Source organism: Sinohyriopsis cumingii, chromosome 10 (genome assembly GCF_028554795.1).
Source record: "Sinohyriopsis cumingii isolate HCF-2022 chromosome 10, ASM2855479v2, whole genome shotgun sequence".
Taxonomy (NCBI): domain Eukaryota; kingdom Metazoa; phylum Mollusca; class Bivalvia; order Unionida; family Unionidae; genus Sinohyriopsis; species Sinohyriopsis cumingii.
In genome coordinates this window covers 100,365,389-100,509,567 of record NC_142970.1, presented here as the reverse complement: position 1 = coordinate 100,509,567, position 144,179 = coordinate 100,365,389, and the positions used below count along the sequence as shown (strand labels likewise).

The 144,179-nt window shown below is 37.0% G+C and overlaps 1 protein-coding gene across 2 annotated transcripts; it reads left to right on the top strand.

Annotated features, from left to right (window-relative positions):
- Positions 1-39,447: 39,447 nt before the first annotated feature.
- On the top strand, positions 39,448-119,459 carry LOC149790725 (uncharacterized). 2 transcript variants are annotated; one of them, XM_089972774.1, is made up of 19 exons: positions 39,448-39,523; positions 42,400-42,821; positions 48,542-48,667; positions 57,478-57,627; positions 61,875-61,961; positions 66,009-66,029; positions 66,989-67,101; positions 70,327-70,357; positions 71,826-72,011; positions 73,689-73,955; positions 79,139-79,732; positions 84,644-84,750; positions 89,588-89,839; positions 96,811-96,932; positions 100,035-100,195; positions 103,906-104,033; positions 106,606-107,169; positions 109,648-109,669; positions 111,439-119,459. In XM_089972774.1, the coding sequence occupies exons 2-19, from the start codon at positions 42,449-42,451 to the stop codon at positions 111,732-111,734; spliced, it is 3,600 nt and encodes a 1,199-aa protein (XP_089828900.1). In that variant the 5' UTR covers positions 39,448-39,523; positions 42,400-42,448; the 3' UTR covers positions 111,735-119,459. The 2 variants fall into 2 exon arrangements, with proteins under 2 accessions (XP_089828900.1, XP_089828899.1); XM_089972773.1 differs by having other exon boundaries at positions 39,454-39,621.
- The last annotated feature ends 24,720 nt before the right edge of the window (positions 119,460-144,179 follow it).

Sequence of the window (144,179 nt, the reverse complement as noted above, 5' to 3'; positions counted from 1 at the left end):
TCTCACTGTTGGCCCGTAAATTAGCACTCTTTTCAGGCATCCTTGTCTTTCGACGTAGATCCTACGTATCCACAGGCTGGTGTTTGTCCTGTGGACAATGGTCCACTTGGATCGGACATACATGAGCATGTCTGTCCTAAACATCATGGAAGACACAAGGGTGGATGACTCAACTGTGGTCCACATCTTGAAGCGACGAGAACAGGTGAATCAATGCACTGAACTGCGCTTATTTATAGGCGGAGGTAGGATTGAAACGGATTGAGTTCATTCACCAATCCGAACACGCATTACAGAATTCAGTCAGCCCGCATCCAATCCGAAGAGAGCAGTCTGTGACGTCACGTAGTCTATATAGATTCGCTAGCGCTTGTGTGCAGTCAATCTATGCGACAGTGATTCAACATGACGGAAACTCAGAAAACGATCCAATGGGGTACACCAGCAGGGGAGACCGCCCAAGGGAACCCGGACTTACTTTCAGAAGAGGTGAATTGGGATTTTGTGGATTTTCTCTCCTCGCAAGAATTTGTTCCGGAACCTTCGTTACCTTCTTCATTACCGCAAGTGGAGAATTTTAGACAGAGACAGAAAGAAGAATTGGAGAAATTTATACAACGACAAAAGGAAGCGGAACAGGCTTTTCTCCTACAGCAACAGCAACAAGAAGAAGAGGTAAGAAAAAAACAACAGCAACAACAGCAAGAAGAAGTAGCAGCAAAGAAACAAGAGGGTGAAAATCAAACGGTCACGGTACTGTTGGACATTTTAGCGGAGTTAAGAAGTCTGAAACAAATGTATCAGACTTCTTTATCACGACCGAAGAGAATACGACCTTCCCGAGCTAAACACGTCAACCCTGTGACTAAGCCTACCATACCACCCTTAGTGATTTCAACCCAATCATTATCATCATCATCATCAACATTACGCAGTCCAGAAGTAGGCCTTGGCCGTGGCAAAGGCATAAGGCAGTTAAAGTTGGTTGCTTAAACTCACCCCTTCACCATGGAGAAAAAGGCCCTTTTCAGGGCCACCCACATTTCTCGAAAAGAAATACAATTTCAATTTGCCAATAACTCAAAAATAAACCCCACCCATTTTACCCTTATAGTACGTGTCTGTGTATGAGTGCGTGAGTGTACGTTCTTATTTTAAAATCAAAACTCAAAGACACTTACCTTATATCATTAATTTATTCTTTTATCCATTTTTTACAATCCAATTCACAATTCACAACACAACACTTTAATAAAAAGTTCATTGACTTCTTCTTTCTCCTTGTTTAGTCTCTCTGTTTTTTAAATTTCTTCACCGTCTTTTCCTCATTTTCTTCCCTTCTTCTTTTCTTCTCCTGTTTCTTTGCCTCTTGTAAATAGAATTGTCTTCTTTCTTCCTCTTCTTCCTCTGAAGAATCCCTCTCTTCTTCCGAAGAATCCCTCTCTTCTTCTGAAGAATCCTTCTTTTCTTCTGACTCCTCTTGTTTCTTTTTTGGGCAATCTGGAGACCAATGTCCTTTTTCTTTACAATAATAACAGGTATCTTGACTTTTGTCTTTTTTAGTCCCTGTTTTTGTTCTTTTTTGACGGTCTGGACACTCTGAAGACCAATGCCCTTTCTTCTGACAGATATAGCAAGTATCTTGACTTTTATCTCTAAAGGAAGGAGAGTAGTCCGTAGGCTGGTCTGAAGAGAATTTTCTAATGACCCTCGCAAAGCTCTGACGAAACGTTCCATCTGGTTAGTCTCTTCCATCGTTGTGCTCGGCTTGAGAGTGAAATGAATAGTGAAAGGATAAGACACACGCCCTTTTATATACGCTGGTCTGCTATGACTATAAAGTAGCTCATGGTGTTTGAACTTGAGTCATTTGACTTTTTGCTTTCAAGATGAAACGATCTAATTCATTCGAGAAGAAAGAAGAAGAAGAAGAAAGTAAGAGGCAGAAACGTGATCTATCGCCTCGTACCAGGGCTGAAATCTTGGCACAAATTCATGCCAGTGATTTTGAAGAGGACATGAGTGAACCAGAATCAGAAACCTCTAAACCAAGTTCACCACCCTTAGTCAACCCTGAAAAATACTATTCCATTCGAGAGACGGAAAAGCGCTCCTCTAGAAAATTTAGAACCACGGCTTACAAATACACGGTGAAGTTTAAAGATTTCAAGTCCGAAGTACCGTTAGAGAAAGCAGAAGGGTTCATCACCGGAGTGTGGGATTCTCTGCTCACTGCACTCAAGCAACAATGTCAACCCAAAGAAGACCATCGCTTGAGACTTTCCATACAACACGACGGTTTGAAATCCCCTGTTTGGATCGAGTTTAGCACCCCTGCAGAATTGACCGCTTCCAAAGTCATGGACAAGATTCAACACGTGCAACAATCTAATGACCAGTTTGACATCACCGATGGAAAAGCCACATTGGACATGACCCACGTCTCTCCTCCTCAAGGGACCGGACGCAAAAAGATGTTATTGGTGAACGACCTTCGCAGCATTAAGCGTAGCCTTGTCCAAATTCACAATCCTCATGACCAGATGTGTTTAGCCCGTGCCATCGTGGTGGGACGAACCTATGCCAACAAGAACGACACGGCAGAATGGAAAAGAGACTGGGAGAACATTCGACAATCGGACCGAGCCAAACAACGAAGTGAAGCAGAACTCCTGTTACGACAAGCTGGCATGTCCAAAGACACACCCTGTGGCATTCCTGAGATGCAAAAATTGCAAGATGCCCTAGCTCCACGATACACTTTGAAAGTGCACCCTCAAGAAGTGCGCGGGTCTCTGTTGTTTCGAGGGCAAGATTTTAAGGACGGAAAATACATTCATGTTTATCATCACGATGACCATTTCGATACCATTACCAGTATCACCGGATTCCTGGGATACGGTTATTACTGTGAGAAATGTGACCATGGTTATAATAATCGAGAGCAACACAAGCATTGTGGATCGAAATGCTCAGGATGTTTGGCCTCTTCACCCTGTCTGAGCGAAGAACCAGTGCCTTGTTCAACTTGTCTGCGCACGTTTGTCAGCCCTACCTGTTACCAACAACATCTGAAAACGCAAGGTTCACAGAAGAAATGTGCTTGTCAACTCCTGAGATTGTGCCCTACGTGTGAACAAGTCATACGTACCAATAGTACCAAGGCACACGTATGTCGAGGAAAGAAAAAATGTCACATTTGTCACCACATCGTGGACTTGGAACACCAATGTTACGTGCAAAAATACCAACCCCCACCAGAGAAAGAGGATGGTCACAAGAAGAAAGGCAATTTCATCTTTTTCGATTTCGAATGCATGCAAGAGACCGGCATTCACATTCCTAATTTCTGCGTGGCTCATCGAGCGTGCGAGAAGTGCATTCAAGAACCTATCTTCAGTCATTGCCCTCACTGTAGCAAGATTCCTGGAGGGCGTGAAAAAATCTTTCGGGGACCGAACACGTTAGCCGATTTTGCCCAATGGGTCTTAGACCCCATCGACAAGACGTGGAGCCAAGAGGACATCGAACGTTACGGAGATTGTCATCGTCATGCCACGGTGATGGCTCACAATTTCTCCGGATACGATGGACAGTTTCTTTTGAGGTACTATACGGAACAAGGCACCGAACGTCCTAAAGTGACTTTGAACGGAGCCAAAATCATTTTCATGCAAGTGGGACAAGTACAGTTTAAAGATTCGATGAGCTATTTGGCCATGCCTTTGAGTCGAATGCCTAAAACGTTTGGAATGACAGAAATGGCTAAAGGGTACTTTCCACACTTTTTCAATACGGAAGCCAATCAACACGCCGTTCTACCCCATTTGGCCGAGGCTCACTATTACGACCCCGACAACATGCGTACCGAACAACGAGAAGCTTTCTACGCTTGGTACCAGGCTCACGCCTCGGACCCTTTCGACTTTCAGGAAGAAATGTTAAAGTATTGTCGTTCCGACGTGGACATTTTACGACGTTGCTGTGGAAAATTTCGAGAACTGTTCATGGAACACGGAGGGGTCGATCCTTTGAAAGAAGCTTGCACCATTGCCAAAGCGTGTTCCTTAGTGTATCGACAACGATTCATGCCTGAAAACACCGTGGCTGTCATCAGTCCTCAAACGACCCACTTTGTCAAACGTCAATACTCGGTCAAAGCCCTACGTTGGTTACATTACTTGTGCGACAAGGAAGACAAGTGGATTCAGCATGCCCGCAACGGAGGGGGCGAAAAGACCATCGGAACGTATTCGGTCGATGGCTGGGACTTAGAAAACCCCAAGATCGTGTACGAGTTTAATGGTTGCTTATTTCACGGATGTCCCGTCTGTTACCCTGACCGTGGCACTAAAAATCAGTTTTTGCAACGAACCATGGAAGACTTGTACCAGGACACTTGTCAGCGGCGCCTAAAGTTAGAACAGCAAGGATACCAAGTGGTGGAAATGTGGGAACACGATTACGATCACCGTATGAAAACTGATCCCGAGTTTAAACGCCTCGTGGAAAGTTACCAGTTCATGGACCCGCTGAACCCGAGGGATAGTTTGTACGGAGGAAGGACCAATGCCACCTGTTTGCTGTACCAAGCCGACGAAGAGAAAGGAGAAGAAATCAAATACTTGGACGTGTGTTCGCTGTATCCCTACGTGTGCAAATACTGTCGCTTTCCTGTAGGGCACCCGCAATTGCTGACGGAACACATCGACCTGAAAAACATTCGACAATACGAAGGCTTGATCAAGTGTAAAGTTTTGCATCCCACGAACCTATACCATCCCGTCTTACCTCACCATTGTCAAGGCAAACTGATGTTTCCCTTGTGCCTTACTTGTGCCGAAACGTGCAACCAAGACCAACCTTGCCATCACAGCCAGGAAGAACGGGCCTTGACGGGAACCTGGGTCAGCGTAGAATTGTTCAAAGCTCTGGACATGGGATACCAACTGTTAGAAGTGTACGAAATTTGCCACTTTCCCAAGACACAACAATACCACAAGGGTGACCCCACGCAGAAAGGCATTTTCGCAGACTACGTGGATGCCTTTTTGAAACTGAAGCAAGAAGCCAGCGGCTATCCTTCCTGGTGTCACACTCCCGAAGACCAAATAAAATTCAAAGAGAAATGCTACGAACAAGAAGGCATCACTTTAGACCACATCGAGAAAAACGAAGGCAGGCGATCGTTTGCCAAAGTGATGTTAAATTGCTTGTGGGGTAAAATGGCACAACGACCGTGTTTACCCAAGACGGAATATTTGACAGAACCTTCCCGCTACTTCCAGATGATTCACGACAAAACCAAATACATGAAACACGTGGACGTCGTTCGAGAGAATTTGATCTTGGTCAATTACGAAGAAGATCTGGACTTTGTACAAGACGACCCTTTCGGAAATGTCATCATTGCGGCTCACGTGACAGCCCATGCTCGCTTAAAATTGTACGAAGCTTTAGAACTGTTAGAAGAACGCGTCCTGTACTTTGACACGGACAGTTGCATTTACATCCATCACCCGATTCAACATCACCCTAACATCGAAGGAGACCGTTTAGGAGCCTGGACAGACGAGCATCCCGACGACAAGATTCTAAGTTTCGTCAGTGGCGGTCCCAAAAATTACGGCTACGAATACCGGGACAAACAAGGAGAAGTGCACACGACGTGCAAAGTGAAAGGACTGACTCTGAATTATCGTGCCAGTCGAGTGGTCAACTTTGGGGTATTGAAAGAAGCCTTGCAATCGGGAGAGGATGGAAACTTTAAAGTGACCACTTACCAACCGAACAAGATTGTACGTTTACCCACTCACCACATCGTCAGTCGACCTTTGGAAAAAGTTTATCAAATCGTGTACCAGAAGCGAGTTCGACTTCCCAATCATTTCACCTTACCGTATGGACACGTTGGTATAAAACATTGGTTGTAAGAGGATAGCCACCCACCAGAAAGATGACTTCGCCACAGCAAGAATCGAGTGAGAAACCCGATGAGAACTCCAAGTTCAAACCCTACCATTTTCCAGTCTTCTTACCTGACTATTGTGATTGTGCCCGTCGATTGGACACGTTTCAGAAATGGCCTACGGATAGGGAAGGATTACCTTCTTCGCATGTTTTAGCTAGAACAGGATTTGTCTACTTGGGACCTGAGTCAGGATTGGGATACGAGGTACAGTGTTTCGCTTGCGGACTGAAGTTACGAATGGATCTATGTATCTATAAAGATTCAGCTATTCTGGAACATACTCGATGGTCTCCGCACTGCCCTTACCTTTCTATGGCCTTTCCACCCATCACACTACGGTACAATGTTGACGGTACCTTAGAGACGGTACCTTCCGAAACAAGACATAAAAAACGTAAAGAAGGAAAGATGTACAAGCTGGAGACTGCATTGCGACTAGTATAAAAAGGGGGCTATGGTCAAGATCGATAGTTCATTGTGACTACCAAGACCGAGCGAACAAGATGAATACTTTGAAAGAGACATCGTTCCAGTTTGGGGATTGTAAAAAAGTTGTATCTTCCTCTAGTGTGACTAATATTGGATGGATAAGACCCATGCATTGCGACGGAAAATGTCTGGAAGGAAACTGCGATTGTCCATGTGGTTACCATTGTAATTGCGTAACGGAGTTTGCAGACGAGTGCGATTGTGAGCCTTGCGATGGGTACGATGCTGTACGTTGTGACCTGACCGATGCCGTAAAGCATCATGGGAACTTTGTTCTCACTGCCCCTGTCATGGAAAGTGATGCTGTGCGTGTCAAACCTGTGGGATGCGAAAGTGATGCCGCTCGTCCTCTTGGACATTTTACTGGGTTTCGTTTTAAAGGGGAATGTTCACCTTCACGTCTACCCCCCAACAGATGTCATCCAGCCCTGAGCAAACTCCTGCCCATGTCACTCAACCCTCATCGAAATGAACCTGTGAAAGACGAATATTCGTTTCCTGTGCGTTTGTCGGAATACTGCGACTTTGAAAATCGTCTTCAATCGTTCAAAGGAAAATGGCCTAAGTATCTGGGAGGACCGACCCCCGAAGAATTAGCCAGAGCCGGATTTTTCTACTTGGGCGAAGGAGATAAAGTCAAGTGTTTCAGTTGCGGTGTGTCACTTCACCACTGGGAACCGCAAGATTCGGCTTACGTTGAACATGCTCGATGGTCACCGAATTGTCATTACTTACCCTTAGTGGGACCGAGACATTGAAGTAACTTACCATGTCGTTGAAGAAGAAGAAACCAGATTGGTTAGGAGTCAAATGTTGGACATCACCGAAACCAGTATTTAAACTTCATTTCAAAAACGATATTGAATCATTACCTAAAGAACTACAAGAGAAGATTTACAAGGAAGTTTGGCAGGGGTTTGCCAGAGTGAAATCTCAATGGGTCACTGTAGAACTTTTGTGTCGAGAAATTCATAAGAGGAAAGTGAAAAAAGTCAACCAGTGTGTTAGATTTCTTTGGGTCAAGGGTGCATTCCTCCTATTGTATCGCTTTAGACCGTTTACATCAAAAGAATTCAGTGACATTCTTGGACGTTACCCTGAATGGCAGTGGTCAGAAATTACTCACTATGTGGATTACTTTTGTGAATTGTACGGACTGACCTATTCATGAATACTTTACAAGAGAACATTCGTGCTTTGCCTGTGGAGTTGAGAGAAAGGATTTACCGAGAGCTGGTCAAAATACAAGTGAAACGTAAAGAACAATTGCATCCGTTACGTCACCGGTGTTTGAACCACTGGTACCTGAATGCTATACAAGGACTGATTGAGTTGAAACTGTTCCATTGGACAGACATTGATCAACGACCTCCTGGTTATAAAAAGGAATGGTTTGGTATTGACGATTCTATCTACTACATTGTAAACGTACTGCATCGAATTCCAGAGGAAGAGTTAACGAATTACCAACATCTTTCACGCAATGTCAACTTGGTGAAAGAGGAAACTTCTGAACGAATTGTAATGTGTAGATTAGTGGTGAAACGATTTAGATTCGACAATGAATTAAAACCATGTTTGTGCAAACAGTACATTTCTTGTGTCAGACCAAAGAGGATTTAGTATGACCTATTCATGGATACTTTGCTAGAGAACATTCGTGCCTTGCCTGTGGAATTGAGAGAATGCATTTACCGAGAGCTGGTCAAAATACAAGTCAAACGTAAAGAACAATTGCATCCGATACGTCACCAGATCTTTAACCACTGGTACCTGAATGGTATAAGAGAACTGATTCGTCAGAAATTCTTTCAATGGTCAGACATTGTTCAAAACTTTGAGGTCGCTAATGATCGACATGTTCATAATTATGGTTACTTCGAGATTCACCTAGTGCAATGCATTGAGGAAGACAAGTTAAAGGATTACCAACATTTGTTACGTGGAATCTACTTAGCGGAAGAGGAAACTTCTAAACGAACTCTGACGTTTCGGTTACAGTATGCAAGATTTAGATTCCCTACTGGAGAACGAAGATCTCTGGCTAGAAAGTACGTCTATTGCATCCGAAAAAAAGAGAATATAAAAACAGGCTGCCATGCCACGGTTTATGTCACATGTCATCCAACAGATTCCGTGGAAGGAACTCAATGACCATATTCAAACCGTGGATCATTACCATCAATTATTACAAGAACTGTATCCATTCAATTTGGGACGACAAGTGGTGTGTGTCTTAGTGACTTGTTTTCTGGGATTTCGTTTACCAGCCGATTCTTTGTGGACTCTTTACGATCAGTACTTACCACCTCCATGGCCTTAAATGGTCACGAAAAACTCCTTTTGCTCAAAGCCTTGCGATTTCATCTGGATACTTCTCGACCTCAACAGGAAAAAAAGATTCGTCAACTTTTAGCTACCCAAGACGTGTATGACGATGTGTGTTTAGCTTGTGACTTACATCCCCATTGGACAGATGTCCGTGCCTGGAAAGAATGGGGTTTTGAGGCTTGGACCCAAGAAGTGGCCCAGTATGCACGAGAGTTGTTCAAGGAAAAAAGTTACTTTTCAACCCGTGTTAGTGACGGTGCCAGAAGAACCCGTCACCCAGGACAGGACTGTCGTGGACAGACCTGAAAGACCCTTTCGGGAGGACACTTGTGTGACCTTACCCCCTACTATAGAACTGGTTAGAACATTACCCAAAACATGTTGTACAGACACTTGTGTTTATTCCACGTTCATCGTTATCATGTGCCTTTTATCCTTGTACTTAAGCCTTTGGCTTTTATGTATTTTTGTCTTTCGTATTCATGTTTGAAAAAAACATTCAATAAACGTGTTCTGAAAAAGTATATAAACTCTTGTCTTGTTTGTTTTCGTGTCACAAGTGACATTTCTCACACCATGGCGACTTCTACTGTCTCTGCTCCCTCTTCCTCTACTGTCAAAGTCATCGACGAACACTTAGATCGTGCCAGTTGGGAGGCTTTGTATCTTCGCCATCCCTTTAACATGCTCATTGCTGGACCTAGCGGTTCTGGCAAAACCGAATTCGTCAAACGTTTGATCGAACATAAACATCATTTGATAGATCGGCCCCCTCAAAGGATCGTGTGGTGTTACAAAGAGTGGCAATCGGCGTACAGCCTCTTGCGAGAAAGTCAAGGCGATTCCATCGTGTTTGTGGAAGGCATTCCTAAAGAAGATGACGGCATCGTCTCTGACTCCCGTCAAACCCATTTGGTCATTTTCGACGACATGTTAGGAGAAGACGAAGAAGAAATTAAATTGTGGTTTACGCGCAAAGGGCATCACCGTAATGCCAGTGTCGTTTACATCACCCAAAATTTGTTTGAACAAAGTAAAGCCCATCGCACCATCAGTCTTAATGCGCATTACGTGGTCTTGTTTAAAAGCCCTCGAGATAAATCGCAAGTGCAAGTCTTAGCCAAACAGTTAGGAACGCGTTGGCTGACTCAGGCGTACGATGATGCCACTCAAACGCCACACGCCTATTTACTCGTCGATTTGAAACCTACGAATCCCGAGGATTTGCGATTTCGTACCCATTTGTTTCACCACTGGTGCCAAGACGGAGGGCCTGTCCTGTACACGTCTCCGTCCTCGACTTCATTTCACTCCCCATAAAAAAAATCTATAAAAACCTCAGACCCTTTCTCGTCTGCCTCACACAGTGTGAACATGACGTCCCTTCAGTCGCATCTTCCCGTCAAATTGATTCGTGCCTTGTATGGCATCAGTCGAGAAAAAGATCCACAAACACGAGCTCGTGTCTTAGAAGCTAGTCTCAAAGAAGTCTTTCGATGGTTCACGGTGACGGCACGTCAATTACTCCAAGGAATCATTCAGATTCCTCATCAAACCAAACGCTTTTTCGATCGAAACAAAGTCGCTTTGGTCCAACTGGCCGATCCCCGCATCGACACTCAAACCAAAAAACAAATCATTTTGAAACCTGGAGGGAGCGGTACTCTAGGAGGGGTCATCATTCGCTCACTCTTAAGATGGGATCCTAATGCCCCCAAAGTTATCCCCAAGACAAAAGTCCAACGAAGCCCCAAGAAGAAAAAGAAAAAGACCAAGTCCCCAAGAAGAATAACTTCTCCAGTGGCAGGACCCTCCTCTTACCAGACACCACCCCGGAAAAAGAAAAGAAGCCCCCAGAAAAAGAAACAGAAAAAAGTCCCCAGAAAAAGAAAAGTCCACAGAAGAAAACTAGTCGCAAGAGAGGCACCTCGGCCAGGACGCAACCTTACACTCGCAAACCACGACCTGCCACGGCAGTGACTGCGTCTCCGGCAGCCTCACGTTTGTCCACTTCTCCGTTGATGTCACCAGGAACTTAAGAGTACTTGGAGACGATGATCACACCAAGAACTTCTCCGTTGATGACCCCCAAAAGAACTTCCCCAGTGGCAGGACCTTCCCATTTAGCGGCAGTGGCTGCTGCTCACAAAGTACCTTCTCCCAAAATCAAAGTCCATGAAAGATCGGGCATGTTACAAAGTTTACTGGATTTGTCCAAGCAAGAACCGGCTCGATTTAGTCCGTTGCGTACCCCTGCACGACGTGTCATGCCTGTCCTCAAACTGATAAAACGTAAAGACAATCAGTGGCGACGCGTTCCAGTATAAAAAAGGCCTGTGACCGAGTAGGATATCAGTGTTTTTTTTGGTGCTCCTGAAGACTCAAAGATGTCACCCTCCAGAAAACCCCAAGGAAAGAAAAGGAAAGGACTGCCACCACGTTTAGCCAAACATGGGGACATGTTATCTGTCCTGTCCAAAGCTTCTCCACCCCTACGAAAAAAACTCATTCAAACGGCTTCCAAAGAGGTCATCAATACCGTGTGCGAATGTTGTTTGAACGTTTTGAAAGGCACAATTCCTTTGTCCAAACACCAGAAACAATGCTTAAGCAAACATCGTCACATTCTTCGCCAAATGGTTCGAAAGAAAATTCCCATTCGTCAAAAAAAGAAGATGCTGGTCCAACGTCGAGGCATTTTACCTCTCTTGATAGGTCCCATACTGAAAGGAGTTTTGGGAACCATGTTGGGAGGACTGGTGGGAGCAAGATAAAAAGACCCTCGGAAGTCCCAAGATCTCAGAATTGACCCCTGACAACCCCATGGAAGGACGAAAACTAGCTTTAGTGCCTTACAAACGATGGATGGAATACCATCGGTGGCAAGAACAACGCACCCCGCATTTACCTCCCAATCCCAATTTGAGCGAGATGTCCCAGTTACAACACGAATTGCAGTCCTTGATGGATCGCCAAGATTTGTCCGAAACAGAAAAATCGCAAAAGTACGGTCAACTCTTGCAACGACTGCAACTCTTTCACCAGAAAGCTTTAGACGAAACAGCTCTACCCACTCTGAAAGATTTTAAGACCTTGATGAAAAGTCCAGCACCATCACCAGTACCAGTACCAGTACCAGTACCACCAGTACCCGTGACCAAGACAGAAAAAGGAGAAGAAGAGGAAGGGTTTCAAACTCCACCAGAAAAAGTACGCAAGTTAACAACACCACCTACCTCCAGAATTGGATGGATTAAAAAGATGATGGCCACCCCTTCTTCATCACAAGAGAAAAAGAAAGTGAAGACAGAAGTGAAGACAGAAGTGAAACAAGAACCGATATCCCCCGCTCAGACATCCTTCTCCTCTTCGACACCTATTGCTGGCCGCACACGCAAAGCATTGCAATCCAAGAAAGTACCCCAAGAGAAAAAGAGTAGCATCCTTTAAGAGTGGGTGTCTTATTAACACACCAACCAACACAAAAAAAATGGAAAAAGTCTTAGCCAGCATTTACTACGATCCCTCCCATCCTGCAGGTTACGCAGGAGTTCAAAAATTGTATCGTGCTGCCAAAACGCGACTGAAAAGTCTCCGTTTACCTCAAGTGCAACGATGGTTACAAGAACAAGCTACCTACACTTTACACAAACCCATTCGACGCAAGTTTTCCAGAAGTCGCACCCGAGTGGAAGACATCGATCATCAATGGCAAGCCGATTTAGCCGATGTCTCTCATTTGGCCAGCTACAATCGTGGTTACAAATATTTGTTTTGTGTCATCGACGTCTTTTCCAAATTTGCCTGGGTCGTGCCCTTGACTTCCAAATCGAGCAGCGAGTTAGTGCGAGCCCTGCAACGGGTGTTGAAACAAAGCGGTCGTCACCCTCTTTGATGGCAAACGGACAAAGGCACCGAATTTCTGAACCAAGCTTTCCAAAAAGAATTAAAGAAACGTGACATTCATTTTTTAACCACCGAGAATCCCGAAACCAAAGCCAGCATCGTGGAACGTTTTCAACGCACTTTGAAAGAACGCATGTGGAAATATTTTACGCATCACCACACTCTGAAGTACATCGACATCTTACCGCACCTGGTGCAAGCGTACAACCAATCTTACCATCGAAGCATCGGACGTGCCCCGCAAGACGTGACTCCCGACAACGAAGTGTTGGTGTTTGAGCGCCTGTTCGGTACGTCCCCGACGAGGGCTGTCCCCAAGAAAAGTGGAGAGTTGACCGTAGGAGATTGGGTGCGCATTGGCAAAACCAAACGCACTTTCGACAAAGGTTACTTACCTAACTGGACGACCGAATTGTTTCGCGTCACTGGACGAGTGCATGGTCGTCATCCTACCGTCTATAAATTGGAAGACATGAACGGAGAAGTGCTCAAAGGAACGCTTTATTTGCCCGAGTTACAACGTGTCACCAAAAAAGAAGACGACGTGTACGACATCGAAAGCATTCTCGAACGCAGAACCCGTAAAGTGGGCAAACGACGTGTCAAAGAAGTCAAAGTACGTTGGAAAGGATATCCACCCAGTTTCGATTCTTGGATCGACGCTTCGCAAGTCATCGACTATAAAAAGAAGAAGTGACCATCATGCCCTTTCACACAGCAGACGTAGCTACGTCGACCACTCCTTCTTCACCTAGTTCTTCTGTGCAAGATTTACAAAAACAACCCTTGTGGGTGTGATGTGGAGAACGTGTGCCTAAAACGCAAATCGTCTTTTTCTGCCAAATCTTCGTGGTGTATTGTGTCATCGGGGCAGCCATCGCCAATTTGAGTTTGCAACAAGGAGACAAACAATTGTGGACCATTTTATTGAGCAGTTGCATCGGTTACCTGCTTCCCAATCCCTCCCTGAAATTCTCCTCGAACGGGAACGTTGTGTCCAGTGCCAGTGCCAGTCACCACTCCAACAACCACAACCAGAACCCCATTTTGGGCGGAGACACGCCTCTGACGTCCACTAACCCCTCGGACAGCCACAGAACTCTGGAATTATGAGTCACCAAAACCAATTTTACTTAACCTTACCCAGTGACAGTTCCATGGAGGTGTTTCCCCACAACACGTTGTGCTGTTACACGGCCAAATTACCTCAAGCCATCCCCTTAGATCACGAAGCCCATTGGGAAGTGGCTTTAGTAGAAATGATTCACCCGACCCAAGTCCTCAATGTCCTTCCCAATCAAAATAAATTTGATGTGGAAGTTCATGACGAGCAATTGCAACTGTGGATGGATACCCATAGCAAATATGAAAAGAAAACCCTTCCCACAAAAACTCAAAAGTACACCACCTATCACTTGTTCATTCCCCCAGGCTATTATTTTAGTGGTCAACATTTGGTCAGCACCATAGCCACCAGGTTTAATGGCGTGTTTCTGAGAGCTTTGGAGGAAGTCAAAAAAGGTGTCGTCACCCTGGAGTACCACAAAACAGCTCGTCGCTTCCTAATGAAATTTCCTGAGGGGCGTAAAATCATGACTTTCTTATTTTGTCCTGAATTGTTTGACATGTTGGGCGGAGACATGGAGCTGAGGAAGAAAGTAGAACAAAAAGGACAACCCGAATTACCAGTCATTTACGACAACGATTCTTTTGCCAAGTATTTTCGTACCCCTGTAGAACTGAACCAAGGACTGAATTTGATGTTTGTGTACTCCGATGTGGTGGAGTACAACGTGGTGGGACACACCTCCGTGCCGTTACTGCGTGTCATTCCTTTCAAAGTGGATTCTGCCGCAAACGCTGACGAGGAAGGTGGAAACACTTACCACGTCCACCGCGAATTTGTCCATCCTCACTATTTGCCTGTCAGCAAGTCGTATTTGGACACTGTCAACATTACTATAAATGGAGATTTGGGGCAAAATATTCCATTCACCAAAGGAAAAGTCACGGTGAAACTCCATTTTCGAAAACGGTTCTCTCACGACTCGTAAGTAAGTCATGTATCCAGTGTACCGAGGGGTTGCACGACAGCGAGGACACGGTTTAGGAGACATGTTAAAATCGGCCTTTCGTTCGGTGGCCCCGGTGTTGAAACCGATGGTGACACGCGGATTGCACGCCTTGAAAGATGCGGCACTGACGCAAGGCAAAGAATTTCTCCAAAATGTCATCATCGACAAACAAAACCCTAAAGAAGCCTTCATGAGGGCAGGCAAAAATGTCTTGTTACAAACGGGCAAAGACATTTTAGGCCGACGAGACACACCTATAAATGCCCTGCACGCTACCGAGTCAGGCATTCAGCAAGGACAAGGCAGAAAGAGACGACGAAGAAAACACCCTTTCACTAGACTTCAAGCTAGAAAGGCCAAGAAAAGAAGAACCGTTCGAGACTTAGACGTTTTCGATTATTGAGACACAGAAAAAAAAATGATGCACCGAGAATCTTGCGCTTGTTCCAAGACGGAACTGGATCTGTTTACCATGCCCCCCACCATGATGACGATGCAAGAATCTCAGTGGGTGGAATTTCATCCCGTCTCCTCTTTGACGGAATCAGCTCCCATCGAGTTTGAAATCAAAGGACAACCCGAAGATTACATCGATCTGAATAGCAGTTACCTGTATTTGAAAGTGCAAGTGAGCAAAACGGACAACACTAATCCTGCAGACGTTGCTAGAGTAGCTCCTGTCAACAATTTCATGCATTCCTTGTTCAGCGAAGTGGACTTGTACTTGAATAACAAACTGGTCAGCAGCAGCATGGATACTTACCCTTATCGCGCCTACCTGGAAAATCTCTTGACGTACGGAAAAGAAGCCAAGAACACTCATCTGGATGCTTGCGTGGTATGGAAACCTGACACAGCGGGTACAACCACGTTTACCGACCTAGCTATTGCACCAGAAGATGACAATCCTCACAATGCGGGATATATGGCTCGACGACAGAAAATTCTGCAAGGGCGAAGTTTAGAACTGATGGATCGTTTGCATTTGGACATGTGGTTACAAGAAAAGTATTTGCTGAACGGGGTGGATATCCGTCTGAGACTGAATCGTAGCAGTGCCGCTTTCCATTTGATAGCCCATGCCAATGAATACAAAACTATCATTCAAGAAGCCCGACTTTACGTGCGTCGTGTGGAAGTGTTACCTAAAGTGGGAAACGACATCAGTCAGACGTTGAGCAGAACGACCGCCAAGTATCCGATACGACGTGTAGAAGTGAAAACGTTCACCATTCCCACTGGACAGCGATCTATGATCGAAGATCATCTGTTCCAAGGACAGTTACCCAAACGTTTGATTGTTGGTATCGTCAGGAATTCAGCCTTCAATAGAGTCCACGATCAAAATCCTTTTGAGTTTCAACATTACAATGTGTCCAAGATCGAAGTCAGTCGCGACGGCAAGACCTTGTGTACCCGACCTTTCGAGCCTAACTTTGGTGCCGCAAAGAATTATTTGAGATCGTACTTGTCCCTGTACGAAGCCACCGGACAGTTAGGAACCAACACCAGTCACGGTATTACGTACGAGGATTATGTAGGAGGCTATGCTTTGTGGGCTTTCGATTTCACTCCTGACCAAGGCAGCGATGAGGGACATTTCCACCCTATAAAATCTGGCCAGATTCGTGTGGAACTTCAGTTTTCGAGTGCTCTACCAGAGACGGTGAACGTCCTCCTGTATGCAGAATTCGATAATACGATAAAAATCAACAGTTTGAGAGAAGTCATTCTAGATTACTAGAAGCCATGGAAGACTGTTATCCCTCTTTACCTAGTGGAGAAACTTTGGACATGAAATGTGAGGAGACTGTGGAAGAAGAAGTGATCATGATGAAGTCGAGATGGCCAGAACAAGAAGCCCATTTAGTCTCCTGTTTTGCCAAACACTTGGTTGACAAAATAACAGAATTGATCAAGAAAAATTGCTATGGATGTCAAAACGATCATCCCAGTCAAATTCAACACGATAAATGCCTGATGTTGAGTCAAGAAGAAAAATTGGACGAGTATCTGGACGAAGCTTGGAGTCTCATCTCAAACAAAGACGTGTTGCACCAGTGGTATAAAGACTTGCGTGAACATTCTTGTCCACCATTAACCACTCAAGAGATCCATCGTATCGAAGCTCTCCTGAATCAGAGTGAGGAAACAGAATGAATAACCGTTTATTCGTCAGACATTTTCAAGCAAAAAGTCAGAATCGAATTGACGACTTATTATTACCTGTGAAGAAGAAAAAAACAACACAAATGGATACCTGGGAACTTTATTACCTTCTGAACCACAGTTCGTATACGGCTTCTTGGAATCCTGTCGTCTGTGCTAAAGATGAACTCCCTCATCGCAAACCTAAAGACCATCAAGATTACGTGATCAACACGGATGACAGTCATCTCCCAGGAACCCACTGGGTAGCCGTCTACTTTCCTCAAGAAGGATGTGTGGAATATTTCGATTCGTACGGATTGCCCCCTTTGGAAGACGATATCATCGACTTTATGAGAAGAAATGCTCAAACCACCCGATTCAATAATGTGAAATTACAAGGCACAGATTCCTTGGTGTGTGGACAGTACTGTGTGTATTTTCTGCATCATCGCAGCCTGGGCTATTCCTTAGAACATTTAGTGACTCATTTTGATCCTCGTTCTTCTGCTAGAAACGATGTGAAAGTAGATCGATGGTTTTGTGACCATTATGCTTATCTTTTGTCTCAAGCTAGGAAACGTAGTGTCCATCAATGGCCTAATGATTTCCAACAGTGGAAATCACAATTTCATTCACAACGTTGTCAGCCCTGTTTAAAGTAGTTTGTATTTGAAGAAAAAATGTTTGATGTTTTGAAGAAAATTGTTTGATGTTATAGTGTTGGATTATTGTTAAAAATGTTAGAGTTGTTGTTGGTTAGTGTTAAGTGATTTTTGAATAAAAAATGTTGTGTTTTGAAAAAATGCTTTTGTCTTTTGTTTAGCTATAAGAATGTTGGATTGATGCTCTTTCATTTCTTACTATCCCTCTCATGAACGTTGCGGCTCGAAAACCGTGTGGGGATGTTTTCCTTCACGTCCGCGCTTTGACTTTAAGAACCGGGGTTGTTTCCAGTCTAACCATCCATTGTCGACTCATCCTCCTACGAAGATGTGCTCCAAACTAGCTAAGCTCAACGAAGCCTACGTGAATTTGCATAGGGTCAGACACAGTCTGATACCGAAGCCAGAAGAAATAGAGAATGTGAGAATGTTAAAAATCACTGAAGACCTGATAGAAGAGCTCTTCAGAGAAGAAATGAACAGGGAAAAAGAAGAATGGACAGAGAAGTACAGACTTCAGAGACAGCAGCAACAGCAGCAACAACAGCAACAGCAGCAACAACCTGAAGCTGACAGAGGCTTTGTCGATTGTCGTATCGACACCAAAGAGTTCTTCTTCTCTTTCCGAAGAAGCAGACCTATCGCCAGAAAGTCTATCCTCAGAGGACATCGCATTCTTAGAAACTAAAAAAGAATGCCATAGCAAAACAAAAAAAAAACAGCCCTTTTCAGGGCTACCCAATACTCTAGAAAAGAAATAACTATTAATTTGCCAGTGTGTGTAGGTAGAGTAGTGTAAAAATAAACACTAACTCTTTATTAATAGTGGAAGTGTATGTGTTTGTGTGTTAGTGTTTGTAAGTGCTTAAGTTGGTATGGATAGTAGATTAAAATGATGTCTTTTTTTGGTGTTTGAGGTGTATATTTAGGGTTAAATTGGATTGCTTTGTGTACGTAAATAGTCTATTGAAGTGATTTATAAAAAATTTTAAAATAGTGATGGGTAGCATAAAAAAGTGAGTGAGTGTTTCTTTTAGGTCCGCGCGTTGTTGTTGATTTTGGTCACGATCTAGGTAAGATGAATTTTATGTTTTTAGGGGGATGTTTTCCTTCACGTCCGCGCTTTCAGTATAAATTGAAACTCGCTGGGCAGTCTAGCTACCCTTGTTGATTGATCAACACAGCCAGAAGAATGAATAGCAGAATAGTGAAACTGTTAGAACTCCAGATGCACCTGGAATATGCCAGGCGCATAGTAAACGAACTATCAGCGGAGGCTATCGTAGAAGAAGCAAGAATGAAGAAAGAAGAGGAGGAGAGAAGAGAGAGGGAAGAAGAGGAAAAGAAAAGAGAAGAGAGGATGTCGTTCAATATTCCCGAGACAGAGGATTGGGGTGTTGAAGCGAATCATCCTCCCTCTGCGCTCCCCAGAAGAAAGGTGAAAGAAGACTGGGGAAGAAGATGCGTGTGTGGCGCCAGGCCAGGAAGGTGCAACCATTAGATAGGTGCATCAGGAGTTCAAAAAAACCAACAGCCCTTTTCAGGGCTACCCAATACTCTAGAAAAGAAATAACTATTAATTTGCCAATGTGTGTAGGTAGAGTAGTGTGTATATAAACACTAACTCTTTTTCAAAAAAATGTAAGGGTATGTGTTTGTGTGTTTGTGTTTGTAAGAGTAAAGGTATGTTTGTGCGAATAGTAGATTATGGGTTTCTTTATTGTTTCTTAGCAAATGTGGAGAGTATAGTTAGGGTTATATTATATGAAATGAAAAAGTAGGGGGATGTTTTCCTTCACGTCCGCGCGTTGTTTGGTCATGATCTAGGTAAGATCCATTTTATGTTTTAGGGGGATGTTTTCCTTCACGTACGCGCTTTAAGTATAAGAACCCACAGTATTCGTCGTTCAAACCATTCTACATAGAAGATGGCTTCAAACCACCTGGATAAATTTCAATCATTGCAAGACGTCCTTGACAATTTGGGAATGATAGAACAAATGCTCGTACGACTAGCTGAAGATCACTATTCTTATAGTCCGCATAGAGTAAAAATGGAAATTAATAATTTAAGAAAAGCAAAGGATATGATAAGTGGTGTGATGAAGGAAATAAAGGAGGAGAAGGAGGATGAAGAGGAAAGGACAAGGATGAGAGCATGGAATGAAAAAATTGAAAAAGAAGAAGAAAATGAGAAGAGGAAGAAAGAAGAAGAGGAGGAAGAGAAGAAAGAAGAGGAGGAGAAAAAAAAGAAGAAAAAGAGTGTAGGTGAGAAAATAAGAAGTTGGTGGAGGAAAAGAAGAAATTAGAAGCAGAAGAAGAAAACCCAAAGGCCCTTTACAGGGCCAGCCATATTTCTCGAAAAGAGATAGCCTTTCCATTGCCTACCCCCTTTTTTATTTTATTTTTTTAAAAAAAAATAGAGACCCTCCCTGTTTCAATTTTACATAGACCCTATACAGTCCCAGGGGTTTTTTGGCCATGTTAAATTTACATAGACCCTATATTGTCCCAGGGTTTTTGGCCATGTTACTTCCCATAGACCCTATATTGTCCCAGGGTTTTTGTCCATGTTAATTCCCATAGACCCTATATTGTCCCACAATTTTTCTCCATGTTAAATTTACATAGACCCTATATTGTCCCAAGGGTATTTTTAATGATAAGTCCCATAGACCCTATAAGATCCCCATTCACTACTACTGCATCTAGTACGCATATTTCATTTTTAGATGTAAATGTGATATAAAATATCGATAACACTATCGCTACAAATATTCATATCAAGGAAACTAATATCCACAAATATGTGGAATATTTTTCATGTCATCCCATGTCATGTAAAAACAGTATACCACATAGCCAGTCGAAAAGATACCGACGCATTATTTCAGATGATTGTCAATTACAAAATTCGTTGAATAAATTACAAACATATTTACAAAATAGAAATTATCCTACACACATAATTGATTCTGCGCTGAACAAAGCCCGTAATATTACTCAACATGAGGCTTTAAACACAGCAGAATGTAAAATATAGAGAGATTAATTCCTTTCACAATACAATCGAATCCTTCATTATCTAAACAACGTCGTATAATTAATCAATTTTATAGTCTCCTAAATTTATCAAATAAAACCAGCGTAAAAGCACTTTACAAAAACAAATCAATTATCGCTTAAAGAATACCCAAGAATTTGCAAGATGTTTTTTATTAGTACTAAACAGACAGAAAAGAGAAAACGAAAACATTTTCGTCATCTAAATGTAACATACACCGGTGCTCTCGATGTGCAAACATAAGAGAAACTACTAAAATGAATAATCATCGCTTTCATATATAAAATTATAGAGATCCGCAGTTTTCATCTAAAGTTTCAACACGGTTTAACACCAGTAATCACTCTCAGAGCGAATTGGCTTTCATGCCAATAGATATTGTGCATGGTGATATGAATAGACTGAAAAAAGAAACTTTTTGGATTCATAAGTTAGATACTTTGTATCCTAATGGCCTTAATACCAATGCACTATATAAAATTGTATAATTTTCTTTTTTAATTTATAAATTGTATATCCTTTATAACAATATAATTATATGTATGGCTGTTTGTCTCTTTCATTTTATTATTTTACTGTTACGTAATGACGTAATTGTTGTTTTAAAATAAAAGACGTTATCCGTTTCTTTTAAAACATTTCGTGCCTGAAAAAGCACAAGTTAAATGCGAAAATATTTGCACAACATTTTACACTCCACACGTCGTTCTCCATTTTCCCTCATAGGTTTTATCTCCATCCATCAAAAAGCAGACCGTTCATTGTAACAGTTGATTTAAATATTTTCAATGGAATTTAATCTTGGCCTCTTAATTTAGTAATATCTCGTAATTACACTGGCGACAGTAACGTAGGTATTGATATACACCATTTAGGTTGCAATATTTTCCAATCCAAGTTTTATTTATTGTTTACATTGAATTTTTTGGAATGATAGACGTATATTGATATAGCAAAAATGTATGCATTAAAGAAAGAAACATATAATGAGTTAACGTGTCAGCGACATTGATTTGTGCCTCATTAGTGAGTACGCGTGATCATGGTGTTATTATATATTACAAAATAACGTAATCTTGTTTATTTTGCATCGGTAATTTAGTAGTGAAATATTTTTTAAACTTCTCGTTCAACTTGAAATGGTTTGTTATTATTGAGAAATAATATAATTACGAACATTGACAAAAAAGAAGAAATAAACTAAATGATGTAGTACAAGTGATCTTTCAGAAACCGTCCGAATTATGCGCATTAGCCATGATGATGAACTCGGTAGCGACCGGATTTCCTGAGTAGGCATCAATGATGCTTTTTATTAAGTTCAAGTATCATTCGTCAATGGTTAGCAAATCTCAATGAAAAATCATATTAAATTGTTCAATTAGAGAGATGATACTATAACCCTTTGGCTTATTGACGGTCATCGCCAATTCAGTCGATTTCGGGTTATAGAGGTCCATGCCATAAAGTTTTCTCAGGATGACTTAGGTTATTAGGTTGGAACCATTTTATATATAAAACTGCAGACATCACACCATGCTTACATCCTCTCTTATTTTTCAAAATAAAATGCATCTAATGATTTGACGAGCAGAGCAAAAGGGACAGATAACACTTATTTTTCGTTAAGTACAGAAGTGGAGTTGATCAAATGGAAAATGTTCACATTTTATAGATTTAATAAGTTATTAAGTTGAAGAAAAACAACAATAAATAAAGCCTTAACAACCATGTGTTGACATCTCAGAATTACTATATATTATCCTTGGGGCGACTTTTCTAGACGAAGTGGGGCGACTTCTCTGACCACCATGGGGCGACTTCTCCTGACACCTGGGATGAGTTATTCCAGGGCGAGTTCTCCATGGGGCGAGTTCTCTGCTATTCGGGGGAAAGCACGTGCCTCGAGACGCTCACTGTGCAATACTTCCAAAACATAACAATTATGACAATTTTCTTTATTTTTTTCATATCCTAAGAGCGGCATATATAGCTAGATTCTACTTAGATGATGATTTATATTTTCACAAGTGTACAAAACCTGAAGACCTTTATATAGAGTGAGAAGCTATAATAGTACCTGATGAACACTGTGTTTTGTTTTGAATCTGCTAATAAATTGCAAGGATGCAGGGGTGAATTAATTCAGTTGGGAAAAATATGGGGTGAGCAGCAGGGAGGGCGAATCCTACAAAATTTATAAGGTTCCAAATGTCGAAATAAACCCTCCAAAAAAAAAAAAAGGGTTTTCAACCGGAAATAACGTCGACTACGTTTCAAGAGGAACCCTTGGAGATAAACCTCCTTGGAGGTCCTCCTGAGTTAGTCTAAATATGGTTTCTGGTTGAAAAACCTATTAATGGCGCTTCGATTACAAAAAATGAACCAATTCGTTCTCGTCGCCCTCCCAGCTACTATGAATTAAAAATGCATGTTATTGATAACGGCAAATATTGGAGAAGAATATACCACTAGATTAGCTCGAGAGCGACTAGAAGCAATCAAAACATTTCTTCCTGTGAGAGATTCTGTAAGACAAAAATTACAAGCGCGGCAGGAAGGTTACGGGGAAATAGAGAAGGATCCTGTTATGGTTGCGGCGACGGGATATAACTTAAAAAGTCAGTTACTAAAGCAACAATTTCATAATACTCCAGAACACGAGTGGAACGCAAGAGTATTTCGTGAGTTTAGAGATGTTCAGAAAATCAGTAAAAAACCATAAGCAAGACTGTGATGATTTTGTTCCTCAAGTTAATCAACTAAAAGGTGTTTGAACACCGCCAGAACGGAAACCTCGGTTACGTAGACGACAAGCATCGACCGACCCGGGTGAAAAGTCCGGTGATGGGTTTTCAGGAAGTGGTTTTATTGACTGTCCTAACAATATCACCAATGACGTGCAACGGTTAGAAGTTCTCATAGGAGGAAAGCGAGCTGGAAATAACTCACCAGATATACTTAATGAAGCCGCTGATATCTGTCGACGATTATTTCAAGGTGGTATCTACCGAGAACTTATTAATGAGCTCGTTGATGACTACAACAGTGACTAGGTGTTAGATAAATAAATAATTAAATAAAATGATCGTACACAATTCTCATCGTGGGGCTATACCAGTCTATGTAGTAAACTCGCGATTACCAACCCATAAAGCGACTTACGGAGATGGACTTGGTGATGTTGTTTAAGGTTTATTCAGAAGGATAGCCCCCAAAGCAATGCCAATCGCAAAACAATTATCAATGAAAGCTATTGGCGTTGTTCGTGATAAGGCTACTGGTACTATTGGTAATGTTGCCAGCAAAGCGTTCTTGGCAATCAAGGACAGACTAGCACGATTAGTACGCAGGCCAAAACCACAACCGGTCAAATTACCAAGCACCGAAGTGATGCCTGCGGATGTCAGCAAAGTAATAAATCAAACCGCAAATCAAAAATTAGCAGAGTTGATAAATCAAGGGGGTGAACAAAATACAAGTTTTATATCAGGAAGTGGTCTTCGTTTTAGAAGATAGCAAATTATAATAAAATGTTTAAATGTGTATCTGACCCAGCATTTGACATGGATGCACCAATACTCAGGGACGAATCTGAGTTCAGGATACAAGTAGGTATTTCTTACCCGCTGAAGCGTTTATTGAAGTCACAGGTGAACTTGTAACAAATGTTGCCGCTAATACCGAATACGGAGCTAATGTCATCGTTGGATTTGTTAATAATGACATCATGGCGTTATTCAAAAGTGCCGCATATATGATTGATGGATGGGAAATTGAGGCAATCCAGGATAATGTTGACGTTGCTACAACGAGTATAGGCCTAGCAAGATATTCAGATGATTATACTAGATCAGCTGGTCCGACTATGATGTTTGCTAAGGATAATTCTAACCGTCCTGATATCAACCCATTTCGTGGGATACTGGTGCCGCGTGATACTGCAGTTGACCCACAACCCTCTGAAGGGGTAACTAGACCTGCTGCTAATTTTTTGATGCCTTATGATTCCAATCCAAATTACAATTTAGGTTTTGCTACACGTAAATTAATGTTAAAAGGTGTTCGTAGAAGATTTTCGTGTGCAATTCAACTATCCCACATCTTTGGATTTTGTAGAAATGTTAGAAAGTTTTTTTTTGGAGCCAAACACACAGTTGTTCTTTATCGAAAAGAGGATAATGATGCTATCTGGCGAGAAGCGGGTTCTCCTGAAGGTAAAGTAATATTTTCAAACTCGCGTTGTGGTTGCCGGTAATGTCACCATCAATCACTGAGGAACAGCGTCTACTTTCTTTCATGGATCAAGGCGGTAAATCAACATTGTCGTGGTTAACAACAACTGCCGTCAGTAATCAAAATCCTGATAACGGTTTATTTACCTGGCATGTGTCATCACAGCAAGGTGTTTCTGCACCTAGACATGTCTTAATTGCTTTTCAACTGGCTACGCGATTAAACAATCAAGACCAAAATCCAATGATATTTGACCTTCTTGGTGTCACTGAAGTATCTTTAAGAATAAACGGGCATCAAGAACCATCCGAGGATAGAACGTTGAATTTTGATGATTATCAAGTAGCGTATGCATATCATCGCTTGATGACATTTATGGGACGTGATCAAAACATAGATACTGGTTTGCAAATATCACAACTAGATTTTACAAGGTTGTATCCGATTTATTACTTTTCGTTGGAACATCTTGATTTAGTTAAGCAATCTGTCGTTGATATACACGTCAAAGCTATGGTAAATTCAGCTGAAAATTACAGAGCAATTGCTGTTATACTCAGCAACAAATCAATGATGGTGTTGGTGGCCGAATGAGAGTTATTGATGCCCCAGTGGAAAACATGTAGTTTTCAAAGACAATTAGATCAATCGTGTTAATTATAACAATGTCATATAGTCACGTTAATGTCACTCTGACTCTTGGTCAGGCGAAAAAATTACAATCAAAGAACGCGAGCGCATGTGGGGCAACGATAACACTAAAACAAGATCAAATCGCTAATGGTGGCCCAAACAAGTTATCGCTGACTAAAACCCAACTAAAACATTTCAATAAAGCAAAGCAAGCAAAAGCTGGAACCCAACTTGATTTTGCTCCAAAAGCCATCAAGGATATGGTTAAAACCGGTGGTATATTTCCACTTCTTGCAGCAATACCAACGCTGATAGCTGCTGCTGCCCCAGCTGTCGCAAAAGCAGCCGCGTTAGGAGCTCATGGAACAGCTGACGGAATGGCATTAAAGAAAGCAACCTGGAAAGGGAATTGTATACAAGAAGAACTTAAAAGAAAGGCCATCACGGACGCAAAAACCAACAAGGCGTCCAAAAAAGTCCAATATGCCTCAGCCGGGTCGTCTAAAATTACCAGTGGAACAATACGGAGCGTGTCTAAGACTTCCAGGAACTCCACCTTCATGGTACCCCAAACGGTTATAACACAATACGAAGTATTGCACGCACCGATGTCAAATTTTGATTTGCTCGATGCTGCTAAACAACTTAAAATACAAAATTTCAGAGGCGTCTTTATGCGAGATCAATTACCACAACAACCGAATAAATCAGAAACTGGAATTATTAATCTCGATAACAGCGATAGTCCAGGAACTCACTGGGTTGCTTACGCAATCGATCCACGTGAAATTATCTATTTCGATTCGTATGGGTTAGCACCGCCAGTTGAATTCCTCAAATACGCAGGAAGCATTCCTATTCCAGTCTGGTACTCAACGCTACCAACACAAACACTAACCGATCCACCAATATGTGGCCGTGAAGTAATTAATGTTCTTGACGTGATATCAAAATCAACCAAACTGCCTCACAAAGTCGTGCACGAGTATACTGCGGGGCGATTTAAATAATCCCTAAAGAATAATGGTTGATATTTACGGAAGATCTCTCATCGAAACAAAGACAAAAAAACGCGATATAGATTTATCAAAATATGCGACCAAAGATGAAAATGATAATCTTTTAATGTTATCCGGGATAGACCCAGATGAGGTTGTTATTTTTCAGGACCGATACGGAAAACTAAAAACCAGCAATATCAAATGGAATGACTTAGTTCGCAGGGTTCTTGGAGCTGTCCCGGACAACATTCCTGTGTTCACTGACAGCGGAAAAATCAGAGATTCAAGTGTATCAGTTGCAAGTCTCAGAGACGAGATGAAAAAAGTTGTAGCGGATCGCTTAAAAAATACCGGTGACACAATGACAGGTGAACTCAGCATGAACGGAAACAAGATAACAGTGTTAAGAGATCCAACATCCGACGAAGATGCTGCAAACAAACAATATGTTGACACCGTAGACAATAAAATTATCCACGCTGCGGGCCGAGCATGACGTTCACGTAAACGCGTGTTCAAGACTTCGTAAAAACTTTCAAAAAATTAATGAAACCGCAGAAGAATTCTTTGGTGATCCACTCACCGTTGACATAAATCTTTCTGACATCAAAACCAACATCGACACAATCAAACAAACACAGCAAGATATCGTAGGTAGAATTCCTGAGATCGTTAACAAAACCAGTTTGATTAAAATCCCACCTGGAGTTACTCCCGGGCATTTTACCAACATAGTATACACGGTATCATCTGGATTCGCAACATGATACTATCAAATATACCGCAACAGCCACTGGCGTTTACAAGTTTTCTGTGTTTAGTGCTGAAAAATTTGAGATTTTCACAACATATCCATGGCAACATTCCACCGACAGGTTTTCCGGGGTTGTTAAATAAAGGAACCGAAGAGGAATTTATACTGGAAGCAGCCGATAAGAAATTAACCGCAACATCTTACTGGTGGTGTTTGGAATTCGTAGCTGAAACACCTCAATTGGTTACTGCGTAAAATAATAAATGACCCCGTTAACAGAGTTAAGGACAACAGCATCAACAACATTAGATGCGCAACATTACAGATATGATCGAGTACGCGAATTGCAATCAGAGTTAAAAACCCTCATCGACAAATACAACCTAAAAGTAAAAAAATATAAACGACGAGCAGTCATTCTGGATGCGTTAGTATACTCAGTACCCGCGTTAGTTGCATCCACCGGAGTAGTATTATCAGCGCTACTTCCAGTAACAACTGCAATCGCAGTAACAATATGCGTCTCTTCGTCAGCGGCAATTGCAGGTGTTTTTAATATAATCGCGAAAAAAAATATCCTCATGCACGAGCACAAAATTGCACGATTATACCACACAACTAAACACAGCAACAGCAGCATACTCAAAATTGTCGTCGCTGATATCATCAAGCCTCAACAATGAAACAATATCAGATTCCGAATTCGCGCTAATGGTTAAGATATACGAAGACTGCACCCGCCATTTAAAAACAACAGAGATAAATAATGACAGAATTACTTCAACAAATAGCCAAAAATACAAGCCCCCAAAAAACTTCAATGATAACGGTAAGTTCGACTAACCCTGAATTTAGTATTAGTTTTCCAACTGCAATTCCCGTGAAAAAAATCGCACTAGCACAATTACGAGTATATCACAGTTGGCCCAATATCAGATCAAAATCATTTGGTGGATTAGAAGCAATTAATTCGTTTGTGTTTGCAAATAAAAACCGACCAGATGGTACACCCGACTGGAACGTCATTGGGATACCAACCGGGTGTTATCAAATCGAAGAAATCGATGAGGTATTACAACGTCGAATAAACATTATCACAGGAAAAGAATCCAAGATAAAAATAACCGTTCATGAACCAACCCTGTCTTCTGCAATCGAAATAAGCACTCCAGACTACGCTGTGGATATATATCAGAGTTCGTTCAGAACAGTGTTAGGATGGCCTGAAATTCCACCTGAAGCGCACCACCAATACCACCAGAACCTAAAAAGTATGATTATATCACGGATAAGACTTCATACCACGATTTGGCAACATTGTATAAAGAATATATAGATGAACTAAAAGGAGCAAAATTGGATGATAGATTTAGATTTCGCGAAAAGGATAATATGGAATGGGAGTTTGCTGTTGAAAAACGTTCAGATGGAGAAGGAAGTGTTGTGTCTACTTTAAGCCAAAACACTGAATATTTTAAAATTATTAACCAAGAACACAAAACACAACTGCAACAACTACGGCAAAGTTTCCAAGAACATCCTTTTGATATAACAGGTTCACGCAGCGAAATCATTAAACGCATAGAAGTATTAAATCAGCTTGTATCCGACATGGAGTATACTCATCGGCGGTTACTTGGAGCAATAATTACTGAGAAGAGTATCTTTAAACAACGATTTTTGATGCATACAAAATAACCGAAGCTGAATTGCCAGATTTTAAATTTCCCGGGTATAACGCAGACGAACTAAAACAATCAGCTGACGAAATCGTCAGTGAGTTCTTTCCTGATATACTCGCAGAATGGAGAAAAACACTACCACCAGCAACTATTCTCCGGCACAACAATGACCCCGAAGGGACAGGAAGACATGTGTCCCCGGAAATCGTAAATATAACCTCTGTGGTTGCGGTCAATGTTGTGTGTGATGTCATTGATGGCAGCCACAGCACAGACACTACAGCATCAAATCAAGCCCAGCAAGGATTTGTTCTTTATTCATTCACCCCGAAAGAACCACCTGGATATCTAAGTGTGCAAGAGCCGATCAATCAGGTTTATTTGCAGTGTTATAGTCCACTGCTATCAAGAATAAATTTCAAACTAACAGACCAATCTGGCCACCTTCTGGATTTAAGGCATGAAACACTATATATTAATTTACTTGTGAAATCCTAAAGATTTCTATCCTAAAAATCTCATTAAAAACAAATAATTCTCCTGACAGTCAGCGTGGATATTTTTTTTACTGTCGCTCAGAATTATAAGAAATTTATTTTTTTACTGAAAATCTGTCAACGCTTTCAATTCTGAAGGGTACTTAGCTAGTCAAAATCATAAAAATCGTCCGATTTGCTAATTCTCAAGGGTACTTAGCTAGTCAAGATCATAAAAATCAACCGATTTGCTAATTCTGAAGGGGTGTTTACTAGTCGAAATCATGGAAATCGACCGATTTGCTAATTCTGAAGGGTGTTTACTAGTTAAAAGCATAAAAATTGTCCGGTTTGCTAATTTCATAGGATTGTTTACTAGTAAATATCATGGAAAACCGACTGAAATTCACTAGCAAGTATAACAATTTTATTTTTTGTGCACGAGCAACAGTAAAAATATTTTATTTATATATATATTGTGCACATCGACTGATTTGCTAATTCTGAAGGGTAATTAACTAGTAAAAATCATGAAAATCGACTGATTTGTTAATTCTGCAGGGTACTTAGCTAGTCAAAATCATAAAAATCGTCCGATTTGCTGATTCTGAAGGGGTGTTTACTAGTCAAAATCATGCGAATTCAGTAAAAAAAATATATCTGCAAAGATATTGATTTTTTCCTGACAGACCTTGATTTCTAATTAATCAAGTGAGTATTGTATAATGTACCAGCACGTGAAAGTTTTCATACACGACAAACAAGCACTTGAAAACTACATCAAAGAGGTGTTTATGCAGTCTCCGGTCAGCACAGTTGATTTAGTTTTTGATGTATTCGGTAATGAAGACTTTTTATTAACGCAGGAACAGTTAGATGAACTGTGCCTAAAACGTATTTGTATGATTACATGTGACGGAGACCAGAATTTAAATTATGCGCATTCCTGCATTAAATTTGATCGGCTTAAGGAAATATTATCTAACTCATGATTCAAGTGAAAATAACTCATCAGATTGATGCAGGTCAGATTGATGTAGGTAAAAAAATTCAGATTGATGTAGGTAAAAAAATATTATCTGTATCAGAATGATGCAGATTTTTTTTTACAGTCAGTACTGACATTCTACTTTCAATTTCATTTCCCAGTAATCAAGGGGTCTAACTCTCGATCGCTTCACGATCTGACATAATTTTTTTCAACTGTCTTACACGAGTATGAATTACCTTCCTGGCTTCGTATTCTTCAGATAATGCTGATCTAATTTTTTCGATTTCACGGCAGAGAGGGACAAATTCATCCAGTCGCTGTTCTTCTATTGCAGACAGTGATTTATATAACTCCGTCTCAGTTTTTTTTTTTATTAATTTATACTGAGCTGGCAAATTATACCGACCTTCCAATTTAGCCTCATACAATGCTTCAAAATCAGACATGATTTTTTCAGGATTTAATTCATCAGATATATTAATTCCGTTTTCTTCCAATTTTTTAATAGCAAAAATGACATCATTGATATTTTCGTAATTCATTATTTATATAATTATACATTTAAAAGAAAACAAACCAAAAATAAACAGTAGCCATGATGAGCGGTTATCAATCATGGGTCTTGCACTGGCCTATGTGTAGTCCACGAGGTCCTTTCAGACTTTTATCTCGGTTGAAACTTTGTCTTACAGATGTTTTCTTATAGATTCTTGGCATCCTCGTGACAGTTTCTTTTTGGCCGCATTCTTTCTGAGTGTTTTGTTTTTGTGGGACCCATGTGACGTAGAGCTTTATGCATCCAAGGCTACTGTTTATTTTGGGTCGCGCATCACAAACATACCTCCAGCGAATTCTCTAAGCGAAAGTGAAGCGAAATGTTAGAGTATTCAGAAGGCTGTCTGTGTATTGCGTTCATGTACATACCGCCCCGAGATCAAATCCCAGGGGTGAAAACGTCACCCCCACGATTTGACGTGGGAGAGATATGTACATGAACGGCTTCGGCTGCCGCTCCCCAATTATAAAAGTCATATTTATTGGCATCATAAAAGCCATATTTATTGGCATCGTTGACAGTATGTCCGTTACGAGACTCGATCCACTGGCATTGACAAAGTCGGGGACGATAGTCAGCCGATTTACCACTGCACCATGGTCTTATCTAATGATATATGATTTAAAAATTATCATATAGGTGACTATTGACAGACAGTCTGCAGCTGAATTTCTGAACAAGATTCTAAACATTTCTGCTGAATTTAAGTTCTGAACTGGATTTTAAACATTACTGTGAAAATAACACTTACCTGTACTGACAATTGTTGTTTTTATCAAACGCGGAAATAGACCGCGGCGCAGTGTGTATACAATAAGACGGTTACAATTGGCTGGAAAAAAAGAAAATAACAGTTCTGCCCGTTGGATAATAATACCTGCAAGGTAGTGTGTTGCGCAATTACCTTGATGAAGTCACCTTGACGAGTCAAGGGGAGGGAATTAATTGCATGACATATACGTAACGGAGTTATCTCCCTTAAATTACATAAAAACCTGATTTTAGTGAGGTACAAACAAAAAAGTTAAATAAAACACATCTAACAATAATGAAAAGTAATCATTTGATTATATTTTTTAGGGAGTGCGGATTTGTATATATCTTCTGCGACTCTCCATACTGAGGCTCTGCAAATATCAAAATACTTGCCAGCTGCATACTTTGAACAAAATATTTTTTTCTTCGTTTGTCTCTAAATTTATGGATAAAATTGCCTTGGCACTATTATCATTAGAGCCAGTGTTTCCAAATTTACAATTCTCGCTCTGTGTGACAATTCTCAGATTGGATAAAGAATTATCGAGTTTGTTGTTGTTGATATGATCGATCACAAGACCGTCTTTGATCTCTCCGTGATAAACCTCAAATACGAAACGATGACAGAGATATTTTTCCCCCAGCACCAAACATAAGATAACCAGTATTAATAACAAAACCAACTGGTTTTTTCAACCTGCAATGTCTAACTATTCCATTGCGAGACGCTTCGTAATTTTTGATGATGGGGCGTGGGACAAATTTCTGATTCATTTATACAATAATGTTATTTGTCTAATTTATAATTTGTCTGAAAACTTAGTTATATAATCGCGCTTACATTTCAGCGCATCATTATTACTTTTTTAATCATAATATCGCTTAAGTTCACGATATCTTTTTCCACGGCCACTTGCGCATAACTGTATTTTACCCCTGACCCCAACACCACATAGCAGAGACGGTATTGGCCCCAAACTCCCTTTCCGAATGCTTTGTGAATTTTTCCCGCAGAATTCTTTTCTGCAGGATTTATTACAAGGAGTTACAGATCCCACTTGAAGCCAGTTGCATTGATTGGTTTGTGGCATTATATATATATATATATATATATATATATATATATATATAATATTTCTTATTTAAATGTTTGTCTTAATATAATATGGAGGAGTTTGAGAGATTATCTGTAATCAAGCCCCGGAAAGCTTCTAGATTGGATCTTGACAGACTAACCCCTGACTCGCGGAGGCTGGCCCTGACTGGTCTGTTTGATATTATCAGAGATGCCAAAGAAGAATTTCGTAATGATGGAGCATCTGATGTGTGGTCTACATTCAAAATTATACGCAACGTTGACGAAGTCAACGTCGACTCTGTCAAGGACGCTACAATGAGTGATGCACGAGCAAAAACAATTATCGATTACCCTTTTGATGATCAAAGTGATCAAAAATATTTTTTCAGAGTAAAGTTTATTATGCGTTCGGATGATGACAGGTGGATTATCCGTGACAAACGTGACTCTGTCCATGCTAATGGACAATCTGTTCTGTTAAGTAAAGATTCCAAACCAGGAATGTTAACTGGGATTGATAAACCATATTACGCTCGAGCGTATCCAGTAACATGGGTCATTTATGGAATTTATCCGATAAAAAACCCAACATTAATGATCTTGCCCGAATGAAATTTTCATCACTGAATTGTGTAGCTGAACGAGTAACATAACATTTTACAAATACGATGCGCGGTAACGGTCTAATGGCGTTACGACGTGAAAAAATAAACAAATGGGCTGAACGGGTCAAGGATACAGGAGTTACAATAAACGATGTTGCCGAGTTAGAAAAAACATTAAGATTCCCCATAACCGTAGCAACGATAACAGGGGAAGTATTATACAAATCGAAATATAATCGGAACGGAGCTCCAGTAAATATCATTTATCATAACGCTCACGCTTGGACCAGTGCAGTCACAATGTTTCCACGAGATCGAACTGTAAGATTTTACCCGTCCTCGGAAAATTTCGTTACGACGTGAAAAACTAAACAAATGGAACTCTGAGAGAAATATGTTTGATTTTATTAAACAGATAGTTGAAAACGATCCTGTGTCAGTGTGGTTATTTTCGAGTTCAGATAATGGAAAATATGATCAATTTGTACGCGTTAACGGTGAAATATACCGTAAAGAATCCTTGCATGAAATAATGAGAAAACTTGCTCAGAGATATTCAAAAGATACTGACCGATTACTAATTGTTTCACTGTTCCATCAGTTGTAGCCCATGCTGCCAGAGAAAAAAAATTCGTGGAAGCCAACCCGAAGTGAGTTTCTCGAAGATATACAATTAAGTTGTTGCGAATACGGACACGGCGGATTGTGGAATACCAAGTATAATTACAAGGAAATGATATCAGTTGATATGGTTGCGTGTTATCCAGGAAGCTTTCTCGGGATGGGAGAATGCTCCGGATACTTTAAAACAATTGGACACCCCACAAACTCGATGACCCGAGTAGCCATTAATGGACCATTACCCGATTTTGACCCGACAGGATTCGCTCGTGTAGTGTCATTTGAATTCGCTAAGGGTCTTCATGTTATTTGTTATGTTTGGTTTGGTCGGCACTTTTGTGAAAAGCGCTGGGCACCAACAGTGTTGTTACGATATATGCTTGATTGTAAAATACTGATATCGTTGATTGCGAAAGTGATGATTACGATACATTAATCGCCAACCTCGACGAGAAAAGAAACGCGAAGGATCTCGGTAGAAGAATAATTGGCAAGTTTACTCAAGGCGGTGCATATGATCATAAACGACATTATGCACGACTAATTATGGATCCCGCCGAGTATAAATTTGTGGTCGCTGATGCAAATGCGAGAGGTATATTTGTAAGTCGAGATAAAGCTTATTTATCTGACGAAACTCGGCTGGGTACAATTGTAAATTATACTGATGGAGAACCTCATCAGTATACTCATTTAAGATCTTCAATGCTAGCTTATGTTTCCATCAATTTACTATCGATGATAAATAGATTCCCCGACACTGCAGTTAGAGTTGCAACGGATTCGTTTTACATCACCAAGAAATATCTGAATTCGGTAACTCGTTTTACAACTGATGATGAATCATGGGGTTCGTGGAGAATAAAAGAAGAAATGGTATATGAATAGTGTGAGTCCGCAGATGTTGAGATCAATAATAGTTATTATAAATCAGAATTATCAGAAATGTCGAGTGCACCATCTGTGTACGATCCAGTGTCGAGACACAAGACTGTTTATCTCATTGGGCCGGGAGGGTCTGGTAAGACGACTCGAGCGATTGAATTATTTCGGAATTCAGATATGATCGTGTTAACACCTACACACAGACTCGCGCGAGAGATGATGAAACAACGAGAGGTTAACTCATGCACTTATCACAGCTTTTTCAGATACAAGGGCAACACATGGACCTCTGATCGAATGAGAGAGAAATATATTCCAAGGATTATAATTTGGGACGAAATATGTACGGTGCCGTTAGAAACATCAAAAACATTTCTCGACTGGTTATTAAAAAAACATACAGCTGTGATAATGTGTGGCGATCATGGCCAGCCACCACCTTTTGTTGGACCATCTCCACATTTATGGTTAAAAGATCTTGTTGATTATTATGAAGAAATAACTGATGATTATAGAGCGCTTGACGCAGAATTAAACGAGTTTAAGAAATTAATCAGACTACAACCGAATAAAATTCAATGTGAAATAATGCGTAAAATAATTTCAGAAACTTCAATGAGCGACTTTCTGCAAACGTGGAAACCAAACGACTTGATAGTGGCAAGTAGAAAGATAGTCAGAGACACACTTCAACAGCAGTTGTTTCAGTTACAACGAGAAAGTTTCCAACGTTGCCAATGCTGTTGTGTTATCGACCAGCTGATACGCGACGACAAAATGTTGACGTTGATTTAGGGAAACAAAATCTCGTATTAAATGATGTTGTTGCAGTTGATATCAACGCTGTTGAAGATGCACTGCGCGCTGATAAATCCCCGTGGACGCTAGGATACGCAATGACGATACATTCATCTCAAGGACTGACTATCTCTGATACAGTTGTTTGGATCATTGATGATCGTATCGAATGGTCAAACTTAGTCTATTTGGCTGTGTCCAGAGTCAGAAGAATATCTCCACTGCGGAGAATTGACATGGATGAGTCAATGGCTGATGAAATTAATAATGAAAACAACAGTGATATAATAAGAAAAAAATTAACTGGTTACAGAGTGACAAAAAAAATAATCGCGATTTTGACCTTGATGTTGAATTTATAGTGACACTGAAACAACAGCAGAATAATCATTGTGCAAGCTGTAATTGTATAATGTTGTGGCAGTATTCGAGTAATAATCCAAGACAATTCACCGTAGACAGAAAAGATAATCGTCTTGGTCATACACGAGAAAATGTGACGCTGATCTGTCTTGAATGTTATCGACGTCGGGATGCTAGTTAAGTGATCTGGGCGGTAACTGTGTGTCCTCGGGAATTACTTGTAATTGTTCACGTGTGAATGCACGTTGAGGAGCAGTTGAATCCAGTCTGTAGATTGCTGGTCTATCAGTAGATCTAGTTATGTTAGATATCTTGTGTGTAGTGATACTCCAGATAGGATCAGTCGCTCTTTTTTGTCCCTTTTCAGGTTCACCTGGTTCATATAAATATCTCACAGTGACATCGCCCAGTACTGGTTGTGCTGGAAAATCACGTCGCTGTACGGGTATATTTTTTTGGGTAATTGCGTTAATAGGTTTCATGTTGGTTGTTCAAGTAATTTCATTATTTAATGCAGCTATCACACCTGGTAATCTTGCAACCCATTCGCGTGATCTCTTGTCTTGAATAAATTCCTTCGGGTATTGATATCCAAATAACCGCTCAGCAAGTGTTCGATTAAATCGCTCAACAATTTCCTGATCACGGTGAATTGCAGTATGCCCTCGTCTGATGTTGACATTATGTTGCTTCATCAGCGATGATACTGCACCCTGAAATTCTTTGCCAGGATCAACCTGTAACAACTGTGGCAATCGCAGACCACCTTGTAGTCCAGGTCCTCGTTGATAAATTCGTTCAAAAGCAGAAGCAACCTCAGATGCTGTTTTAGTCGTTAACGGTTCTGCATTTTTGTATCTACTTGCAACATCAACTAAGTTAACGCGTACTTGTATGTAATTTTGACGTCTTCGGATTTTAATAGTATCATGTGGCAGAAATAATATATCAGCCTGATGAACTTCATTAGGAACACTAACATCAAAATGTGCAAAGTGAATTTGTTTAGGCGGTGGTTGGTAAATTTGCCATATTGCCTATTTGGATAACCAATTTTTAGCAGTATCGCGCGTAACTTCTGCTGCTTCAGCGAGTTTACTAATTGCTGCGCTACCCCTCCAGCATCCTCTTGGGGAATAATAAATCGACTCCATTTATAATTAATTACCAGCACCTAGCGCTAATTTACCTTTCATTGCGGATTTTATTAACCAACTAGCCAATCTTTCCTCGAGGGATTTATCAGTGATGGAATTTAACGCATGAATTAATTTCACATCCGCGAGATGTCTATGCTGTAAATCTTTACTTCGATAAGCTAAATCATGAGCATAACACGCGTTATCAATAGCGTTTATCGGATACTCACCTGGTTTTGGTTGAACGTGGTCATCAAGTGTGATATCAAGTCGGGTTCCTGGGCCACAGTAATTATATCCTGGAAGGTGTTTTTCTCTTGGGTATTTAGCCCACAGAGTTCCAGGTAGTTTTGTTAATTTTGCTGCGATGTCACCTCCGTGTTGCTTTTTTTTTTTACTTGACTTTGGCTTTGGTTTTGGCTTTGGCTTTGATTTTGGTTTTGACTTTGACTTTGGCTTTGGTTTTGGTTTTTCACCTGACTGCACTGACTTGTCAGTAGAGATAAATTTAAATTTCTTTGTACCACATCGCTCACACTTGCCCGTAAGCGCAGATCTGTTATTTTTTGTTGTAATGGTTGTTAGATCACTTGTTGGCGTGCGCGCCCTGCATTTCACACAATATAAATCCATATTTATTTTATATTATTCTAATGGAGATCACTGACTTTTCTGCTACAAGGAAACGAGAACCAGTTAAGCATATTACTGCGTTACCAAATTCTATTCGAATGATTATCATTGGTCCATCTGGAAGTGGTAAGACGCAGTTGTTACTTAATTTAATAATGAAGTGGATGAAGTGGGATAAATTATATTTGGTAGCTCCATCTGTAGACGATCAACGATGCTACGAAGTGTTAAAAGATTTTAATGAAAATGCAAAATCGTTACATGAAAACGGGGATGATGTTATTGAATTTATAACTGACATTAATGAAGCGCCAAATATTGATGATATTGATATTAACAATTTAGTTGTTTACGATGATGTAATGTTGAATAAACAATCAAATCCAGGTAGGATATTTTCCAGAGGTAGACACAAAAACACAGATGTAATTTATGTAACCCAGCGGTATACACAAATTCCTAAAGTGATCAGGGATAACTGTAATATTCTTACTGTCTTTAACGGAGTTGATACTCACACGTTACGAAATATTCATCAGACCTGGTGTAGGGGCGATATGGACATAAATAAATTTAATTTTTTTTTAGTTTTGCTAAAATAAACCCACAAGAATTTATAACAATAAACTTACACGATCCTAGAACACGGTATCGAATCGGGTTAGATACAATTTTTAATTCATAGCAGCAGGGAGGGCGACGACAACGAATTGGTTCATTTTTTGTAATCGAAGCGCCATTAAAAAGGGTTTTCAATCAGAAACCATATTTAGACTAACTCAGGATGACCTCCAAGGAGGTTTATCTCCAAGGGTTCCTCTTGAAACGTAGTCGACGTTATTTCCGGTTGAAAACCCTTTTTTTTTTTGGAGGGTTTATTTCGACATTTGGAACCTTATAAATTTTGTAGGATTCGCCCTCCTGGGTGAGAAAATTAATCTATGTCGGTGTTTACACTAAGACGAGAAAATCCTAATCTTGGGGATTTGTCTCCTCTCTCAGCATAACTATAGCATAATAAAACCGCTTGTCTCGTTTTAGTCTACCCCCCCCCCAAAAAAAAAACGAAACAAAAAAAAAAGAACAAAATAAAAGAACAAACAAACAAAACAAAACATAGCAAGAACGCGGAAGTTGTCCGTCACCGCATGACGCAATTAGTCCTACAATGTAAGACGTATTTCCTGACTTTTGTGTTTTCCAGGTAACGTCTTACACCATAACAATGATGCTATGTAGCGTGTTCCGAGGATGGCTAATATAGGAATGAGAAGTCAAATTTTCAGCAATATCTCACTCACCTGGCAGCCCATATCGACGCTTTTCTAAATATTAAAGTCATATTTCTTTCGACGGACGTCATTTATACTGGTGTCTTTCTTTCTAATAAATCAAAATTCTTCATTTGCCTAGATTTGAGTTGACCCGAATGCGATGGACACCACGATTGCGGAAAGTCGTCAAAAGTATGATAAATATATTGATCGAAATAAAATTATATAAACACTTGATTCAATATTTGTATATTTTATTCGTTTCGTTAATGAAACAAACATCAACTTTTTCCGATTTCGGCATTTCTGGCTTTCATCGCATTCCGACCTGTAGGTTTGAAGGTGAAGGAACTTGAAAACACGTCCGTTAGTCTGTGTGAGAAAGACATTATAGTAAGTAGAGTACGTCTAAAGCAACGTGACTTTATTTTGTTGAAAAGCAGATGACATTGAATTGGCTACGAAGTTACTACTGGTACTGATATTGAACTGTAAGCATGATATTTTTATATACTGATATATTTGATGTGTTTTCATAGGGAGTCGTTAAAGAAAAGAAAAAGACCACCACCCCAGCAAAAAAACAAAAAAAAAAAACAAAAAAAAAAAACAACAACTAGGCTATACTTTATGTATCAGTTCTGGAGTAACAACGAATTGGAGTTATTAAGAACCACTTTGTTTGGCAGAAAAAGGAAGGGTTAATTCATAAAATATTCAAATTGTATCAGTTACTTTAAACCTAATAATATCATGGACTTCCTAGTTTGACGCACCTGAACGCTGTCACCTTTTCAAACATTTCAGAAATGTACTTCTTTCATAATGATAATTTCATTACTTTGGAAGTATTAGTTGTTTTAGCAAATTATGGGTAAGAAATGACAATGATAAATTCCTTTATGCTCTTCATGTTGTAAAAATCGTGTAGTATGTGACCCATTTAGACGCAACTCACACGTCTATTTTTTCCTGTGTCACTATTGGTGTGGATTTGGGTGTTTTGTAACACCGCTATTATACATATGTTCCGAAGAAATTAAAAGCACAGCAACATTAATACCAAAACTCATTTTTTTCGGAAAAATTACATTAAAAGATTTAAAATTCCTATTTTTTATCTTAAATTTATCATAATCTTCATTTTGAACAGGTTTTGTCGCAAAAGCTAAATTAGTCCAGTTGGGGAAAATCATGTTCACATCATGATAACAATGTTTATGTATGGCTTAAAAAACAATATGTTTTTTTAGTGTATGTGTTGCAAAAGTTAAAATTTCTTCAGTTGGTGAAAGTCATTTTAACATCTAGACCAACAAATATATCTCTGCCTTTTTTTTCTGACATTGCTGGTAGCGGAGACCAACTGGGTCAGGCTGTATCTCATGCTGAAGCTTTCACCCTCCAATCAGTTCTGACTAGCGGATGCTAACTAGTAATTAATACATTGTTTTCGACTGACCTTTGGATGCTGGTGATAAGTAAAATCCCTCTTCTTTTGACCCATGGCATTCATTCTTTGGAGCACTAACATTTTTAGTATTAATCCCTGTCGGAATAGAACACCTGTGTATCCATTATTTACTAACACTTTTTAAATTGCTGACACTTGCATGGAAGGCAACATCACCCCAAGGAAAGAGTAATGGCACAATCTAGCCGCAGTTCTGTTGCAAGCGTTAGTTCGTAGTCCTTGCTACATAGTTTCTAAGAATTACTGTTTTGGGGTGATGCTGGTTTTTTGTTTTTAGTGTTAGGTTTACATGTTTTGTAAGAGTGTGTGTGTGTGTGATTTGGATTTTTTAAAGTAGCTTTAACAATTTTTCAGTCATATCACTACGATGTCTGCATTGTGACAGTTTATAGTGATGTCTAGCACTGGGGCATCATGCCGCAGACATGTATCATGATGTCCCACCCAGTCACATTATCCTGACACCAGGCCGACCAGTCTTAACGCTGAGCACCAAGTGAGGCAGCTGTTAGCACCATTTTGTAAGTCTTTGGTATGACTAGACATGGGATCGAACCCACGACCTCCTACATCCGAGGTACACGTTTTGTAAGAGCCTAAAGATGTAACAATACCAGTTCACGTCTTTACCTTTAACAGTGTCTTTCTTGCAGAAAACAAATGCTTCATTTGCACTATCAGTATGCACAAGGCGACGCATTAAGCAGCAAGAAAGTTGTTTGGTTAGGCATTGCCTGACCCATGACAGCAAGAAAGTTGTTTGGTTAGGCATTGCCTGACCCATGACAGCAAGAAAGCTGTTTGGTTAGGCATTGCCTGACCCATGACAGCAAGAAAGCTGTTTGGTTAGGCATTGCCTGGCCCATGACAGTAAGAAAGCTGATTGGTTAAGCATTGCCTAGCTCATGACAACAAGAAAGTTGTTTGCTTAGGCATTACCTGGCCTATGACAGCAAGAAAGCTGTTTGGTTAGGCATTACCTGGCCCATGACAGCAGAAAGCAGGTGACTGTTTAATACATTACTTCTATATAGGAAATTTGAGTTGGGGGAGGATCGCAATGTGTATTGAGATCAGGTGATCACAGTATAAAGGTGATTGTTTTTGCAGGTCTGACTGTAAATTTGGGTATTACCAGAATTTTTATATAGCATATTTTCTTGTATTGTGAAATTACGTAGAAAATGCAAAAATATATGAAAGAGTGGACATGAATTCAAAGTATCATATTATTATTTTTTTTTCATAAATTCTCTTTAAGTGAAAAATGATTGGGGAAATATCATTCCTTTGACATGGTTGAGTCTGAGCTACATGTGATTGGCTCCATCTCAATGAGGTCTGCATGTGTCATTAGGATGAAAGTATGGCAAACACATGCAGTCAAATTCACGACTGGGAGTATCGCCTCCACATTACATTCTTGACAAATTGCAAGGTTATCAGTTGATATTCCTCCATTCTTGGCGAGTTTCAGCCAAAAACACTGCGAAATGAGTGATTTTGCCTTTATTATCTGTTATCAGCTCTTAAAAGATCTCAGGCTTTAAGTCAATCATTTTGGGTTGAGGCTATGCTGTAGGTGAGATTATTATAATGTGCAGTTCAGCTGTTTTTAAGGTGGACACATATTTCAGGAATCTAAGATCTGTGCCATTTTATAGTGATATACAAGTGAAACTGCATACTCTGTTTCATTTCATTAAAATGTGGATTATTTTTCAGCAAAGTTTGAGTAATTTTCTTACCTTTCTGTTTACTGTACGTATTTAAATACCCTTGCCTTCTTTTTCAGTTAGCTTGAAGTTACATCATTGAAAAATGCACTAAAATCTTGGAAAGACATGAAAAGGGTGAGGAAAATATTTGCTGGTAAAAAAAGCACAACTAAAGCAGATTCTGTGCAAGTTGGCTTAAGAGAAGGCAATAAAACTACACCAAGAAAGGATACAGTTCAGCAACAGAGAGGTGATTCAAAGGATGCAGTAAAAACCGCAGGTGGTTTCTCCAAGAATGAGCAAGAAGATGGAGTAAAATTAATTGTAGTTCCCAACAAGCAATCCAACAGGTCAGAGAAAAGTGAAGATGGCAGTGAAGAAGGTGTTTTGGAGTTTGTCATATTTGGGGACATGGGTCGCAAAACCTCATTGGCACAAGAAGGTGACCTTGATGTCAACAGGACATACTCTAGTCTGGCAGAAATGCGGGATAACAGAGGTATATATTTGTTTGGTTTCTTAATGCAGCAAATATACATATCTATGAAACCCAAAGGTGGTTCTTCTAGTGGTGTTGTTGGATCTTGGATTTCTGTCTTTAACTTATCTAGACATAAGGCCAAGTGAGCTTATGGTAGGACTTTATGACTGTTATGCGTTGTTTATCAACATTTACTTGATGCATAAAAACATGATCAGATCTGGTGTGTAAGATTGCATCATCATGACCTCAGATGACTTTGATTATGCACGACCTACATGCATATTAATGATATGATCATGCATCTGATTGGTAGGACTTATTAGCACTCTAGAAGTCATATCTTTTATCAGATTCTGACCAGATATGGTATGTAAACTTATAGAGATCTCGGATCACTTCATTAATGAGCAACATCTATGCATGTTAACGACTTGATGTTACGTATGATTATAATAAAAGTCAAAAGAGCACATCGAGTGGAATCGTCACAATATACAGTAGTATGAATATGCATAGCTTTCATTGTGACATCACAGCCCACAACATTCAATTCATCCAAAAATGTCTGTCTACTTTAACATTGATTTTGCCATATGCACTTTTTGGGGTGTCTAAATAATGACCTTCCAAAGGAATGTGGATGTATAAAAATGATAATGAAGTGAATACTTGCTACATAAAGGTATGCAGAATCAAATTCTAAAAAATTACACCCATTATTGAAATGTATGGTCTTAATGCCTACATGACCTGTGTGACTTGTACTATAGCTGGGAACACCGCTGAGGTCTGATCCGATTTAATATTTATGCTCAGAGATTTCCTTGGACTTGAAGGCATTATTAGGGGCAGATTTTGGACACCACTAAGAAGGGTGTTACTGAGTTGATGTGACACACATGTAAATTATACCTGTTTATCTATTGTAGATGGATATTCATGTAATTTAAAACAAGCAACAATATTGTACTGTCATGAAAACCATGTAAATAATAGCAATGAAACCAGGAAAAACACAAATTATCTATTGAAGGGGACCATTTTCTGTTTCCAGGCATAGCAAAACTTGGGACCAGTTTGATGCAGCTTATATATGTGTATGTAGTATTGTACAAGTCAGAGCTCTCAGAAATGGTAGTCCCAGCTTCCACCAGGGTCTGGTCCAGCACAGAGCTTTTGGGTTGAAGTTTTTTTATCAGAACTTTCAATTTTGTATAAACAGTGTATATTGGCCAGCAGTTTTATTTCATATTCCTACAGAGAGCAGTAGCATGACTGCTCCGGTGGCTTAATGGTTAGAGTGTCAATCTCAGATGCAGGAGATTGCGGGTTTGAACCCCTGCCGAGTCATAATGTAAACTTAAGAAAGTGGTACTTACAACTGCTAAATGGTACAAACTGGTTGGCCTGGTGTCAGGATAATTTGACTGGATGGGACATGATGCCACATGTCTGCGGCATGATGCTCCAGTGCTAAACATCACTATAATCTGCCACACTGCAGAGATCATAGTGATATGATTGAAAAATTGTTAAAGCTATGTTAAAAGTCAAAATCACACACACAGATTTAAAGTCGGGATGAAATACTGTACAAGGCTGATACTGAAAGCACCCTTCTTTCTCCCCATCCAAGCTTATCTCATGGTAACAGTGGTAAGATGTCATTTTCCCTTCCACAAGACAGCAGCTACTCTGCGCCATTTATTTTGAAAACAGCAAAGAGTGGTAGCAACTTTCAAGTTCCTGCTTTTCGGCCACTGTCTCAATAGCATTTCGAGAGTTGAGAGAATGAAACTCAATGTGGACAGAGTTGTTGTATAAGTAAAAGATAAGCTTAGTACGGTGTTTCAGCACCGAATCCCTAATTGTTAATAGTATACATTATAAATGCAGTATTTAAGAACACTAAGAAAGCTCATTAGTCTTAATATAAGTGTGGAATTAAGAGATATCATTCATTAAAAGGTACTGTATATACTCACATATTAACCCGTTCATGTATAAGCCACCACCCCCAAACAGAGTAGGTATAAACACTAAAAAGTGAGACATCACAAGATGCATGTAGTAAGTTCTAAATGCATTTATTTAGGCAAACGTATATCAGCAAAAATTACACTGATACTTATCTTGGGGTTGGCATGTATGATTATTAAAAAGAAATGGCATACACTTGTTTGAAAAGTAATTTAATTTTCTTTTTTCTTATTGTTTCTGTCTAATTTAGATTTGTGTATAATATGATCGAACGATAACAAGAATTGAGCATTTGTGAGTTGCTGTAACACTACCTCTCCTTTTTGACTCAATTATTGTTTGTTTATGCATTATTGCATTGGACATTTTATATCAGTGCACTGGTAATTACACTTTTCCTTTGCCTTGAAATTGTAAATACCTAACTGATTAAAATGTGATTCCTGTATGACAACACAATGAACAACAATATGGTGTGATTCAACGCTCGTAATTAGGCTGCTGAACATATTTATATAATGGCACCACCGCATGTACATTGTATGTTTGAACACATGCTGAATGAAGTACATTCCACTGAATGAAGTACATCCCTTGTAGTTGAATCATTGGCACCACTGCACTAAACTTTAATGTTATCTCCAAAATACAATAATGAAGTTTCAAAAATAATGCTTCAACAATTATGCCAGTGCCTTAAAAGCTGAGTTGTAGTTTGCTTTGATGTAAGCAACCTTACACCATCCCTGTCAACTCTCACGCTGGGAGCAAAAAAACTCCTGATTTTTGGGGTTGCTCCTCCCCTACCTCCCACTTTCATAATATCTCCTGATTTAAGCTTAGAACTCCCGATTATTACATTATGTCTTCGAGTTTCATTTCTCCTAAAAAATAAAAGTCCTACATAAATAGATATATAACAAGCAATCCATGGAAGCCATGTTCTGTTGTATCACCCATGAATATTGTTGTGATGAAATAATCACTCTGCAAAAAAGAATGTGCTTCTTCACTAAATAGAATGTTTAAACATTATTCATGTAAATATATGATTTTTTATATTTTTTTATACCTCGACAGCAATGCAAAAATCTGAACCGCTCCATTGGCCTAGTGGTTAGAGTGTCTGCCTCGGATGTGGGGGGTTATGGGTTCGATCCCTGGCCGAGCCATACCAAAGACTTACAAAAATAGTACTAACAGCTGCCTTGCTTGGCGCTCAGCATTAAGAGTTTAGTGTTAGGACTGATCGGCCTGGTGTCAGGATAATGTGACTGGGTGGGACATCATGCGGCATGATGCCACAGTGCTAGACATCACTATAAACTGCCACATTGCAGACATTGTAGCGATATGACTGAAAAATTGTTAAAGATACATTAAAAATCCAAATCACATCATAAAAATCAGTATATAAACCAGAACAAAAAATAAACCACAACAATAAAATTGTCGACAATTAATTTCAATCCCAATAATGATCACTATTGCTAAATTAAAAGAAGGAATAAAAATACATACCACACAGCATGTGTCCTCAAAAATCTAATTCAGAATACGTATGTTTTATAGTAAACAACAGTAAATGCCGTACAAGTTGACAAGAAGGAAATAAGGTTAGATTACAACAAGGGGAAAATAGTTCCCACATGTACTGTAAAGTTGAAGCTGCCTATTTAGGTACCTTTAGTTCAACAAAATTGGGAATCCTTTATTTGCCAATCAGTTGCTGGTGCTTGCATAACACAACGGTAGTGTAGAACATGGTTTCTTTGAATTATGATAGAGGGCCAGTCGTTTTTTTACAAATTAGTTGCATTGATAAGGATTCACTTTTAATTATTCATGCTGGCTTTCTTGCTTGTTTATTTAAGACAAAACTTGAGCTATTGTGCAGTTTGGTCACAGCTGACTAGAGTATGAAAATAGGGCACATCCTGGGGGAAAATAAGACCTGTCAGTGTCACAGGGAGAAACTGTGTCCTTTTGCGAATTGGACCTGAAAGCAAGGCTTTAAAAATGCCATGATAAACCTCCTGATTTTAGGTCCCAGTCTCCCTATTTTTTTCAATTCAGTCTCCCAACTTGGCTTTTGAAAAGTTGACAGGTATGACTTCCAACCTGTTTTATGAAATTATGGTAATCATGCTAATATTATGGCATAAAAGGCAATTACACATCAATGACTGGTATAGTTGCTGGCCAAAATTCCCTCATCACAAGCCAGTTGCAGGGATTTAATGATTAACTGGCCTGTACTGCTGTCAGAAAACGAAAGACAAATCTGCCAACTATCAACAAAGGAGATGCCGAGACCTCAAGCTTTCCATTGTGTGGAAAGATAAGATGTTCAGCCAAAACACAAAACTAAAATAGATTGATGTTGATCTTAGTTGATATATAATGAGAATTTTTGCCTTTATTATTACCACTCTTCGCGAACATGTAAATTATGCTGGTTATGTGCCTTTTACAATTAAATGCTCGTACCTTTTTATAAATATTACCTCAGTTTGACGGATTGTTTTTATCAGTGAAAATAAGCACATGAGCATGTGATTCAGCGTAAATGAAACTGCTATTAAGGACTAGCTGAAATGTTATCTGGAAGAATGCAATTTGGTGGAAACAATGAATAAAGCAAAATCTGCATGTAATAAGTTTGGGAATAAAAAGGATTTAAGTGATGATATGCACACTTCGCACTGTGTAAGTGCCATAAATTATAGTTCCACATGGATACTCTGGGTAAATTCAATTGGCCAGCGAATTATGAAGTTTGTATTTACCTGTATTTAATTTCGTGTTGGAGAAATCAGAAAATTAAGCACATGCAGGTTTATAACAAAATCATAGTACTTTATAACAGTTTAATAAGTGTTGAGACACCGAAAATGACTTTTTTTACATGCATTTTTTCACGTCCCAAGATTTACAGCCATTACAGTTGTCACCAAAAAGACTTAACAACTTTTCAAGTTTGGACATTGGCCTGCAGATAAGCTGCCCACCCCCCTTCTTCCAGGCCTTTATTTTTTCCTAAATTATTTTGCTTATACCTAAATATACATTTTTTAAATTTAAATCTTTGAATTTATGCAAATTATTAACAGTTAATAACTTAGGTAATGAACCTATTTATTGCAGCATTAAGCCTGTTTGCTCAGAAATGCATACAAGTGAATGTCTGTATTATTTTTGATAGAGATGTGTACATCTGCGACGAATATATTGCATGTTTTGGTTGTTTTTTTGATTATTAGTGAAGATGCATCTGTGTAATATTTCTTACTATACTTACCTATGCCTACCTAAGACTCATATGCAATCTACTTTTGGCTTGGTACATCTGAACTTACAACTGGTCCTCAGGATATTATCAAAAATGTAGAACATTAAAAGAAAAATATAGGTATTAAAGGAACTTAATTAGTGTAACGATTCTAGCATAACATGGTTCCTGAATATAGAACAGGAGAGGATCCCATTTTTAATTGTTTTTACATTTGGACTCAATTTAAGGCACCCTTATTGTACCACTCTATCAATACAGAAATTGATGGTAGATATGTGTTATTAGCAAAATAATAAATTTCATACACCTTTTAGTGGTGGTTTAAGTGGCTGGAAATGATCAAACTCGGGACGGGTACCTTGAACAAACGTTGAGAATAATTTGGACATGCCATTAACACATCCATTAATTACTGTCTATCATCGCTGAAATTATATTTGTTCCTTTATTATCGTTTCAGAGAAATTCCTCAACATGAGTATAGAAGAAAAGAAGAAGTACTATCAGAAAGGATTTTCACCTGTTCGCTATGACAAGCTGGACTCGATTGCCACAATGTACACCACTGGGAAATTACAGCCAAATGGTACAGTTAGAAAAACCACCATGGCTGCTTGAACTGCCAATGGCTTGCTTGTCAGTATTAAAACTGAGGCAAAATTGTGAGATAAATGAAACTAAACAAACAATTGCACCACCCCACCCCCCCCGAAAACTGTTGGGGCTATCAAAGAAAGTTGATGGACTAGCAGTTCTAAATGGCATGCTTGAAGCAAAATAAATCCCATATGGGGTGTGATTATTAAACTCAATCTGTAATACTTTTCTTGTGGAACAACAGTAGCCCATCCCACCAATAGCTTTGCATTATGCAGGATCATTTTTATTCAGTTGTTAAGTATACATGTGATTTTAATTTGTCACAATTTAAAAGGAAAACAACATAAACCCACTTCATTTTGAATTAAGAAAGTAGTAACTTTGATGGATATTAAAAATATAGTGAGTGATGCATGACTTAAAAGTACTTCAGTATAGTACAGAGAATGATCCCTCACTTTAAAGACCTAAAGTAAAATACGTAGAATGATCCCTCACTTTAAAGCACATAAGTAAAATACAAAGAATGATCCCTCACTTTAAAGCACTTAAGTACAATACAAAGAATGATCCCTCACTTTAAAGCACTTAAGTAAAATACAGAGAATGATCCATCACTTTAAAGCCCAAAAGTAAAATACAGAGAATGATGCCTCACTTTAAAGCACAGTAAATACAGAGAATGATCCCTCACTTTAAAGCACATAAGTACAATACAGAGAATGATCCCTCAATTTAAATTACTTAAGTACAATATGAAGAATGATCCCTCACTTTAAATCACAAAAGTAAAATACTGAGAATGATCCCTCACTTTAAAGCACTTAAGTAAAATACAGTGAGTGTTCAGTACAATACTGTTTGATGCCTCACTTTACAGCATTCCATTATATTACTGAGTGATGCCTTACTTCAAAGCACCTCAAAAAAGTATAGTGAGTGCTGCCTTTAGAACACCTCAGCTTGATGGTGTTGCCTTAATTTAAAGCACGTCAGTATAATAATGCTAGATTCCATTCATGTTTTCAACCTTAGAGTCAACCAATCTACCCATAAACATGGTCACATTTTTGACTGGATTCTTCATAGACCTGATGATAATATTCTGCGGTCCTCCCTGGTATTCCTCGAACTTGCATCAGATCACCTCTGCATTATATGACATATTGACGTATCAGTCCCTAAACCTCCACCTTTTTTTGCTACTAAGAGAAACCTCTATATGATAAAAAGAACCAAACTAATGCATGACATCCAAGCAAACATAGCAACTTGCTTACCTCCTATAGCAGAACAATTCGATAACTGTCTGTGGTTGATTGTTTGATAAACATGCCCCAGCAACCAAGCACATAGTATCAATTCACTCCATGGTATAGCAGTGTTAGGGACCAGCTTTACACTGTTAAAAGAGACCGCCGTGAAGCTGAGAGGCTTCGGCTTTACACCAGACTCAGTATTCATAAGCAAATCTATGAAGCTGCTAAGAAGAATGTCACAAACATAGTCCATGCAGCGAAATCAGCCCACTACAGTACTAAGATCATGGAAAGTTCCAGCTGCAAAGAGCTCTTTGAGATTACTAACAACCTAATGTCAAGGAACAAATCTACACCACTTCCAACTACCTTCTCTCCAGTCAACCTTCCAAACCTGTTTGCAGATTTCTTCAGTGACAAAGTACAAACCATTAGAGTTAAGCTTGACAACACAGTTTCAGTTGACTCTTTGTCACCATACAGTTGTGATACAGAATTTCAGTAGCAAAAGTTAACAGCATTTGAACCTGTCTATATGGATTTAGTACATACAATCATGATGAAGAGTACACCAAAGTCATATGAACTTGATCCAATTCCAACATCATTGCTGCTTGAGTGCTTAGATCCAAGATTGCCTTGACTAACTGATGTTACTAATACCCCTCTCTCATCCGGGAAATTCCTATCATTTTTCAAAACTGCCATTGTAAAGCCTCTGCTGAAGAAACCAACACTTGTCCATGAGGATTTAAAGAACTACTGCCCAGTTTCTAATCTCCCATTCATGTCAAAATCTTTGAAAAAGTTGTTCTATCCCAACTTGTATCTCATCTGAATTCAAACAATCTTTTTAGCAATGTACAGTCTGCATATTGCCCTTTCCACAGTACTGAAACTACTCTTCTAAAAGTAGTTCATGACCATCTCTCTGCTTTGGAAAGATTACAGTCCTCACCCTCCTTGTTTTGTCTGCAGCATTTGACACAATTGACCATGCTATATTACTTCACCATCTCCAGCATGTATTTGGCATTCATGATACAGCCTTACTGTGGTTCAAGTCCTACTTGGTCAACAGGACACAAATTGTGTCCGCAAATGGAATACACTCCAGCCCAGTTGATCTATGTTGTGGTGTTCCAGAGGGGTCTGTTCTTGGACCTATTCTCTTCATTCTATACACTCAAGCCACTCTCAAGTGTCAGATCATCATCATTTATCAGATCTAGCCACCCAAATGTAGTTGATGCTACCTTCCAAGGTGTAGAGAGGTGCATTTCTGATGTGAAATCGTGGATGACATTTAACAAGTTGCAGATGAATGATGATAAAACTGAAGCCATTATGATTACAACACAAACACTTTCTCATTCACATCCTTTACCTCAAACAATAAATATCAGCAACACCAATATTAAATTCCCACAATCAGTATGAAACCTAGGTGTTACTTGAGATAGTATTCTCACATTGCACCAACATGTCATGAACATATGCAAGGCTGCATATCTTGAGTTGAGACATATCAGCTTTTAAGTACCACAGTATAATATTGAGTGATGCCTTACTTTAAAGTACTTCATTACAATACTGATATCTTACTTTTAAGCACTCATTGTAGATCATTGTGTTTGCCTTTAATGTGGTTAGAGCATCCGCCTCGGATATGGGAGGTCATGGGATCCATCACTGGCCGAGTCATACCAAAGACTTACAAAAATGGTACTAACAGCTGCCTCGCTTGGTGCTCAACATTAAGAGGTTAGTGTTAGGGCTGGCCGGCCTGGTGTCAGGATAATGTGACTGGGTGGGACATCATGTTACATGTTTGCAGTGTGATGCCCCAGTGCTAGACATCACTATAAATTGTCACACTGCAGACATCGTAGTGATATGACTGAAACATTGTTAAAGCTACGTTAAAAATCCAAATCACACACACACACACACACCTTTAATGCACTTAAATAAAATACAATGAGTAATGCTGCAATGTAATCTAGTTAGCATTGTCTCCCTTTGAAACTCCTCATTGCATTTAAAATAAGATGGATATTTTCTTGTGTCCCGTTTAATTGGATGAATTAAGCACTATCAGATCGGCCTGCCAGAATGAATGGCATCACTTTAAAAATGTTATGTTGGTTCATTAAAATCGTTTGCATTTTCCATTTTGTGATGCATGTTAGCTTCATAATTTGTTCAGGTTGTTTCTGAAACCAGGTATATCATGAGTAAATGACATTTAGCAGTATGTGTGTATTCAGGTTGTTTCTGAAACCAGGTATCTCATGAGTAAATGACATTTAGCAGCATGTATGTATTCAGGTTGTTTCTGAAACCAGGTTTATCATGAGTAAATGACATTTAGCAGTATGTGTGTATTCAGGTTGTTTCTGAAACCAGGTATATCATGAGTAAATGACATTTAGCAGTATGTGTGTATTCAGGTTGTTTCTGAAACCATGTTTGTCGTAAGTAAATGACATTTAGCACTGTGTGTATTCAGGTTGTTTCTGAAACCAGGTATATCATGAGTAAATGACATTTAGCAGTATGTGTGTATTCAGGTTGTTTCTGAACCAGGCTTATCATGAGTAAATGACATTTAGCAGTATGTGTGTATTCAGGTTGTTTCTGAAACCAGGCTTATCATGAGTAAATGACATTCAGCAGTATGTGTGTATTCAGGTTGTTTCTGAAACCAGGTATATCATGAGTAAATGACAATTAGCAATATGTGTGTATTCAGGTTGTTTCTGAAACCAGGTTTATCATGAGTAAATGACATTTAGCAGTATGTGTGTATTCAGGTTGTATCTGAAACCAGGTTTATCACGAGTAAATGACATTTAGCAATATGTGTGTATTCAGGTTGTTTCTGAAACCAGGTTTATCATGAGTAAATGACATTAGCAGTATGTGTGTATTCAGGTTGTTTCTGAAACCAGGTTTATCATGAGTAAATGACATTTAGCAGTATGTGTGTATTCAAGTTGTTTCTGAAACCAGGTTTATCATGAGTAAACAACATTTAGCAGTATGTATGTATTCAGGCTGTTTCTGAAACCAGGTTTATCATGAGTAAATGACATTTAGCAGTATGTGTGTATTCAGGATGTTTCTGAAACCAGGTTTATCACGAGTAAATGACACTTAGCAGTATTTGTGTATTCAGGTTGTTTCTGAAACCAGGTTTATCACGAGTAAATGACATTTAGCAGTATGTGTGTATTCAGGTTGTTTCTGAAAGCAGGTTTATGAAACCAGGTTTATCATGAGTAAATGACATTTAGCAGTATGTGTGTATTCAGGTTGTTTCTGAAACCAGGTATATCATGAGTAAATGACATTTAGCAGTATGTGTGTATTCAGGTTGTTTCTGAAACCAGGTTTATCATGAGTAAACAACATTTAGCAGTATGTATGTATTCAGGTTGTTTCTGAAACCAGGTTTATGAAACCAGGTTTATCATGAGTAAATGACATTTAGCAGTATGTGTGTATTCAGGTTGTTTCTGAAACCAGGTTTATCACGAGTAAATGACATTTAGCAATATGTGTGTATTCAGGCTGTTTCTGAAACCAGGTTTATGAAACCAGGTTTATCATGAGTAAATGACATTTAGCAGTATGTGTGTATTCAGGTTGTGTCTGAAACCAGGTATATCATGAGTAAATGACATTTAGCAGTATGTGTGTATTCAGGTTGTTTCTGAAACCAGGTTTATCATGAGTAAACAACATTCAGCAGTATGTATGTATTCAGGTTGTTTCTGAAACCAGGTTTATGAAACCAGGTTTATCATGAGCAAATGACATTTAGCAGTATGTGTGTATTCAGGTTGTTTCTGAAACCAGGTTTATCATGAGTAAATGACATTTAGCAGTATGTGTGTATTCAGGTTGTTTCTGAAACCAGGTATCTCATGAGTAAATGACATTTAGCAGCATGTATGTATTCAGGTTGTTTCTGAAACCAGGTTTATCATGAGTAAATGACATTTAGCAGTATGTGTGTATTCAGGTTGTTTCTGAAACCAGGTATATCATGAGTAAATGACATTTAGCAGTATGTGTGTATTCAGGTTGTTTCTGAAACCAGGTTTATCATGAGTAAACAACATTTAGCAGTATGTATGTATTCAGGTTGTTTCTGAAACCAGGTTTATGAAACCAGGTTTATCATGAGTAAATGACATTTAGCAGTATGTGTGTATTCAGGTTGTTTCTGAAACCAGGTTTATCACGAGTAAATGACATTTAGCAATATGTGTGTATTCAGGCTGTTTCTGAAACAAGGTTTATGAAACCAGGTTTATCATGAGTAAATGACATTTAGCAGTATGTGTGTATTCAGGTTGTTTCTGAAACCAGGTATATCATGAGTAAATGACATTTAGCAGTATGTGTGTATTCAGGTTGTTTCTGAAACCAGGTTTATCATGAGTAAACAACATTTAGCAGTATGTATGTATTCAGGTTGTTTCTGAAACCAGGTTTATCATGAGTAAATGACATTTAGCAGTATGTATGTATTCAGGTTGTTTCTGAAACCAGGTTTATCACGAGTAAATGACATTTAGCAATATGTGTGTATTCAGGCTGTTTCTGAAACCAGGTTTATGAAACCAGGTATATCATGAGTAAATGACATTTAGCAGTATGTGTGTATTCAGGTTGTTTCTGAAACCAGGTTTATCATGAGTAAACAACATTCAGCAGTATGTATGTATTCAGGTTGTTTCTGAAACCAGGTTTATGAAACCAGGTTTATCATGAGCAAATGACATTTAGCAGTATGTGTGTATTCAGGTTGTTTCTGAAACCAGGTTTATCATGAGTAAATGACATTTAGCAGTATGTGTGTATTCAGGTTGTTTCTGAAACCAGGTATATCATGAGTAAATGACATTTAGCAGTATGTGTCTATTCAGGTTGTTTCTGAAACCAGGTTTATCATGAGTAAACAACATTTAGCAGTATGGATGTATTCAGGTTGTTTCTGAAAGCAGGTTTATGAAACCAGGTTTATCATGAGTAAATGACATTTAGCAGTATGTGTGTATTCAGGTTGTTTCTGAAAGCAGGTTTATTAAACCAGGTTTATCATGAGTAAATGACATTTAGCAGTATGTGTGTATTCAGGTTGTTTCTGAAACCAGGTATATCATGAGTAAATGACATTTAGCAGTATGTGTGTATTCAAGTTGTTTCTGAAACCAGGTTTATCATGAGTAAACAACATTTAGCAGTATGTATGTATTCAGGTTGTTTCTGAAACCAGGTTTATGATGAGTAAATGACATTTAGCAGTATGTGTGTATTCAGGTTGTTTCTGAAACCAGATTTATCATGAGTAAATGACATTTAGCAGTATGTGTGTAGTCAGATTCAAAACACACATTATGACCAGATGAAACTGAAGTATATGTCCTGTCTCACTACCACAGTCTATAAAATTTTGTTTACTCCAGAAGTTGTTTTATTATCACAGAGAGGGGCCCCGAGTGGCCGAGTGGTCTAAAGCGCTCACCGTTACGGATCACTGCCATCTCACCTCTGTCTGCGTGAGTTCAAGTCTCAGCCTCGGCTAACGTTGGTACGTGAGAAAGCCTGCCAGTAGCTTCTCGTGGGTCGGTGGTTCTTCCCGGGGTTTTCCAGGGTTCTTCCTCCACCAATTATACTGGCCGCCATGTATAGCCTATCTTGTGCTGAAGAATGGCGTTAAACCCTACAACAACAACAACAACAATTATCACAGAGATTGAAAAAACAAGTGCTTGATATGTCTCATTTATACAAGAGATGTATACTTCTTATGAATATGTGCATATTGCACAATTGTTATTTATGTCTGACTTGATTGTTTAGTTTCAAGAACATCTTCAAGCTTATGTATTTCAAAGGTAATTAAAACAAATGTTTGACAAGGAAATAAAAAATATCAATTTTTAAACATTTTTTAAAGTGATAACTTTCTTTTTTTGTTGAGTATGTTCTTATGGGATGTGTTTATTTTCAGAAATTGTTATCGTTAATAAATATTTGCCAAAATTTCGTAAATATGATTGTTGGGATTATCATTGGATAAATATGGTATATTACATGAATAATCTGTAAGTTTGGAAGATTTAATTTGAGCTGGTGATTTCTCATCATTAAATTTTGAGTTCATGGCTGTCTTTTTCTTTAAAGCTGTGTTAATTTCAGTCCATGAGACTTTCATGGCAAAGATAAGTCATGCATTTTCATGAGAAGGGTGATATAGTCACAGGCAAAATTAATTTTTTTTGTGTGGATCAAAACTTAATGGTTTATTGAGATTAAGTGAAATGTTATGGAGCAAAATTTAATGGTAACAGTGATATAAGGTGATTTGCAGCAGTAGTAAAGGGTACCTTGAGATTAGGTGATATTTTGTGCAGCAGAGGTTAATAGTATTGTGAGATTAATATTTTTTTGTGGAGTAAAGGTTAACATTCTAGTGAGATAAAAGGATTTTTTCTGGAGCAATTATTAATGTTGTGAGATAAAGTAATTTTTTGGTGTGGCAAAGTGATTTTAGGTGATTTATTGTGTGGAGCAAAAGTTTGTGGCATAGTGATTTATTGTAGCAGTGGTAAATGGTAAATTGAGATTAGGTGATATTTTGTGGGGCAAAGGTTAATGGTAAAGTTAGATTAAGTCATTTATTTGTGGAGCAAAGGTTAATGGTGTAGCAAGCTAAAGGTTAATTCTTCTTGAGCAAAGGTTAATAGTATAAAGATATTAACTGAACATGGTGTGGAACAAAGGTTAATGTTATAGTGAGATCAGGTATATTTTGTGTGGAACAAAGGTTAATGTTATAGTGAGATTAGGTATATTTTGTGTGGAGCAAAGGATAATGTTATAGTGAGATTAGGTATATTTTGTGTGGAACAAAGGTTAATGTTATAATGAGATTAGGTATATTTTGTGTGGAGCAATGGTAAATGGTATGAGATATGTGGTATTTTATGGAACAAAGCTTCATAGTTTTGTGAGATTAAGGGATTTTTTTGTGGAACAAAGGTTAATAATGTAGTGGGATTAGGTGATATTTTTTGTGGGCAAAGTTAATGGTGTAGTGAAATTAGATGATTTTTTTTGTGGAACAAAGGTTAAAGCTATATTGGAATAAGATGATATTTAGGTGGGGAGCAATGGTTATTGGTGCAAGATGATGAAGTGAATTTTGTGTGAAGCAAAGGTTAATGATAGAGTGAGTATAAATAGTTACTTTTCTCATGGCATGGATCTTGACAGTGTCAGTGGTTTAATTTTATAACTTGGTTATATTTTTTTATTGAATCATTGGCTGACCTGCAGGCAATAGATTCTTTGTTTTTACTTTCAGCAACATGTAGACAGACTATATGGCCTTTTTGATTAAAATCTTGTAAAAAAATATTTTGCTGACAAATATGTTGCATATTAGGAATTTTCATTTAACATAACTGCATTATTTTGTTATTGATATATGCACGTTGCTCTTTTCTTTTACTGACAGAGAATCAGCCCATATACCCAGTGGACAGAGAGCTAAATAACAAAGTTTTTCTCTGGTATGGAGATATCTGTCGGCTGGAGGTAGATGCTATCGTCAACTCTGTTGTACAGTTTGAAAATACTAATGAAATTGTGTCATCAGAATCAGGTGGTATGTATAATCTCAATTTCAACACTTTCTTCTTATTATTGCCTGCAAGCATGCTTGTTTGTATGTGGGCGTGGTTTGGATTTTTAATTTAGCTTTAACAATTTGTCAGTCATATCACTACGATGTCTGCAGTGTGGCAGTCCTAGCACTAACCTCTTAATGCTGAGTGCCTAGCAAGACAGCTGTTAGTACCATTTTTATAAAGTCTTTGGTATGACTTGGCAGTGATTTGAATTTGGCAGCAGTTTGAATCCACGCCCTCCTGTTCCTGAGACGGACGCTCTAACCACTAGGCCACCAGAGCGGTCTTATTTATTTGTGTGACAACATGCATGCATAACATGATGACATTACTCAAAATATTGATAAATCCATACTTTTTCGTTATCGATAAAAGAGGTGATGAATCAGTACATAACGATTTTTATCTTCTACAAGTTAATTTATTCTTCAGCAGTTGTGAATAATTATTAGTTGATTGTCTTTTCATTCTGAGAATAATTTGAGACAGATATATAAGGAACATGCACTTATTTCTGTCAGTAAGAAAGAATTTTTTTTGACAAGCTCTACTCATCTTCTACAAATTAACAAACGTGGTGGCTAACTTGCATGGTTTGAAAACCATGCTCATTTTCCAACCTCATCAATTCCATGTTGATTTTTTATTTTATCCCATCAGCCACTGATGACATATTAATGTAAGAAAACAATCCAGATTTGTTCCCCATGTATGATTTATATAATTTTTTGATCATTTAGTAATCACTTTGCATGCATTTCCTTTAGAAGAAAAGACCATTCTGGTGGCCTAGTGGTTAGAGTGTTTGTCTTGGAAGCGGGAGGTCGTGGGTTTGAACCCCGGCTGAGTCATACCAAAGACTTGCAAAAATGGTATGAACAATTGCCTCACTAGGCACTCAGAATTAAGAGGTTAGTGTTAGTATTGGTCGGCATGGTTTCAGGATAATGTGACTGGGTGGGATCTCATCATGTTACATGTCTGCGGCATGATGCCCCTGTGTTAGACATCACTATAAACTGCCACACTGCAGGCGTCATAGCAATATGACTGAAAAATTGCTAAAGCTACATTAAAAATCCTAATCAAACACACGCACAAACGCACCTAGATGAAAATGGCGTCAGTCTTGCAGCTATTATCTGTACAACTGCAGCCAATTTGAAAATCTTATCACTCGGAAATATCGGAGATGGTTTCAGGATTTGGCAGTTTAAAGTAGTGGGTGTTCTAATGTATTTTCTTCAGGTCAGTAATATCAAAGAAACATTTTGTTACAAACATTGGTTTCCAGCGTATGTTCAGCATAACAATAATATACAAACTCATGCTGCAGACATGGGTGCATGGTATAGCTTTTTTTAAAACCTAACTACTGAAAATGTAGAAGGTTCGTCCAGGTATTTTTGTCCATGATTAATATGCTAGCTACACAGTGGTGTTTTCACAGGTTATTGTTGATAGATAGGAACAGATTTATCCATTCATTAAGACATTGTGCAGTTTGTTTGGTTTTATAGATACTGCATGATAGTGTATATACACCGCTCCCTCGATAACTCGCGCCCGGATAACTCGCGATCCCGCTTATAACGCGGTATCCGTCTTGGCTCCCGATTTTTTCCAGAGAAAATGTATTTAAAATATCTTTAAAATATGCTGAACATGAAAAAAATTACGATAAGAATTGATAAATTAAACCTTGATACATTGCTCGTTTTATCCTCGAAAATGGTGATTAATGCCCGTAAAAATATAATCCATATTTTGAAATTTGCAAGTTCTAGAGAAGAATTAATTTCAGAGATCTTGAAAACGCTTAATTACGTGTATTTGGACGCCAATTTTTGATCTGGGACGCAGAAAATCACTGAGGCGGGAGTCCTCCGTATGCATGTAATAGGTGCGCGGGAAAATTCAAAGATTTGCCGGTCCAGTTTCAGCCACCTGCTTTGTGGGAGAATGTGTTGATCAGTTTACTGTGCTGATATTTACAATGACAGAATTCAGTGACTGAAAGACTCTTTGATGTACTGTTGCAATTTTATAAGAGTACATTAAAAAAAAAAAAGAACATGATGCAACAGCTAGGCGGCTAGTTGAAAGGCTTTGACTTGGCGGCCAAGTGAGAAAATGTACTGATATTTAGTGATTGAATTCAGAGGCAGAAAGAACCAGTTTTAAAATCCTAGCGAGACCTCTGTTTAAAGATATCGTATATTATGTAAGTTTTTATGATAAATAGTTGTCATTATACTGTAAATAAACAGTCTGGTGAAATAGCGATCAATGAAAACTTCTGGTAAATGTTAACAGGTGGCAACAGAGAATGAAATAAACACCAGTTAAACGTCTTCCTGTGTGAAAGTCACGTTCTAATCCTTTAATTCCGTTTCAGTGTAAACATTATAATCACAACATAGTCTGTTCATTGAAAACATGAAAAGAGTCAATCAACCGTCACATCGAAACCCGTGAGTACTTCTGTGAGAACCTAATTACATGTACATGCCGGCTTTGTTTTGATCAACATGGGGAAGTGTTTGTTGCATTAAAAAAAAAAATCGATTACAAGAGACCTCGGGTGCTGGATTAAGGGTCTTGGAGCTGCCATTGACGTAAAGCAAAACAGTAACAGAGACAACGATGATGATAGTGACTTCGAATGTTTCAGTGAAACTGATGTCATTAATGCCGAGGCTGTTTGGGAGAAATTAGTACAGACTCATGGTCCTGAGATGGGTGTTTCTCTTGATGATATGGAAGAGTGGATTTGTGCTGACAATGATTGCCCTACAGCCAAATACATGTCAGATGAAACTATAATTATTTCTATAGCGAACAAATTTGCAGCAGAAGATGATTCTAACTGGAGTAACACAAGTGTTGAAAGTGATGCAGACACAGATGTTGCACTCCCACCCCTCTGCACAGGAAGCAATCAGATATTTTGATATTGCCATAAGGTGGCTGGAGACCCAAAATGTTGACTACGTAAAGCTCATGCAGTTGAGAAATCTGAGGGATTTTGCTCGGCGGCAGAGAAACCAAGGAATAACACACACACACACACACAAAATTAACTGATTTTTTCAAAAAGTGAATTGATATTTGTCAAGCGTGGCACAAACGGCAAGTATTAACTTGTTCTAATTTACGTTGTTTTAAATTTGTAGACCAATTAAATATGTCGGTACTGATTAACTCTTGTTTTTTTTTTTGTTTTCCATTTTAGTTCTATCGCATTCAAATCTATCTATCTATCGTTCAGTCGACACTGTTTCTCGAAAAGAGTCGATCTTTTGTATATAAAAAACGTCTAATTTGGATCAAATAATAAAACTAGAATGTATCCAATTCAACATAAAAATTAGTGACGTAGTACACAATGTGTGAAGTGGTACACATGTTCAACGAACGGAAACCATGTGGAATAATGTTTTCGATGATCGCCTCAATATACTGTAATTTATCCTGAAATTTTTAATGTTGTCCTATGAGAAAATAATAAAGTACACCGTTATGAAGAGATATTTATTAACAGTTAATCTCAGAATGATTATAAAGTGAGTATTCAACAGTATAATCTGCCTACCCCCCCTTATTTTTCCGTTATGTCATCAATCACTTTTTTGGTTTTGGGCTTATTTTATAGGTCCCTCGATAACTCGTGCCTCGCTTATAGTGTGGTCGATGTTTCTGGACCCCGATGTGCGCGAGTTATCGAGGGAGTGGTGTAGTATGTACTATCATGCATTAGTACATTATGAATTGATGGTCACAGACTAAGTAACAGAACAACAAAACCAACAAGTTTTGTAAAACTTAAATGATTAATTATAAAATCAATAAAAATGTGAGAGGAACTTATAGTATTATGAAGAGAATCCAAACTAATCCTTACAAAGGTCTATGTAAGTCTTAAATGAATGAAAAATTCCTTAATAATTTAAAAACTGGAAATGTACTAGTACTCCAAGAGCTGTTTTTGTAGGTACATAACACAAAGCAGTATTTGTAGGTACATAACACAAAGCAGTATTTGTAGGTACATAACACAAAGCAGTATTTGTAGGTACATAACACAAAGCAGTATTTGTAGGTACATAACACAAAGCGGTATTTTTAGGTACATAACACAAAGCAGTATTTGTAGGTACATAACACAAAGCAGTATTTTAAGGTAGTTTCAGTTTTGACAGAACCAGAAATTACTCTTTTTCAGTATCTGCAGCCATTTTGAGTTTTGGAGGTGATAGCTGGATCAATGAGGAGATTGCTCTCACAAATGAATTGTGTCCTGTCACCTCAGGTATTACATTTCTTTATTGAAAATGGGGCTTTTCTCCTATATTAGATCATAGACCAGGAGAGCACATGGGATGGCCTGTTGTTGAACATCTCGTTATTGCTGCATATATTCAGCATGGGAGTTTTCACCCAAGAACATTGGATGTTTATTTGGTTTTAAATGAAAATGGTGGTGATCTAATGAGATTTGACTACAATGGCAGCCATCTTAAAAATCTTGTTTGTGCTACTCATCCTAAATGGAAAATCTTTTTAACATGGGGTTTTCACCAGAAGACTTTGTTTTGGTGTCTAATTGGTCCTAAATTAAATCTTTTTAACATGGGGTTCTCACCAGAAGACTTTGTTTTGGTGTCTAATTGGTCCTAAATTAAAAAATTGAATCTGACCCTCAGTAGTATGGCCACCATGATAGTAATCTTGACAATGTTGTTATTGCTCTGAAATGGATAGCCTTTTTGACATGGGTTTTCACCAAGTGACTGTTTATGATACCTAGTTGGGCTTAAATGAAAGTGTTGCCAATATGGCTGCCATGACACCAGTCTTGAAACTCTTGTTGTCACTAATCCCCATGAATGGATGGTCCTATTGGGGTTTTCACCAGGCCACTGCTAATAATGTCTGCTTTGTATGAAATGAAAACGTTGCAAAAAGGAAATTCAGTATGGCCATCAGCAGCAGTTAAAACAGAATAAATAGTCTCTGTCTGTTAACTGTTCCTTTTCTGCACAACAGTTTTCCTTCTACAGCTCATAATAAGAAGTCTGATGATCGTGAGGTCAAAAGGTTATTGGTCAGGTCGCTGTTTGAAAGAGGAGGAATGGTTATCGCACAATAACATTAGTTTTACATCACCAGCCTTGACCAGACTTTAAGGATAGCTTGGGGTAAAGGATAAATCTAGTGATCTTGCAGCCAATAAAAGAATATGGTTTATATGCAATAACAATAGTTCCACATCACAGACCTAGAAATTTGTGTGATGGCTTGCACTTGGGGTAAGAAAGAAGCCTGTTGTTTTGGCTTGCAGTAGACAGAGGCCAGGGTCATTGACTTGAATAGAAGTGGTGTGTACTCCAAAATTTCATACTAGACCTGTATACCTTCACCAAAGTTTGTGGATGTCTTGAACATTGCATAAGACAGAAGCTGTTTCATTTTTTCATTTTGAGTCAAAATGTCAAAATCACTCTGACTGAAAGAAGAAAAAGTATTTTTTTTAAAACAACTTTTGCTTTAATTCTTGATCTCATGCTCTGTGAGGGCTTGCACTGAAGGTATTGAAGAGGTCTGTTGATTTTGAGGTAAAAAATGAAAGATCATGCTAATTGTGTCTCAAAGAAAAATGAATTTTATTCTTGTGCAAGTTTCTTGACCAAACTGGATTTCTTGCACTTAGAGTGAAAAAGAAACCTGTAGATTCCAGGATCATCAAGTCTGATACAATGGTCTTAGTAAGTCTGTTTAAAAAACATAACAGTTGCAGCACATTAGCTTTTGGTCAAGACTACAGGTCATTAATCTGCATAGTCAACCATACCTTACTAGTTCCTAAATAAAAGACTGTTAAAAATGTGGCAGACATATAATATAGTGTTATGTTTATGGTTGTCTCATTTGTATATGAAGCTTTAATGCAGTAAAACTTCCCTAAACCAAACACTGTTGGGACCTCGGTGTATGGCAAGGTGAATCATTTTAAGGAGGTTATGTAGGTATCAGGTTTACTCGATTGGGACCAAAATATATGGCCAGTCAGCAGAGGTTATCAGGGAGTATTTTTGCTTGATTTTTAATGCTGACATGACAGTCATTCCGATGTTGGCAGAATCATTTTGTATCTTTAACACACCTGTGTATATTTGTATCTTTAACACACCTATGTATATAGATGACTGAAATGGTTATAATGTTTGGTTATATTTCATTTGTGAAAGTGTACCAAAGTGTTTGTATCACAAAAGCAGCTGAATATTGATTAATTAGAAATCATGTCAGCTTAGCGCCATGAGTATCCAGATACAGGGTCCAAAGTGAATGCTGTGGGAAATGCACATTCAGCGATAGTTGGCTGCAAGAAAATAAAATTACTAAGTGGCCATGGAAATATACAAGAAAGAAAAGGAATGTCCATTGCTGCTATAAGTAGAAGAAATATTTGGAACTAATGAAAAAAGATGAGCCTGCAGTTTTGATGCCAGCATTCATAGGGTCAGCGCAAAAAAAATTGAATTCTATATCATCATCATCTGCATCAGAAGCTACCTCAGCAGGTTCCGCAAGTTCAAAGACTGACAGTAGAGATGCACTTTCTAAGAAGGGTTGTACTGATTTTCTGAAAGTTGAAATATTGTAAGCATTGGTTAGTTGAATCATGTTTTTAGTTTTCATTTGCATTTTGATTTGAAATGAATAGGCTAAGTAGTGATTTCCCTTTGATGCAACTCATTTTCTCACAGGACACCCCCTCCCCGGGGCAATCAGCAGAACAAGCTAAAGGCTAATAAGCATTCATGAAGCATGCAGTGTGACTAATTAACAGTTAATCCTTATTACTGTAATTATCTTATGAAAAAGACTGCTGTTCAGAAGGCTAATTTGATGTGACTTCAAATAAACCAATGTTCTATTCATAATTGAGCGTACATGTGAGGAGCACCTGTCTTTATTCAGCAGATACACCATCCCTTATCTTGTTGTAATGCTATTTAAATTAAATTAAATTGGTGTTGATGCTGGTGTAAATCATTCAAGTAATTGCAGCTTGCTCAGAGTTTGATTAGGACAGTATTGTGAGATCATTGTTATGCCATTGGAGAAAAGCTGGAGGTGTGGACAATGTCACAATCTTTGTCAGCAGGTGGGGCCCAGCACAAATATCAGCAGAATCTAGACGCAATGAAAAAGGAAGCAGAGCAGAAGAGGATGGAAGAGAGAAAAAAATGATAGAGAAAATTAAATAATTTAAAGTTCAAGAAAAAGAGACTGGATGAGGATGTCAGCTGCCTTTTCCAGGTAGCTGAAAAACTGGCATATGCAGCAGAAGGGAAAGGACATTGATACTAATATCTCAGTCCAGTGGATCAGTCCAGTGGATCAGTCTAGTGGACTCAGAAGAAAAGGAAACGAAAAGGAAAAGCAGTTGAAAGCACTAGAGTTGCAGCTGGAGGAGAAAGAGCATTGCTTACCATCTGGGTCCAGCTACAATGACTTTTTGATAAATATCATTTCCCTTTCATATTTCACTAAATTTTTGTATTGTTTGTTTGTTTGTTTCTTGTATTAATATCGACAGTAGAGCACTTGATACTGTGAATGGTCATTGAAAACTGAAAACTGATCATTGGAAAGTCATTGAAAACTAAAAACTGGTCATTGAAATCTTATTGGAAAGTCATTGAATTTCAGTTCTCCTGAACTACATGTTTTCTCTGAGAAAATTCAAGTCAGATTTTCTAAATGAGGATTATATAGAGAAGAAAAAATGACATGTGCTACTGAAATTCAAATGGATATTTTGCCCTGCACCAGAGTTGGAGGAGAACTTTGTAGCTGTTTTCATGGTCAACTTCCTTACATCAGCAACTTTGCAGCTGTTTTCATGGTCAGCTTCCTTACATCAGCAACTTTGCAGCTGTTTTCATGGTCAACTTCCTTACATCAGGTGGCATGAAAGATGACTACAGGAAGTATGTTTTAACCAGAAAGCATTTGAATCAGTAAATATTTATAATAACTTTTTTGATAAAGCTTTGAAGTTTTCCTATTTTGTTGAGCCTTCCTTGGCTGAGCTCAACACAAGAATCACTTTGGTGTCTGTGCCTTTGTCCACACCCCTGACTAGCTGCAATGATAAACTTTTCTTAAGTGCATTATGGGCTTAAGAATACTGGTAGGATGCTTGTGAAGTCAACATCACCGGTGGTAGTTATGAGATCAGGCCGCATAAATGAATAAAATAACAGAACTTGATCAGTTTTACATTTCCCTGTTTGTTTTCATTTTTGGATGAAATAGGCAAATAATTATGATTTCTCCTTTACAGGCTACTACCTCCCAGCAAAATGTAAGTATTTGTTTGTTCATGAGTTTTCAGATTTAAGAGTCGTTTTCAAATCTTTTATAAAATGTACACCTCCATATTCATCTTACTCCCCTCCCATCATGTACACTCAGACACACACATGCACACACACATGCTGTCCATGACGCTATTTTACAAAATGAATACAGATGCTTTGTGCATGGTTGTTTAACAGACTATTGTTGACAAATTACCCATAATGCAGCTGATAACCCGAAATCAATGTCACTTTAATTAGTTCCATTGAGTCATATTTCAAGCTAAGAAAGTTTCAAATAGCCATGGGTCATTTACTAATACAGACATCTTTTCCAGCATAGATTATGACTTCAAATTTTCCCTCCTTCATTTTGTCATTATAGTCTAACTTGAGACAGTCTTTCAAAGATATATTTGTAACACATAACACATAATATGATTATGATTTAATCTCTTTAAGATTCGTCAAATAGAGAGAGCTATCTAAGATGCTTTGTTGATATTGTTCTTGTGTTGGCATTTAGGATTATTCAAAGGTTGGTCTGAACAGTGTTAATTGTCAGGATGGGATTGATGACCAAAGTCATCCAGTTTTATGATGACCAAAGTCATCCAGTTTTATGATGACCAAAGTCATCCAGTTTTACCACAAATATCTAAAGTCTCATAAGAAACCATACTGAATTGTTAACTAGCTGAAGTATGCAAATATCAGAATCATATATGCTTCCAGAAGAAGTGTTGAGTCTCAGATCATCAGATTTGCAAAGAGGTTTCCAGAAGGAGGGTTGAGTCCTTGTGTAGATGGGTTTCTATTAAGAAAGATATATGAAAACAGGACAAAACTCCATAATTAACTGACCTAACCAAAATGTTCTGGCAGATCAGGGTAATTCCTGTTCATTTGATTAAAATATTCAAGCAGACATGGAGTTTCTAAATTTTTTAATTTTTTTCTTCAGATGTCATTCATGGACGATCCATCCGTTGCGTGGTAAACAACCCAGACTTGCATTTAAAAGAGGCCTATCTTGAATGTCTACAAAAAGTGAAGGTTCATGGGATTAGGACGATAGTATGTATTGCTTGAAAATGCTACATTTGCAGAGTTTTCTCATGTACAGACAGACCTGTCCTGGTAGTCCCCTAGTCATAAAGCCATTCTAATTTCTCTTTTGGCAAATTTCGCTAATAAATGTCCCATATGTTACTATCACCTGCCTTCTGGCATCAGTGGCTAGGTGTTTCTTAACCAATAGTGGTGTTGCCCTGCCTTAGCCAAACGTTGAAGAACATCAACAGTGACTATTCTAAGTATGCGAACTTTTGTTTTATGAGAAAGGCATCGTTAAGATAAAAGCATAATTTCTGAGTTGATGTGTCAACATTTTATATCTCACTTGTCATTTTAATTCAGATATGTGTATGTGTCGAGTTCAAATGTGAGGCAGTTTGTATGCTTACTGTCTGAGGCAGTTTGTTTGCTTACAATCTGAGGCAGTTTGTATGCTTACTGTCTGAGGCAGTTGGTATGCTTACTGTCTGAGGCAGTTTGTATACTTACTGTCTGAGGTAGTTTGTATGCTTGCAGTCTGAGGCAATTTGCTTGCAGTCTGAGGCAGTTTGTATGCTTACTGTCTGAGGCAGTTCGTATGCTTATTGTCTGAGGCAGTTTGCTTACAGTCTGAGGCAGTTTGTATGCTTACAGTCTGAGGCAGTTTGTATGCTTACTGTCTGAGGCAGTTTGTATGCTTACTGTCTGAGGCAGTTTGTATGCTTACTATCTGAGGCAGTTTGTATGCTTATTGTCAGAGGCAGTTTGCTTACAGTCTGAGGCAGTTTGTATGCTTACAGTCTGAGGCAGTTTGTATGCTTACTGTCTGAGGCAGTTTGCTTGCAGTCTGAGGCAGTTTGTATGCTTACTGTCTGAGGCAGTTTGTATGCTTACTGTCTGAGGCAGTTTGTATGCTTACAGTCTGAGGCAGTTTGTATGCTTACAGTCTGAGGCAGCTTGTATGCTTACTGTCTGAGGCAGTTTGTATGCTTACAGTCTGAGGCAGTTTGCTTGCAGTTTGAGGCAGTTTGTATGCTTACTGTCTGAGACAGTTTGTATGCTTACTGCAGTTTGTATGCTTATTGTCAGAGGCAGTTTGCTTACAGTCTGAGGCAGTTTGTATGCTTACAGTCTGAGGCAGTTTGTATGCTTACTGTCTGAGGCAGTTTGCTTGCAGTCTGAGGCAGTTTGTATGCTTACTGTCTGAGGCAGTTTGTATGCTTACTGTCTGAGGCAGTTTGTATGCTTACAGTCTGAGGCAGTTTGTATGCTTACAGTCTGAGGCAGCTTGTATGCTTACTGTCTGAGGCAGTTTGTATGCTTACAGTCTGAGGCAGTTTGCTTGCAGTTTGAGGCAGTTTGTATGCTTACTGTCTGAGACAGTTTGTATGCTTACTGTCTGAGGCAGTTTGTATGCTTACAGTCTGAGGCAGTTTGTATGCTTACAGTCTGAGGCAGTTTGTATGCTTACAGTCTGAGGCAGCTTGTATGCTTACTGTCTGAGGCAGTTTGTATGCATACAGTCTGAGGCAGTTTGTATGCTTACTGTCTGAGGCAGTTTGTATGCTTACAGTCTGAGGCAGTTTGTATGCTTACAGTCTGAGGCAGTTTGTATGCTTACAGTCTGATGCAGTTTGTATGCTTACAGAAGAGGTAAGAAGCAATATGTTTGCTAGATGGTGAGAAAAGTAGTCATGTTATCACAGTAGAAATGGAAGTTACTCTTTGTGCCATTGTGACAGGTATAATTTGACATCCTCATCTCCTTGCATGTGAATTTAAGCTATCTTTAATGAAAAAAGTTTATCTTTGTTAAGATATATGAGTTACGACTTGTAAATTAACAGCAAGTTAGAATCTAAATCATGTTAGTAACAGCAGGTGGAGTTTCAGTTATGGGGTCACAGAAATAACTGTATACAGCTTCTTTTGATTCCCTTTTCATCATGGTCTCCCACATAAACTGTGTTTGACAAGTTGAGCAACTGGCTAATCCAGATATTCTTTTTGGAGCATGAACAGCTGTCTCCAACTATAATTTATACAAGCTGTCCAGGCAAAGAGTCAGTCGTCTATTTTACAGTATTATGTAAGCTGCCAATCAGTGTTGAAATTAGTGTTTCATCATGGTGCTTAAAATCAAACAAAAGGGAAGTGATTATTTAAAGTCACTAATGATTTGATTTATGAGATGGATTGAAGTGAAAAATTTACAGTAATCTTGTTTTGGAACATACATTTGGGAGAGAAAAACCAATGTACATATTTTAATGATTTTGTTGAAGAGTGCACATAACAAATCTTAATGATAATAGTTATAATACTACTAACTACTACTACTAATAATAATAATACTCAATGCAGATTTCACCTGTGTACAATGGCCAGCTGTGTCTTTTCCCATGGGTGGCTGCAAAATTGATAGGTTTAACTGTATATAAATTTCCATGTGTGTATCAAGCTCTCCATCACAAACAGCACAAACACATCAAGGCATGTACTGTCTGTCTCTACTAATATGATTTTATGTAATATAAAATGGCAGATTTGGGTCTGTGTAATGTATAGACTATGGCCCAGCTGCGAACAAGTAATCCCATTCGGATGATGCACTGGCCGACCTGGGTCTGTGCATTTTGTAAGGACTGATTAGCAAAACAAACAACATAGACCCTGATATGAGTTTTTGTTGTTTACAGATGGATCTGACATGTATACAAGTATACATGGATCATGTTATATATTGGTAAAATACAGTGAGGTCTTTCCATGTCCACTTATGGCACAAAATTGGTACAGTTTATTTTTCTTTTTGTAGTTTTTAGTGACACAGAATACATGACTATTGATCTATGTCTCTAAATGTACTTGACAACATTCCAATATGTTCCCTGATCACATAATTGTTAGGGATATAAGTCTACTACCACGTAATCCCAGCTACATATGGTTTATTATTTTTACTTGTCTTTCCTTTGCATAACAAATAAACACAAATTTTGTATGCATCTTGATCCATGAGTAAATTGTTTTTTACATGTAAAAAAATCAAAGTTGTAAAAAGGCGAGATTGTCTGTTTTGTCTTTTAATTTAAAAGCATTTCTAGCAGTAAAAATGTATGTTATTTAAACCAGTATATGAGTTGATGAAAAGTGTCTAGCTTAATTATTGGATTTTGGAAACAAAATCACTGAAAAATAGATACAGCTTGAAAAGATAAGTGCCCTTAATTTTATTACTTTCAGGCTTTTCCATGCATAGCTACAGGCCAACAAGGTGAGTCACATAAATAGTAGTTCACTCTTAATTAAGGTGTATATATTTGTGGCTGAACTTTATTTTATGTTAAAAATTTTAAAAAATGTTATCTCCTTGCAAGGATGATTCTGCTTTATTTGGTGGGACCACTTGGTAAACCAATAATTTGTGTCCCCAAATTTTTTTTGAAATATCCGAATTGAAAATTTTAAAATGGGTTCGTCAGACAGTTTACCTCATGCCATTCATATCTGTAACGTATTCCAATCCTTTAGAACAAACAGAATCTCAGTTCAGTGAGAAACTGAGTAAAGGTACCATATGATTGTAGGACACTTTTATTTCAGTAACACTTGTAAGTAACATTGAATTATTATGAGACAGCGTAAATTAATATTATGTTAGAAATACATAGAGACATTTGTTGGCTGCAGATAGTCTGTCTCATATTAGGAAAGTTTTTCTTTTTTTACCATAGCAACAACAGCTACTACAACATCTATTACAAAGAAAGCAACTTCTCAATGAAACAAGCACCAATTATATCAGTAATTTTAATTTTGGTTCACAGTGTAGACAAAAACCTAATGCATTTTTTTAAGGGACGTAAGAAGATATTGCAACAAAGATCACCTCAGTCTTGAAGGATAGCTTGTTAGAAACACAAGAAGCCCGTATGCTAAAAATTCCTTAGATTACTCATTTCTCAATAATATTCCCAATTGTAGAGATGGGGACACCAAAATTGTATTGTTGGAAACATTTCTGTTTTGGGTATTTGGAGTGTTTTCCTCAGTTATGGATTGTATAATGTGCATGAGGAAATTTTCATCTTGTGAAAGGTTTCAGAAAATATATTTCTCCAGTATTAATGATTCCTGACTTTTGTTTCAGTGACCTATTAGTAAATCTTTTATCTAATATTCAGTTCCCCAGATTTTCACAAGGTTTGATTTTCACACTCTCATAGCTGCCATGCTTTTACTGACAGAACATATGATATAACAGTAAGTCTAAAATACCAGCAGTCTGATTGGCTGAAAGTTGTTTAAATCACAGCAGTCTGATTGGCTGAAGGTTGTCTTATTGAAAATCGACAGATCAAATGTCTTGAATCAAGAATTAACTTTAAGACCTTCAAGGATTAAATTTGGGCCTGATCTCTAAAATCATAAAAATAAAACAATGCAGAATTTCACATTATAAAGTATAGTTGAATACCTTGAAGAAAAAAAAAAATGTTCTTTTTAAATACAATAGTTGTATGAAAATTATTTCACCAGTTTAACGTCTCTTTATTCTTATACTGCAAATCATATTAATTAGCTTTAATTGGTTTTCTCATTTAAATCAATTCAAAAAATATTGCAGTATCCAAATAACAGTGTGGATTGTCCATATTTTATTGGTTACTTTTAAAGGAGTAATAACAATACTCTTTATTTTAATGATCAGGCATCAGCTTGTTACTCCATTTTTATTCCAGGATTTCCAAGATTAAGAGCAGCTAAGATTGCATTAAGCACAGTGAGAGAATGGCTGTCTGATGAAAGCAATGCCAGTCAGGTGGATGCCGTTATATTCTGTATCTACAGGGATAAAATAAATTGGAAAGTATATTGTAATCTGATGCCTCTGTACTTTCCTGCAGATTTGCACGAAATCAACAAAGGTTTGTACAAGGACTAAATTGTTAGCAGGTTATATTGTGTGGGAGTCTCAGGGTGCATGCTCTACAAAATTTTTAGAGCTTAGTGATTTCTCTCTCCTGCCTGAAAAAGTCAAAGTGGTGAGAAAATAGGTAGAAGTGAGTGTTGAGAAGTCAGCATTTGTAAATGTTTGAGGCAAATGTAAAAGGAACAGAAATACTGATTAAACTTAATGAAATTATTGAAATTTCCTGTTTTGATGCAGACAGATTATTTAACTTTATTTTTTTGAAAGTAGGTAACCTAAAAAAATATGTTACTATCAAAAATGTGTGACAGATATTGATGGACAAGTCCTGTATTCTTACTCTCTCAGGATTAAATATTAAATAAACTTGTTTTCCTTAACTAACAGACAATCTAAAATTTTCACCAAAGCAATACTTTTCTCATGTTCAGGATATATGTGGGAACTTGAGGCAGGAAACTTGTATGTTGAAACCTAATAAAAGACATAAATAATAATTTAATGTACACAAAAGTTGATCAAAATGTATGAGATAGATTTGTTTAGCATTGCTCTGTGTGCAGAAAAAACCCCAATAGAAGTGTGTTTTGAATACAACAGCTTTGATTGGCCTTAATGGGGGTGAGATCAACTGAAGAAAATTCACAGCCATTTTTTGTTTTTGCATATATGGGAGAAATTACGGCTTTTTCTTACCTGAATTGTGTACACCAGAAATAAGACATTTTTTAAACATTTCTGTCACAGAGTTAAACATTGTAAATTTAAGTCTTTGAAATATTGTCACGGCTCTTTCTCACTTGAATTGTGTACACCAGAAATAAGACATTTTTTAAACATTTCTATCACAGAGTTAAACATTGTAAATTTAAGTCTTTGAAATATTGTCACGGCTCTTTCTCACCTGAATTGTGTACACCAGAAATAAGACATTTTTTAAACATTTCTGTCACAGAGTTAAACATTGTAAATTTAAGTCTTTGAAATATTGTCCAGTGAAAAGGAGCATCAATTGAAATCACTATGATAGTATTATATGAATATAAGCACAGCATTTTGGATTCCAGCAATGATGAAATAATTGGCATAAAATTTGAGATTGTCCGATTGTTGTCCGATTTTCATCTTCTGTCAGTTGGTTCCCATTTTCTTTCAGCTTTAAGCCATCATCTAATCTACATTTTTCAAAATATAACGGTTCATTTTTTGCTTTTTGCAACATTCATTTCTATTGCACATGACACAAAGGCTTCAGAAGAAATAGAGGAAATCCAGACTTATTGATAGTTCCTAAGTGGCATGTTTATAGGAAGTTTGAGCCATTTTTTGTTTTTGAATTTTAAAGGAATTACTTTAAATGTTTCAGCCAGTTTCTACATTTAAAAGCTAAGTTTACTGAAGAATGGTTTATATTATAAAACCAGTCTAGGTTAGTGCAAGAATTTCCCAAAAAGTTAACCAAATTTTTGCCCTGAAAAATCCTGACATTAAGTAATCTAGTGCACCAGGTAATCTTGACTTGTTTTATGGCAGACAGAAATTTAGTTTATGTTATTAAGATCAGTATTAGTATACGTTTATAGCACTTTCTGTATTTTAAATATCCAGTGTTATAAGTTTATTTATTAACCTTGATTAAATACAATATAAAATTTCATTTGCCTTATTTTAGGCCCAGTCATTCCAACAGAGATTTTAAGAATGGATGAAAGCTCTCTCAAGTTGTACAGACAGGCATTGAAAGATGGCATAGAAAAGGTTTACAACATAAGGGTAATGGTGGTTGGCCATTATGGTGTTGGCAAAACAACACTAGTGCATCGTCTTCTTGGAAAAGATGTAAATATTTCAGAGAGAACAAGTACAGAAGGTATTGACATCCATATGCATTGTTTCGATGTTTCGTTAACTAGCCAGGAATGGACTGTACAAGAAAAAGGTATGCAAGAGGTGTTATAGTCAGTGGTCATTATAGTTGTTTAGATCAGTCCCAAGTGTTGTCATTTGCAAAAGCTCAGGGCTGCTTAATTTTCTTTACACCAGTGAAACATAGGATGGGCATAGTATTATGACTCTATGGTTCTAAAATCACTAATAGAAAGAGAGAGAAGCAGCAAGCTTTATAAAATTCAACAATTAATTTTTTCCCTAGAATACAAAGTGAAAATATAAAAAAGGAACATATGGTATTGTGAATTAACTCCAGAATAATCCTACAATTACAGACACATGTCCTAATGATTAAAGTTCTGAATAAACTATAAGTGGAACTCCAAATTAAATCCAATGCTGGAAGAGTTGATGTTCCTATGGTGGCCCATGCAGTATTTATGTACCAGCAGCCTTTAGTGGTGATATGCCAGCACACTTATTATCACAATAATGCAATCCAAGGATCCTTGTATGAAATTACACTATAAATTTAAGTCTCTATTTTCAAGATTGTTATTTTTGAAGAGCACTTTGTATGTCCAAAGAAGAATTAGTTAAATTAAATGATTTGAATAAATAAATTCCATCCCAAATGGATTAACGGATACTACAGTAATATGCTAAGATCTTAAAGCCTGAATGACCAATGTTCAAATAAACAAGATTTATATTTTGACATATAAAGAGAGACCAGATAAGGGCTAGAAGTACATTGTTCTTGAAAGATCTAAGTTATAACTAGAAGGTCCATCAAAATAAAGCACACGACATTGATCATGTCTAGTTACAAAAAAAATGCAAATGTTCTTGACTCAGCTTAAGATAATAATACTCACTCTGAGAAAAAATTATGAGTGGTTATGGACAAGGTGAGCAACTAGATACAATATTATGTTTCCCACAGCATATAAAAAAGTGTATCAAACAATGCAAATTAAATATATATAACATACATGCCAACCATTACGCTTTTGGCATAATCATTACGCTTTTTTCTGCTTGATTAGGCCTTCTGCGTAAATGTATTTGGATTATGCCATTTTCGATATATCCCCCTCCCAAAAAATGTAATAATTTTTTTTCTCATTTTTATTAGCATCCCATTAATCTTTCAGACCGTATTCTAAAAAAAACCAGCTTCTACGTAACCACGACATAAGAGTATGCTTGTCTGCAGACTTACATGCACTTTCCTAACAGTATTATGATGTATTTATAGCTGTTCTATTTCCAAGAAACCTGCTGGTTTCTGCTTTCAAACCTTTGACCTCAGTTTCTATTTACAGCAGCTGTATGGCTTAGTTAGGAAAGAACAGACTGGTTTTCTAATTTTTAATCTTTGCTTATAGATTCTTGGTTCTAATTCATATCTGGTACAGAACACTGTAGGTATTCGGCGCTAAAAGTCATCAGATTTATTCAGTCGATGCGTGTGTTAGAGCAAAAATGTCTTTCAAATAATTTCACAGATGGATTAGAAAAAGACAAAAAATCGATTCAAAGATGAATACGTGGATTACACAGTACAGCGTTATATTCTAGGGCAGCTTCACGCACATTGCAGGCTGTGTGGAAATTATTTAAATATTGATCATGGTGGTAAAAAAAAGATTCCTTGAATTAGCTTGTTTTATTAACTCCAATACATAGGTAACTTCTTTTTTATAGCAGAACTAAATCATAGACACAAATTTTATAAATGCAGAGGCATTATTTACCGAGTTCTTAATAGAACACGGACTACCCTAGCAGTAGAAGACTACGTTGGTCCTTTGTTCAAATGGATGTTTCCTGAGTCCAAAATTGCAGAAGATATGCATGTGCTAGAACAAAATCATCTAATATTGTTAGGCTTTTAGCAGCAGATAAATCACGTAAAACTGCAGAAGCCATGAAAATTGGGACGTTTAGTATTGCAACAGACAGGAGCAGTGATTATGATGACAAAAAGTTGTAGCCAGTCTTTGTAAGAGACTTTGACAACGAAAAGGGCAAAGTCAGAATGCTCTTCTTTCATTTCCAGAATTTACCGTAGATTCCACTGGAGAAAACATTTTTTATTTGCTTAATAATGCTTTGAATAAACATAAGTTGGCAGAACTGTATGGGGTTTTCAGCTGATAAAGCATCAGTGATTGGAATTCATAAAGAAGTTTCATTCTGTATTTTGAAAAATGTCTCCATCAGTGTACATATCAGGTTGTCCTCATATGATGCAGGAAAGGCTGCTGGTATATTAGGAGGACTGAAGTATCAAGTTGGCATTCTACCTGAAAATGTACTTCATGTGCAGAGAGTTTATGTGCAATGGCACCTTATTTCCCAGCTAAAAGACCCAGTAGCTGGAAGATATATATTTCCTCTTCTTTGTCAGGTTATGAAAGGAATATTGGTTCTTTACCATTCTAATGCTGATTATGAGAGATTGTTCAGTATTGTTAACAAAAATAAAACTGAATTCAGGTCCAGGCTCTGTAACCCAGCAATTAGTGCTCTACTGATGTGAAAACATTCATATTCTCAGCTGGTACAAAGTGTTTTGAAATGCCATAAAAGAGACTATTGCTTTTTAAAGCTCAAAGTGTGCTATGTATGAAAATTTGAAACAGTAATTGATGTTAAAAGACCAGTGGGGTAAATAAATCATTTTGTACAGATGCTTATTGAATTTTATTATGTTTTATGTTAATTACTCTTTTTCTGCTCGGATTACTCTCTTTGTTCACTTGGATTACACTTTTTCCTCGCCACTGGTTGGCATTTATGTATATAATACTAGGCATCACTTTTTCATTTGTGTTCTGCTTGTTCTGGTGATGAAATAGGTATCAATTTGAAGTTTTTATATGCCTGCCTTAAGGCAGAGTATGTCATGTTATGATGGTGTCTGTCCAACTGTCCGACTGGTCTCTGTTTCATTTTTGCACATATCTCAAGTTCACCACAACCTAATATTGCCTTGCTTTGTAAGGAGCTTCCATTTGGGGCAAGGAATAGGCCAGTTGATTTCAGCTAAAAAGGTCAAAGGTCAGGTTTACAGGAACTGAAAGAAAGAAAACTGTGTCCACACAATAACTTGTATCAGATACCTTATCAGTCTTTATTGATGATATGCATTTGAGATAAGACACTTTTTGATATTGGGATGCCGTGGCTTGTGGTAAGGGTCACGGTGACTTGAAGAATAAAACTAGTTTCAGAATATGTGGAGTTCATACAACCTACTTTGACCAAACTTTGTAGATGGCTTGCAATTGGTATGTAGAAGTTGCATATATATTTTTGGATCCAAATGATCACAAGGTCACAAGGATTAAAATAGCACAGTTTCCACAAAATTGCTCAAGTTTGTACCATTTGCCTTGACTAAACTTTGTTGATGTCTTTCATTTTGGACTTGGAAGACAGCTGTAGACTTTGGGGCTAAAAGGTCAAAGGAAATGATCAGAGGATTTTAAGAAGGAAAATGTTTTTCAGATTTTGTGTATGAGACAACAAGGCACCATTGTGGTCAGTGACATGATCAACCATTGCGATACACTCGCTGCAATTTTACCAATCTATATTTTGTTTGCACTTCATTTCCATCCATTTTGCATTTTATTCATATTCTGTTAGCATTCTGTTCTTGTTGGTGCTTCAGGTTGATTTTCAATTGCCATATCAGAAATGGTGATAAGGGGAGAGAGCTGCTGTTTTCTTAATTTTTTAAAATTAAAAGTGCGTATTAATAATAAAACTATAACTACAACTGCAATAAATGTACAAGAGTAGAGTATTTATAAGTAAATTTGATTACTTATTTCTTTTATTAAAATACAGATTGTCGAGACTCCACAATTAGTGATGATGTCTTCACTTTAATTGGCTTTATGTTGGTCATCTTTGCATTCCTTGCTTCCTTCAAATTCATTTATGTTTCATTCTGTATTCCATTTACATTCTGTTTAATTTTTGCACATAACATTTCCATTTCAGGGTCTGTAATATGTTCTGTTTAATGTTGCTATTAAACATAGCAACATTTCCATATCACAAAATCTAAACCTCGGATGCAGGAGGTCTGGGTTCGATCCCCGGCTGAGTCATACCAAAGACTTACAAAAATGGTACTAACAGCTGTCTCGCTTGGCGCTCGGCATTAAGAGGTTAGTGTTAGGACTGGTCGGCCTGGTGTCAGGATAATGTGACTGGGTGGGACATGATGCTATATTTCTGTGGCATGATGCCCTAGTGCTGGACATCAATATAAACTGCCACACTGCAGACATAGTAGCGATATGACTGAAAAATTGTTAAAGCTACATTAAAAAAAAACCAAAACAAAAGCTAAACAGGTAGCCTCTGTAAGTACCTAAGAATTGGACCATTAAAGGAGGATTATACAAGAAGCTTTACAATGCTATTTACCACATGGCCATTTTTATAATTTACTGTTTACAGTATTCTTGTTGCATTTATCAAAGTTTATCAGACACTGTTGAATGCACAGTCACTATATAGGGTACATATTCACAAGTAGGTTACAATGACCTGTATGTAGTGTTGTTCTGATAATCAATTATGATCAATCATCAGTTTGAGCAAACCAATAAGATAATTGATTGTGAAACTCCATAATTGATTGCGGGTCCTGAGTGGCAGAGTGGTCTAAAGTGCTCTCTGTTACAAGTCACTGCCATCTCACCTGTGTTTGTTTGGGTTTGAGTCTCGGATTCAGCCAATGTGGATATGTGAGAAAGCTTGCCAGTAGCTTCTCCTGTCTGTGGTTCTTTCCAGGGTTTTCCCTGGGTGCATCCTGTACCATTAATACTGGCCACCATGTATAGCCTTTCATGTGCTGATAATGGCATTAAACCCCACACCAACAACAACACCACCATATTAGATTGTGTGGAAAGGGAGACTACTACTCATTGGTTGTACGTAAAACACAAAGGTTAGTAAAATTCCTGTCTAAGCTTTAAGCTAAAAAGGGAATCCACTAAAGTCGATCTTGATTATTTATTCCCTTTACAACTTACAGATATAAAATGGTACGATATTACCTAGGTGCAAACTTGCATAATTAGGAACATATAGTCATGATTACATGATTAAGTCGTTTAATTTCAGACTTAACAGTACTTTCTGGTCAATGGTATTGTTCTGCCGAGGCTTTAATACCGTTGTTTTGGGACTCTTTTTCAGATGCAGAGAAATACAGTAGATTACGACGCCTTATGAAGCTGATAAATGAGAAAGTACAGATGGGTAATATCAGTGATGAAGAAGATGGAAATGAGTATTTGGAAGAAATGGAGAGAACTCCTGGGGCTTATTCGAGCAAAGGTCCTTATGATGATGGTATTAAAATGGTTGAGAATTGTGAACAAATGGAGAGAACTGAAGTTGATCTCGGGTCTCAAAATGAGGAATCATCGGAAGAAGTGAATACAAGACATGGTGCAGACAAAAATTGCCATTCAGATGGAAAACATTTCATGGTTTCAAGGAATGTAGATTTTGTTTTGAATGGGAGTGATAAGAATGATCCTGCAATGGAAATTCTGGAATTATTAGTGGAAAATGCAGGTAAACTTGACAGAGTCAAAGCAGCTAAAGCAGGATTGTCATTGTGGGACTTTGCAGGTCAGTTTGTTTTCTACACCACTCACCAGACATTTTTGACAAGAAGAGCTGTGTACCTCTTGGTTATTGACCTCAGTCAACAAATCACAGATCTTGTGAAGGGTGATGAGTGCTTCTTCGACAGGGAGGGGATGAAGTTTTGCAAAGTTCATGGTGAGTTTGACAATTGCCACTCAATTATTTTTTCTTTAATGAGCAGAGAAAACAAAAGGGGATCATGTCACATCTAATTTCAATTTTAGTACACAACTAGAAACAGTAATGAATTTATTATTGGCATTTTACTTTTGATTTATTTTGAAATTGGTGTTGCATCACTTGGTTTAATAAAATTATTATAATCAAGCATTTCATTTATGGCAGCATAATGGGGTAGGTATGATGACCATATTTAAGTTCTGTACACAGTTATTTCAATCCATTGTAAAGCTAAAGCTAAAACATTGCTAAAATTAATCTAGGAAACGACTGTGTAATATTTTGACTGGAAAAACTGAGATCAATGTATTCACATGAGTTTGATGAATCTAATGATGAAAGTTAAATGCACACCGTATTTCTAATCAGATTTGGTATGCAGACTTCTACCATCAACATATCGGATGAATTTTATGAAGAGCTACATCCACAGCATGTCAACACTCCAGCAGCCACATGTCTGATCAGCTTTTGATCAAGCAGCATGACAATTTTGGATGAGTTTGATGACATCCATTCATATTAGTGAGGTTGGATGAGTTTGATGACATCCATTTATATTAGTGAGGTTGGATGAGTTTGATGACATCCATTCATATTAGTGAGGTTGGATGAGTTTGATGACATCCATTCATATTAGTGAGGTTGGATGAGTTTGATGACATCCATTCATATTAGTGAGGTTGGATGAGTTTGATGACATCCATTCATATTAGTGAGGTTGGATGAGTTTGATGACATCCATTCATATTATTGAGGTTGGATGAGTTTGATGACATCCATTCATATTATTGAGGTTGGATGAGTTTGACGACATCCATTCATATTATTGGGATTGGATGAGTTTGATGACATCCATTCATATTAGTGAGGTTGGATGAGTTTGATGACATCCATTCATATTAGTGAGGTTGGATGAGTTTGATGACATCCATTCATATTATTGAGGTTTGATGACATCCATTCATATTAGTGAGGTTTGATGACATCCATTCATATCAGTGAGGTTGGATGAGTTTGATGACATCCATTCATATTAGTGAGGTTGGATTAGTTTGATGACATCCATTCATATTAGATGACATCCATTCATATATTAGTGAGGTTGGATGAGTTTGATGACATCCATTCATATTAGTGAGGTTGGATGAGTTTGATGACATCCATTCATATTAGTGAGGTTGGATGAGTTTGATGACATCCATTCCTATATTAGTGAGGTTGGATGAGTTTGATGACATCCATTCATATTATTGAGGTTGGATGAGTTTGACGACATCCATTCATATTATTGGGATTGGATGAGTTTGATGACATCCATTCATATTAGTGAGGTTGGATGAGTTTGATGACATCCATTCATATTAGTGAGGTTGGATGAGTTTGATGACATCCATTCATATTATTGAGGTTTGATGACATCCATTCATATTAGTGAGGTTTGATGACATCCATTCATATCAGTGAGGTTGGATGAGTTTGATGACATCCATTCATATTAGTGAGGTTGGATTAGTTTGATGACATCCATTCATATTAGATGACATCCATTCATATATTAGTGAGGTTGGATGAGTTTGATGACATCCATTCATATTAGTGAGGTTGGATGAGTTTGATGACATCCATTCATATTAGTGAGGTTGGATGAGTTTGATGACATCCATTCCTATATTAGTGAGGTTGGATGAGTTTGATGACATCCATTCATATTAGTGAGGTTATCTTGCATCGGATTGGCTGATACCCTTGAGGACATATTATTTATCAGAGCTTTGTAAGCTTTACATCCTCTAGCTGTTGGATATGTTCAGTTATGAAGGACATCCGGACATGTTAATGAGGTGATCAGATTTTCTGGGCTTGTGATTAGCCTTGTAGATGAATTTCTGATCAAAGAGATTTAGTTTGTAAGCTTGATCTCATCAATATCTCCTCCATTCGTTTAATTTGACTTGGAATATTGCCTAGGAACAGTTTTAAGGCCATATCTCTGATCATATTTTCATCAGATTTGCATACATGCCAATCATTAAGTTTTTTTTAATTACCTGATTACACCTTACACTTGCCAATAGATGAGTTATGCTTTTCTGGTTCATTAAAAAGTAAAAAAGAACAATTAAAGATTGTGTTTGTTATTTATCATCTCTTTAATTCCACTAATCACAAAAGTTGAGAATATTCTAAAACTGCTGCATATTAATAGGATAAGAGCTAATTTGTAGATCTACATTTACTTTCACTTGAATCACTGAGCCACCACGGCCCCCGAAATGAAAATGGCACTGCTTACACCTCCAGTATGGCCACCACTGTGGACATCATGAAATTTCGTTATTGCAGTTCTTCCTAAATGGATGGTTAGAGGGTTTTCTCTGAAAGACTTCTTATATCTTTTTTGTTGTTTTGGGTTTAATGTCATTTCTCAGTGCAAGATAGGCTATAGATATGGCGGCCATTATATCTGGTGGAGGAAGAACCAGGTAAAACCGCGCTAAGAACCAAAAATCCCATGGAAGCAACTGGTAGTTTTCTCACATACCCATAATGCCAGAGACTCAGACCCATGCAGACTGAGCTGAAATGGTAGTGACCTGTAAAGGCAAGCACTCAGCCACCTGGGGCCCTTATTATCTCTAGCTGGTTCTAAATGAAAATTGTGCAAGTGACATCCAATATGAACACCATAGTAGCCATCTTGAACATCTTGTTATTGCTACACCTTCTGAATATGATGTCATATTAACATGGGGCTTTCACTAGAAGAATTGAGTTTTTTCATTGATCTTAGATGAAAATTATGCTATCAGACACTCAGGATATCAATGATGGCAGCCAACTCACAACTCTTGTTATTGCTTATTCCACTAAAGGGAAAGTCATATCAACGTTAGGTTCACCAGAAGACTTTTTATGATTTCTAGTTGGTCCGAAATGAAAATGATGCAGATCTCACACACAGTATGGCCACTATGGCAGCCATCTTAAAACTTTTTCATTTCTTCTCCTTTAGGAAAGCCATATCAGTATGGTATTTTCTTCAGATGTCTAGTTGTTCCTGAATCTAAATGGTGCCAATCCTATCAAAAATGGCTGCCATGATGGCCGCTGGTAAAATCTTGTTGATCCTGCTTGTCCTGTATGGATGGTCATGTTGGCATGTTAGAAATCATCTAATGATGTCTAGTTTGTCTTAAACAAAATCGGTGCTAGTCTCATATCCAATACTGTCACCATAGTTTCTGATTTAAAAATATCATGGCTCAGGAATGTCAACATTTGCAAGTTAAAAAGGAGAAATGGTCTTATCTTGAATTCCTGAAAATTCTTTTGGGAAAGTAGAGCATTAGTCACTTTCAGAGATTCTTGTTTTCATATTGTCTTTTTTACCATCATATGAAGATAGATTGTTTCACAGAGAGTCTGATAATTCCTTGCCCCCTTCCTCCCCCATTTGGTTATGTCCTTCTGTGTATCCATCATTGCATCCTCATCAGCGTATTTGAAAGGGTTGCTCAGAAGTTGTTCAGTGTAGGCAGATGAAATTTTGGTAGCATATTTTTGTATCCATATATCACAGACCATGTTAGATTTTAAGGCAATTATAAATACATATTTTGCACATTTGTTAACATCTCAGATTTGAACATTTTTTGACAGAAATCTTGTTAGGGTAATTGAGGACAAACAACTTGAGGAAGATAACTGAAATACTGAAGCATACATGCACTTGTTTTCATGTATAGATGACCTAATTAGATTTGGTCATTTAAGCAATTGTTCAATTTTTATACATTTGTGAATTTTCTGGGCTGTGAATTTTTCTAACACAGAAAATTTTTTTTTTGTGATTAAACAAGCACAATTTATTGGAGTCAGACCAATGAGATTTGGTATACTTTTTCAGGATACATTTTTAGATAACTTGATTATAATTGTTGGAATATTTTAGAGATCCAGTTTTTGTTCTGCGGCAGAGGGGCATGTTTTTTTTAAACATACTTTTCCAAGAGTTATTCCCCATTTTTTGTCTCAGTTGCAAAGCATTGGCTTTACATGGTGATGGATATGAAATTTCTAGTGGTGTTGTCACAGGTATATTTGGTATTGTCATAAATGTTAGGTTTTTACATTTAACCCACTTTTTCTGAAACTTATTGTACAGACCTGAAACTTGATGGCTGTATTCACCTTGGAAGGTACTCAAGGTGTGTTCTATAATTGAAAATGTAAAGGGCAAATTTATCCCTTTCTGTGAAAAAGGTGAATGTTATATAAAATATGGGAGGCATTTAATGAAGAAATAGGAGTTGGCTTGAAAATATAATGCGCAATGTTTGCACATTTAGTCATTGTTTTGTTTAGTGCATTACAAATAAGCATAAATGTTGTAGAAAAGTATCCTAGAATAAACCTGGTTGCTACTTATTGTAGTCACTTTTCATGCTTCAGTGATTGTATTACAATTTTGCATTAAGTTCAATTTCTCTGACATTGTTGCATTTACAGTCATGAAATTTGTATGTTTATTGATCTCGTAGGGTACTAACCCACTGACAAAAGTAGGTCACAGTGATGCTTTTTTCTCTTAGAACTTTGCAAGTCTTTTATTTTGCCATGGCCATATTGATATTTTGTTTTTATCCATCACATCAAGGTTTGTTTATATCATGAGACTGGTATGATTCTTCAGGGAGTTACGTGATTCAGTTATTGAAACTTCTGTTTTCCAGATAATAGTTCTTTACTTGCTACCAGGACTTTAAAAAAGATCATATGTCTTTGACTTGGTGCATCGGTCTGTGAATTACAAAAAAATATTTCTTCAGTGTACCAGCATGTTTTTTTTTCTGTCCATTCCAGACCTGGTTGAGGTATGGATGAACTCGATACACACCTGTTCTCCATTCCCTGAAGCAGGCATCCCAGCTGTGATACTGGTGGGGACACATGCAGATCAGATTCCACAGGTATAAATCTTTTTCTATACATTCAAGGCTTTGTGATTGTATTAATAACTTAAGTTACTTTTGGTGGAAATTACTTAAGAATGTTAATAATGGTGTTATCAAATTATGTCAGGTGTTACTGATTGACAAGTATTCAACACAATGAGTCATATTTGAACTAAGCGACACAGGATACATTTATAGGTAGGAATGGACAGGATTAGACAGACAGGATTAGACAGAGTTGTACAGAGTTTAAGCCATCAGAACATAATCACCCCCAGATCACCTCACCTGCATTACCTGATGGGGTGGAAGTACCTCACTTGCGAAATTCGCTCTCAATTAATGAAGGGCAGATGGACCATGATTTCATCCAAATACTCGGCTAGGGAGAAATCAAAAGATGGTCATTTAGGGATGTAGATGATATTATCCTTGCCACTGATTTTGCTAGAGTAACAATCTTCTTTATGTTGCAATCACCTTGAGTCTGAGAAGTTTCCATGAAGAAGAAGATCCAGCATTCTTTGCCACCTCAGCCAACAAAACATCTAGTGTCATCACTGACTTATTTTCTACCGTTATCTTCCCATCATCCCTGGAATACACAGACTTCCTGGCCAGTACCAGCATGGTACCCATATGCATCAGCATTGGATAACTCCATATTGCACATACACTCTGATACTGGCTGTAGTGAGCTTTACCTGGTCAGCAGAAATGCGATTAGGGTAACCTACACTAGCTGGTCTTGTACCTTGCCAACTTGAGTTTAAGCATCCTCTTGACTTGCCCGCTTCCAGACAAAGTCAACAGGGTTTTATATTTAGCCACACAACTTCTAGCCCTGGTTCTGTCAATGATGCACAGCAGAACCAGCACCAGATTTGGTGGTCCCAATATGTCCAGTATTGTTCCTCTGATGGTAAAACCTCCTGGCACCAGACTGTTTCATCACCAGTCCCGATTCTGTCATGAGTGACAGACAATATGGGTTATTGCCATTTCCTGATACACAGTATCCATAAACATTCAGTAATATTCATAGCTATTGCTGTTTCCTAACACAGGCTCTCAGTTTTATTTGCTATCCATAATAACCGGCTTCCTCCATTCAGTTTGTATAAACATTCACAGGATTCTTCATTGTTGCCCCATATTCATCGATGGATATTCACAAATTCCATCTTCTCTCATTAATCCAGTCATGTCCACGAAAGATTTGGTATTCAGCACAGAAGTCATATGGCTACTGTCTGCTGCATCATACTCTGTCAGTGCCACTTGATGAATTCCAACATACGTTTATGTTTAATATTTCAAAAAGTTATTGCAGTCAGGTTGATTCATGGACATCTTGTACTGCTTAGAGAGAAAGTACAGGACTATTATCTACAGGCCTTTCTTCTTAAAACAATGAATCCCATATAACTTCACTCCATAATTTACAAAACTCACATACTGGTTTTCCACAGCAAAGTCCTAGTCATCATATATTGCAGATCAGAAATTTTTAAATCGGTCTTCCAAATACATGAACAGAAGCCCTTTCAGGACATACATCAATAGGTTTGCAATGTCAGAGCATTTGCTTGCATGCTTGATCTGAATTCTATGGCTGTCTTTGAGCAAACTGCTTACAATGGATGAAACCTTCTACAGACTTTACTCTTCAGTAAGTCTCCAGTTTCCAAGAGCCAGATATGACACAAAACAGGATTCCACTAGCAACACATTTGGGCATCAGATATCAGAACTGGGATGCAGAGGTAAAGCAATAGTGCCATCAGAGAGGGACACTTTATGGTTCAGCTTATGGTCACCACCACCTCATCCCCATCCTCATGCCTTGATATTACTATTCACAGATCATCTGAGAAATTCCTGAGACCTGCTTTCAGGGACATCATGTACTGACTTAGGGCCTTGCTGGACCCAGTCATTTTATACACTATGACCATCTCCACACCCCTGACATCAAACTCAACAGATGCTATCCTTGAAAAACACAGTGAGGACCAAATCAACAGCGAGAGATTTTATCATTCCTGCTTTCCATTTTTCTGAGCATGGAAAAAAGAAAGATTTGATTCTTTCTGTCAACTCTACTGTTGACAGTGATCTCTGTCAACTCTACTGTTGACAGTGATCTCTGTCAACTCTACTGTTGACAGTGATCTCTGTCAACTCTACTGTTGACAGTGATCTCTGAAGAAAAGAGATAACCACATTCACAGATCTTTGCCAGTTGTAATAACCGGCTTTGGATTTTCTCCGTTAGTCATCCGAAACGATTCCACATCAGTGTTTCCCTTTACACACAGTTGTGCATTGGGGACGCACACTGGAGAAAATTGACGCACTCATTTTGTTGCCGTGTATTTTTTTGGCACAAAGGATTTTCATAATATGCTCAGGATTTATTGAATACCCAATGCATTGGACGATGGATGGTATTGTATATACTTCGAGTATAGGCATTGACTGGTTCCCCGCTTTGTGTGCCCCCTGCCTTGCGCTCCTCTATTCGTATAGCAAAGTGCAAAGCAGGGAACATATAAAACAATGAACCAGACTAGCATAGGCAATGTTATGACGGAGTAGCTCCCCTTAATCTCGCGAATTCCATCTAGCTCAGCAAGCTGTCATCTAGATGTTTAACCTCAAGGCTTGTTGCACTCCAGATCTCCAGATCATTTTCCTAGGGAACTTGCCATGCAGATAAAATCACGATTCATCTTCCTGCCTTTATTCAAATCTGGTACAGCTGGAGTTGACCCATATTAGACTCTACTGATGTGAAATTGTTATTAAATTTAGTGTTGAAGGAACAAAATGAGACAGTCATCATATATTGCAGATCAGAAATTTTTAAATCGGTCTTCCAAATACATGAACAGAAGCCCTTTCAGGACATACATCAATAGGTTTGCAATGTCAGAGCATTTGCTTGCATGCTTGATCTGAATTCTATGGCTGTCTTTGAGCAAACTGCTTACAATGGATGAAACCTTCTACAGACTTTACTCTTCAGTAAGTCTCCAGTTTCCAAGAGCCAGATATGACACAAAACAGGATTCCACTAGCAACACATTTGGGCATCAGATATCAGAACTGGGATGCAGAGGTAAAGCAATAGTGCCATCAGAGAGGGACACTTTATGGTTCAGCTTATGGTCACCACCACCTCATCCCCATCCTCATGCCTTGATATTACTATTCACAGATCATCTGAGAAATTCCTGAGACCTGCTTTCAGGGACATCATGTACTGACTTAGGGCCTTGCTGGACCCAGTCATTTTATACACTATGACCATCTCCACACCCCTGACATCAAACTCAACAGATGCTATCCTTGAAAAACACAGTGAGGACCAAATCAACAGCGAGAGATTTTATCATTCCTGCTTTCCATTTTTCTGAGCATGGAAAAAAGAAAGATTTGATTCTTTCTGTCAACTCTACTGTTGACAGTGATCTCTGTCAACTCTACTGTTGACAGTGATCTCTGTCAACTCTACTGTTGACAGTGATCTCTGTCAACTCTACTGTTGACAGTGATCTCTGAAGAAAAGAGATAACCACATTCACAGATCTTTGCCAGTTGTAATAACCGGCTTTGGATTTTCTCCGTTAGTCATCCGAAACGATTCCACATCAGTGTTTCCCTTTACACACAGTTGTGCATTGGGGACGCACACTGGAGAAAATTGACGCACTCATTTTGTTGCCGTGTATTTTTTTGGCACAAAGGATTTTCATAATATGCTCAGGATTTATTGAATACCCAATGCATTGGACGATGGATGGTATTGTATATACTTCGAGTATAGGCATTGACTGGTTCCCCGCTTTGTGTGCCCCCTGCCTTGCGCTCCTCTATTCGTATAGCAAAGTGCAAAGCAGGGAACATATAAAACAATGAACCAGACTAGCATAGGCAATGTTATGACGGAGTAGCTCCCCTTAATCTCGCGAATTCCATCTAGCTCAGCAAGCTGTCATCTAGATGTTTAACCTCAAGGCTTGTTGCACTCCAGATCTCCAGATCATTTTCCTAGGGAACTTGCCATGCAGATAAAATCACGATTCATCTTCCTGCCTTTATTCAAATCTGGTACAGCTGGAGTTGACCCATATTAGACTCTACTGATGTGAAATTGTTATTAAATTTAGTGTTGAAGGAACAAAATGAGACATAACTGAAATAAGTTCAGTGTAATTTCAAGTTCTCTAATTCAGACATTTTCTAATTGAATCATACAGTACATGTTTTCACTCTCTGTTTCTCCCTAGTCTGAAATAAGTAAATGTCACATATATGTTCATTTTTCATTATATATTGAAAGATTAATTTGTATATTTAGTGACTTTTTGAGAGCTATTTTTGTCTTTGCAATCAAATAAATTTAGTAAAGAGTTGAAGCATGGGCTCCAACACTGGCATCTCTGTATGTGTCTGGGACATTAAAATTGGAGGAAGAAAACTGTTTCCTCTTTTGACATTTTGAGATGTTGCCCCAGATCACTGTCAAGTGCTACAGTTTTGTAATTGGTGACAGGTATTGCCAGTGTAAAAGAGAGCTTGGAGGCCAAAAACAAAGACCTCTTTGACTTTCAAGTTCATTTAGATTTGTCCTTTAATCTTTGTCTGAAAAAAATGCTTTTAGATTTTATTTCTCCTCAATGATCAATGCTATCTGTTGCCCACATCTGACAGGAGACATCAGGCATCTGTTATCAATTAGTATTATAATAATTAGCAATTAATATTTGCTCAACATTGTTTTTCTAGGATCTTATAGAGTATGAAAGAAAGATGCAAGAAATTTGTATTTCCCATCTTGTTCCAGAACTGCCGCCAAAAGGTCTGTGAATCAGTTTTCGCTCAGATTCGTTATCAGCTGCAGGACAAACCAACAAGATTTCATCTTGCCAATGAAGACTTTGTGATTGATAACACTCTCCTTGACCCTAAGCTGGAGGAGTTGAAGAGGAAAATAGTGGAACTGGCCTCTCAGCAGCCCTTTTGGGGAGAAGAGGTTCCTGCAAGATGGCTTCATCTAGAGCAGATGCTGATGAAGCTAAAGGCTGCTGGTGTGAAGGTACATATAGCAAGCAAGTTGTTGTTGTTGTAGGGTTTAATACCATTTTTCAGCACACAATAGGCTATACATGGTGGCCAGTATTAATGGTGGAGGAAGAACCAGGGAAATCTCCAGAAGGAACCACAGACCCTCGAGAAGCTACTGGCAAGCTTTCTCACATACCCACATTGGCCGAATCTGAGACTTGAACCCACGCAGACAGAGGTGAGATGGCAGTGATCCGTAATGGAGAGCGCTTTAGACCACTCGGCCACTCGGGGCCCCTATAGCCAGAAAGTGATGTGTAAATGGGTGGTAGTATGGTAGAAAGGGAGGTGTCAGGACACGTAATTTCTGCTTTTCAACCTATCCTCACAAGAGTAATTCACTAATTTATATATGTGCAGTGATAGGAAATCTAATATTTTTTTATGTGCGATGCATACAACAAGAACAGATTTAAGACTACTTTTCAGCTCAATTTGCTCTAAGTCAAAATGAGCTTTGGCATACTTTCATCATCTGTTGTCCAGTCACAATATTTTGTAACTTTTTAAAAATCACTCAACCAATTTACAGATGTTTAACTGAAGTATTGTTATTAATTCCTTGCAGATGTGTTAATTTGATGCCAATCTATTTTTTGATAGTTCTGTCACTACCAGTAGTATAATATTTAAATAACTTCCAAAAAAACTGCTAGACAGATACTAGTCAATTTTGACAGAAGGCACCTTGACATGAACTTGATTAGGAGATATTGATAAAATAGACAGAAAGCATGCTGGCATGAACTGGAAGGTCTTGAATTTTTCTTCGAATATCAAATATGGCCACAAAATAGAAAACCTTTGGAATGTTTAAACAACTTCTCATACAAAAAACATAATTAGACCAAATTTGACAGAAATCATCCTAGTATGAATGCGTTTTAGTTTTCAAGAAATGGAGCCAATTTGCCATCAAATATGGCTGCCATTGCTAAGACTAGAAAACATGAAATGACTTCTTTCTAAAAACATGAAATTGTTGTTGTTGTTCTTGTAGGGTTTAACGCCATTTTTCAGCACACAATAGGCTTTACATGGCGGCCAGTATTAATGGTGGAGGAAGAACCCGGGAAAACCCCAGAAAGAACCACCGACCCACAAGAAAAAAAACATGAAATGACTCCATTCTAAAAGTACTTGATGGAATGTAACTAAATTTGAAAGATTGATTAATTAATTAATGTTCTGTACTAATTTTAACCTTTGATGCCAATCTGTATTGCCATAGAGAAACTGGCTGAGTTAAGTAGTATACATCATAGATAATAGTGGCATGCAAACCTTGAATTTTCTAATCAAATGTTTAAATATGGATATTTAAAAAAATGAAAACAGATTGTTTATTTTTTACATGCATCAGTTCATACATTCCATTTAATTGTAATTTTTTAAACATTGTCAGTGTTGTCTCCCTTATGTACAGGGGCATCCATTTGACCTATGCAACCCTATATATCATGCTAGATTCAAAGATGCTTCACATATGCTAAGCGTCCGGAGCCAGTGTGTACAGGGATGTAACTAACCGTCTCTTACCTACTTTCTTAATGTATTATGATCAAGTAGCATATTTGAGGAAGAAACCAAATTATTTAGTAAACATTTTTTTTCTCAATAATATTTATCCAATTATCATGTGGGTATGTGCTCTCAGGTCCACTCTCCTATTATATCTCTGGAAGAGTATGCACATCTGCTCTGGTAGTAACTGTTGATTGATTTGATTAGGCACCAGACCCTCTATATGGCAGGGTAATATCTCTGCAAGCAGACAACTTTTTATATGATGCCGCTAAAGAGGTAGCGACATATGGTAGGCCTTGTCCCTGCCTGTCCATCTGTTGGATAGTTCATCCATCCATCTGTCTGGTGCTTACTGGTTCATCCAGTCCCCCAGTGTTTTTGATGAACAGCCGTGAAACTTGGTAAATATTATGGTCATCACCTGAAGAGGCACATAACAACAAATTGCTTTACTCTTGCAATTTTGTTAGACTTGTTGCCTTTTGGCCTTGTAAATGTGTGTGACACAATCTCATCAATGCAACTAGTCCATCGAATTGGGGCTTTATTGGTTATAGACCAGAAGAGCCAATGAGATGGTCTGTAATCTGTTGTTCATCTGTCCATCAGCACAAGTTTGTTATCACTACTTCTTTCTTCTCCTAAACTACTTGGAGGGTTGCCACACAACTTTACACATTTTTCCCTTGATCTGGTTTATCCTAAATGAAAATGGTCTACCTACATGAATAGTCATATTAACATGGTGTTTCTTATAATGACTAGTTAGCTTTAAATAAAAATGGTGCTGATCTGACATTCAATATGACCATCTTGAAAATCATGCTATCAGTACTCCTAATTGGATGATCATATCAACATGAGCTTTTCACTAAAATACTTCTTATGAAGTCCAGTTGGTTTTAAATGAAAATAGTTTCAATCTTCATCCAGTATGGTCACCATAGAGCAGCCATCTTGAAACTCTTCCTCACACTGCTTCTTTTGGATTGGATGGTCGTATCAACATTAAGTTTTCACTATGTTGCTTAACTTGGTCCTAAATGAAAATGGTGCCAATTTGACCTATAATATGGCTGCTGCATAAGCCATCTTGGAAGTCATGTTACTGTTTGACATGGAGTTTTAACCAAAATAATATATAATGTTTTGTTGCTTCTGAATGAAAATGATGCTAATCTGAGATCTAATATGTCCACCACAGCAGCCATTTTGAAAATCTTGTTATCACATGTCCTCCTGAACGAAAAGTCATATTGACATGATGTTTTCACCTGAAGTGATAATGGTGCTGATCTGATGTCAAAATTGGCTGCCACAATGGCCAGCTTGAAAATATTGCTATTTACGGATTCTTCTGAATGTATGGTCTTATCATCATGTGGTCATGTTGTCCTTGTCTTACTATAATGTTGTTTTGTTTTATTTATCTTAGAATAAAATGGCGTTGATCTGGCATCCAATATGTGGCCAACATAAAAATCTTGTTTTCACTACTCCTCTTAAATGGAAAATCATTCTGACATGCGGTTTTCATCAGAATTCTTATGGTGCCTAGTTCATTACAAATAAAATGACTCATAATGTGGCCACAGTGGTGACTATCTTGAAAATAATTTTATCTTCACTCCTCCCAATTGGTTGCATATATCCACATTGGGTTGTCACCAGTACACTTCTTATGTTAACCTAGGTGGTTCAGAACGAAAACTTTGTCCCTCAGACATCCATTAATCCATTATGGCTCCCATGACAGCTGTCTTCAAAATCTTGTTTTCACTGCTTCCTTGAATGGATGATCATTATGACTTGGGAATTTTACCAAAATTTGTTAACGATGTCCACTAAGTCTGAAATGAAATGGTGACAATCTGACTCTTATATGTCTGCCACAGCAGCTAATGTGGAAATCTTGTTATTGCAGAAGAGTATCAGAGATAGTTTAAGCGTTTAAAAAGAAGAAATGGTCTTATTTTGCAATGTGGAGATTCTTTTTCACTCAGTAGAGTGTCAGTCCCTTAAAGGGACTCATGGTTATAGATTGCTATGAAACTTAGTAAACATTAAAGTTACGACCTGAAAGTACACACAATTTTTTTTATTTTTGCCCTTTTTGTCATGTAGCTTAATGTAGTTTACGAGACTGTCTTGTAATCTCAACTAGAACCACAGTTTGTTTTGCCATTTTTAAAAAATTGTATTATATAGATTGCTTTGAAGTTTGGTACATATTGTGACCATCTTCTAAAGATGCACATGTGGACAAACCTTTGTCTTCTTGATTTTTTTAGGAGTTGGTGTCCATTTTGAATTACAGGTTGATGAAGTGTATGACAGAATGTTGTGAATGCAACTATGACAGTTTTCAGTGGATTTATTTGAAACTTAGTACATAATTTGGTCATCGGGAAATATGCATGTTGTACCTGCAGTCATTTCAGAAAGGTTACATGCTTTAGATTTATCTCCTTCGTTGGGTAGGGGTGGGAGGTATGTACTACCATTGTTCTTGTTAGTGCTTCTGTTCCTAAAACAGACCTATCCGGTAGCCAAGTGATAAGAGCACCTGCCTTGGGTGTGGGAGGTCTCAGGGTTTTAAACCCCGACCGAGTCATACCAAAGACTTACAGTATTGGTACTAACTGCCACACTACAAACATCATAGCGATATGACTGAAAAATTGTTTATAACAGTTTAAAAATCCAGATCACACACACACACACACTGTTCCTAAAACAAGCCACAAAATATGGTGAACATCTTTCTTTGCTTGGAAGGACTGAATTTTCAGGGCAGCTGATTTATGTGTGTTTGCTTTGGATTTTTAACATAGCTTTAACAATTTTTCAGTCATATCGCTACGATGTATTCATTGTGGCTCTTTATAGTGATGTCTAGCACTGGAACATCATGCAGCAAACATGTAGCATCATGTCCTACTCAGTCACATTATCCTGACACCAGGCCGACCTGTCCTAACACTAGCCTCTTAATTCTGTGTGCAAAGTGAGGCAGCTGTTAGTAACAGTTTTATAAGTCTTTGGTATGACTTTGCTGGGGTCTGAACCAGCAACCTCCTGCACTCATGGCAGACACTCTAACCCCTTAGGCCACTGCAAGGTAGCTGATGTACTTCTAATGTATTATGGACAAGCAAGTATAATCAAAGAAATTATTTTACTGTCTTGATTTTAACAAAGTCTTCTTAGCTTCATTAAGAAAGAACCACTTAAGGTTGACAGTTTAAACTGAGTAAACATTTGTGTATATTTATTTATGTACTTTATTTAGATTTTCAGGCCAATAGTATTTTTGCATTATGCATATTTTATAACATTCTGGACTTTATTTTGACAAAATCTTTTTTAAGACAGTTTAGAAAGAAAAATTTACTTGAGGTAAACAAATCAACTTGAGCATTCAGGCTTATTTAGATGACCTGGTTAGATTTTGTTTGTATTGTTGCAGCAGATTTTCCAAATTCTTCTACATTTTTGGAATTTTGTTGACTTTTACCTTGTCCAAACTGTTCAGTCTGCTGTGTACCCTATTTTTAAACAAAAGTCAATGTTATTGAAATTTTGGAAAGCATAAGCTTTCTGTCTGCAATTTAAATTGGGCTGCATGAAAAAAAAAATATCTAAACATTAACAATTGGGAGCTAATTTAATTCCCTTCCTTGATATTTGATTTTAAGTGTCACATGATTATTGTAATAGAAATGGGGTGGGATGGTTGTTTGGGAAGTAGTTTTGCTTTAAAAAACAAATCCCTTTCCATGTGCTTTTTGCTTCAGTAAAGAATGTTCTGTTATTATTTATTTGTATGAACTGGAAGAATTTCTTTCTTCCTATTTTCTTTCCGATTTCTCAGGTACCACTAGATTGTGATCATAGTTTGTAAGTCTCACACATATAATTTTATGATCTGTATTTACTTAATTGAATGATAACATACAATTCTTACTGAATCTTGCACCAAGGATATTCTTTAATTTATAGAATTTTTTTGGAATGCTTTTTCAATCATGTGCACACCATAAAGGAATCTTGATTATCATGGAGTCAGAGGGTAAAAGGTCAATACTAAATGGGCTTTCATTGTTGGTAAAATGACATAAGATTCCAATTTTTAATACTTTTTTCACTTTCGTTTTGCCACTGTTCCATTTTCATTTTTACATTCCTTGTTAATTTCAGGTGATATACATTCCTTGTTAATTTCAGGTCATTTGTATTCTTTGTTAATGTCAGGTGATTTGAATTCCTTGTTAATTTCAGGTGATTTACATTCCTTGTTAATTTCAGGTGATTTACATTCCTTGTTAATTTCAGGTGATTTACATTCCTTGTTAATTTCAGGTGATATACATTCTTTGTTAATGTCAGGTGATTTGAATTCCTTGTTAATTTCAGGTGATTTGTATTCCTTGTTAATGTCAGGTGATTTGTATTCCTTGTTAATGTCAAGTGATTTACATTTCTTGTTAATTTCAGGTGATTTACATTCCTTGTTAATTTCAGGTGATTTGTATTCCTTGTTAATGTCAGGTGATTTGAATTCCTTGTTAATTTCAGGTGATTTACATTCCTTGTTAATTTCAGGTGATTTACATTCCTTGTTAATTTCAGGTGATTTACATTCCTTGTTAATTTCAGGTGATATACATTCCTTGTTAATTTCAGGTGATTTGTATTCTTTGTTAATTTCAGGTGATTTACATTCCTTGTTAATTTCAGGTGATTTGTATTCCTTGTTAATGACAGGTGATTTGTATTCCTTGTTAGTGTCAGGTGATTTACATTTCTTGTTAATTTCAGGTGATTTACATTCCTTGTTAATTTCAGGTGATTTGTATTCCTTGTTAATGTCAGGTGATTTGAATTCCTTGTTAATTTCAGGTGATTTACATTCCTTGTTAATTTCAGGTGATTTACATTCCTTGTTAATTTCAGGTGATATACATTATTTGTTAATGTCAGGTGATTTGAATTCCTTGTTAATTTCAGGTGATTTGTATTCCTTGTTAATGTCAGGTGATTTGTATTCCTTGTTAATGTCAGGTGATTTACATTTCTTGTTAATTTCAGGTGATTTACATTCCTTGTTAATTTCAGGTGATTTGTATTCCTTGTTAATGTCAGGTGATTTGAATTCCTTGTTAATTTCAGGTGATTTACATTCCTTGTTAATTTCAGGTGATTTACATTCCTTGTTAATTTCAGGTGATTTACATTCCTTGTTAATTTCAGGTGATATACATTCCTTGTTAATTTCAGGTGATTTGTATTCTTTGTTAATTTCAGGTGATATACATTCCTTGTTAATTTCAGGTGATTTGCATTCCTTGTTAATTTCAGGTGACTTGTTTTCCTTGTTAATTTCAGGTGATTTACATTCCTTGTTAATTTCAGGTGATTCCTTACAGCTTAGTGGAAAGCCTGAACAAGATGGGAACTATTCAGATTGAGACAAAAGAAGAACTGGATCTTTTCCTGAGATTTCTTCATGACACGGGCACCATACTCTATTTCAAGTGAGATAGGGACAAATGTCCTATTAACTTTTCCTTGTATTTGAAGTTTGGTATTTACCTGTATGTAACTTGCACACATATTCAAACAGGGTAGGCCCAAATTGACATGTACCATAGGACAATGTGCCGGTAGAGTTTTACATATTTTGTTCTGTCATAAAGAGTGCATTGAGAGGATGCAGTTATGATATAGCAGTGTCTTGAGTTTCCAGATTAGGCTTGGAAAGATTTTTGTTAATTGGTAGTTTGTAGGAAAATTGGTGTTGAACAGTGGAAGAAAGTAGAAACCAATTAGATTGATCTTTATCTTTTCAAAAAAGCAATATTGTGTAGTGAAAAAGAAAATCTTGGACTTTTTGAGGAAGTGCAGTTTGTATTACTAAATCTGAACTATTAATTTCATTATTTTATATATTTTTTATTTATACCTTTTATGGCATTTTATCATGTTTACCTTTTATATTTTATCTTGATTTATTTTAGTTTCCCTATGCAAACTTAAAAATGATCATGTTAAAGGCAAATATTGAAAATGTTCAGTTTGATTAATTAGTGTTTGATGAGAAACTTTTATTGTTAAGAAATGTTATTTATTTAGTATGATAGAAAAAGAAGTATTGTGAAGTCCACATTTGTGGTCTAATTTCAATCAAACTTGGAATATGGGATTTTTATTGTCAAAATGTCAGATGAGTTCAGTAATCAGTGAGATCTGTGCATAGTAATGATATTGTCTTGTTTCGGATTGGCAGAGCTTGTTACCACACTAGGGGGCCATATTTCTGATTTGATTTTGATCAGACATGGAATATATGCTTATTTAAAAAAATATTGGACAAATCTGATAATGAGATCGATGCACATGTATTGATGAAGTAATGCTGCATCTAACTGGCTGTTCTTGTTGCCACTCTGGAAGCCACATCTGTGATAATATTTTGATCAAATGCAAAATATATTCTTATATTTAGATATTGTACAGTTATAGTAATGATTGAGATACATGAATATTAATAAGGTGATGTGATTCAGTTTTAATTTTGGTTTTGTTCAATAATGAACAACATTAGTGTTTAGTAATGACACGAACTTGCCTCTGATTGGCTGAAGTTGTTACTGGAGACTGTATTTTGTATCCAGTTGTGAAGAGACTTGGTAAACAGGCCATAATTGTTAGGATCTCGGACATGTACAATCATGAGCAAAAACTGTTCACATTTGGTCATTTTGCAGCTGACTGTCTGCACTTATAAACACTTTATGATCTGTTTCCGATAATATTTTTTCAGACATGGCTTATATTATGAGATTACATAATGTTTTTTTTAAAATTTGAGCAAGGTTACACATGTTACACATGTTTAATTTGAGCAAGGTTACACGTTTACTTTGAGCAAGGTTACACATTACACGTTTACTTTGAGCAAGGTTACACATGTTTACTTTGAGCAAGCTTACAGATGTTTACTATGAGCAAGGTTACAGATGTTTACTATGAGCAAGGTTACACGTTACACATATTTACTTTGAGCAAGGTTATACATGTTACACATGTTTACTTTGAGCAAGGTTACATATCATATGAGTATGAACAGGCTTTAATCAAGGTTGGTAAATATCATCAAGATGAGCAATTTGTATTTTGATTGATTTATGAAATCTTGATTAGCTGTTGTTTTAATGGGATTTTGATCAGCCTTATGTCATCAAGGTCTTGGTTGTGTATAATTATGGGTAACGTGAAATTCATGCATATTAACCTGCCCATGCATCTGATTTGCTGAGTCTGTCAACATAGTTTCTGATGAGATTTTGATCAAACTTATTAAATAGTCGGTGTTATTAAGAGGTTTGATGAATTTGATTGCGAGCATCATCAATACATTTTTATGAGGTAATCTATTAACTGATTGGCTAAGTTTGCAAACACTATGGAGACCACATTTTGTCACCAGTACACTTCTTATGTTGCCTAGCTGGTTCAGAATGAAAACTTTGATTTTGCTCAAGTTTAAGTGCCATAAACATGTTCTGCAGTAAGTGTGATCTGTGCATAATAATGAGATATTTTGCATGGACGAGCTTGTAGATGTAGAACCTTTATTTCTGATCCAGTTTCAGTAAAATGGATTTATATCATCAAAACCTTGAATGACTTTGATTATAAATAAGAAACTGTATATATTAATTATGCTTTAATCTCTTGAAAGATTTTTTTTTAAAAATCAGAATATATTAGGTGAAATCAATATGATATAAAGGTGGGAAATAGGTTCCTGGGAATGTCTTCTTACAGCACTTAATAAACCTGCTAAGTGAAATGGTCACTGATTAAATTAGCGAAGGCAAGTAACCTGTATCAAACCCACCTGAGCCTCTTGGTTTCTTTTTTAGAAGATATTAATGGTAATTTAGGTGACTATATTAAAACATGAAATGGCTTCTAGATTTTGTTAAATGAATTTGTATTTCAGTCATTCAAATGCATGGTCTAATCACACTACTTGTGAGTAAATTAACTTACTGAAGTTTTCCAAAAAAATGTTCTCTTTTTAAGCAAATATGAAAAATGCAAAGCAGTATTTTGGTGTAGATATATTTGAAGTCAATAGTGTTGTAACCTTAAGTAAAACAGTTCCTCTACATAAATATTGGCTCTTAGTTAAATGTTGCTAGACATAAACAAGCTATTTTTTTAGTTTAGTGTGAATCAAAGAATTTATGAGTTATTGCACATCAAGTTAGTCTGTATTCACTTCACACTCAGTATAAGGTGTTTTGCATTTACAGAAAATAGAGGCATACCAACATATACATGAAAGGGTAATCTTTTTTTAAAAAAACCCACAAAAACTGAAGCCCAACAAAATATTTGTGAATTTGGTGTATTTCAAAATAAAGTAAAACGCCTTCCTTATTTTGAGGGATCCGATGTAAACATGTAGACATTTAAGATATTGTATAACTTGCTTTTCTTTGCTTTTATTGCATGACTTTTATACTTGACAGTCATCATAATCAGTCATGTTTTATATTTCTCTCAGTTTCCGCTGAGATGCAAGGCTGATTTTTTGTATTACTGGTTGATACTTTAATTTTCAGTACCGTGAAATTGAGAGAGAAGATTGTACTAGATCCACAGTGGTTAATAGATGCCTTGAAGTCTCTTATCACTGCTGAGATGTTTGTACTGAAAAATCCTGCAGTTATTAAGAAGTGGTCCGAGTTTAAGGAGAAAGGAAAACTGACGCTTGAACTGATAGGTTTGTAAATTGATTGCTGTTATCACAAGATTTATGATCATATTTCTTTCACAAAGAAGGAAGATAAACTGTTTGGAAATAATTTCTGTGAATTCATGTTTGATGTTTCTAGTAGTTTTTTGAGTTTTGTTTTGACTGTTATTTACTTACTTGATCAGCAGAGCAAATGCCATGGTGCATTGTTTTTCTGTCATTTGTCTGTTACTGTTCAGGCATGATGGATGTGGCAAAAATAATCACAAATTATGTAATTTTTAAGTGCTGAATTTAAAATGTTCAGCAATAAAATTGCGTCATTATTTGTTCAAAGAAATGGTGCTTGCTGTTAAAACCAGCTTAATTATTTTCTTTTTTATATATATCTCCATTATAACACCCCTTTCAATCATACTTAAATCTTCAGTGTTTAAGAAGTAAGTGCTGGGTATTGAAATGTTCAGCAATAAAATTGTACTATTATTTATTGACATAAATATTATTTACTGTTAAATTCTGCTTAATTCTTTGTTTTATGCATATCACTCAATACATCATATTGCCACCCCATATCATAATTCACTCAGTACATATTATTATTGTCACCCAATACTGTTGTTAACACAGTATAAATCATGTTGAAATCCCATATCAGGACACACACAATACATATATTACCACCCCATATCAGGACACACACAATACATATATTACCACCCCATATCAGGCACACACAATAATACATATATTACCACCCCATATCAGGACACACAAAATACATACATTACCACCCCATACCATGATTCACACAACACACTGAAGCCCCATATCAGGACACACACAATACATATATTACCACCCCATATCGGGACACACAAAATACATATATTACCACCCCATATCAGTACACACAAAATACATATATTACCACCCCATATCAGGACACACACAATACATATATTACCACCCCATATCAGGACACACACAATACATATATTACCAACCCATATCAGAACACACAAAATACATATATTACCACCCCATATCAGGACAGACAAAATACGTATATTACCACCCCATATCAGGACACACAATACATATATTACCACCCCATATCAGGACACACACAATACATATATTACCACCCCATATCAGGACACACACAGCACATATATTACCACCCCATATCAGGACACACAAAATACATATATTACCACCCCATACCATGTTGGGTCTTGTGATTCCATTCATCTATCCATCCATCTTTGTCACCATATTGAATCCTAAACTGCTGCATAGATTGTCATCATTATTATTATTGACTGCAGTGACTGGGGTCAGTGGTTCAATGTATAAAAGTTTCAGTAATAAATACATTTTCAAATATATTGTGCACAGGCTTAAAATATGCACCCAGAAAATGGGCTGTTGTCTTGGGTGGGGTAATTACAGTAGGGGTTTGGAGTATGCATAAAAAAGCATGGAGTTGGCAATTGTGAGCCATTGCAGTTGTTCTAGTGTAAGTTTGTAAACTTTGGAACACTTTGAATTGCAGCCTAATGTGATTTTTATCAAGCTCAACATGGTCAGAGCTTGAAATAGCAAATCACTTTGGCATCATTCTGCATGTCTGTATGTGCATATTTCCATCCTTCTTTCCGTACCTAGAATTAAGGTAAGTGTTAGATCACGCCCAGTGTTATTTAGATCATGACGGTTTAAAAGCTTTTACTTTCTTGCTGATTAAAAGGCAGGCTTTAAAAAAACAATTTTCTATTTTATTTGAACATTTCAAATTCTTTTTCTTCTACTTTTGTCAAACAATGGCTTGTTTTGGAAAATAAACTGCACTGTGAATTTGGTCCAGTATTTGGACAGCTAGTAGCGCTTCATTGGCAGTCAATTATTAATGACACTCACCATACAGTTTTCATTAGTACAAAGTATATACAGTAGTCCCCCTCTTGAACGGCCCCCCTGACCAGCGGCCACCCGCTCCTTACGGCCAGAATCCATTGGCACCGACAAGTTTGTGTTCAGAAGTACCCCTCGCGAAAGGCCACCTGGCTAACGCGACCAGCGGCCAGCATATTAGTGCAATAATATAAAATTTACTCCTCACAAGTGGCCACATTTTATTTGATTATGTATCCAGAACCAGTGTATTATTCATAATGTGTGTTAAGTAATCCGATTTCTGTTTCCCGATGTCAGGTTTTCGTTGCTGAAAGAAGTGTTGAGTAAAGTACATTTACCACTAAGGTTAATATTATATCATTTACGCCTCACGAGAAGCCAAATTTATTCCATAAAAACCGAGAAAGACTCAAATGTTAATCCATACAAAAGGGTACGTACATGTAATCCAATTAGCCTTACTGCTGTGTTATCATAAGATGTCCGGTTTAGTCACTGATAATTGTTAAGATTACTATTATTGAACAGTAGTAACAGCTGAGAAGTGGCAGTATCGATGTACAATACCCAAGTCAGCAGGAAAATGGTTTGGTAGCCTTTATGGCCTTCCTTAGTAAGATGTTGAGCTTGTTCACTTTGATAATCAGTGGCTATTACTACGGACAATAATTGTCAAAATTACGAATCCTAGCGGCCGCGAGGTCAGATCTGCGCGATGTTAATGGTACATATCGAAGCTGTTTTGGCTTCTCTCACTTAGTTTCAAGAAATGTATAAAAACAATAGGGTACCAGAATGCGACTAACGAATCACGTGAGAAGATCACTTCCTTTAAAAACACATGGCAATTTGTTTAGATGCATACAAAATTGTTTTATCAGTATTGTAGTTGGCAACATGAATAACTTAATGCAAAAAGATCAACATGTAATCTAGGAAAATAACAATTCTCAGTTTAGAGGAGAACGTGAAAGTAATTCAACTGACCAGGGAGGGGGGTCGTCGAGGATCCTTGCAGAAAACTAACATCAGGAAGACTCAGATAAACAGTATCGTGAAAGATAATGAAACAATTCTGCAGAAGTGGAAAGGTGAAATGGACGGAGAAAGGAAGATTGTTTGAGCCAGGAGATGTTTGTATCCTGATTTGAATGACAAGAAAAAGCAAAAATTTTGTCAGTTGAATTGGGATATGATGACTTTACCGCAAGTAACGGATGGTTGCACAGATTTCAAGTGCGACACAATATCAAGTGTTCTGTCCTTAGTGGAGAACCAGCTGATGTTAATAATGAAGTTGTTTAAGATTGGAACAAAAGACTAAACGATATATGCAGGGGATATGACAGCAAGGATATTTTTAATGTGACAAGACTGGTTTTTTTTCAGACTGTTACCAACAAAGTGACAGATGATGTGAACTGTAACATAATTATAAAGACAGTTTTAAAACTGTATCAATGGTTATTCATAGCATTCTTTTAAAAATGATGACAAAGTTTGTTTTACATTTATTTCACATCATGCCTGTGATTTTTTAATTAAAATATTAAATATTTAAAATCAAATGTACTTGTGACTTTTTTCATATGTCTTTACTATTCGCATTTGTCATCCCCCTCTAGAAAGGCCACCCACATTATAAGGCCACTTCCCTGCTGCTTTAGGGGTGGCCTTATAAGAGGGGGACTACTGTATTGTGAAACTCATCAGATCATGACCTCTGATTTTCGGATGAAATAAGTTATTGATAATATATAGTGTCACATGTTACAATAACCCCTTAGTATAATTTTTTTTCTCATTCTCTCTTCTAGATGCTGTTTGGACAAAGCAGGAAAAGCCAGAACTCCATGATAACAGGGACCATATTCTTCTATTAATGGAGCAGCTGAACATTGTTGCACGGCCAAGGTCATTCAGCAAAAATGGAGATGAGGTCAAGGTTAGTGAACTTTAAATGGGAATGCAGTGATAGGTTCAACACTTTAGTATAAATATTGAGGGGCAACAACGTCACTTTTCAATTAAATTAGGATGCTAAGTTAATGAAATGAACTCAATAAATAGGTCTCTGTTGCATTTTAACTGCTCCTGTGGCCTAGTGGTTAGAGTATCTGCCTTGGATGCAGGAGGATGCAGGTTTGAAAGCTGGCCAAGTCATACCAAAAACTTAAAAAATGGTACTAACAGCTGCCTCTCTAGACACTCAGCATTAAGAGGTTAGTGTTAGGACTGGTCGGCCTGGTGTCAGGATAATTTGACTGGGTGAGACATCATGCTACATGTCAGCAGTTTGATGTCCCAGTGTTAGACATCACTATAAACTGCCACACTGCAGACATTGTAGTGGTATGATTGACAGTTTCTTAAAGCTTCATTAAAAATCTAAGACAGACACACACACACACACACACACACATTGTTGCTTTATAAATCTTACAGATAAATTCATGCTAATGAGTACTAGTGAGCCACACTAGTTTAGTGGTTAACATGCTGGACTTTGTCGTTAGAGCTCAGATATTCAAATCCTGTCCACATCAGCCTGGATCATGTGTTGTGGTATGTCATTGTAGTTTAGTGTGTGTGTGTGCGATTTTGATTTTTTAACGTAGCTTTAACAAATTTTCAGTCATATCACTACATTGTCTGCAGTGTGGCAGTTTGTAGTGATGTCTAGCACTGGGGCATCATGCCACAGACATGTAGCATGATGTCCCACCCAGTCACATTATCCTGACACCGGGCCGACCAGTCCTAACACTAATTTGTTAGTGCTGAGTGCCAAGTGAGGCAGTTGTTAATACCATTTTATGTATGTTTTTGGTATGATTCGGCCAGGGATCAAACCCATGACCTCCCGCATCCGAGGTGGATGCTCTAACCACTAGGCTACAGGAGTGGTTCTGTAGTTTAGTGTTAACATGCCAGACTTGGTCTGTCAGAGGTCAGATATTCAAATCCTGTATACAATGGTTGCTGAAACAATAGCCAACATGTGTTTCTTTAACTGCATACACAACTAAGTAGCAGACAATGCGGTGGTTGATAAAATATTATCTCACAGTTTAATAAACATTAAAAAACAAAAGCCACCAACATGTTTGCTGGGCTTGGCAGTGTTATTAGAAGCTATCGGTTGACCAGTAAATAATGTCCACTTTATCAGCTGGAAATTGAAAGGATATGAAATCATACATGTGTTCAACTTTAAATTTTTTTTATATAAAAGTGACTCGTGACCATTGCAGGGCTATTGCACTTAGTTCTCGGGTTTTACATGTGTATGGGGTTTGCTTATGAACTCTTTATTAATTTCCAATTTTTTTATAAAAATATTTTACAGTTATGGTAAAGCAAGTGCACAAACGCAAGTCATTCTCAGCACTTTGTGCAATGATTAGTATAGTAGTTTTCACACATTTCTTTCAATATTCACAAAATCTAAAGCAAAAGTTATATGCATGCTGAAAGCATGTGTTGATTGTTAATTATTCTTGCTGTAATCATTCGAACGAATAGGCGTACAGGCTTAAATTATTGGAAATTTGCAATAGATAAATGTACACGAAACGATTATGATAACATGTGTTCAGACACTGTTCATAGACCCTGGAACGTAATGAACCATACACCTGCTTTGTCTTTCTTAACCTAATTTTGCTGTTAATTTTCCCATTAAATTCAGACACAATGATGTGTGACAAAATTGTTGAATAGTTTAAATATGTATGAAATTTTCGCAATGGAATTACATATATTATGGATTAATTGCAAGCCCCAACGATAGAATATCAGACAGCAAGTAAACGGTGTTGATACCCTATTCATCATATACATTAGCATGAATACACGTATATGTGCCAATGACTTGTTCTCTGAAAAAAGTAAAATACTGTAAAACCGAGCATTAACGCGACCCCGATTTTAACGCAATCCAATTTATTGGACCCCAATTGTCGCGTTATAGCAGGGTTCCACTGTATATAATGGTATCTATTTTATATAAAATTATATATGTTGTATATAAAATGATATATATAAAATCATATATATTGTATATAAAATTGTATATGTTGTATGTAAAATGATATATATTGTAAATAAAATGATACTTCTTTTGTATAACACTATATATATTGTATATACAATGATATATATTGTATATAAAATAGTAGATATTGTCTTTAAAATGATATATTTTGTATTTACAGTGATATATATTGTATATAAAATGGTATATATTATGTATAAAATGATACATATTGTATATACACTGATATATTTTGTATATAATATGATACATATTGTATATAAAATGATATATATTATATATAATATGATATATATTATATATGATATATATGGTATGTAAATTGATATGTATATAAAATGATATATGTTGTATATAATATGATACCTATTGAATACAAAATGATATATATTGTATATAATATGATATGTATTGTATATAAAATAATACATATAAAATGATCTAACTCTGTACTTTCTAGGTAGAGAACTACTTAATTGCTCCTTGTATGCTTCGTCAAATGACTCCTAAAGAAGTTATCACCCCAGAACCAAACCCACAAATGGAGAGCACATCAGTTCTGTGCTATGTCTTCAAGGAGAAGTTTCTACCTCCTCCCATCTTTCATCGGCTTGTTGCTTCTTGTATGGCTTGTTGGCCCATTGCCAAGCATATGACAGAGACTCTAATATTCTGTGGAGGCTGTGTTTTTGACTTGGACCATTCTCACAGACTATACCTGCACTTCAGAGACTATGCTGTATTTGCAAGGATCACCAGAATGGGAATCAAAGAGAGAACCCCGAATGGCAAGGTCTGCCTTAGTGTCAGGGAGTTCATCACTGAGAAACTCTGTGAAATTCTTGAATGTGTTGGCCAGAGGCTGGACTTTGAGTTGGGTATCCAGTGTTCCCGGTGTGATGGAGATTCATTTGACCAAATTGTACCTTTGTCAGTGCTCCAAGGAAATGCAGAGCTGGCATGCCATTGCCATGACAACAGTCATGTGATCATTTCCCATGACCTACTCAAGTTTTGGTTTGAGGTTAGTCTTGAAGGAAACTTTACTTTTGGAATGTTAGCTGCTTTTGTATATGTAAGGAGAATTGTATGTACCAAAGACAACTTCCTCCCTATTTTGTAAGTAGCATTTGACCCCCAAAATAACTCATCGTAAGATCAGACAAATTATAGACTGGTCACAAATTTTTGTCCCACATGAGCCATTTTAATGCTTAGTAAAACAAACCAAGACTGTCCACCACTATGAACAGACAAGCTTTTGCTTTCCCAATAGTAGGATTAGTAGTGAGCTTTCATTGAAATGTTGTAGAGACAAAAATACCTTCACAGATGAATGACTTACTAATTGAACTAATTGTATTAATATATAATTGAATTATAATAAGCCGGCATACATTTATCTTGGTCCTAAATATCAGTGGAACCTATAACAAACAAGAGTACTGATTGTAAAAGTTTTTTATTGATTGTATAGAATATTGAAATGTTGGAATAATATAAATATTGTTTAGAGCTGTCTGTTTACAATAGTAAAAAGGACCATATACCTTGAGTTCACAATAGTAAAACAACAGAAAAAAGGTCTATGAATAGCAAATATACCTAGAGTTTACAATATAGAATGACCATGAATAACAATATACCTACAGTAGTATAAGGAACATGAATAACAACATACCTAGAGTTTACAATAACAGAAGGACCATGAATGGCAATATATCCAGAGTTTACAATAACAGAAGGACCATGACTAGCAATATACCTAGAGTTTACAATAGTAGAAGGACCATGAATAGCAGCATACCTACAGTAGTAGAAGGACCATGACTAGCAATATATCTACTGTTTTAAAAAGTAGATGGACCATGAATTGCAGTATATCTAGAACTTACAATAATAGTGTGTGATTTGGATTTGTAACATAGCTTTAATTTTTTAAAGTCATATTGCTATGATGTCTGCAGTGTGACAGTTTATAGTGATGTCTAGCACTGGGGCATCATGCCGCAGACATGTAGCATGATACCCCACCCAGTCACACTATCCTGACACCAGGCCGACCAGTCCTAACACTAACCTCATAATGCTGAGTGCCAAGCCAGGCAGCTGTTAGTACCATTTTTATAAGACTTTGGCATGACTCAGCAGGGGATCGAACACATGACCTCCTGCATCCGAGGCGGATGCTCTAACCACTAGGCCACTGGAGTGGTAGAGTTTTTGATATTAAAAAGAACCATGAATAGTAATATACTTAGAGTTTACAGTAGTAGAAAGGACCATGAAAAGCAATGTATCGAGATTTTTTTTGGTAGTAGAAAGGACCATGAAAAGCAGTATATGTATAATTTACAATAGTAGAAGGACTGTGAATAGCAATATACCTAGAGGTTACAATAGCAGAAGGACCATAAATAGCAGTATGCTTAAAGTTTTCAATAGTAAAAAGGACCTTGAATAGCAATATATGTAGAATTTACGATAGTAGAAGGGCTGTGAATAGCAATACACATAGAGGTTTTTGTTCATCTGATTGTAGGGTAGTATCTCTTAAACTCTCCAAGCCATCAGTGTTTTCAGTACTTGTGATTTTCTTTGTGCACCTGATGATGCTATCCAGCAAGATATTATTGTATGATTCAGTCTTAATCCATGAAGTTTGCTGTTATCCAGCAAGATATTATTGTATGATTCAATCTTAATCCATGAAGTTTGCTGTTTATCCAGCAAGATATTATTGTATGATTCAGTCTTAATCCATGAAGTTTGCTGTTTATCCAGCAGGATACTATTGTATGATTCAGTCTTCATCCATGAAGTTTGCTGTTTATCCAACAAGATATTATTGTATGATTCAGTCTTAATCCATGAAGTTTGCTGTTATCCAGCAAGATATTATTGTATGATTCAGTCTTAATCCATGAAGTTTGCTGTTTATCCAACAAGATATTATTGTATGATTCAGTCTTAATCCATGAAGTTTGCTGTTTATCCAACAAGATATTATTGTATGATTCTATCTTAATCCATGAAGTTTACTGTTTATCCAACAAGATATTATTGTATGATTCAGTCTTCATCCATGAAGTTTGCTGTTATCCAGCAAGATATTATTGTATGATTCAGTCTTAATCCATGAAATTTGCTGTTATCCAGCAAGATATTGTATGATTCAGTCTTAATCCATGAAGTTTGCTGTTTATCCAACAAGATATTATTGTATGATTCAGTCTTAATCCATGAAGTTTGCTGTTTATCCAACAAGATATTATTGTATGATTCAATCTTAATCCATGAAGTTTGCTGTTTATCATTTAAAACTGACCTTTAAACTTGTATATTACACTGAGGCATGAATTGGGTCAGATAGTGGAAGCTGTTTTTCTTCTTATTCAAAGGTGTTGCATTAGTAGAAGGTACTGAATTTCTTTGCAGTCATATAGCTTGTAAATGATTTGTCTCATTGTATGTATATAATTTGTTTACATTATTTCTACAGGATTCTGAGGAAGATCAAGTTGGTGAGTAAATGTTTAGTCATCTCTAAGACTTTGGCTTTAGAAAGAGTAAACTCTCAATGGAAAATTAATTATGATCTTGTCCAGTGGAGAAGTAGGTACAGAAGCTGAGATTTGCAGTCAGTGATGTAAAAACTAATTGTTGTTAAACAGAAAGTCGATAAATGAGTGGGAATGTCAGATTGTTAGTGATCTTGGCTTTATAGAACTTTACGCTGCAAGGTTGAATTTCTAGGCAATATAGCTTACATGTAGGGTATATAGTGATGTTAAAACCGATACAATTTTATGATCAGTCTATTGTTTCTCTGAACCAATCAAAGTAAATCAAGGAATTTGTCCAGCTGACATCTTGCAATAGTCAAGGCTAGCACATGTCCACATACATGCCAACCATTAAGCTTTTTGCATCATTATTACATAATGCTTTTTTCACCAAATGACATTTTGTGCTTGCATGTATATGGATTACCGTTTTTTTGGTACATTAAAAAATAAAAATAAAACCTAAAGCAATAGAAAGTTGATTTTGTAATTGTGTTATCATCTCTTTAATTCCACTCATAAAAATTGGAGAATGTTCTTAAAAAGATGCCTGCTGTGTAAGAATTACACCCAAATTAAACTTTTTTGCCACTTTAAAAAACAATAATATACCTCTTAGGGTTTGGGGGGTTGGCAGGTATGAGTCCATAACAGTGTTGACCACTCTGCTGGCCTAGTGGTTAGAGTGTCTGCCTCAGATGCGGGATGTCATGGGTTTGAACCCCAACTGAGTCGTACGAAAGACTGGTCGGCCTGGTGTCAGGATAATGTGACTGGGTGGGACATCATGCTACATGTCTGCGGCATGATGCTCCAGTGCTAGACATCACTATAAACTGTCACACTGCAGACATTTTAGCGATACGACTGAAAAATTGTTAAAGCTACGTTAAAAATCTAAATCTCACACACACACACAGCATAACAGCATTGAATGTGCAGAACTGAAATTGGATCCTAATCAATGACAGAAATCAAAATTGATTAATTGGTCATTTTCCTGGGTCCATGCAGGACTCAAAATTAAGTGTGGCCAGGATAGTAGAAGTGCTCTGTGCAGAAAACTTCTCCTCCCTGGCCACACTTTCAGTGATATAACACTTATTGCAATTGCTGACAACCCCAAATGGAGTTCCCAAACCAGGAAAGAAAAGGAATCTTACTGAATATGCTGCCTAAGAACATTGAAACCAGCGGTTTAAACCAAGAAGACTAGAAAAAGACAGCCGTGCACAAATAAAATTATCTTTTGCAGCCAACATATTTTCTTTTAAATAATTCTCTAAATTTGCCTAATAGTCTATAATGACTACTATAACAATGAAATATCTGGGATATAATCTGTGCTTACATAAATTTACACAAAATAACAGATGTTGTTATGGCTCATCAATTTCTAGATCAATAAAAATATTTTCCAGTATCATCAACAAGTTGAAATAAACTAGTTGAAACATAATACATTAATGGTTTAATTCCTGTGGAAACAGCCATGTCAAGTTTTGCAAACATAACCGTTTTTCTATTTTATTTGTTTGTTTTGTCAGTGTTTTGTATTTGCCTTTGAAAACGACTCATTAAAGAGTTGAAAGTGCTCAGGCTAGTTAATACTAGTTTCACACTGTTCTTTGTCAGTTTATTGCATATATATATATATATATATATATATATATATATATATATATATATATATATATATATATATATATATTTATGCTTTATTTAAGATGGTCCAAGTTCATGCCTTCCCCTCAATATCTTGGATGAAGTTCCCTTGGAGAAGCACCTGAATCGACTTTCCATGAAGATTGGCAAGGAATATGTTCAGTTAGGCATAGAATTGGATGTCCCCTGGTCCAGAATTGAGCAGATACAGATGGAAAATCCTCGTATCCCCACACAGTGCTTTAAGATCTTGCAAGAATGGGTTCAGAGAGATAAAGGTCAGGCTACGTTCCGAAATCTTGAGAAAGCCTGCAGATGCGTTGGAATTGATGTCCGTATCCTGAACCAGATTTTTTAAATTTTGGGATATTGTGTCTAAAGTTTTATGAGTTCAATCAGTCTTATGGAATATTTTTAGTTGGTTAGTACCATGTTTGTAGCACCGTTGAAAGGTTGCTTTTATTTCAGTAAGCAGTGTTACCTAAATTTGACTTAGGGCTGTTCCATTAAAACATACATGGACCCAGGGAAGGCACTTTAAAGTAGGGTATTTACCCATTGATGCAGTTTAGAAATTTCTTATCATTCCAATATGAACTATGTGAAATCTAAGTACCCTGGCATACATTTTTGAAAAACTGCCTTTCCTGGGTACCATGTATGTTTACATGGAACAGCCCTTGACAAAAAGTAGTGATCTCTTGCACATATCAGATCAGATAAAATGTCTCCGAACAGACATATGATACAATGAATTCTATATATTAAAAGATGCAAAGAAAATAATGATAAGTAAAAAACCTAGATGTTGGAATCAAGAAAGTAATTGTTCAGCAGAAAAACTGGTCAACAGAATTTAGCCAAATTTAACAAACAGCATCATAGTGTAAGGACTTTAAAAATGAACAAATGATGCTGATCCATCTTCCAGTATGGCTGATGTTACTTAGAATATAAATACCTTTATATGTAAAAGATAATCATACTAAGCCAGATTGCTAGGTCAGATTTATCTTCTAGATAGATGTCAGTCAGGTGAACTTTATCAGGTCCACTTGGAGTTATACTGCTGAAAGTAGTGTTTGTTATTCAGAGTGTTTGCTATTCATAGTGTTTTCTATTCAAAGTGTTTATTATTCATAGTGTTTGTTATTCATAGTGGTTGTGTTCAGTTGCTACTTTAGCTGAATATTATTGTGTATTAAAAAATAACTCATATCCATCAGGAGTCATTTGTCCCAGATTAACACTGGTTGTATGAGATAAAAGGGCATCATAAATCAATGGCTACATAAGGTCATGATCTCATAAAACTGCTGTTATCTCTGATGGTAAATAGCATACATCTTAAGCAGGTGCTTCAGAGTGCACATCAGAGAGAGCTGCAGCTTGTAAAGGCATCAGGCTAATGGACTTCCACAAGGGTCTGTTCTTTCACCAAATTTGTTCAATATCTGTATCAATTACTTACTTGTAACACAGTCATGCAAGTTCATCTATGCAAATGACATTGCTCTTGGGACCCAAAGTTGCTCATTTGCAGAGTTTGAGGGGGTACTGAACAAGGACGTGGACGAAATGATGTGCTTCTTCAAGAAATGGCGCCTGCAGCCAAGCGCAACAAAGATAGTCTCTAGCGTCCTCCACCTTAATGCAAATGCAAACCATGAGCTTTGCATCATCCTCAGTGGGCATCAAATAAAACATGACCTGACACCAGCATACCTTGGTGTGACTCTGGACAGATCACTGACATTCTACAACCACCTGATGAAAAACTGCAGCAAAACGTAGCACTTGAAACAACTTGCTCTGAATACTGGCTGGTGAAACCAGGGGCACTAGTGATCAGACACTCAAGACATCAGCACTGGCCCACTGTTATTCGACAGCTGAGTATTGTGCTCCTGTCTGGGCTCAATCATCTCACACTAAGTTAATTGACGTCCAGCTCAACAAAAGCATACATTACAGCTACAGAATCCATCACAACAACAGCATACATCACAGCTACAGACTCCATCACAACAACAGCATACATTACAGCTACAGCATACATCACAGCTACAGACTCCATCACAACAACAGCATACATCACAGCTACAGAATCCTTCACAACTACAGCATCCATCACAGATACAGCATATATCACAGCTGCAGAATCCATCACAAGAACAGCATACATCACAACTGCAGCATCCATCACAGCTACAGAATCCATCACAAAAACAGCATACATCACAGCTACAGAAACCATCACAACAACAGCATACATTACAGCAACATAATACATCACAGCAACATCATACATTACAGCTACAGCATCCATCACAACAACAGCATACATTACAGCTACAGAATCCATGACAGCTACAGAATCCATCACAGTAAAGCATACATCACAACAACAGCATACATCACAGCAACATCATAAATTGTAGCAACAACATATGTCAAAGCTAGAACATCCATCTCAGCTACAGCATACATCACAGTAACAGTAAACAGCTAGTGCACGCATTACAACTTTAGCATATGTCACAAAAAAAGGACATGTCTCAGAGCATACATCACAGCATCTGTCACAGCTATAGCATAGAGTTAAACAGAATACATCATAGCTACACCTACAGCATCCACCACATCTTCAACATCCAACACATCTAGAGCATATGTAACAGCTGCAGGGGCCCCGAGTGGCTGAGTGGTCTAAAGCGCTCACCGTTCCGGATCACTGCCATTTCACCTCTGTCTGCGTATGTTCGAGTCCAAGGCTCGGCTAGTGTGGGTACATGGGAAAGCCTGCCAGTAGCTTCTCGTGGGTCAGTGGTTCTTTCCTGGGTTTTCCAGGGTTCTTCCTCCACAAGTTATACTGGCCACCATATATGGCCTATCTTGTGCTGAAAAATGGCATTAAACCCTACAACAACAACAACATGTAACAGCTGCAGCATACATCAAAACAGCAGCATACATAATGGCTACAGCCTTCAGCAAAATAACAGCATACATCACAGCTATAGCTTACAGCAAACTAACATCACAGCTAAAACATACATCACACCTACAATGTCACAGCTGCAACATGCATCACAGCAGAAACATACATCTTAGCTAGAGCATACATCAGTGTTACAGCATACATCACTGTTACAGCATGGCACAATGAAAGGATACATTCTATCAAGTAGTGTGACCAGTAAGAACATCCATTATTAGTGGAATGATCTGAAATATGCTGGACATGTATGCTTGAACATAACTGGGGGTGTCCAGACAACAATTAAATGAAAACTGCTATTTTGATTTATTATGATCAAGTTTGTAAATATTTTCATTATTGTGTGATATCACAGACACCTTTGTATCATAATTTATATAAATTTATGTGTGTTGGAATTATATATTCACATTTGAAACCAGTCTGAATAGTGTTTTTTTCATATACCCAGAATTTTTGAAGAGTGAAATAACAGGTAGTATGTGGAGGGAACACACAGGCCAGATGTAATAACAGTATCTCTTATCATTGTAAAATGGGGTCCATTACATTGTTTCATATGTTTCACAGTGGAAAGTGTTTACAAACCCTCAAACATTTATCTACTGCAAAAGTGCACCTTTTGCATTTCAGAATGTTGCTTTGGTGTTTCCATTTTGATTTAAATTCTCATTTTCATTGTTTATTGTATATCATCTCTACATTTATTGTTTATACATTTATGTATCATTTACATTTGAGCTTTAATCATTCCTCGCCTATCACTTATTTTCTGATTAATATCAAGGAATTTATGTGAGAATCTCATCGTTTATTGTTCATTTATTTCTTCAGGTTTTAAAGTTAACTACATTATCATCATGTAGTATTTTATTAGCTCATTGTTTTTCACACATCTTTTGTAAAGGCATGCATTTTAGTATCAGTGGATGTCTGTGAATGAACACAATACCAAACCTATAAAACAATGTGAGCACTCTGCCAAAACTTGTATGCAGTACTTTTGCACAAACCCTTAACATTATTGACACTGCCATTAATGTCAGAAAGGAGATACCAATGTCTTTTGCATTATAAATAAAGAGGAAACAATAATGAGTGCTTGATGCTATTAGTGTATGTGGCACAAGTGCTTGACTCTATAACATAGTCAGTGTATGTGACATGAATGCTTGACTCTGTAACATAGTTCAGTGTATGGGGAATGTTAGTTTTCAGTTGGAAAACAATTAGGTTTTCAATCAGAAAGGAAGAGAGTGCTAGTTGAAGAGTAAAAAATATATTTGAAAATTACAAAGATGCATGCTTTTTCTTTGTCCAGATTTCCTTGAGAGTCATTTGTTTGTCTGCTGAAAACATTGATATAGCCTAAGTACGTGGGAATATGAAAGCAAATAAATAATAGGTTTTTACAAAATCAAATGGCTACAAGTATTACAGATTGTGTGCTCAAATCTTTTGTATATTTTTTATAGAATAAGTAAAAATAAATTTTCCATCTGTTTATGTATGTATGTGTATGTGTGTGTATTTGTATGTGTGTATATGTGTGTGTGTATGTTGTCAAATGGTTACTATATTGCATAACTTCATCTCAGTATAGTTTGTTATACAGGAATAATATAGGATTAGTGCAGTTGTATGGGAAAATATGAATGATGTTTCCTGCGCTATACCGTGCAACATTAAGAGTATGGATAGAATAGATAAAAACAAAAAAGAAAAACATATTTCCTATATAAATGTAGTAATATTTTTTAGTATGTATTCATTTTACTTTTCTGCCTAAGGTTTGATAATAAAATGAACACACTACAAGAAAGGAAGTAATTGAATGTATGCAAAATTCCAAAGTAAGTACACAAGTGCAGTTAAACAAATCACGTGCTCCGTCATTTACTGCCTAGCAACCACAGGTAGTATATCATGTGCTCCATCAATTGTTTAGAAATGAAATCTAATTTTGTAATACTTACATTTGAAATTTAGAGTCATGTTGTGAATGACTTTGCTTTGAAATAACCTTTTGAGTTCATCTGGATTTCTGGATTTTATTTTCTGTTGATCTGGTTAAAATTTGCTTATCAAGTTGTCATGGATTGTAGTTATTATTAGCTGGGTCAGTTCTGTATGATTGTACATGGGTCTGGAGGTACTAGCCTTAATGGTAGGCTGTACATGCATTTCTCTTCTCTCATTGAGAGTTTGGAATCATATGGTGGAAAAAATATACAATTCTTTTAATTGTAATTCTTAAGGAGGTGCAGAATTAAATATTGTTTGTAAAGGAACATCCAATTCATTTTATTTTTGAGTGCAGTAAGTTCTCCTTTGGAATTGTGATTTCTATTGTAATTAAAGTTTAATTTGCAGTACAGTTTTGCATGGTTGATCAACCTTTGGAACCCATGTAATTCTGATTAGCAGAAAGTACATTTTGAAGGAATTCAAGATTCAGAAAGCTGAGTACATTATTTTTTGCCATTATTATTATCAGCTATAGATAACATAGTTTTATGCCCTATCACTTGCATACTCTTTGCTAGAGAGACCCCAGTTACATGTCCATATACAGTATTATAAATCCCACAATTTTCTCAAAAAAAGTAAAATGGCAATAATTGCAAAGCAGCTAGGAAAAAGATTTTTTTAAGAAATATTGCAATTAGAAGACAGGATTTGTCTGGGGACTACTTTTATTTCTTATATCTTATGTTCACACGTCCTTATCACTTTTGTCGTTACGAGTTTGAGCCATGGCTCTACTAGTACCTTCCCATGGATCTGTGTTTCCACATGGGTCCTGCCCAGGTTCTTCCACCACCAAATATAATGGCTGCCATACATAGCATACTATATGTACTGAAAAATGGCATTAAATCCCACAAAACCCAAACCAAACTGTTCATGTCATAGGAAGATCATTTCTGGCATGCGCAAAACGGGTTTTGTTCATATTCAATTTCACTTCCTATTACATCTCTCTGAATTGCAATAAATATATAAAATCATAAACTGTAATTGGTGTTTTGACTTGATTTTTGTCATCATCTGTGGTTAATGTTCATCATTGTATGTTTTATTGTATATTGTTTATCATTCATCCTTTATGGTTGACCGTTATCATTTATGATTGACTGTTATCATTTATTGTTGACCGTTTATCATTTATGTTTGACCGTTTAGTATTTATGGTTGACCGTTTGTCATTTATGACCATTTATCATGTATGGTTGATCATTTATCCTTTATGGTTGACTGTTTATCCTTTATGGTTGACCTTTTATGGTTTATCACATTTGTTATGTTCTTGCCTCTGCAGAGATGGGAATATATGTTAATCCTTGTGTTTGTCTGGCCTGCAGATGATCTCATTAGTAAAACTAGTCCTTACATTTTTCATTGATTGTATTGAAACTTGTTAAATATTGCGGTTATCGCTTATAGATGTGCAAATAGACAAATCACTTTCCCAGAGCAGTTTTTATTTGAGTTACTGTGCTTTTGGTATTGTAACAATGCATGACACAATATTGATAATACATCCAGTCTTGCAGTGTTTGGATTGCAGTGAAACTTGGCCAATAATATTGTCCTCACCTGAAGTTGCACATGTGCTGTCAATTTATGTTAGAGTTTCTGGACTTTATGTCTTGAAGTTTAATGCACTGTATGGCACAATCTCATTTGTGTAACTAGTGCCCCAGTGTGTGATGCATTGTCTTGAAATGTGTTGAACATTATGGCCATCACCCAAATATGTGCATAACAGCAAATCACTCTGCACTTGTACTTTTGTTAGAGTTATTGCTCTTTCAGTACACTGTAGCAACCAGTCAGTTTTTTGTTGCATGGATTGCCATGAAACTTGGCAAATAAATTATTTGCAGCAGAATGCAGTATATGACATATTCGTCTGAGTGCAATTAATCTTGTAGTTTTTAGTGGATCACCGTGAAGCTCGCGATGCATTATGATCATCATTTGAAGACGTGTAGATATATGAACCTACTGTGTTCTTGCCATTTTGACTTTGAGCCTAATTTAGTGTCAACATACCTAGTCGCAGTTGTTAGTGGATCATCAAGAAACTTTATTCATCATTTGAAGATGTGCATAGTGACATGACAGTTTGCTCTCACAATTTGTATTAGAGTTATTGCCCTTGAAGTACTGGAGCCAAATGCAGTGTCTTGACAATATCTTGTGAACGCAACTTGTGTTGTAGTTTTTATGGATTGCTGTGCGATTCGGTACAAATGATCATCCTCTGAGGAGGAACATACTGATAAATCATGCATTCTTGTTATTTTATAAGAGTTATTGCCCTTTTTGACTTTAAAATGGATACAGTTTATGACAGAAGTTTTTGAATGTATATGCTATTCTGTTTTTGGTGGATTGCTGTGAACATTTTCTTGTGATATGCTTTTTAACCAACCATTGTAATCGCACAAATTTTACTTTATTGTTTTATGGTTCAGGATTTTATTATTATTCTGCTATATTTTACACCTTGCATTTATCATTCGTTTTTAGCATTTGTTGAGCATTGATTTTTCCTTTGAAAGAGGCACATGCATTTTTTTCAGGGTATATCTGTGTTTGACATGTGGTCAGGGAAAATTAATATTCAAGTGACCTTTGTCAACCCTTACAATTGTTGAGAAATGAACCACAAATTGGCCTTTTTGGCTTCATAATAATACTGTTCAGTGTTTTCAGTAATCTAGTCAGAGAATATGTGATATGTAACATCTTCCGAAACCAAACAAATTACAACATGGATGCTTATATATAATTGTTCTTTTTCAGACTATAATTGTACGTACAGCTTTTGCTTATATATCATGCATAGTTTTGAAGATTTTATCAACTTTCTTTTCTTTTGTCCATGCATTAATTTCGTGTGAGTAAAGGACATTGTTGGGGGAGATATTGGATTTAGTTCTCATATGTATGTTGAATAAATTTTATATTTTCAGAACGTGTAAAAAATTGTACATGCAGATTTACTCGAAATGTTAAACCATACTTTATACTTTTTCTGTACTTTATATAAATAAAGGTATATATCATTTACATTAACTTATGTTTTATTCTCACAAATGGGAAATAATGGTTGAATTTTTAGCTTGGAGGAATGAATGAGCTAGTCTATAAGATGCCTTGTACAACGGCAGTAAGCAGGGACCACACATTGGTATTAAACACTGAATTGTACTGTTTATGTGCATCAGACTGTTGCCAACCCCAATATATTGTTGCCAATGTTCCAGAAATGTCGCTATTTTCATAATACAATACTATCCGTTTATCTCATCATCCTCGGGACCAGGGAAGTATTGTTGGCATAAGCGGACATTTAGATAAGAGTTGGGGGGGGGGGGCGAGGAGACTGAAAATAAATTTGAAATTTCGCTTACAAGTGAAATTATAAGAGATGACCTGTCGTCCGTGACTAGGATTTACGAATAGAAAAACAATGGAAATTTTGATTAAATGAAGATAACTAGTCTGAAATACATTTGTATATTGACAACTTACATTTGTGTAATACACTCCACAATGTGTTAAATAATACACATGCATATGAAAAATCCACGAACTCGAATGTTAGGAAATTCACATATCTGTCAAATCCCATTAGAAAACATAGCTAAAACGAGTGTGTATATATATATATATATATATATATATATACGGTAGTCTTCGTTTGATCTTCACCCCATTGTCAACAAAATCATTTCACGAAACAATTCACTCTGATATTTACTACCCTAGTAGCACGCGGCTGTATATGCTATATGCTACATGTCCATTTACTTAAGTTGGCCTAGAGTTTGGTCAGCCAGAGACAACAACCATGATGACGAGACTATCAAAGGGATGAGGCTATTCACAGGGAAATGAAAACGTGAACAGATTTAACATTCTTGCGAGATGTCTCACCTTCATTTAACTCTACGGCCATATATCTATTGTTTCAAAATATGGGAACTTTAATTTGGGTTTTGAATCGACTTTGGTAGCGATCGTAATCATGAAATTTTGTGTTGCAAACAGGAAACTTTCACGACACAATGAATATGTTCCAATCACTATGAAAAATGAAACAATGCTTTTATTTAAGTTTGTTGCCGACGTTCTTTGAAGAAAGGTACACGGCTTGCTTTGATGATTGTTCATGTGTTATTGAAGGCACAGCTAAAGGTGCTCGTTGAAGGACCAAACAAATGCCTGTTTTGTATTGCGGCGGCAACATCAAATAATTGTAAAACATTGATGGAGACAGGTTTGTTTTTATTTGCTAAGTATATACACAGAGCGATCGGTACTTCAAAGGTAATCAGTTTTCTTTAAGTTTTCAGCAAAACTATTGTTTCTGGTACATTTTTCAAAAAGGAAAAATAACTGCCATCATCTGATAGATTGTGGTCATTCGTTCCCGTCTTCAGAGATGGTCGAATGTAGCTAGTCGGGTAGCATGACTATTTGGGTTATATTACAGCACTGAGTACTAAGACAATACATCAGCATAAGTGGTTTATGAAATGACAATGCTCTGTTAGGGTGGTTTGTCAGCATGAACAATTGGTTTGTTTATGTAACAATAGATTACAGAGCAAATTTATATCCAAGTTTGCGGCTTCGTGTCATGGTGCCTTTGAATTTCTCAATTGCATGCCCAAAACTGTATATACAGTTTATGACAGCGAGAAATGTTTTCGCCAAAAACATTGCTAGATGGTATATTTTGTCGCCAATAAGGAACAAAAATCGTAATTTGCGACGTTGGCGAAGCCCAGTGTGATGCCTGATATATATATATATATATATATATATATATATATATATATATATATATATATATATATATATATATCCTGTGTTTTCAATCCGAAGATACGGCAGCCGTAATTATTTTATTTATAATGTTGTAGGACTAGCTACTAAAAATGACTGCTTTTTAAATGTACTTGTATAGATGCGATGCCAGAAGTGGTTAGCTTAATTTGCCACATATATACAACAGCAGAGAGGGTGAACAGACCACTTGTCTGAAACGTCATTTGCTTAAAATATAAGCTTCTTCCGAAATAAAAAAATAAAAAAGCGTCGACAGATTTTAAAAAAAGCATCGACACTTTACTGAGAAAATCTCTCCGGGGTTTGTCTAATTAATATTACTCCATTGTCGTTGGTGATTTTTTTATGTTTATTATGTACGCGTTTTACGTAATTACGTCTTCGTGAGGTCCTCCTCACCCTCTCTGCTGCTATAATTAAATCATTATATTATAATAAAATGTTACATCCGGAATCTCATACTGCAAGGATAGCTCGAGAACGATTAGAAGCAATCAAAAGATTTCTTCCTGTCAGAGACTCATTTAGAAAAAACTTGCAAGCGCAGCAATAATCACAAGTTGAGTACGAAGAAGACACTGAAAAACTATTTAAACCCGTCACTGCAGCTACTAAGAAAGCTGCAGCGGCTGCAGCGGCTGTTGAAAAAACTATATGGGGAGATATTAAGGAGGAAGATGAGAAGAGGAAAAAGGGCATTTTTCCAGTATTAGAACAAACTGCAGCGCAGACTGAAAAAATAGCAAGAAGAACCAAACAAACAAAATAGATTTTACGAGATCTTCCAACTGATATAGCTGCAGCTCAACCTCCACCCGTTGGTGAAGATATTGGAGAACTTCGTACTGAAGTCGCCGACGTGAGAAAAGAACTTGCACCTGAACCCGAACCAGTAGAAGAAAACTTAGAATTGATTGCAAAATTTAGGAAAGGGTTTGTCGAAGATATTAGAAATACTAAAAGTGAAAAATTACCCGAAACAATATTATTTGGTATATTTAATAAATCTAATATTTTAAAACCTCGTCATGAAAAAGTAAGTGGCGATAATTTTATTAAATGGATATATCGCGTATATAGAAACAAAAAAAACCCCCAAGCTAGATATGATGATTTAGAATACAAAAATCTTGATAAAGAAGTAAAAAGACTTTACAGAGAGAAAATAAAACAACAAGAACAACTCTCCCAGCAGGAACCTTCATATCAACTTCCTCCTCCACCTCTGCAACAGAGAGAACAACAACAACTCTCCTAGCAGGAACCTTCATATCAACTTCCTCCACCTCTGCAGCAGATAGAACAACAACAACTCTCCCAGCAGGAACTTTCATATCAAATTCCTATACTGCAGCAAAAGGTTAAGTCGGGACTTAAAAAGTTTAAAGAGCAACTTGAAAAAATAGAAAAAGAAAAATCACCCCTAAGACTATTTAAGAAAACAACTGAACAAGGAGCAACGGGGAGTGGTCTGGAAAATAATTTTATTTGTCCTGATAATATCCTCAATGATGTGTTACGGTTAGAAGTTCTCATAGGGGGAAAACGTGCCGGAAATAACTCACCAGAAATAACCAATGAAGCAGCTGATATTTGTCGGCGATTATTTCAAGGTGGTATCATGGATATCGGCGTTTACCGAGAACTTATCAATGAACTTGTTGATGATTACAGTGACTAGTTGTTAGATAAATGGTAAATAAAATAAGATGATAGTACACAATAATCATCGTAAACCCGTACAGGTCAGAGCGGTAAACTCACGATTACCAATCTACAGAGCTATTTACGGAGATGGACTTGGTGATGTAGTACAGGGATTATTTACAAGGATAGCTCCAAAAGTAGCACCTGTTGCAAAACAATTATCGATGAAAGCTATCGATGTTGTTCGTGAAAAAACTCTGGTGCAATTGTCAATGTTGCTGGTAAGGCGTTCTCGGCGATCAAAGATAGACTAGCACGATTAATGCGACGAAGATCACAACCAGTAAAATTACCAAGTACTGAAATTATGCCCACAGACGTAAGTAAAATAATAAATCAAGCTGCAAATCAAAATCTGGCAGCCGTTAGCAGATCAAGGACTCTGTGAACCAAGGAATAATATTTCAAGTTTGATATCAGGAAGTGGAATTTCCCGAAGTGGAATTTCCCGAACGCGGTAATCATCGTGTTAAACGGAAAATAATTATAATAAAATGTTTAATCGCGTATCCGACGAAGCATTTGATGTGGAAAAACCTGTCCTAAAAGACGAATCGGTACGTGATTATCAGTTTTATTCTTATGACGCACGAACACCAGATCAACGTGGAGGAAGAAATGAACTACAAGTTCATGACACAAGTAGATACTTTTTACCCGCTGAGGCTTTTATTGAGGTAGAAGGTACAATTGTAAAAACGGATAATACCAATTACGAAAATGAAGTAAAAGTTGGTTTTGTCAACAATGGTATTATGGCATTATTTGATAGCGCCACATATATGATCGATGGAAAAAATATTGAATCAATTCAGAATAATGTCGATGTTGCTACAACAATAATTGGTCTAGCAAGATATTCTGATGATTATACAAGATCAGCAGGTCCCACAATGATGTTTGTGAAAGATAATTCTAATCTCCCTGAAAGCGTTCAGTATAATATAGGACGACCAAAAAAACATACTGCCGATGATGCTGATGTGGCGCCAGTAGTTAATAGTGTTAACCCAGATTTCAACTTGGGATTTGCAATGCGTAGAAATATGTTGATAGGAACCAATAGAAGTTTTTCATGCACAATTCCACTATCGCATATTTTTGTATTTTGTAGAAATGTTAGAAAGGTTATTTTTGGAGCTAGACACATGGTTGTTCTTGTAAGAAAGAGCGATGATAACGATGCTCTGTGGAGATCTGGTGGTGATGCTGTTAAAGTAGTATTATCGAAACTTTCCCTGTGGATGCCGGTAATGACTCCAACGATCGCAGAAGAACAAAAATTGATTTCTTTCATGGACACAGGTGGTAAATCCTTGTTGTCATGGTTAACAACAAGCACAGATAGTATGCAAACTGAAGTTAACGGTCAGTTTACATGGCATATAGCATCACAACAAGATGTTTCTGCACCACGTCATATTTTTATTGCGTTTCAGAACCGCGATCGATTAGGTAATCAAGGACGTACCCATATGAAATTTGACCAACTAGGTATCACAGATATTTCTTTACGGATAAACGGACAACTAAATTATGCACAAAATCATATAGGACGTGTATATCATCGATTGATGTCATTCATGGGACGTGATCAAAATGTAAATACTGGGTTGCAAATATCACAATATGATTTCAGAACTTTGTATCCGATTTATTATTTTTCACTGGAGTATCTTGATCTATCAAAACAATCTGTCGTTGATATACATCTTAAAGCAACGTTAAATACAGGTGGTGCTGATTATAGAACAATCGCGGTTACACTCAGCGATAAAGCCATGTTACTTGAAGGTGGTAGTGGTCGAATGAGAGTCGTTGATGCACCAGTGGAAAATCTTTAATCATTATTTGGAGCGTGGCAAGTATTTATCATAAAATGCCATATCATCACGTTTGTGTCAGTTTGACTCCTGGTCAGATTAAAAATCTTCAATTAAATTCAGCAAAAAACTTAGGAATGAAAATATCACTAAAGCGAGATCAGATCACGGGTGGTCAACATAAACTATCATTATCAGAACGTCAGCTTAAACATTTCAACGACGCTAAACAATCAAAAATAGGCGTCAAACTTAATCTCTGTGCGGGTGTGATTAAGGACTCAATTAAAACCGGTGGTATTTTTCCACTTCACGCGGCTATTCCAGCGTTAATAGCTGCTGCCGCTCCAGCCGTAGCAAAAGCAGCCGCATTAGGTGCTGTTGGAACAGCTGCTGGAATGGCTCTGAAGAAAGCAACAGGAAAGGGGTACAAAAAAAGGGAAGCGGTCTTAGATTACCGGGATCTCGTTGGGGAAGAGGTCTGAGGCTCCCAGGATCACTTCGTTAGATGCTCCAGCATCAAATTTTGATTTACTTGATGCTGCTAAACAATTAAAAATAAAAAACTTCAGAGGTGTTTTTATTCGAGATCAATAAACAGAAACAACCGAACAAACTCGAAACAGGTATTATTAATCTTGACTCGAATTCAGGACCCGGTACTCACTGGGTATCATACGCGGTTGATCCACGTGGAATCGTTTATTTTGATTCATACGGGTTAGCTCCACCCATTGAATTTATCGAGAATGTTGCACCACTTCACGCACAAGTTTGGTATTCAACACTACCCACACAAACAGTGACAGATCCGCCAATATGTTGCCGTGAAGTAATTAATGTACTTAACGCTATAGCAAAATCATCCAAACCACCACATAAAGTCGTGCATGATTATACAAGCAACCAATTCTTTTTAAACAGATCTTAGATCTTATATAATGGTTGATATTTACGGAAGAAGATGTTCTTCACGCGTTAAAAAAAATCCGGCGACGTTGATCTGTCGAATTACGCGACTAAGGATGACCTCGCTTATATTATGAATCTTGCTGAAGTCGACCCAGATGAGGTTGTCATTTTTCAGGATCGATATGGTAAACTAAAAACCAGCAATATCAAATGGAATGATATAATTCGACGAGTACTCGGCGCGGTCACGGATAATATCCCTGTGTTTACTGACAGCGGCAGAATCAGGGATTCAAGTATATCGTTTACAACCATCAGAGATCAAATTACGGCAAGTATTGATAATCGTGTGAAAAATACCGGTGACACAATGACGGGTGAACTCAGCATGAACGGGAATAAGATAGTAGTTTTAAGAGATCCAACATCCGACGAAGACGCAGCAACAAAAAAATAAATTGAGGTCAACTACAACACCGTAGATGGTAAATTATCCACGTTGCGGGCCGAGTATGACGTTCATGCAAACGCGTTTACAAATCTTCGCAGAAATTTTAGAAAAATTAATGAAACCGTAGATGAATTTTTTGGTAATCCGTTGACCGTTGACATAAAACTCATTGATATCAAGACGAACATTGACACGATCAAACAAACACAGCAAAACATCGTAACGGGGATTCCTGAGATCGTTAATAAAATCAGAGTGATTAGAATTCCAGCCGGAATAACTCCCGGGAATATTACCAACATAGCATACACAGTATCATCGGGATTCGCAACATGGTCGCAGCAAAATAAAACTATCAAATATACCGCAACAGTCACTGGTGTGTACAGGTTGTCTGTGTTCAGTGCTGCAAAATTTGAAATATTTTCAACGTATCCATGCCGTCATTCAACTGATAAGTTTTCCGGGGTTGTATCTGTTATATTAAATAGTGGAAACGAAGACATATTTATTCTGGAAGCAGCTGATAAGAAATTAATCGTAGCATCTTACTGGTGGTGTTTGGAATTTGTAGCTGAAACATCTCAATTGGTTACTGCGTAAAATATAATGAGTACCTCAGTCGACGTTGCATCTCAACATTATAGGTACAATCAAGCGCGTGAATGACAGGCAGCGTTGAAAGATCGAGTCGAACAATATACAGTAAAAGTAAAGAAATATCGACGACCACTAGTTATCGTCGACGTGATCGTTTATTCAGTATCAGGTGTTGTTGCTGGAACCGGTGTGATATTATCAACAATAACAATGATGGCACCAGTAGTTGTAACTATTTGCATTTCAGCTACAACAACGATTGCAGGTGTGTTGAATATCATTGTAAAACAATATATGTACTTGCACGAATGAAAAGTTATCCGATTACATGATAAAATTACAGCGACGGTCGCATACTCGAAGTTATCTTCGTTGTTATCAGCGAGTCTCAGTGATGGAATTATATCTGATTTCGAGTTTTCAGAGATGATTAAAATATATAACAGTGCTGTTAAAGGTACGAGTATTAATAATGACGGAATTACTCCAGCAGATCGTGACGAACACAACCCCACACAAGACCACGATGATCTCGGTAAGCTCGATTAATCCTGAATTTAACATCAATTTTCTAACTGCGATTCGCGCAATCGAAATTGCACTAGCGCAATTACGAGTATACCATAGTTGGCCAAATATCAGATCGAAATCATTTAATGGTACACCAGCAAATAATTCGCTTGTATTTGCTAATAAGAATAAACCAGATGGAACACCTGACTGGGTTGTTGCTGGAATACCAACTGGTAGTTATGAGATCGAACAAATCAATGAGGAATTTGCTCGTAGAATAAAATCAATAACAGGAAAAGAATAAAAAATATCGATTAATGTTCATGAGCCGACGCTATCTTCTGCGGTTGAGATACATTCTCCTGATTACGTCGTTGATATTTATCAGTCCACGATAAGATCCGTACTAGGTTGGCCGGATGTTCCCCCAGTGCATGAAGGATCACCAGAACCAAAATTAATTGAATTTCTCACGGACGAAACAAAGTTTATAACAACTCCAGAATATCGAAATTTGTATCCATGGACTAACAGGGATGCTCATACTACTTATGATGGTAAAATATATCCTAAGGCACTGCTTTCTATCATTGATTTTGATAAAAAAATCTTCAACTAATATTGTTTTCGAAAGAGATTTCAGATCAAGGGCTAACGAAATTAGAACTGAATACACAACTACATTAAAGACATTAGCACGTTCATTTAAAAACTATATCCTGGAGTAACCCAATATAAATCTAAAACATCAGATAATTGCAACGATACAACATTTAAATCAAATTGTATTAGATCTTAAATATTTTAATCAGACTATTATTGAAGTAATAAATGCTAATAATTATATAGTTACAGGAGAAAAAACAGTATCAAACAAGCGTATATTGATCATTATAAGATAAATGAAGCTGATTTATTAAATTTTATACAACCAGGATGTACCACCGACGATTTGACAAAATCACTCAAGGATGTCATTAATGAGAACTTTCCTAAAATACTCGATGCATGGAGAAAAATAGCCCCACCAGCAACTGTTCTTAGATATAATAATGATCCACACGGCGGCGGCAGACATGTATATACTGGAATCGTTAATATAACCTCAACAATCACGGTTAATCTAGTTTGTGATGTGATCGATGGTAGCTATCAAATAGATCTCGGAAAATCAAATCAGGCTCAACAAGGATACGTTTTATACACGTTCACACCACAAGTTCCCCCTGGGGATTTGATCGTGCAAGAGCCAACCAATCCTGTTTATCTACGTACACATAATCAGTATTTGTCACGAATAAATTACAAACTCACAGACCACATAGGACGATTAATTGACCGGCGTGGGGAACAACTAATTGTCAATCTGTATGTAAGATCGTAGATCTTTATTTTAAGATTTTCGTAAGACTTTATCGTAGATTTTTCAGAAATATTTTATTTTTATCAGAAATATTTTATACTTATTCTGAAATATTTTATTTATTCTGAAATATTTTATTTTATCAGAAATATTTTATTTTTATCAGAAATATTTTATATTTATTCTGAAATATTTTATTTATTCTGAAATATTTTATTTTATAAGAAATATTTTATTTTATCAGAAATATTTTATTTATTCTGAAATATTTTATTTTATCAGAAATTGATATGGTGGTTGATACTCAAAATCGTGTAAATCGATCAGTTTGTTAATTCTGATATGTATTTAGGTACTCAAAATCATGCAAATCAATCAGTTTGTTAATTCTGATATGTATTTAGGTACTCAAAATCATGCAAATCAATCAGTTTCTTAATTCTGATGGGTATTTAGGTACTCAAAATCATGCAAATCAATCAGTTTTGCAAAAAATACTACAAAAAATATCTTATTATTCTGAAATATTTTTTTTATTTTATCAGAGATATCTTAAATTAATATGGTGATTGGTACTCAAAATCGTGCAAATCAATCAGTTTGTTAATTTTGACTAGTAAACGGGTACTCAAAATCGTGCAAATCAATCAATTTTGTAATCCTGATATGTAGTTAGGTACTCAAAATTAACACAATCGACTAGTTTTTTGCAAAAATACTACAAATTTTTTTTTATATTATTATTCTGAAATATATTATTTATTCTGAAATATTTTATTTTATCAGAAATATCTTAAATTGATATGGTGGTTGGTACTCAAAATGATACAAATCAATCAGATTTTATGAAAAATAAAATATTTCTGATAAAATAAAATATTTTAGAATAAACAAAATATTTCAGAATAAATATAAAATATTTCTGATAAAATAAAATATTTCTAATAAAATATTTCTGATAAAATAAAATTTTCTGATAAAATACAATATTTCTGATAAAAATAAAATAATTCAGAATAGATATGAAATATTACACGGGGTCAGCGTTGACAGGGACCCCAGTTACTGAAAATTTCATTTTCATTTTCACCAGAATTATTTTGTACTACTTCACCAGTAACGAAGTTACTTTGGATCGTTTCATCAGTAACGAAGTTACTAGTTGACATAAATTTTCTTTATTGTCTTATACGAGTACTAATTGTTTTCTTTGCCTCATATTTTTTTGACTGCGGCAGAGAGAGGAACGAAGTCCTTGACCTGATCATCTTTTACTGCAGCTAGTGACCGGAACATCGCCGCCTGAATTCGTTTTATGAACTTGTATTCAGACGACAGTGTAAAACCACCATCATTTTTACGTTCTTGTATAATTTCAAAATCAAAAATAATCTTTTCAGGATTCAGTTCATCAGATATATTAATACTGTCTTTTTCTAATTTTTTTGAAAGCAACTATTACATCATTGATATTTTCATAGTTCATTATTTAGTATATATATATTTAAAAGAAAAAATCCCCTATGAACCCCTAATCGAGTGTTCTAGTGAGTTCAGGAAGGGGCACAGCACAACATATAGTATTTACATATTTACAACCCAGAACTCGTAGCTTGCCACCGCATTCTACCAAGTTCAACGGGTACACTAAACACTACCCCCTATGAGAGCCCCTAACCCGTCAAACAACGGTCTAGAGGCCCAAGAGGGTGCGTTGAAGAGAGAACAACATATAATCCCCATAACTTCTAGCTTACCACCGTATTCTAGCAAGTTTAGAGGATACACGGAACACATCACGTAGTATTTACATATTTACAAGGACAAACACCAAGCCCCATAACTCCTCGCTTACCACCGTATTCTAGCAAGTTTAGAGGATCCACCAACATATAATCTTAATTAAGGACAGCACAACATATACAATGAATAACATGAAATATTTACAATGAATGAATGACGGCACAAACATACAATGCATGAATATATAATGAATGACGGCACAAACATACAATGAATGAATATTTACAATGAATGAATGACGGCACAACATATACGGGGGGGGGGGGCCTTCTCTACGTTCAACAGATTTTGACACTCACCCATATAATCATGTATCTACCACCAGTGATGTGGTAGGTGGGTGTCTTTTTTCTGTTGAGTTTTGAGGCTTCAGGCGGAGCCCCCCAATTAATTATAAAAATTGCAAATATGCGTAACCACCGACAGTTGTCAGTCATGGGGATTCGATCGCCAGACCTCGAGTATTACGGTCCGATACGTTATCAACTGAGCTATCGAATCATCTAACAATATACGTTTCAGAAATTATCATATAGCTACGGTTTTTGAATAGATTGTAAAGTTATACATATTTCTACATTAAAACAGCGGTTTCTGAATATATTGTAAATATTTATGCATTATAACAGCGGTTTCTGAATATATTGTAAATATCTGCACTAGCAGTGTGTTCTGCCATGATTTCTCGTAATAGATTGTAAATATATAAACAGCGTGTTCTGCCTTGATAAAATATATGTACATGCTACCGCTGCATTATCAAACGTTTTTATATAGATCGGTTTAAATATTTATATATTATAACAGCGGTTCCTAAATAGATTGTAAATATATAAACTGCGTGTTCTGCCTCGATTTCTCGTAACAGATCTAAAAATAACTCCGCTATATTGTACGATGGAAAATACGTTTATTTTTCTGTTTTGTAAGCTAAAAACCATAAATATCTTTCTTTGGTATAATTATTGATATTAATTACGACGTAGATGGTTAATTGACTAATTACGACGATAAAAATCAGAAATCTACGAAGAAAGCTATATTTAGAGAATAATCTCCCTTTTGCATAAGTCAAAAAATAAGTAATATAAAAGTGACGCTTTCTGACAAAAAAGGATAAATAATTAAAAAATGGTTAATAAATATAATTTGAGGTAATTACTTGATAATGATGATAGTTTATCTCATTAACAATATTGGAACATGATTTTTTGTTTATATTTCTTGGAAAGAGTGGATTTGGTTATATTTTTTGCGACAGAATATATTGAAAACCTTTCAATGTTAAAATATTTGCCAGCTGCATACATCAATTGAAATACTCTCTTTTCACCGGTTCCTAAATTTTTAGACAAGACTGCTTTGGCATTCTTATCATTACAACCGGTGTTTCCAAGTCTAGAATTCTGATTTTGCGTGACAACCCTCAGATTGGATAAATTATTATTTTGAGGATTCCCGTCAATTTGATCGATCACAAGACCATCTTTGATCAACCCCTTGTGACACTCGTATATGAAACGATGACAGAGATAAGGTTTCTTCCCAACAGTAAACAATAGGTAGCCAGTATTAGTAACAGAACCAACTGGTTTTTCCAGTCGACAATTTCTGATCACACCATCAATATTTGATTCGTAGTTTGTTATTGTAGGATGCTTTATAAACTCGTAGTTCATATTTTGCTCCATTATGCAATAATATCATTTGTTTAAATCAATATTTGTCTGAAAACTTAGTTAGATAATCCTCCACGGACTTTATAGCGTTGTCGTTGACTCTGTCAGGGTCATTATTTTTTATCATAATATCTTTTAAGCTGTCTGTATCGTTTACCACCACAACACGCACACAACTGTGTTTTTCTTCGTACTCCAGCACCACATCGCAGATAAGGTATTGGTCCTAAGCTTCCACGGTGAACGTTTTGCATGTGTTGTCCGCAGAATTCCTTCCTGCAGGGTTTATTACAACGAGTTAATGATCCGATCATCAACCATTTGCATTGAGACATTGTATATATAATATTTTTTATTTAAATATTTGTCTGAAATATAATATGGATGAGTTTGAGAGATTATCCCGAATCAAGCCTTGGAAAACAGTAAATTCAACCTTGACAGGATATCTCCTGACTTTCCGATACGAGATCTGTTTGATCGGAAAAACAAAGGTTTGATCAATGAAATTCACTACGCCAAGAAAGAATTTCGCGCAGATGGTGCATCTCATGTCTGGTCAACGTTCAAGATTATTCGCAATGACAAAGTCAAGGCCAAAGGTATCATCGATGCTACGATGAATGACAAAAGAGCAACAGCTATTATTAAACAGCTCGATGATAGAAGTTATCTTTTCAGAATAAAATTTGTCATACTTGCAGAAACAGATAACTGGATTATCCGTAACAAATGCGATCCCGTCCACGGTAATAAAAAAAACTGTCATACTAAGTAGAAATTCCAAACCAGGTCTATTGACCGGTATTTACAAACCGTATTATGAGCGAGCGTATCCTGTAACAGCAGTTATTTATGGAATCTATGTGATAAATGAAAAACCTAGCGTTGATAAACTGGCACCGATGAAATTTTCAAAAATAAATTGTGTAGCTGAACGAGTAATAGAACATTTTACAAACGCGGCCCGTGGAAACGGTTTAACAGATAAAAGACGTAAAATAATAAATGAGTGGGGCGAAACAGTTAAAGATACCTGGGCGTCTATCAAAGATGTCACTAGTTAGGAAAAAGATTAAAATTCCCAATAACCGTAGCGACGATAACAGGAGAGATTTTGTATGAATCAAAATATAAATCAAAACGAGCTTCGATCGAAATTATTGATCATAACGCACACGCGTGGACTAGCGCAGTAACAGTGTCTCCACGAAATCGAACTGTTAAATTTTATGATGATAACATGTTTGATTTTACTAACAAAATAAGCAAAAACGATCCTGTGTCAGTGTGGTTATTTAAGTGCTCAGATGATGAAAAATATGATCAATTTGTGCGACCTAACGGTGAAATATATCGTAAAGAATCCCTTCATGAAGAAATGAAAAATCTTGCTCAAAAATATTTAGAAAACATTGATGAGTTGCTCAGCAACTGTTTTACTGTTAGATCTGTTGCAGCTCATGTTGCTAGAGAAAAAAATTCGTGGAAACCAACCCGAAATGAATTTCTTTCGGATATACAATCAAGTTGTGTCGAGTATGGCCACGGCTGATTGTGGAATACCAAATATAATTACAACGATATGATATCTGTTGATATGGTTGCGTATTATCCGAAGTTTTCTCGGATACGGAGATGGTTCTAACAATTTTGCAAGGTTCGGTCATCCAACACATGAAATGACGCGAGTATCGATGAATGGACCATTGCCGGATTTTGACCTAACTGGATTTGCTTGTGTTGAATCATTCCAGTTTGCTAGGGATCTTCATACGATATGTTATGTTTGGTTTGGTAGACTTTTCTCAGAAAAACGCCGGGCACCAATAGTTTTATTACGATATATGCTTGATTGTGCGACATTGGTATCGTTGGTGGTTAGTGAGGCAATTATATCATATAAGAAACAAACCGAGGTTTGGTTACCACCGAGGGAAAATATCAGTCTCAATGAGGTCATTAAGGAATTTAGAGAAAAATGTCCCGATGCTTTCAAGGATGATATCATCAAAGAAGCTCCTAGAATCCTCGAGATTAAACTCAATAATAGCGATAAAACAACAAAAGATCTTGGAAGAAAAATAATAGGAAAGTTTACTCAAGGTGGAGCATATAATCATAAACAACGTCATGCACGATTAATACTGGATGATACCGAATACGATTTTATAGTTGCTGACGTAGCAGCGAGAAATATATTTATAAACCGCGAAGATGTTTATTTATCAAAGGAAACACGATTAGGTAAGATTGTAAGCTATATGGATGGAGAATCGCCTCAGTATACGCATTTAAGATCATCGATGTTGGCCTACGTGAGCATAAACTTGCTATCTTTGATAAGTAAATTTTCCGATACCGCAGTTAGGGTTGCAACAGATTCGTTCTACATCGTTAAGAAATATGCAACGTTGTTGGATGATTTTACGGACGATAATACACCGTGGGGTTCATGGAGAATAAAGAAGGAAAATATACTTGATTATTCAGAATCAGCAGATGTTACGATCAAAGATGATTATTATAAAAATCAACGATCAAATATATCATCGCAACTTCGTTGTTATCATCGGTATATGATCCAATAGCTGGATATAAAACGATATACATAAACGGACCGGGGGCTCTGGTAAAGCCACTCGAGCGATCGAACTATTTCAGAAATCAGATATGATCGTGCTGACATCAACACATAGACTCGCGCGAGAAATGAAACAACGAGGAGTACAATCATGTACTTATCACAGCTTCTTCCGATGGAAGGGTGATACATGGACTTCTTCGAGGATGGGCAAGAAATATATTCCAAGGATCATCATTTGGGATGAAATATGCACTGTGCCGTTGGAAACATTAAAAACATTTCTAGATTGGTTGTTAACAAGAAATACTGCTGTAATAATGTGCGGCGATCATGGTCAACCACCACCCATAGTTGGACCATCTCCACATGGATCGCTAAAAAACTTTGTCGATTATTACGAAGAAATGAATGATGATCATAGAGCACTTGATGCAACGTTGAAACAGTTTAAAAAATTAATCAGACTACAACCGAATAAAATTCAGTGTGAAGTAATGCGTGGAATAATTTCAGAAACATCCATGAACAACTTTCTGCAGACGTGGCGACCAACCGATTTAATAGTTGCAAGTAGAAAGATAGTCAGAGACACACTTCAACGAGAGTTGTTTCCGTTATAGCGAGAAAAGTTTCCAACATTGCCAGTTCCGTTATGTTATCGACCAGCAGATACGCGACGACAAAATATTGACGTTGATATACCAGGACAGACCGAGAAACAGAATCTTGTGCTGAATGATATTGTCGCAGTTGATGTTGATGTTGTTGAAGATGCTCTACGTGCTGATAAATCCCCGTGGACGCTTGGATACGCAATGACGATTCATTCATCTCAGGGATTAACTATTACTGATACAGTTGTTTGGATCGTCGATGATCACATCGAATGGTCGAACTTAGTTTATCTTGCAGTGTCTCGAGTTAGAAAAATATCTCAGTTGAGACGAATCTTCATGGACTCGTCAGTGATCAATGATGATATTGACAATGATATAATAAGAAAAAAATTAGCTGGTTATAAACAATCTGATAAAAAAATAAACGCGATTTTGATCTCGACGTTGAATATATCAGCACGTTGAAACAACAACAGAATAATCATTGTGCAAGTTGTAATTGTATAATGTTCTGGCGGTATCTGAAAAATGATCCAAGACAATTTACCGTAGACAGAAAAAATAACAATCTTGGTCATACACGAGAAAATATCATGTTGACCTGTCTTGAGTGTAACCGACGTAGAGGTGCTAGTAAGTGATCGCGGTGGTAATTGTGTATCCTCGGGAATTACTTGTAATTGTTCACGTACAAATCCACGTTGAGGAGCAGTTAAATCTAATCGGTAGATTGCGGGTCTACCTGAGGATCTTGTTACGGTGGATATCTTATGTGTGGTAACACTCCAAATAGGATCAGTCGCTCTTTTTTTACCACCTTCGAGTTCACCGGGCTTGTATAAATACCTGACAGTGATATTACCTAATAATGGCTGTGCTGAAAGATCACGTTGTTGTGTAGGTATATTTTTTTTTTGTAATTGCGCTAATAGGTTTCATGTTGGTTGTTCGAGTTACTTCATTATTTAACGCTGCTATCACACTTGGTAATTTTGCAACCCATTCACGAGATCTCGTATCCTGAATAAATTCCTTCGCGTATTGATATCCAAATAACCGCTCAGCGAGTGTTCGATTAAATCGTTCAACAATTGCCTGATCACAATGAATTGCAGTATGTCCTCGTCGTATTTTGGTATTATGTTGTTTCATCAGCGATGATACTGGGCCAAGAAATTCTTTGCCAGGATCAACCTGTAGCAGCTGTGGCCATCGCAGACTACCTCGTTGATAAATTCATTTAAACGCATCGGCTACCTCAGCAGATGTTTTCGTTGATAGCGTTTCTGCATCTTTATATCTACTTGCAACATCAACAACAGTTACTGCGTACTTGTACGTTTTTCTATGTACAGTAGCATGTGGTAAAAACAGAATATCAGCTTGATGAACTTCATTAGGAACACTAACATCGAAATGTGCAAAGTGAATTTGCTTAGGTGGCGGTAGATAAATTTGCCATATTGCCTGTTTGGATAACCACGCTTTAGCAGTAGAATGTTTAACCGCTGCTGCATCAGCAAGTTTACTAATTGCTGCTTTACCTTTCCAGTATCCTCTTGGAGAATAATAAATCGATTCCATTTTATATATTACCAGCCCCTAGTGCTAATTTACCTTTCATAGCGGATCTTACTAACCAATTAGCTAATTTTTCTTTGATATTTTTATTTTTTATAGAATCTAGCGCATGAATTAATTTCACATCTGCAATATGCCTATGTTGTAGATCATTGCTTTTATACGCAACATCATGAGCATGACATGTTTTATCAATAGCGTTTATTGGTTCCTCGCCTGGTTTTGGTTGATCCTGATTATCAAGCCTGATATCGAGTCGAGTACCAGGACCGCAATAATTATATCCTGGTAGATGTTTTTTCTCCTGGGTATTTAGCCCACGGAGTTCCCGGTAACTTTGTTAATTTTGCTGCAATATCACCTCCGAGATGGTTTTTTTTTTTACTTGACTGTGACTTTGGTTTTGGTTTTGGTTTTGGTTTTTCACCTGACTGCACTGACTTGTCAGTAGAGATAAATTTGAATTTCTTTGTACCACACCGCTTACACTTACCCGTAACCGCTGATCTATTATTTTCTGTTGTAATAGTTGTTAGTGTATCCGTCGGGGTACGCGTCCTGCACTTCACACAATATAAATCCATAGATATTTTATACAGCATGGATATAATTGATTTCTCAGCGACAAGAAAACAAAAACCTGTCAAACACCATCCTGCGTTACCGAATTCAATTAGAATGATAATAATTGGCCCATCTGGAAGTGGAAAGACACAGTTGTTACTTAATCTTATAATGAGATGGGTAAAGTGGGATAAATTGTATTTGGTAACCGCGTCAGTTGATGATCAACGATGTTATGATGTGCTCAAGTATTTTAATGAAAACGCGCAATTACTGGATGATGATGTTATCAAGTTTATAACCGATATTGATGAAGCACCATCAGTAGATTCCATAGACGGATTTATTAATAATTTGGTTGTATACGACGATGTGATGCTGGATAAACAAACAAACCCAGCTAGAATATTTTCTCGAGGTAGACATAAAACACTGATGTCATTTATGTTACTCAACGATACACACAAATACCAAAAGTGATCAGAGATAACTGTAATATTTTACTTGTGTTTAATGGAGTTGATACACACACGATGAGAAATATTCATCAAACTTGGTGCAGCGGTGACATGGATATAATTAAATTTAAAAACTTCTTTTCACGAGTGCAAGCTACTCCGCATGGATTTATAACAATAGCACTACATGATCCCAGAACAAGATATGGTATAGGTCTTGATAAAATATTTGGATGAATAGCAGCAGAGAGGGTGAGGAGGACCTCACGAAGACGTAATTACGTAAAACGCGTACATAATAAACTAGAAAAAATCACCAACGACAATGGACTAATATTAATTAGACAAACCCCGGAAAGATTTTCTCAGTAAAGTGTCGATACTTTTTTTAAAAATCTGTCGACACTTTTTATTTTTTATTTCGGAAGAAGCTTATATTTTAAGCAAATGACGTTTCGGACAAGTGGTCTGTACACCCTCTCTGCTGCTAATACTTATACTATGCAATGCAGATGTAGCCATTTTTTCACCGCCATGTATGTTTATATCACCAGACCCTTTTAGTGTACTTTTAATAAGTTACAATAATGGCAGTTGGATAGGTGCCCCTGTAAATTATGTGATGCTCACACTTCTGTCAGTGATCTCAGTGATTGATGTTCCATAGATAACAACACATGTTAGGGTTTCAGTGACATATTGCAATGTATTAATCGAGGAATTACTCCTCTTCCTAAATTCCACCCCACCCTTAGATCTTAAAAATATCATATTTGAAAAATCCACTGGCGTTTGTAGCAATTGTACACATTAAAATATGTTCAACAGTTTTTGAATATATATATATATATATATATATATATATATATATATATATATATATATATATATATACACACAAACAGTAAATATAAAAATAAACTTAAAGAAAACTTTTGTTCCACAACTATGAGGCAGGCATGTATGAAATCAAGTCAACTACTTGGTATAAATCATTCTGATAAATAATTAAATAGAGCTGCAGTTTCTAAAATTGCACAACAAACGAAATACCTTCTTCCCCATGGCCACATAGTTGGCTTTTATATAAATAGATTTCATCATTTACAAATCATATCTTTTAATAGGCATTTTAAGTGATATGCTTGAAGCATGCATCATATTAGTTATTTTGCCTTAAAAATAAAACAGAGTGTATAAACTTTTTATTTAAATCTAAAATGAGAACATTACATCTAACACAAAATCAGAGGTATGTAAAAACGAAGAAAAGTCATTTCATACCTAAATCCAGACAAAAACACGAAATTGTGTATACCCGAGTTTAGGCCAAGTAGGCTGCAATACGTCCACAGGAATATCCAGTTTCAGAGTATATTGCTTGCCCATGTAACTAGGATCCATGTAGGTGTCCATTGAGTGCATATACTAATAAATCTCCTTTATAACAATCCAGGCAGAAATCATACAGTTAATACATTGTCTGTTGGTGAGAATGTGTTTCACACCAAAATCGTATCGCTGTGACCCAAAATTCAGAGTATATTAAATGAACATATAGCTTATGCGAATTACTTCATTTTGATCTTTTCTCACTAAATATGCACTACAGATTCCTAAGGGCGTGGACGATAATGGGAAACAGTGTAGTAACCTCAATGTCTATTTGTTAAACTGTCTTGCACACCAAGATCGGGTCGCTGTGCCCTAACATCCCAAATTTATTCATTACTGCACAGTTTTCAGCAAGCATGCGTTACGGTTGCACAGGGACGTCGGCCTTAACGGGAATGTTTTGTTAGCGTATGCTCAGATATGTTTCTTATGTAATAAAGTTAAATAAGGTCACTGTAATAAATATTTTACGTTTGGGTATCTGTTAATGTCTTCTTTTTTGACATTAGTCATTTCTTAGAAACGTATCAGTGTTGTATTGGTGCAAGTCGTCTAACATTAGTAGATAAATGTGTCAGAATTTGGTCATTATAGACCATTATAGACAATCCTCTCCTTGACTGGTTCTTTAGTATTCTCACACCATCCTGTTTGATCGTAACCCCTACCGATTTTAAAAACAGAAAGCATCAAGGATATAAAAAAATGCACTGGGCTTATTAATTTCATTCAATGATTTGTAATTTCTAAACTAATTATCGTTAGGGGGTCACACATACTGTCAAGTTGTTGTCGTTTCGAATTAAACGGGGGTTTCTTCAGCAACACGGTCGCAATAATTGCTTAGGCGAGTCTGTATTTTCAAGCAACATATGATAGTACACTGTCTTTAACAATTCCAATAAGTCCGTAAATTTATGATTTACAGATATTTGAACACATATGTGCAAGATTTCCTGATATTTAGTTGTTCAATTCGCATTATAAATTTTATAACTAGACATTGCCAATATTTGACGCAGACGACATATATTTTTTTTTACCGAAATAGACTATTCTAGAAACCAGAAATGGACAGCGAGCAGTGTCACTGCTTGTTTGCATCGAAAGCTTCCGTTTGCATTGAAACGTCAATAATTCGACAGTGTTTGTGATCCCTTGGCGACAATAAGGTTAGAAATTATAATTCCGTTAATAAAAATGACTAAGTTTTGTGAATTTTGTATATCCTTGAAGCTTTTCGTTTGCAAAATTGGTGGGGGGGGGGGCACAAACAAACGGGAGGGTCTGTAATTACTGTAGTTCACGGTTTCATTTTATAGAGTTTGTCAAATATCATCCATTTATTAGTTATACAACCACGCGAGGAAACATGTAAATGCACCACTGAACCAAGTTTCGGTCACTGTGACTTGATTTTCACAAGTGGTATGGCCTCGGTTAACTTGTGAAAACAACTGAGTGAGATGCGTTTTACAGACGGTTCATGTGATGACAACGTGGTTGCTTTTGTCATTGCAGCACTTCACAATACCATCTCGCGCCGATTACAGGATATTCCATACGATTTTGTTTTCAGATCTCGTTTGGCCTTTAAATACATATTTCAACCTTTCGAATGAGATTTCCGTGTTTTCTTCTTGTTTTTCAGTCAGGGTGCGACGAGGTTTATCTCAGTATACACTGCATTTATTCAAACTTTCGGTTGTTGGATTGAAATGTTGAAGGACCATTGCCCGTTCTCTGAAGATATGTAAAACGAAAGTTTGGTAATCGACGAAGTTTTTGGTAATGTAGAGCTTGGAGTGTCCTTGTAAATATGAATATTGGATGTAGTTTTGTCAAATTGATCAGCTGTCAGATTTTACTCAACTGACTATAGCCACCGCCTGAGAGGTCATGTCGTTCGTAAGGTTTTGGTGAAAAATATTATGTTTATTAATCACATTGGTCATCTTTAATCCTGATGCAGAACTTTTAAACAGAATATCTTTAGCATAGCCCATGAACTTTGGCGATCGTAGCAGATTGATCAAGCCCGGTCCATCTGGCCACCCGTTTAGCTGAAGTTGTGGTGAAAGTAGCATAGGAGCGGCAACCATCGGCCATTTCCTCTACTAAAATACCAGGATTTAGACCACTTGATTTGGCCACCCGGAGTCATTTTATTACAGTAGTATAAGACACACAGGTCATGTAATGTGTTGTGTACTTTGTAGTTTAGTAATGGCAATAATATATACCTCTAATTGGCTATTATTCACTTTATTTGAATCTCCATTCCCAGAGAAGGGCATAAAATTGCATACGGCAACTTTGCAGTAGAGCAGGGTCTAGAGTATTCAGACACATAAGCAGAAGTAACGGCATTTTTGGTAAATACCTTTAATTGTTTGTTGTGATCTTATCTTTCGGCAGTATGTCCGTCACGTAACTGGAATAGTTGTGATGTTTTTATAACGTGATATTTCGCCTTCTAGATTCTTGATCGTGTCAGGTCTCAACGGACACTTGTAGTATTTTGAAAGAAATATTTTTTCGAACAGAAAGACTGCGAAACTCTGAGAATTAGTACAGCAATTTATGCAACTGAAGATCTAACGTTTAATGTGCAGTCACATGCATTTGTAGGATTAAAGGAAAAAGGAAAAAACTATTGATAATACCCACACTGATGGATTTATTTTTCTGACACAAACAATTGCATGTTTTTGAGTTGTACCGTAATGTAACAAAACACATGACAGTTGCTTGCATTATAAAAGGATGCAATACGAATTACTCATTTTAAATCGAATCAAATAATGATGTACATTACTAAAAGCTTATCTACTACAAGGCATCAGAAGAAATATCCGCTTTTACTTTGACAATATCTTAAAAAAATTGAACAATATATGTAAGCAGTTCATTACATAATTAACATTTGAGTCTTGGCAACACATTACGTCGTTGTTCAGTTCTTATGTGATTATTTGTGACAATTGTCTCAGATTTGGGCATCATTGAAATGTAACCCTCGTTTAGATTGTTCCGAACAATTGCTCGAATGAATTTAGATAAATTGCTACTTTCTTCTTGTCGTTAAAAACAGCAGTTGCATTGCCATCATGATGGTTCTCGTGATTACGTTTATCTATGTAGCCATTTCACTGGTTTTTCTTCCTCTTTTGATCAACATGGTTTTGTGTTCAGGTGTCACCTATGTCTAGAATTGAGTTTACCTGATAGTGTGCTTTGAGGAATGTCTCGCAAAGATGTTCGTTTAGCTTGAATCATGTTGACAGCCATCTGAAGTTTTGCATTACCGTAGCAACCGTTTTTTTTTCACCCGTATTTACTGGGTCATCCTAAAATGAACGTTTTAATGAAAGCAAAGATAAGAACTGATGAAGTTGTCGCATTATATTATTTTTATTTATGCTTTTCGTGTAAGTTTTTGATTATTCTAAAATTATTTGTAATCCGTGAAAACTTTATTTATAGTTTGCTTATTTCATATTTAGTATTATGTTCATTCCTTTTGCAATTTCTGTAGAGTGGTACAATTATAAATGACTTCCTTATTATCCGTATCAGTAATAATAGTAGTAGTAGTAGTAGTAGTAGTAATAATAGTAATAATATTACTGACCATCATGATAATCGTCACCCGCAAGCAACATGCTTATCTGTCTATGGTTTAAACGTGCGAAAATTAAAAGAACTATATTTCAGTATATTTAAATACAGCATATCATTGAAATTGCTGAATTTGTTGTTATGTACTGCCATTTTAGATGCGTGTTATATGGTTCTAAAATGGCAAAGCTGTGAGGGGATGAATACAAAGTGGATATTCGAAATCTGAATATAGGTGTGAAATTTACAACTGTCCGCCTTTTTTTAAATTACATTTAATAATTTTTTAACAAACAGATACTTCAAATTTTCATTTACAGTTTAAAAGATTCGACGATTGATGTAGGTCAGCATACGCTAGGTCCAGCTTGAAATAAAGATGAAATTGAAACAAAAATGTAAAAACCGTGAAGCCAGTGAGAAATCGTACCATAATGTTGGGTTAGGCTGCCACATGCTAAATTTAGATAGTCCAGTTTGTTTCAACATTAGACCGGTTCAACATTTGTTTCCTGATACAAATGTATGTGGCATATAATCATTAAAAAACGCCAAACAGATAATAAATATTATATATTCAAACACTCGTGTTTGTCTTGTTTGTAAGTGCTATATATAAGTTGTTTAATTGAATTTTAGCTCAAGACCCAGCCTTAATTAATAACTTAAAAGCTTCTAGAAAGGAAGTTGTTGACAATTTGAAGTATTTGTCCATTAAGATCATTGATTTTTTTCTTCAGAAAGTTTTATTGCGGCACAGGTCAATTGGGTATATATATATATATATATATATATATATATATATATATATATATATATATATATATGTATATATATATATATATATATATTGTTACACGCACACGGGTATTTACTTGACCGAGCGGTTGTCAAACCCTGGCGCGATTCTCGCTAGAAGTCATAAGTTTCCCCGACTTTCTAAAGACTTCCATACAACGTCAGTTGTAAATCAGAAAGCCCGACGTGTCCATTCTATACCTAAATTTTCCTCTAATTAATGCAAGACCACAGATAAACCAAACTGCCAACTATCTATCAGCCGTACATCTGCGTGTTTTGGCTTCATTATGTTTCCGTACCACCAACCGTTCACGCCTTAGAACATATATGAGTACTCCCTAACAATGGGAACTATTTTAACTCCGTCACCTTAGGCCAGTCAATGTATGCTTTCCAGGCACATTTCGCCGTTATAACTGCACCATATTCGCCCGCATGGCGACATAAACGGTCTCTG

Coding starts and splice junctions, on each gene's coding strand:
- LOC149790725 (XM_089972774.1), top strand. CDS start 42,449: ATGAAAAGGGTGAGGAAAATATTTGCTGGTAAAAAAAGCACAACTAAA. Junction 100,196..103,905: donor ACTGACGCTTGAACTGATAG/GTTTGTAAATTG, acceptor TCTCTCTTCTAG/ATGCTGTTTGGACAAAGCAG. Junction 109,670..111,438: donor TTCTGAGGAAGATCAAGTTG/GTGAGTAAATGT, acceptor GCTTTATTTAAG/ATGGTCCAAGTTCATGCCTT.